We start from the raw sequence: 144,179 nt of genomic DNA, 5'->3' as shown, positions 1-144,179 counted from the left end.
ATACCCATCCCTTCACAGTTTCAGACATTGACTCTGGACTGAAGGACCTCTTAAGGTGCCTGGAGTCGATGGTATCCATCCAGAATTCCTGATCCATTTGGGAGGAAAAGCTAAGAAATGGCTGGCAGAATTCTTCACTGACATCCTGCTGACTGGTCAACATCCATTGGAGTTTAAAAAGGCGAAGATAATATCTGTTCTGAAACCTGGCAAATCCAGCAACAAGGTAGAAAGCTATCACCCCATTGCCCTACTAAGCTGCTGCTACAAGCTTTTTGAAAGGCTAATATATAACAGAATAAGCAGCGCTACCCTAGAGAACATTCATTGATAAGGCAGGCTTCAGACCAGGGCGTAGCTGCTGCAACCAAGTTATTGTCTCTCACATCCTTCATAGAGTCAGGATACAAAATGAAGCAGAAAACATCTGTGGCATTTGTTGATCTAACTGCCGCCTTCGACACTGTGTGGAGGGAAGGCCTTATCTACAAATTTCTCTGCATCATACCCTGCAGAACAATGGCTCAACTGATTAACAGCATGCTAAGTGATCAGAAGTTCCAGGTAATCACTGGAAGCAACATAAGTAAGGAGAGGAAGCTGAACAATGGATTGCCTCAAGGATTAGTTCTCTCACCCTTACTGTTCAATCTATATCTATCTGATCTGCCTGACACTTCATCCAGAAAATACTGCTATACCGATGACCTGGCTCTAGCCGTAAAACACCAAGAAATGAAGACAACAGAAGAGATTCTAGCCAATGACCTGTCTGCATTAGATAATTTCTTCAAAATCTGGAGACTCCAACCCAGTGTGAGTAAAACAGAAGTGTGTTGCTTCCATCTAAATAACCAGTTGGTGAACATAAAACTGGAAGTAAGTTTCAGAGGCAGAATTCTTTGTCATAATTGGAACCCAAAATATCTTGGTGTCATCCTGGATCGCACACTATGCTTCAAACAACACCTTCTTAACTTAGCTCAAAAGTTGAGGACTCAAAACAACATCCTCCATAAGCTATGCGGAACTACCTGGGGATCTTCAGCAACCACCCTGCAATCTTCAGCTCTGGGCTTGGTGTACTCAAGTGCTGAGTATTGTGCACCTGTTTGGACGAACAGTCATCATACAGGTCTTGTTGATACCCAGCTGAATACGACAATGCACATAATATCTGGCGCAATCAGATCTACTTCAGTTTATTGGATTCCACTGTTAACCAGTACAATGCCTCCTGATCTATGCAGATGTACTGCCCTTATGAGAGAATTCCACAAGATCTCCAGGAATTCTAACCTACCTGTGCACAGCGACCTGCCGCTTTTAAATCGTAAGAGACTGAAATCACGCCATCCAACTCTGTGGAATGCTGCTGACATGGTTGCTAAGGATTTCAAACCTCTTGAAGAATGGAAAGGTTGGTGGGAAGCAGTGACAGATGTGCATCTGCATAACATCTTCTCAGGTGCTAAACTTCCAAGTGGATTCGAGCTACCACGCGAGACCTGGACTACTCTCAACAGAATCCTTACTGGCCACGGCCAATGTAGGGATGCTCTCTTTAAGTGGAAGAAGCTGCCTGATCCAGCCTGTGACTGCGGGGCTCCATACCAGACTGTTCACCACATTGTCAGTGAATGCAGGATTCGAGCCTATCACGGCGCCAAAGAGGACTTCCTGTTAGCAACTCCAGATGCAGTGCGCTGGATTGAAGGACTGGATATTCAGTTGTAAAGACAAACTTAAGTTTCTTGTTTGTTAATATGTACATATGTATATGTAATTTAATTTCATGATATGTCTGTATTAGCCATACGATAAATAAAAGTGTACTAATTTTGAATATAAATGAACAAGCTTTATTAGCAAAAGTTACATTCATTTATTTACCCAGAAAAACCATCCAGAATGTAAAAGTTTAATTATTACATAAGAATCTGAGAGGATGTATTATGGAGGAAGTCTTGTTTCGTATGTTCCGTTATGTGTCTGAGTTATTCCCTAGACATTGATCTACTTCTTGTACTTCTGGTATAAAAATATTTTACAGCAATGCCTTAGGTGTTTGATTTATGCTATTTCAATAGTAAACTAATTTGTATTGGTTCATACTATGTGTATTACTGTATAGCTTTGCATGCTGCATATACATAGACCTTAGTCAACTTTCACGTAAACATTGGGCAACATCACATTTGCTAGTAGTGTACAGGAAATTGTTGACTATATCAACATTTACCAATGGTTTCTGCATTATTTTTATTAGTCTTCACATTTTTCACTATTGTGTAATTTGTATATGTACTATTTATGTAGTCATTGGGCTACCTCTGACAGACATGTTGTCTAATGCATAATGTTCCCTATCATGTGGACATACAAGTATGGCACTTCTTACATACATGCTTGTAACTTTTATCCAGTACTAAATCACTTACATATTTTACTTTCACCTAAATAATTATACCTAGACCTTGGTCTAAATTACACACGAATGTTACATTACGCTATGCTTGATCAGTGGGAGATCTTGTCTAATAGTTTGCCATATGACAATTTCTCTGTCATTTTGTCTTACAATCAATATTCAGAACCAGTTGTACTTCTGCATTGTTACTATTATGCTCACTATCCCCATACACATGAAGTGGTAGTTCTGGCATTTGAGTTAAGGTACTTTAACTGGAGGGTAGATGATTTTGGTTTATGCTATGATTGTCCTTACATAAACTGGCGTTTCTGCATACATGTGGGCCATGGTCTACACACCACATAAACATATGAGTACATTATATAAACAAGCTATTTGCGACAAATGTCAGCTGATATGACAGTGACAATTTCTGCTACATTTTGTAAGTCTCAACTTACTACATTTGTACAATTTTTATGTCTATCATTTACATAGACATTTGAGTACTTCCTACAGACATATTGACTAACGTATAGTGTTTTCTGTTGTATGTAAGTATAAGGATATTACTTCTTACTTATGTGACTGTGTTCTTACTACTTTTTTTTTTTTTACTAAGTTCTGAGTCGTGAGTCTTTCCTATATTAATTCCCAACCAGTATACCACTCTATAATCAAATCGTATAGAAGCCACATGAGGCTTGTCATTCAGTATATGTGCATTATTTCACCAATGCATTATCCTTTTTAAAATTAAAAAAAAAAAAAAATCATTATTTTCATCCCAGTGTCCAACAGTGATTTTATGTTGCTGAGATATAACAGGTAGTCATATGCCATTTAGGCTTGTTGTTTGCATAGGTAATATACTGTTTATTAAATATGTATGCATTGCATAATGTTTGTAAGAGCTGTTATCTACAAAATATTTATCACTGGATACCATTGCTAAGAATGTTGACGTAAAAAACCATGACACACTTTCGAACTGCTTGTGTCACCTTCTTACTATGGGACAGTTTACTACTGGGCTCATGTTAATTTTAAACTTTCATTTGATTCTGTAATTTTCTATACTTGAATTTTGGTTGCTTATACTCTGTTACATGGTGTGACAGATAATACAAAAGTTATTAATGGTTTATATACCACTGTGTGGCAATTAGGAAATTTTATTGCATGAAGTTTTCATGTTGTCTCCTGTTATGGAAATAATTTTATTCCCATTGCTACAGTTTGTAAATTGATTAGTAGTTTTACTGATTCAATGAACATTATACCAATAGTGTGAAGCCCTGATGAATAGCATCATTTAGTGTCTTGTCTGCTTTGGTAAGGGGATTTCTCTTGCTCACCAATGCTACATATAATGGGTAATTGATACTGTAAACTGTGATGTTCATGTTCCACGTGTGGACTCTATGTAATATAAAATTTGCATGGTGAATAAGACAACCTCATATAACTGAGTGAAAATTATGTATTGTTTACTGATGCTACCAGTCTAGAGTAACTAAATGTTTTAACTGTGGCCCCCAGGGGCTCAGCATTCATTTGCTGAGTACAGGCTTGGCGACCCCGGGGTCCTGAGCTGGGGACTGGTCGGCGCCGCCAGTCTCCTGTCACCGTAACCCCCGGACATGCTTCAGCCACCGTCTGGCGCGGCGGTGGAATGTTGTGTGCTGTGGGGAATGGTAATCTTGGCTTGACCGCCTGGATTGCGAGGAAGGCCGACCTCTATAAAAACCCCCCAATCTCCCGGTGTGCTCCGCGCCTATGAGATGCATGGCTGTTGAGGTGGAACAGTCACAAGCGGGCAACCTCTGGGGCACCTGCCGCACCCCAGTTGTATAAGGCTTACTCAGGCACGCGGGGCTCTGTCTGAGCGGACCTTTAGTACCCTAGCTGCTCGTGGGACCGCAATGGACCCTTCGACCTCTACATTTCCCCCTACCAGTGGCTTGGGTGGGCCACTGGTAGGAAAACACACCCCATCGAAGAAGCGACTTCGTGCTGCGAGTCCTACAGCGCCTAGTGTTGATCGAGATTTGTCAGACTGTCGTAACAGAGCACATGCTGATAATCAGAATGTGTTTTTGATTATTAAACGGAAGGAGGGTAGCTTTGAGAGGGTTTCTCCCTTTTACATCCACAAGGGTCTTGAGGGAATTGCAGGAACACTTAAATCTGTGAAGCGACTGCGCAATGGGACTCTGCTAGTTGAGACATCTAGTTCCCGTCAAGTCACTTCTCTTCGGAAAGCAACCTGTCTCGGTGAGTACGCTATTGAGACCGAGCTCCACTCTACTCTGGATTACAGTAAGGGTGTTGTGACATGTAGGGACTTGGTGGATATCCCCATAGACAAGTTAAAATCTGAATGGGCTGATGAAGGTATTGTTGACGTGCAGCATATTATGAAACGAGTCGATGGGGACCTAGTCAAATCTGACTCGTTTATTCTCACGTTCAGTTGTCCACGACTCCCAGAGCATGTTAAAGCGGGGTTCTTACGTTTGCCAGTAAGGCCATATTTCCCCAACCCAATGCGCTGCTTTAAATGTCAGCGCTTTGGGCATACTACGTTGGGGTGCAATGGGATAGCCACTTGTGGTAAATGTGGTCAGCCTGCCCATGAAGGAGCTGATTGTTCATCGCCTGTGAAGTGCGTGAATTACTCAGGGAGTCACCCTGTCTGGAGCCGGGTCTGCCCCATCTATCTCAACGAATGGAAGATACAGGAGATTAAAACATCTAAGCGCATCCCCTATGGTGAGGCCAAGAAGCTCTTTAAGGCCATGCAACCTCCTGTGTTTACTACATCTTTCGCTTCCGCTCTGAAAAAACCGGTACAAATGGCCACTGTTGCTACGCAAACGGAGGTTGCTAGTGATAGCACTAATACCTGCGTTTGCCAGTGCACTTGTGCTGCTGCGGTTGTTTTGCAACCTGCGGCTCTCCCCGCAACGTTGGACAAGGCTGTGGTTGCTGACATTGGGGTACTTCCTCCCTCTCCCCATATGGGGCCTTCTGCCCAGGCGAGTAATGCTCCAACTGTTGACAAGGCTCTGCATTCTAAGCCCCCCAAGACAAAGACGCCGAAGCTGAAGGTTTTGCCACCTGCGGAGACTAGTCAGGGTCGGTCCGATGACGAGGCCATCGTACTGTCTGACGTCTCCTGTGGGTCGTCATCGGAGCTGATGGACATTGACGTCAACCGGGGGCGATCTTCTCGCCCCAGGAATAAATCTCCGGCCAGTACAGGCTCTCCTCCAAAGCACAGAGGCAGGGCGAGAGTTCAGCCCCCCTGATCACTGGCTCCCATATTACAGTGGAACCTGAATGGGTTCAGGACGCATGTGGCCGAATTACAGCTCCCTGTACGAGAGTGCCCTTTGTGCTTATGTCTCCAAGAGACGCATTTTCGGGCCACTGATGCTCCTTCTTTACGGGGCTATACCATCTATCGGAAAGATGATCTGACGGGGGAAAGGGCAAAGGGTGGTGTTGCGGTTTTTGTCCGTGACATGCACCCCTCATCTGAGCTCCCTGTCGTTACAGACTTGCAAGCAGTTGCAGTTGACCTTCTTGTGGGTTGGAGGCTCACAGTCTGTTCACCTCAGGATGCGATAGACTCTGAGGCTCTCGCAGACCTTATTAGCCAACTCCCCCACCCATTTCTTCTTCTGGGGGACTTCAATTCTCATAATGTCTTATGGGGCTCTTCGACTACTTGCTCCAGGGGTCGCACTCTGGAAAGCCTCATGATGTCTGAAGAACTGTGCATCCTCAACTCTGGTGCTCCCACTCATTTCTGTACTGCTTCTGGATCGTCAACAGCTATTGACCTTTCCTTTTACTCTCCAGCACTAGCGGATTCTGCTGTGTGGGAGGTTGCTGCTGACCTCCATTCTAGTGACCACTTCCCTTTTTGGATTCGCCTCCTGGATGAGGCTATGGCATTACCAGTGCCGCCCCGGTGGCACCTCTGCCAAGCTGACTGGGAACTTTTCAGCCAACTGGCTGTTTTGGAACACCGTGCCAGCGTCCACGAATGGGTAGACCATGTTACAGCCGTGATCTCCCATGCTGCTGAATTGTCAATCCCACGGTCATCCGGTCATCCCAAGAGGCGTCCTGTCCCTTGGTGGACCACTGAGTGCCGCTCAGCCATCCGAGCCCACCGTGCAGCTCTGCACCGCTTCAAGTGCCGTTCCTCAGCTGACAATCTTGCAGCCTTTCGGGTGGCAAGGGCCAAAGCGCGGCGCGTGATTAAAGAGAGCAAACGACGGTCATGGCATTCGTTCTTGAACTCCATCTCCCGCACCACTAATTCTACGAAAGTATGGGAAGCCATCAGGAGGATTTCCGGGAAACGCAGCCAACTACCTGTCACGGCATTGCTGCATCAGGGAAGTCTTCTCACGGCGCCGAGAGACATTGCCCAGACACTGGCCATGCATTTTGCGGCATCTACCGCCACTATTACCTGTGATCCAGATTTCTGCCGCTACCGCACTGCCATCGAGAGGGGTCCCTTGGACTTCCGGTCTCCAAATTCTGAGCCCTACAACTGCCCCTTCACAATGTGGGAACTGGATTCGGCGCTGTCTGTGGCTCATGATACTGCACCTGGTCATGATCAAATCCGGTACAGCATGCTGCAGCACTTGTTACTGCCTTCCAAGGAAGTTCTCCTGAATTGTTTTAATATGATATGGTTATCCAGCACATACCCTGACTCGTGGAGGGAGGCGATTTTGATTCCCCTCCTCAAACCGGGGAAGGACCGAACGCATCCCAGTAGTTATCGGAGTATTGCTTTGACGAGCTGTGTCGGGAAGACGTTGGAACGCATGGTCAACCGTCGCCTGGTTTGGCTGCTCGAGACCAGGCAGCTCCTTAGCCCTTCTCAGTGTGGCTTTTGGAGATGTCGTTCAACTATAGACAACTTGACCCTGCTTGAGGCGGCCATCCAACAGGCCTTCCTGCGTAACCAGCATTGTCTAGGTGTATTCTTTGACATTCATAAGGCGTATGACACTACTTGGCGCCGCCATATCCTCAATCAACTCCATGAGTGTGGCTTTCGTGGCCGTCTCCCCATCTTCATTCAGTCCTTTCTTTCCCACCGCCTCTTTCGATATAGGGTTGGTAATGTGCTATCTGATTTGTATGTGCAGGAGAATGGTGTTCCTCAGGGAAGCGTTTTAAGTGTCACCCTCTTTGCCATCGCCATTAACAGTATTACGTCCACTATCCGGAGTCCTGCCCAATGCTCCTTGTTTGTGGACGATTTTGCTGTTTTCTGTTCTTCCTCCAGTCTTGTCACTGCTAGTCGGCAGTTGCAGCTTACGATACAGCGATTAGAGGCATGGACTGTGAAGACGGGTTTTACCTTTTCTGCAGACAAATGTGTGTGTGTTCATTTTAATCGTTCTCGACGTCTTTTTACCTCCCCTGAATTGCATCTGAGGGACACCATTCTTCCTTTTAGTGACACTGTGCGGTTCCTGGGCCTCACTTTTGATTCCAAACTGTCGTGGTTGCCTCACCTTAAAGACCTCAAGGTGCGGGCCCTGAAGGCACTGAATATTTTGAAGTGTCTAAGCCATCGGTCCTGGGGAGCAGATCAGGCGCATCTGCTGCAGTTTTATAGGGCTTTCGTCCGATCGCGTCTTGACTATGGTTGCACTGTGTATGGGTCAGCAAGGCCTTCGTACCTGAAGATACTTGACGCAGTACACCATGAGGGTATCAGGCTGGCCACTGGTGCCTTCCGTACCAGTCCCATCCCCAGCCTGTGTGCTGAGGCAGGGGATCCGCCGCTCGCCATCCGGCGGAAACTCCTCATGGTGCGACGGGTGTGTCAATTCCTTGCCTGTCCTACCTCCCCTGCGTACCCTACCGTTGCCCGACCGCCTATGGAACGTCTCTTTTCGAGTCGGCCCAGGGCAATGAGACCATTTGGGATTCGTGCCAAGCATTTGCTTGAGTCCCTTGGTGTGGAGCATGTGGCCCCCCAACGACAAGGTTTTACTCGCCTGCCTCCCTGGTTGCTCCAGAGGCCCAGCGTCCTTTTAGACTTGTCGGAGTACCGGAGGAGCTGCACTCCTGCGTTTGTGTTTACCTCCTTATTTTATGATATTTTAAACCAACATCCCGACCATGTACCAGTATTTACGGATGGCTCTAAACAGGGGGACTCTGTTGGTTATGCTGTTGTTTTCCCTGATCAACTCGTCAAGTTACGGCTTCCTGCGGCGTTTACCATCTTTGATGCCGAATTGTTTGCGATCTTGCGGGCATTGGAGCAGATGAGATGTGTTCCCAGTCGTAAGTTCCTCATCTGTTCTGACTCCCTGAGTGCCCTTCAGACCATGCAACACTTGTACCCAGTGGATACGGTCGTCCAGAACATCCATGATGCCCTACTCAACCTGCAGCGGCAGGGGAAGGAGGTTTCCTTCTGCTGGGTGCCGGGGCATGTGGGTATTAGGGGAAACGAACTGGCGGATGTGGCTGCCAAAGATGCATGTTCCCTCCCTCACGTTGTTGAATGTGCCGTCCCCCTCCATGCTGTTACCTCCCTCCTGCGCTTTTGCGTTATGCGTCAGTGGGAAGAGGAGTGGCTGGCAGTCGGTGAAAATAAGCTGCATCTGTTTAGCGCCCGTAAACCTCAAACACACACACACACACCTTTTAACTGTGATCTCACCCTGCGCATGTGGGGATTTACTGATATTACACAGTACATGTGATGATCTCTTGGTCTCGAGCAAGAATTAATGTAGTCTCAACTTTTATTTTGATATGTCGATGCACTGTCATAATATTTGTTTATGATGCAAATATGTCTTTCAGATAATTTTACATTAATGTTTCATTGAACTGTACAATAGGATTGAGCTATGGATGTTACACAAAATTTATGATGTGCCCTGCTGGTTGGTTGGTGACTGTACACAAAAGAAATCCTTTTGTATTGCGATACGTATTTACATCATGGAACTATTTTGTGTTGGCAGTTCATACTGTACCATTACTCCTTACTTGCAATTTTCTGTGTAATTAAATATCTGAAGATGGCTAACAACTTTAATCAATATTAGTAATCAACATAAATAATAAATTGCAATCTTGACTAAAAAATTATTTTTGTCTGAATCCAGTAACTGTAAACGATTACAGATCATGTATCTCAAACTTGACCCTGTCAGCAACAACATAGTGGAGGAAATCACTCTTACTTTTCCATTCTACAAAGAGTTTCTACAAGATCATGTGATCCATGCACATCTATCCACACCTGTCACAGTGTAGGTGATATTCAGAAGAGCAATTGCTTATTTAGCAATTGCTTACTGTCAGAGAGATGTAAGTTACTGCCCATCCCAAGTGTAAGTCTCTTAGAGGTAAATCACATCTATGTGCATCTCTTCCCTTCTCTAGGGCAGCTCCTTCCTTGCCAAGATGTTCCTAATAGCGTTTAGCTGTAAGATAGTGATTATGAGTACTTGGTATATCCATAACAATACTCTCCACTTTTGTTCCTTCAAAGTACGTGTAGGCATGAGTTCTCAGTTGGCAATAGGAAAGCCTGTTCTATCCCCACTGGGGTGTGTCAGTCGTTTTATGAATCTTTGGCAGTCTGAAATGTGTCTTTAGTCTATAGCTTACTGAGTCTCACATTCTGTATTAGCATAATATATGGCATTCCAGTTGTACTGTTTGACACTAACTCTTTCCCTAAAGCAGATGTCTGAGAAATATCTTGACCTTCAGTTCAGTGGGATAGGGTTGCTGATGGAGCATGTTTCAGTCAGGTTTTACTTGTTGCTTCTTGTTTTTGTGAGTCACTTTTCATTTCAAGGGATGATGGAATTGTACTAGAAGCATTGGTTATTGAAGGAGGCATTATACAGTAAAAGGGGAGGGGGAGAGGGAGGTGGGAAGGACTGTGGGTAGTGTCTTTGTCTTGTACTGTCAGCTTCATCACTTATTGATAAATTAAGTGGAACAGCATGGAGAATGAGGGAGAAAGCACTATGAGTGGTGCATTCCCTCTGAACAATGCTTACTAGATTACTCATCACATTACCAGGGACGACAGAGAGCACAGGGGGAAAGACACACAGAGTGTTGCACTCATCCTACAAAATTACCATTGCTACAAAGACTGATCTGATGTAAGGTCCGCTTTTTGTGTTATTATAGGTCTTCCTACATGAATCGTTAGACATCTGGTTGATATTTGATTGAGACAGGGAATTACAATCATCTTCCAGTGAAGTTCTTTCCAACATTCCAATCTTTCTCATCACTTATATAAGTGTTCTTTCCTCATTAACTCTCTTTCAAGTACTGCTATTGATATTAGACTTGCTTGCCACATTCTTTTTGATGTGTGTTTGATTGTTCTTGCCATTGTGGGTGAATGACACATTGTACTGCCTATCTACTCTTCCTAATGTGTGTATACAGGATAACAGCATCCTGCAGCAGTTGAAATTGATAACAGCATCCTGCACCAGTTGAAATTATTCTAAGTCCGTGTCCTTGTCCCACAACCCAGTATAATGTGGTTTGGGAGTGGAATGCTGGGGTTTTTCTACTTAGAGTACATTATGATGACTCAAAATTCTTCCATTACTTTCCTGTCTTCTTTCATTTAATGCCTTCAAAATTCCAATGCCAAAAGGGCTTCAAGTCCCGGATCTTGATCCTGTAGTAAAAATCTCAAGAACGAAAAGTAACTTCTACCCATAACAATTACAAAATGACCACTGCTGATGCTTTGTCCATAAAAGTGAAAACCTTCTGTTGAATGAATTATTCAATTTGCAGAACACTTATGACAGAGAGAAACTGAAATAACAATGAGAGGTTCACCTAGCTGAGCACAGGGCACATTTTCCATGTAATGCCTCACATCAGGCACAGTTTGGTTGATGGTTTCATATTATGATGCTGATGGTTTCATATTAATGATGCACCCAGATTATCAGAAAATTTATATGATAATCATTGAGGGATAATTGTCAGAACAGACTGCTGTGTTAAGTGGTTTGGAGAGTATAGATGTAGTAAAATAACTGAATGCTCATTCTACTGAAGGGCTCAGTGACATCATGTACTTAAATAACTAAGAAAAAAGTTGTACCTTGGAGTGGCATTTTCACACAGCACCCCACAGCAACATATATAAGAATGACATATTGATGACTTTACTGTCAGCATATTGTGCTCCATTTTACATTCTCTGCTTTCATTTCTTCATGCCTCTTCAGCTCACTTTTTCAGTCATTGTACATTGCTTCTTTACTGATTTGAAGCTTAATATTATTTGCAGCTTTCCCTGTAGGTGTTTGCATTTTGCAATCAGTGTTGCATCATTGTCTTTTCATTTGTGTTCCTCTGTGTTGGGGGGGGAAGTGCCAAAAACAGCATTCTTCAGAGAAATTTTTTTTACATACATAATGGTCAAAAAATGTATAACCTACACATAATGTTTACTCCATAACCTCTGCGGATACTCCAAAAAAGTGAATCATGTCTGGTCAATGAGTATTTCAGTATGCAGTAAGCTTAAGACAGAAAAAAATGTGACTTCTACAGATTTATGATTTTCAGCTCGCAGTCAGTGCATATATATGTTATTAATAGACCCTAATCTATAGATTTATGAAATGCAGCTTGCAGTCACTGCATATATGTATTATTAATAGCCCCCAAGCCTACTTACAGGAATGGGAGAAAAAGTCATTGGCTTATAACTTTAATATTTCAGCACAAGGCTAATTCAGTAGCCACATTTAGAAAACACAAACTGTGCTCTTCACTTGTGAGGCCACTCAGTAAACACATCACCTGTGGAATATAGTCTTCCTGCTGTTAGCACACTGCTCGATAAAAAGAGGGAGGGAGAGAAGGAAACAAAATCAAACTTCATGAGTTGAGAGGATATGTGATATTATTTTCTCCTCAGGTGAATTGGCCCCAACTGTTGTAACTGGTCACTAACATTCTGGATACTGTTACTGAGGCAGAGTTGACATCTAAATTACTCCTGCACATGTTCTGTCATGAAGAGATACAAGGACTGTACTGGCCACAGGAGCACCTCAACGCTGTACAGACACATCATAGATGCAGGTGACATATGGATGAGCACTGTCCTGTCGAAAAATGGTACTTCGATACTGTCACATGAGAGATAATGCAGGAGGGCCCAGGATGACCGTCGCATACCATTTTACTGTTGAAATTCACTCAGTCACTACCAGCCATGACCTGAAGTTATACCTGATGGTTCCCCTCACTCTGCCATCAGGAGTAATATTGCTTTACCTCTCCAAAACGTTGTAAGAATGGGAACTCTTCTCAGGCTGCTGCCATACCTGCAGTCGAAGATCGTCTGGGATAGAACACAACCACGATTCATTACTGAACACAATGCGATGCCATTCATCAGCAGTACATGCTTAATGGTCATCTCACTACACCAACGCTGCTGTTTGTGTTGTGGTGTCAATGACAAACTGTGCGTGGGACAGTAATTCCCTGGTCTGGCTGCTGCTTGTCCCACAGCAGAGGATCACTCACAATATTGCAGAGAGTCCATTACTTAGTCTCAGATGCCAGGTGCAGATGTCAAGGGTGTTACAATGTTTTTGGTGCACAGTGTTATGATCCTCCCTTGTGGTGGTCAGATGTGGTCGACCAGAACCCTGATGATTAGCACAACTGCCCTCATGTTCCCATGCTGTCCAACAATGGGCCACTGTCACATCTGAATGCCCAAAAAATCTAGATACTGCACAATTTGACCTGCCAACTAAATGGAGATCCATAATGAGGCCCCTTTTGAACTCCATCAGGTGCTGATAATGCTGTCTTGAATGAGTACGTTGCATCTTCATGTCCTCCACAATGATCATTCAGTAACTGATACTATTTGTGCCCCATATATAACCTTCCAGGTCTGGTAACAACAGTAAATACGAACAATACTAATGCACTCTGGTGGCTGTTCTACCCATCACAGAGAAGTGACACTCTGAACATTTACATACTTGTTTATGGTGTGTATGTGAACAAAGTTAATTTGGTGTCTGACCATGTCTTTTGGGTGCTTCATTATTATATTTTTTTCAGGCAGTGCGTATTATGTTTAGCAACTCTGTGATCATTGAGTTACTTCCCAGATAGCACAGGATTATACTGCTTAATTCACTCGATACATTCTTCTCATCCCCGTTACACAATGTTAGTGATTTTAACTAACTCATAGCATTGGGTCGGGTTACCAAAATTATGGCTTTGAGTCCAGGAAAGTTTTCCCAGACAGAAAATAGGCCTAATCTCATCTTTTATGTTGTTCATTGTCTATTTTAGCCCCCATTAAGGCAATGAGGAAGATATGTGTGAATCAGTTGTTCATTAGCTCTGTGGTAATGGTGGTGTGCTGCAGAGCATAGGCTGTGTTAGTTCCAGCTTCCACTCTTTGTTGGAGACTAGCTTTTCATCTCTTCTGAGGCGAAGCTACATGTAACCAGACTGAAGATCACTTTGGAAATCTTAACAAAACTTCTTCCACGTAAGTCGTCTTCTTATTTTCAGTCCCTCGTAGTTTAAGGACAAAAAGAGTATGATGACATGAGTCTGAAAACACCTGCTTTGTCTGCTTTTGCCAATGTATATTTTGGTCTTTCTGAGTACACTGCTTTATTTATGAAATTGTGTTAGTGAATAATCTGTCAACTGTGATTCTTTGTGTGTCTGCCCCAACTACCACATTTCCATACTACACACTTTAGTATGAGACAGAACAGCGTGCAGACACAAATGGTTGTGAGGTCCAAAAATGTAATGTTAAATATACTCTTTGTTTTATTAAAACAGACTTTTGCCAAAGGGCTATCATGATACACTGCAATACAGTTGTATAAGTAAAGTGCAATTTTATAGCTTTTCCTCTTAGTTTAGTGAACATAACAGTAAACACAAGAGAAAATTAACCATCAATAATATATTCTCTCACACTGTTAGTCTGATAATGTTCAAGTTATTTACCAGTTACATGCCTATAGATTCTACTGGTTTGGAGTTAAATATGTCTTAAGGCTGTGTATGGAGCATATTTTCATTTGGAAGGGAGTTTTCTTGGTGGTTATTTGATAAGGAATGAGAATGGTATACATTTGAGGATGCACAGTCAGAAGAAAAATGTGGGAAGGTCAACTTTCTGAAAAATCTTTTGGTTAGCATGTTTTGTGAAATCAGCACAGCACAGTCATCATCATCATCCATAGCAACACTTGATGCAGTTTTCTTGGTCATTTTTCTTACCCTATCATAGAAAGGCATCTCAGCTGTTGGCAACAAATGCTAGCTACAACAAGTACACCTTAGGGAAGCAGTTCACAGTACACAACTCTCTCTTGTGGCACCAGATCGAAAACATTACCTGTTCACACTTGCCTTTGATTGGAGAGATGCCTTTGTTAGGGCTTAGCCATTAATTTCTCCTTACAGAGTTAACATAAAGGTATCATAACACATCAATAGTAGCAGTACTGTATATGAGCACTCAATGAGTGAACTGATGACGTTCATGTAAAAATGCCACCCCTCTGATTTTTGTTACTTTGAATTAGAGTATGCAATACTCCTACATCCAACTTCTGAACTTTATGCAGAGAATGCAAATGTCACATGAAGGTTAAGGGGAAATTATACGTGAAATTAGTTGAAATTTGACATTTTCTGTTTTCTACTCCATAATGTACTTTGGACTTTCTTGAACATTTTGGTATATAACACATTAAAATCAGACAATTGTGAGACTTTCAAATAATATTTTGAATGTTGACATGTGACTGTCAAATTTCACGGCCACACATATACTGCCACAGTTGGGCAGTCATATCTTGGGAACTACACAGTCTAGAAAGCTGTGTATTGCTTTGTTTTGTGCCTGTTGCTATGTCTCAGAAGTTGGCATTACGAATAAACAAATCAGTCCTTTGTTTCTGATAGTTGAAAGTAGTGTGATTATCAGCTATTTCAGTAGAAAGTTAACTTCTATTGCTTTTTACACGTAAATAATATGACTAAGCATAAGCAAATTTGCGGGTAACAGATATGTATGACCTGCATTTTCTTCTGAAGTACTTGAAAACACGTGTGCTACCAGTGAAGGCAACCATGATAATGTTTCTGAAGTGACCACACCCCCTAGTGCATCGAAAAGGAAAGTAAGTTTAGAAATGGGTGACAGTGAGAAAAAGTAATGATATTATGGACAACGTCACTATTGACCTGCAAATCCTTGCTAAAGTTATTTCTGAAACTGTCTCTTGCTGTCTTTGTGGTGCTGAAGTTAACTTTATGAGGATATTGGAGCTAGAATAGGTGTTGTGTCTAAATTAATTATTAAATATCAGAAATGCAAAAAGGAAAAAGCATTTCATACTTCAAAGTGTTCAGGTAATTAATTGCATGAAACTAATGTGAGACTGTTCTATGGCCTTAGTTGCACTGGTAAAGGTGCAAGGGCTGGTAATGTTCTCTGCACTGTGTCGAATTTGCCAAAACAACCTTCTAGCTGGACAACATATGCAACAGCAATTGGGGGCTCTGTAAATGCTGTGGCTGAAGATTCAATGGTTGCTGCTACATCAGAAGCCGTTGAACAAAATGAGGGTGACAGAGACATCAGCATTGCTGTGAATGGATATTGGCAAAAGTGTGGGTTTATTTCTAAAAATGGTTTTACATCTGCAATGTGTGTTGACACTACAAAAGTTTTGGATTTTGAAGTTGTCAGTAAGTACTGCCAAGGTTGTACAGTGAACCAGAAGAACAGATTACTTCATAAGCAGCAGTGTATAAAAAATTATGATGGCACAAGTGGAAGAATGGAGGTAAAAGGAGCAGTTAACATTTTCCAGTGTTCGCAGAAGGAGAGAGGTGTCTTATGTGAATTACTTAGGTGATGGAGGCAGCAAGGCTTTCATTGCAATACAAAACAGTAAGCTATATGATGTTCCTATACAAAAACTTGAGTGTGTAAGACTTGTCAAGGAAAGAATGGGAATATGTCCGCGTAACCTAAAAACCAAGCTGGGTAACACAAAACTGTCTGATGGCAAGACAATAAAATGTGCTGGGAGACTAATGGACGAAGTAATTGATGAATTACAGGGATATTATGAGAAGACCATTAGAGATAATTGTGACAATTTAGAGAAGATGAAAAGAGCTGCGTGGAGCACCTTCTTTCATCAAATATCAACCAATGAAAACCCATGTCATGCTTTGGGTCCACCTCCACCAAACACTTGATGTAAATATAGGCAAACTGAATTTTCTGGCACCCTGCGTGAATTTACACAAACATTTTCTTCCTTTGGCAGTAATGGAGGCAATCAAACCAATTTACAGAAATTTGGCAAATCCTGAGCTGCTAAAGAAGTGTTTATATAGGAAGACCCAGAATGTGAATGAGTCCTTCAATAATGTTGTGTGGTGCCATGTGCCTAAAAATGTATTTGTTGGCCTTATATCTCTAAATGTAGCAGTGTCTGATGTTGTAATAACTTTTAATGGTGAAAACTATGAAAGACTTAAGGTTCTGGAGAAGTTAGGAGTAAGATTTGGACAGAACACAGGTAAAGGACTGTGGGAAGTGGATGAGCTTTGTGTATGAAGCAGAGTTAGCTTCTCAGCAAATGACAAAGAAGCAAGAAAGAAAAGGAGGCGGCAAGCACTGGGCTGTTGTGACACTGAAGAAGAGACAGACTGTGGGCCAGGGCAATTCTAATGGATAAAAGACACATAAATTTAAGTCTGTATAATAATTTGTAACAAAAGAAGTTTTAAACCTCAATATCTCTGAACTACATTTTTTGCAATAAATGACCAGTTTTCTAAAAAAGTACTGATGGTAGAGACATGAAATTTTCACAGCATGCCAAGTATGAGATTCGACACATATGGAAATAGAATAATTGAAATATCCTGAGTTGTTTTGTTTTTATGTTCATTTATTTACAAAATTCTGTCAAAAAATTGAGTATTTGAAGGAAAAAAAAAAAAAAAAAAAAAAGATAGCATGCCCCACAATACAATTTTAGGTAATAATTCTAGTTCAATGTATCTAGAAAGGTGCATTCAATAATTATGGAAAATTGTAAGTTTGTGTCTTAAAAAGTTTCCAAGACAATGGGTCACAAAATTCGATAATTTAACATTGGCGGCATAGGACATACAATGTACCCTTAAATGATCACAGTTTCATCACATCTGCAAGTTATCAGGCCGCCTTGAATGTGCAAAAATCATTCATGCCAGAACGATTTTTCTAAAAAATGAGAAAACCATTTTCTGTTGCAATTTCTCTGACAGCACACACTCCACACATGGTACAAATGTTTCAAGCTGTTAACATTGCCTCCACTCCTTTTAAACCAAAGGTGAGCAATATGTCACTAATGCTAGACATTTCTCTACTTGGGACACTATTTTATAATGTTTAAACAGCATTCATAGTAAGCTACACTCCAGCATGCCAAACATAACATTATGAACTTGTGTATCCACCTAATTTTAAGTGACCTAACTGTGTTGGGAGATTACACACTTCAACATTTCTCTTTTCATACGCTGCACAAGCAACGGTCACATCATTATGTTGCTGCATAGTGTTCACTCAGTTTACTGAAGTTATTATACATGGAATATCAAATGACAATAATAAACAATTTTATGGTTGCCAATGGGATTGCAGAAACATGACCAAGAGGCATGACATCGCTACCACCTGGGCAGATGCTGGATGTCGTCATGTGGTTGGTGTCTGCTGCCTGGCAAGACAATTGTTAGGCATAAATTGTTCTAATCTTGGCACAGCCATGCACTCTTTTACGGAAATGATTTTGAAAGGTTCCGCTATTATTGGAGAGTTAGAAAGCAAAGCAAATTATCTTTGAGCATTCATCAGACTGATACTTTTAGCAGAAAGGAAACAATGGAAGGAACAACCTTGAACACTTGGCTTTGTTTGTACAGTGCACAGCATTTACCACTAGCTGCTGGTAAACCTTTCAGCATATGAGGTCATGGTCCAAGAAACTCTTCTGTTCCTGACGTTTCATCCAGGACTGCACTGGACATCCACAGAGGCGCTCTTCCGCTGAGTCTTGCTGACTTACCTCTGGTCTGGAGACTTCTGGTCTCTGACGGGTCAGTCAGCAAGACTCAGCGTAGCACCACCTTTGAGTATATCCAGCGCAGTCCTGAACGAAACATCAGGAACAGAAGAGTTTCTTGGACCACAACCTTATATCCCATAAGGTTTACCAGTAGCTATGTCACACGGTCTTAGAGCCTTCATTCTATGATTTATCACTAGACCACAAGCGGATAGAGCTTTACAACAGCTCAAGCAGAAGACAGCACTTCCTCCAGAAACTTCTGTATCCTACAGTATTGTCTCTTCATGCAGATGACTATTTAGGATTCTGAGGGGTGTGCCGTATGTGAACAACTTGGACTTAGTTTCTGCTGTAGTTGGTCGGAGCCAGTTTTATGTTATTGTCTGTTTCATAGACTCCAGAAGTTATGAAGCACTCTCTGGCTGTCAGTCCAGTAAACAGTTCTCAGCACACATAGGCAATTACACAGTGTGGGTAGAATAGCTTGCATTTCTTGTATCAATGATGCACTACCTATGACTGACGTCATATCGTAGGCCAGTTTTTCTGTTGGTATTGCAAATGGTCTGAATTTTCTGCCATTTTGTCTACAGTGTGGTGTGTTACTGACCAGGGTTTTACCTCTTTAAGTCGCATGGAATTTCATCTTTAATTTCCTTCCTGCAATAGTCGGATTTGGTGAACAGTGTCCCACCATGGCTATGAGTGTGCCCGTTCAGGTGTCGGAAAGTGAGCTTTCGGCCAGCAAGGCCATTGTCAAAAATAGACAAAAAACACACGCAAAAACCACTGTCTCTGGCAGTTGAAGCAAGACTTTTTTTTCCTGTGGCGGCCGCACTGCAGAAATGCGTTAAGGGTGTGACTGTGACATGGCTGACACAAGCAAATGGTACCTTGCATTCGTGCGGCCTGTGTGTGCAGCTTTCCTGTTATGCCAGATTTTGGCAATGGTGCATCATGCACTGGCCCACATGGGATAAAGCAGGTAGGCAGTGTGAACTGGTCAATGCAACATGACACGTCTCTGACCTTTCACACCACAGATCAAGGGGGTTGAGTTAATGCAACTCCTCACGAACATGTATGCAAAGTCTTGCACATCTGCTCATTTCACAGCACTTGTCCGTACATTTAGTGGTGCTCTTTCTCCTGCCCACGAAAATCACAATGCTCAGCAAGTCATGCTGAAAATTAAACTTACAGAGATCCAGTCTTTGTATTGGGTGGTCCATACAGCCGCACCACGGCTCATCACTGGAGTGTTTACCCCCCAGGATGGGTGCTCAAGTCATGCTGCCAGTGTAAGGCATGTGTATGGATGGACATTCATGATAAACGTTGTTTGTACCATCCTGCAAGGCATGGAAAAATAAATGTGTGTCACTGACAAAAATGACTCATTTCCTGTCACCATGTCCCATCCTTGATATCCATGTCTCAGTTTTATTTCTATGTGCCACCCATCAGTCAGCTATAGGTAAGTGGTTGCTTTTCCTTTATTTTCTGTATTACGCTGTCCAGGAATTTCCGCTCTGTGGCATTGCGTGCAGTGCCTATATATAGATACACCGTGCATACATCAAAAAAATATTAAAATAAAGAGAGATTATATTCTAGATATTAATGTACACGACTGCAGAAATGAAAGATACATTATGCAGTGAAGTAAATGTGTTTAACTAAAAACTGTATAAGTAGAAAATAATAGGTACTGTTTTATGGCAGAAAAATTTTAATGTGCACAGAGATTTCCAACGTTCGTCAAGAAATTTTGAGGAAGTGAAATTGTCTAATTTGAATAAGTAACAAACTAACAGGGTATTTAAATGACAGTACACAATTTTGGGAACAGAAAAGGCAAAGCTATAAAAACTACGACATTGAATTTTGAAAAGAATTGCATTTATAGATTTGAACATTCTGTAACACAAAAATTTTAGATATGAATCACTTTTGAAATAAGTTCTTGGAAAAAGTGAAACGTGTTGAAAAGTGGAGGATGAGGGCTTTTAAGTAAGCTATGCCCGCCTTAACACAAAAAAGTTTTAGAACTATTGAATTCTAACACACACTTGGTTTGCATGTATTGTTAATTACAATATATAAAATGTTTCCATATGAACTAAACATACTACTGTCATTAGCACTTCATAAATTGCATGAATAAGAATGTCTGGACCTATGGTCTAGGGAGTAAAGTCTTTGGATAGTAATCAAAATGCCATGGTCCCCAGGTCTGAACCTTCCCACTGTATAAATGTTGAATATAATCATCAGTAAATGTGGCTGACGACTTCCAGCATAAGAAGTACCTTCATTCTACCAGTGGCATTGTCAGCTAGAACCTCAAGTAGAAAGCTCTGAGATATTTAGCAATATCAGGAGAGACAGGTTTGACATCATAGGAAGGAGTGTGTTCATCGCAGTTGATAAAAATATTGTCTAGATTAAGAGTGACAGTTAAGTTACCTGGTCGCATATAACACGTCTAGGTGAAACCAAGTTAATTGTTGGTTGTTTTCACCAGCCACTCGTTTCTGCTGTGACGGTTCTAGAGCCGTTCAAATAAAGTCTACAGTCGGTACCATGTACATACCCAGATCATGCAATACTAGTTGGAGGTGACTAACCTACTCTGTATAGACTGGCACATCTGTGGCGTCATAACAGAGGGTCTTATAAAGTACTTTTGAACATATTTTCCAAGAACTGTCTTGATCAGCTAGTTCAACAACCCACACATAATGATATTTCTTAGACCTTGTAGCTACAAACAGGTTGGACATCAGTATAGAGAAGGGGATTAGTGACCATGATTTCATCATGGCAACGATAGTTATGAAAGTTAACAAATCACTCAAGAAGGTTAGGAGACTGTTTTTGCTAGAAAGAGAAGAAAAGCATTTGTTGGCATCTCTCTAAGAAATGAATTCCATTGGTTTAGTTCAAATATGATGGACATAGAGGAATTATGGGTAAAGTTTAAACAGATTGTAAATTGTGCTCTGGACAATTATATGCCCAGTAACTGGATTAAAGATGGAAAAGACCCCCTGTGGTTTAGCAATGAAACTCAGAGAATGCTGAGGAAGCAAAGGCCATTGCACCCTCGGTTCAAAATAGAACATGCAAATGACAACAGGCAACGGTTATATGAGATTCATGCCTCTGTCAAAAGATCTATGCATGATCCATATAACAACAACCAGCAAAAAATGTGACCAAGAATCCAAAGGAAAATCCGGTCCTACGCAGGTCTCAGGCTTCCATCCATTCACTCACTAACCAATCTGGTGTGGCAGCTGATGTCAGAAGGATGAAAGCTGAAGTTTTAAATTCCACATTTAAGAAATTGTTTACACAGAAGAATCATACCAACATACTGCCTTTTGACCATCACACATAGTATGGACAATGTAGTAATAAGCATCCCTGATACAGAAAAACAATTTAAAGAGTTGAAAACAAATAAGCAAGCATATCCAGATAGAATACAGTTCAGTTTCACAAAGAGTACTCTATGGCATTGTCCCCTTACTTAGCTTGCATTTTTCATGAATCTCTTGCCCAAGACAAATTTCCAAGTGAGTGGGAGAAAGCAAAGGTGATTCCTTTATATAAAACAGGTAAAAGAACAGACCCGGAAATTACAGATCAATATCAGTTTGTTGCAGAATACTAGAACATATTCTGAGTTTGAACATAAGAAATTTCTTAAAGACCGAAAAGCTTATGTTCGCAAATCAGCACAATTTTAGAAAGCATTGCTCATCTGCCTTTTCCTCACTTGATATATTACAAGCTATGAATGAAGAGCATAGTCAGATTCCATAGCTTTAGATTTCTGAAAAGCAATTGACAGTGTACCCAACTGCAGACTCCTAATGAAGGTACAAGCATATGGAATTAGTTCCCAGATATGTGAATGACTTGAAGACTTCTTAGGTAAGAGACACCAGTAGATTGTGCACAATGTGGAGTGTTCATCAGAGACAAGGGTATTGTCAGCAGTGCCCCAGCGAAGTGTGACAGAACTGCAGCTACTTTCTATATATGTATGTGATCTGGCACACAGGATATTCAGCAGTCCATGGTTACTTGCTGATGATGCTGTGGCGTACAGTGCAGCACCGAAGTTGAGTGACTGTAGGAAGATACAAGATGACCTAAACAGAATTTCCAGTTGGTGTGATGAATGGCAGCTAGCCCTTAATGTGGAAAAATGTAGCTGATGAAGATGAGTAGGAAGATCAAACCTGTAATGCTCAGATACAGTATTACTAGTGTCTTGCTTGGCACAGTCATGTTATTCAAATATCTGGGTGTAATGTTGCAAAGCAATATGAAATGGAACAAGCATGTGAGGATTGTGGTAGTGAAGGCAAATGGTCAGCTTTGGTTCCTAGGAAGAACTTTAGATAGGTATGGTTCATCTGCAAAGGAGCCTGCATATGATACACTAGTGCAATCTATTCTTGAGTTCTGTTCGAGTGTTTGTGATCCACACCAGGTCAGGTTAAAGGAAGAAATCAAAACAGCTCAGAGGCAGGCTGTTTGATGTGTTACCGTATGTTCAAACAACACACAGATGTTATGGACGTGCTTCGGGAACTCAAATGGGAACCCCTCGTGGGAAGGCGATGTTCTTTTCAAGGAACACTACCAAGAAGATTTATATAATTGGCACAGAAACTGACTGCAGAACAATCCTATTGCCACCAACATACATTTTGCGCAAGGATCACAAAGATAAGATGTGAGACATCACAGCACATAAGGAGGCAGATAGACAGTCATTTTCCCTCTTGTTCTATTTGCACATGGAACGGGAAAGGAAGCAACTAGTAGTAGTAGTAGTACAGCATACCCTGTGCCATGCATAGTACAGTGGCTTGCTGAGTATGGATGTAAATGTAGATAAAAGAGGGTGGAAGGGTGGACAGAGGTTCAGAGCACTCTCTTGCCTTTGAGATGGGAAACTGCTCCTAAAGGGCAAAAGAATCAAGAATGATCAATGGTGTGTGGATACAAAAGGCAATGGAAACCACTGCATTAGTGACATACAATGTGTATCCACAAGACACATTATAAGTAATTGACAAAGTGTCATGCTCATCTCTCCGTTGGCAAATGATTCCGGACTACTCTCCCATTTGGATCTCCAGGAGGGGACTGCCGAGCAGGAGGGTACTGTCAAGCACATGGTGACCATCACAAAATAAGATTGGATAACCAACAAACAGGTAACATCCTACAAGTTGGGGTGTGGAATGTCAGAAGTTTGAATGTGGTAGGGAACCTAGAAAATATGAACAGGGAAATGCTAAGGTTCAATCTAGATGTAGTAGGGGTCTGTGAAGTAAAATTGAAAGAATACAAGGTTTTCTGGTCAGACAAGTTTAAGGGCATATCAACAGCACCAGAAAATGGTATTTGTATAACAGGAGTAGGATTCGTTATTCAAAGAAAGATAGGGCAGAGAGTGAGTTACTGTGAGCACTTCGGTGAGAGGGTTGTTCTCATTTGAGTCTACAGCAAATCAACACAGGCAATAACAAGTGAGGTTCGTGTGCCAACACTGCAAGCAGGAGACAGAGATAGCGTATCAAGATATTAAACAAGTAATTCAGCACATAAAGGGAGATGAAAATCTAATAATCAGAATGCAGTTGTAGGGGAAGGAGCAGAAGAAAGAGTTACAGGAAAATATGACCATGGTAAGAGGAATGAGAGAGCAAACATACTAATTGAGTTCTGCAATAAATTTCAGCTAGTAGTGACAAATATTCTAATCAAAAATCACAAGAGGTGGTGGTGTATTTGGAAAAGGCCGGAGACACTGGAAGATTCCAGCCAGTTGTATCATGGCCAGGAAGGTATTCCAAAATCAGATATTGAAGTGTATGACCCAGGAGCAGACATAGACTCAGTTCACAGTTTAGTAATGAAGAACAAAAGGCTGAACTTCCAGAGACTAGTTAGGAAGAATCAATGTACAAAGAGGGAGGCGGAGGAGATTAGTGTTTAACGTCCAATCAGTGATGAGGTCATTACAGATGGAGCACAAGCTCGGATTAGGGAAGGATGGGCAAGGAAATCAGCCATGCCCTTTCAAAGGAACCATCTCAGCATTTGACTCATGCGATTTAGAGAAATCACAGAAAACTAAAATCACAATGGCCAGACATGGGTTTAAGCAGTTGTCCTCCCAAATGGCGAGTCCATTGTGCTAACCACTGCGCCACCTCACTTGTGATGCACAGAGAACTTCATATGAAAAAATACTAAGGAATGAAGAGACACACATTACGTTCTCTGATGAAGTTACAAACACTGTGAAGTTGAAGTACTTAATAGACAGTTCAGACTGTGAGTGATGACGATATTATGAGAAGAATAGATTGCTACTCACCATATAGTGGAGATGTTGAATCACAGAGAGGCACAACAAGAAGATTGCTAAAACAAGTAAGCATTTGGCTAAAAGGCCTCCTTCTGAATAAGACAACACACAGACACACAATCACAGAAACACAACTCACACACACATGACCTTTGTCTCTGGCTGCCAAAGCTGGGTGATTGACTTTACATATCTGAGAACATCAGTTTCACCAAAGTATACAGTCATTTGGCTTTCCCAGCAGTGGCAAAAATCTTGCTCTACAAGAAGTTCCCTTCCCTACAATGTACAATCTAGGGAGTACTGCACTGTTCTGGCACCAATCTTTCCTCAACCTGTATCTGAAAACAAACAACGACAGAAACTATATCAGAAATATTTGGAGTATAGTTGTATGCAGGCGCATATCATCACACCTGTCCACACAGCAGTCCAATTATAAAGGGCAAAGAGAGACAAACACTGTAAAGTACATACTTGACTGCACATGGAGGATTAATTATGTTAATATGTCACTTGCCAGGACAAAAAATAACTTTTTTCCAACATAATAAATCAAACTACAGGAAGTAGGGAAACCAACAGGTGCTTTACAAATCTGATATTTTTCTTTTCTTTTTGCATCTGTACAAGTTTATTATGAACAAAAGATAAAATATCACAGGCCATAACACGGGGAATAAACAGTGCATGTTTTTTTTAGAAACCACATAGAAGCATACAAAAGAATTATGTGCCATCCATACAATATTAAATATTGAGGCTTCCAACACACAAAATTTAACATGTAGTAGCTTTCTAAGGGTAACAACAATTGCAATGTGCTCTTACATAGCAGATTTAACAGTGAAATTGTCTATTCCTGAGATACAGAGCAAGAAAGAGATGTTCATAGCATGTTACTGACACTTCAAATGTATCTTTGTGCGGCATTGAAACCAGCATTGACAACAATAAATAATCTTAACCTCATGAAAATAAATAATTACTATAGTGAAGTTATGCATCCACACACATTCAAATAGAGAGATCATCACAAAGTATAACATGGCCAGTAAACATACTGAATAATAATTTAACTGAAACTAACTAACAATATAAAACTGTCACAGTATTTCACACAGCAAGATGCTAAACAAATGCTGCTTATATTTGCTGTGCGAACAATAACATTCTCAGAACCTGACAACTGTATTTCTACAAAAACTGAATCACCAATGTATAACAAAAACATAAAATTTTATATAAGTACTGTATTTTGTATCAAACATTTATGTCTCATCAACTACGAAGGCAATCTGAATAGAAATCATACTATGATGTAGAAGATGATGAAGGAGATAATGATGGTGAGGCTGATCTTGATGCCTTGTCAAACAACTGCTGGATACGCTGCACACACAACATTGATCCACTATGAGCCTCTTTACTCAGCTGCAACAGAAATTCCAAGAATACATAATATTCAGTAAGTTGGTTTACATAGCATATTAAAGTAACACAACAAAATTTGAGGAAAATGTGCATCTTACAACAAATAAGACAAGTTTACTATTAACATTACTATGAGTTAGCACACCTTTCACCACTAATTTTAGATCATAATCAATAACAATAAATGACAACATCAACAACAACAACAAGTCCTGGTGCTTAAGCATCAGTATATAAAATCATCTTGAAAGATTCAGTTTGGTGTTAGCAGTTTACATATATTGAAATTACATAGACAGGTGAATCAACACTTACACTCAACTGATTTCAGAAGACAGAGTGTTTGACAAAACAAAACAAAACATTCACTGATATTACACCTCTCTCACTATTTTCAACAAATGTAGAATTTCTCACATTGGAGGGCAAGTTCCAACTGGCCTATTCATGGAACTCTGGTGAGAGGGGAGGGTGTATAGCCATCTGTGCACAACTGATGTAATGGTCAGACTGGGGGGCTTTCTTCAGAGGTCCAAACATCTTAGTGCGAACACAAGGTGCAGTATAAGGCTGTATATTGTCAAGTAAGAGTTGAACATTTTCAACCTCTTTGTTTGGGCACTTCACATGTACAACATTATGCAGGTTGGCCATTGTCACACTTGGACAAAAGTCTACTAACAGTACAACTTTTCATACCCCTCACTTCTCAAGTAATTTATTTGTTGGTTGTGTCACTTAGAATTTCTTCAGAAGCAGAGAAAAAGAACTCTTCTACACTGTTGAGTTCTGGTTTGATTCAATTGTATAGTGGTACAGCCAGGAGAATCATTAGTCACTATTCTTTCAAAAAATTCAAGGCCAGTTGCTATGAGACACTACATCAGGCTCATCCAAGAAATGCGCCCGGCGGGCACGGCCGCGCCCCACGGGGACAAGGCAGTGTAGTTCAGTGCCCTGTCCACGACCGTGTGTTGCTAGTGTCGGCATAGGAGTGAGAGAGACAGCTGCGGAGAGAGTGAGACCGCACAGCACTGCTCTGCGCTGCATTGGACTGTCCCGCGGTCAAATCAAATGTAAACAAAATAACAGAGGAAGCGCACCTCTGTAAAAGAGGTCGATGGGTGGTAGCAAACCATTTACTGTTTAGGCAACAAATAACATTCGTGTGGTAGAATTACTGCACAAAGCTTTAGAAAAAAATATCCACAACAAGAATTGAAGAACAACTTAGTAGTTTTCTGACCCACAGGTTGATTCTATTACTACTGCACATGCACACTCGTCATATGTACAATAGGCGCCTTCTGAAAAATATATCAGTTTCTTAAATGAACTAGAGTCATAAATAATCTATTTTAGAAATAATTTTATGTAAGGGAGTCTCATTCCTGCTGTTAGTAGTTACAAGTAAATTTTTTTGTTATCCTTCATGCTACAGCTTTTTTTATTGCTTTTCAGAGTTTAGAAATCGGATCCTTAGTTTGCTGTTTTGTACGTAATAATTTTAACTAACAAAGTTTGAAAACTTTTTAAAAAATTGAATTAAGGTTTTAACACTCTTTAATTCTTACAGTCAACATTCTTTAAGAAGAAAATTAATATTTTACACGTTTTTCTTTTTCAAGGAAACGATTTTGTCTGGGTTTGGTACAATATTCCATGAGACTGCTAACCTCAAAGAATTAGTGAAATTTTTATCGCCAAGTAACAAACATTTCTTAGTTTTAGCAAGCTTTAAAAGAGAGAAAAAGTGCTCACAAATATATGTGGAACCAAACATTGAGAGAACTTCGGCCACATGCTTGTGCAAAAGAGGATATTTCTCTCATGGAAGACAGCTGTAAAAGTCATCAAAGTTTTACAGATAAGAAAGTGGTCCTTCAGGCGGATATCGTACTGCAGGTCAATCAGCTCTGGTTGAAGCACTTAGGAGATGTCCTCTGCCTGAAGGGAAAACGGGCGAACAAATATATCTAAGGCTGGTTGAAGCTCACTTATCTCCAAATATCTGTTTTCGAACTGTTCTTGTAATTCAAAACTGATCTGAACATAATATGAAAAATCCACATCTTCTTTAATGCTGTCTAGTGGAGGAAAGTGTCCACAATTCTTCCTGCACAACTGTTTTTCCCACAAAATAAGTTTTTTAATGCTTGGATCGTCTGCACTAAATCAACAACAGAGTGATTTTCGCCTTGGAGTGCAATGTTCAAAGTATTTAAATGACCGGTAAGGTCACTCAAAAAAGCCAAATTCGCCACCCACTTAGGATCACAAAGTAATTCTTGTGTACGTCCTTTCATTTCCAAAAAGGAGAAAAACAGATGAAGCACCTTTCCTCTGCTCAGCCATCTTACTTCAGCGTGGTACGGGATGTCCAGGTATTCCGCTTCGATATCAGCCAGAAATTCTTTAAACTGGTGATGTAAGAGTCCATGCGAGAGAAGAACTGTGTCCATAACATTTTTTATGTTGACAATCTTCACACGAAGTGCCTCCTGGTGTATCAGACAATGGACTGCTGCGACTAAGGAACAGCCAACTTTCGCCATTTTTGACCTGACAAAACCCAGGAATCCAGTGCGTATCCCTCGTAGCACAGGGGCTCCATCCGTTGTTACACTGGTCAGGCGTTCCCATTTTAAAACCATTGACTCTAACATGTTTTCCACAGCTAGAAAAGTATCCAAACCAGCGGTTGTGTCTTTTAATGGTATAAGGTCGAGAAATTCTTCTGTGACATGCACATTGTCGTCTACACCTCGAATGAATATGATGAGCTGAGATATGTGCGCAACGTTTGCAGACTCGCCAAGAGCGATAGAAAATGAAATGGAGTTTGCCGTTCTCTCCATTAATTGCAGTGCCATATCTGAGGCCATATCTTTGGCTTGGCGAGCAAACAGTTTGAGGCAAAAGAGCTATTTTTTCAAATTTTTCTGTGAGGGCTGCTGAACAAATACAAGCCGCCAAGTCAACCACGCAATCCTTGATGAGATTCCCAGCTGCAAAGGGTTTCCCTGCTTCCACAATTCTCAGCGAACATTTGTAACTTGCGCACCACTTTGCCCACCTGTTTCCTGCTCTTATCATGGCAAAAAAAGAACATACAATTAATTTTGTACAATCCTCTTTTTAAACCACTTATCACTTTAACAATTAATTGTTTCATTCACTGAAACTCAAATAAGAAACTAACAAAAAAAGATTGATTTTAGGTGTGTTTTCCCCCAGTTCCTCTGAAAAGGTCAGCAAAATGTGGTCGCAAAATAAATTTTTATCTATTGGAATATCTGCATTTTATTTAATTGAAAACATAGATTAAACTACAACATATGTCTTCCCATCCATAAAAACACAAAAACAAAGAATGACTCTTAATGACACTTTGCTGCCGAGAGAGTGTTTGTGGCGACTTTTCAGAAAGTGGCAAAAAATAATGTACCTGAAACTTTTTCTTATGTCTGTGCAACGCAATTTAATGCAACCCAAATATAAAAACTAACCGAAAAGAAATGTTCCTTGTTGCTGACAGTCTGATATTCGATACCTGGCACATCGCACTTAGCTTATATAGTTTTATTTATCATCTTTATAAATAATAAAGAGTCATACAATAGGAAACACTTACTTCACTGTAATGCTGCTTGAAATTTTCTTTCAGTTCTTCAAGCTTTGATTGGTGTTCCTCTTGCGACAAATTTTCGAACTGATCTTTGTGACAAGTATTAAACTGCCATACAATCGAGTACTGTTTTAAATACATGAGGTTCCAATGACATTTGGCATGATTTTCGACAGCAGTACAAAGGAAATTAATTTCCCACTGGGGTTTAAATAGTGCAGACGCGCTGCTCCTCTTTCTTTTTGTTTGCTGCTGTTGGCCATCCATCTCGATCCACTGTAGCCTTGCATTTGCTGACTAACAGTTTTGTGTCACTTTTGACCACTGCTGGCGCGGCGGTCTGTCATCCAAACGAAGTGCGCGTACAGCGGCATGGCGAGGCTCGGCGGGTCCCATGGCCAGCTAAGAGACATGGCTCGGCCACTGCGACAACATACGAATTTGCCTGGGGCGCTGGCCATGGGCGATCGTTGGTGCTAGCACCCCAGGGGCACAGTTTGGGTGAGCCTGCACTAAATGATCAAGAGTTTTCACAATTCTCTGACCCTTCTGTCTGGTTCTTTGGACCCAATCGGATGACATCGTTGACAGCCACTGGCATCTCTACATGTGCACAACCTGTCATTTTCAAGGTAAAAGCGCACCTAGTACGCACTGTGCAAGGGAATTTAAAACCTCAATTTGCAGACACACACACACACACACACACACACACACACACACACACACACACACACAGTGAGCGTTGGCATCATAACACGACCAAAGATGACCGACATTAGAAGTAATAGATAGTGAAAATTAATAACAAACATATGAGATAGCATTAACTCTGCCTCTCTGTGTTTTGAAGAGAGAGAGAGAGAGAGAGAGAGAGAGAGAGAGAGAGAGAGAGAGAGAGAGAACGGGATTCCCCCACAGAATTTAAATAAAAACCTCAGTCTCTATTTACAAGGTAACTAGCTAATTTAATTTCAACTGCTACCTTAATAACACTATCCCAATAGCAGGAAGTGCATGCCAGAATCTCTGTGTTGTTATCCCATATATATTATAAACAAGGAAGTTTGTCACTACTCCATGCTGAAATAGCTGGATAGATTTGGTAGAAATCTGGTATGGAATGATGGAATTACCTTATACCCTGAATTAACACACAGACAACTTTTAAAAGTAGTGTAGTATAAGATATTTATTGACTTGAAGAATATAATGTAAAATGTGGAAGAACAATTACTCTTAGAAAGAGATATTTACTCTTTACCTTTCAACCTGTTATTGTATTTTTGAATCCCCCCCCCGCCATCTAAGACAGGGGTCCTTGTATATTCTCTAAAGGGTGATCTTTGTTTGTGTAAGGTGGGTGCCCACTGTATCCCTTGCAGATGTGGCATGTCATATATTGGACAGACTACCAGGACCGTGGAGGACTGGTGTACTGAGCATAAGCATCACACAGGCTTACAACAGCCAAGCAACATTGTCTTGATTCTGGTCATGCTATGGAACATAAGACAGGGATTCTGGCAGGTACTTCCAGCTACTGGTATAGTGTTACTACGCAAACAGTTGAAATTAGATTAGCAAGTAACCTTACAGAGATAAAGTTATTGTTTAAATTCTGTGTGAAATTCACCCCTGTTAGTTATTAATTTTCACAATTGGTAACTTCTGACATCGGTCATCTTTGATAGAGAGAGAGAGAGAGAGAGAGAGAGAGAGATATATATATCTTTCCAGAATTATTCTGCTAACTAAGGTTTTAAGTTGTTTTGCACAGAGGACCAGTTTTGCCTTTAAAATGACAGGTTGTGTAGCTGTAGAAATATCAGCAGTTGTCAACCACATCAACCGGCTGCATTCCTGTGTATTACAATGTATATTACTTGCATCATTACTTCTCACAAATTCTTTGTCTGCCATAACTCAATATTCAAAAAAACATTTTGAGCCATGGTATCTGCTCAGTCAAGGTTTCTTTTTTTTTTTTTAAATGCTCTTTCAGTTTACAACAAACAAACAAAAAAATTACAGTTTCTACTTTCATGTATTTTTCTACTGTTTACCCTTAACAAGTCATATGACTATGTAGCACACACAAGATTGTCTTCTTGCATTGTCATCCTCATGAGGTCAATTCATTTCAAGGTAACAAAATTTTCACCAGCCAAATTTCATAGCAGCATGGACTTAACCTCTGGTTACATGCAGCTGCCTGCAACGCTGGAGACTAATAAGCATACAGTCTTTTAATTTATGAATGATCATAGAAATGTGAAGTTTCATATTTTTGCTTATGTTTTGTGGTAATGTTTATTTGTCCTGTTAACACTCAAACTGCCAGCAATGTACAGATCCTGTATTCCTCTAGTGCTGACAATGTACGTAGGTAACAGAGGTCCAGTGCCTTTAAAGGCTATTTGATGATTTAGAAGCACATGCTGTCACATGAGACTATATTGTACATAAATAAGTATTCATATGGGATGGAATGTAATAGTGACAGTGAAAATGAGTTGTTCTTTTCTTCAACTGTGCTCTTGATGATTCTTGCCTGATCATTACCAATTAAGCCTTTTTTATTTTTTATTTCCTACCTTCATCCATGCAAAGTACAACTGACAGAAAGGAGCAAAAGCTCGGAGTTTACTATTCTGATATAGAAAATTCATGAGTAAGTAAGTGTAAACTTTACACTTTCTGAAAAACTTTAGAGCATTAGAAATTTTTCAACAATTTCCATACAGGAATTAATCTCTTTTATTATAGACAAGACTAATGGATTCAACAACACCATTTAGAGTCCTACTCATGATAAAAGCCACCTGGAACAACATATGTATAATTTTTTTAAAAAGCAACACTTCTCATGGCAAGAACTGAAAAGCTATTCTGAATATTGGTCGAGGAATTATTTTGTCAAAATTCCTGTTTTTGGTGAAATAATGTCACATTGTAGATGTTCATTATTACTCAGGATATCACAGGTTTTTGCATCAATAATGTTTCTACTCGAGATGACAGACTACAAAACAAGGTCCGTTGTTTTGTCTCAGAGAGAAAAAATGCTTTGCCTCTCGTGCCATTCCGTAAAGTCTGCATTGGCTAAGTGTCCTATTGTTCGACAGACACTTTGCTTTGAAAAGCAAGTCAGTTTGTAATAAAAACTTGGATTTTGTTTTCTTTCTTCTGCCTTACACTGCTTCAATCACAGCTAGTAATCAGTGATGGCTATTGGGGAAAACAGGCACTATCACGATTCATATTTGGACACAGTCACAGTCCACTGTCCTCAGTCTATGTTGGTGATTGGCACACAAGGGGTAGGGGGGTGGGGGGTAGGGGGGGGGAGGGGGGGAGTTGTTTGGGGAAAGAGACCAAACAGCGAGGTCATTGGTCTCATTGGATTAGGGAAGGATGGGGAATGAAGTCAGCCATGCCCTTTCAAAGGAACCATCCTGGCATTTGCCTGGAGCGATTTAGGGAAATCATGGAAAACCAAAATCAGGATGGCCGGACGCGGGATTGAACTGTCATCCTCCTGAGTCCAGTGTGCTAACCACTGTGCCACCTTGATCGGTTGCCCTACGAGAGCCTATGGGACTACCCTAATTTTAATGACTAAAATCAAATAAGAAACATGTAACAAACCAAATACAAAAATTTAAAAATACTCGAATGTGTCTATTGTACCACCTACCTTACCAGCAAATATCAGTATTGATTCAATCAATGGTAGAAGGTTAACACAGTGAAATGGAAAAGTATGCACACTTTAAAAGGGCAACTTGTGGACATGCTACATCATTTTTGGTTTACCTGCAGGATATAGTCCTGTAGCAAAAGCCACAGTGATCACATTATCGATATCTTTCCCACGAATTGTTCCCTTCCGCTTTGTATTAATCACTTCATTGAAATTCCACATTTGCACATTGATAAAAAAAATAAAGGAAATACGCATCAGAAAACACCAGCTTCCATATGACTAAATACTGTATGTGTTAACAGAGTTTTCCAAGTAAATGTTGAGCTTTTTGCCAAGTAATACCTCCCATTTGACTCTTATCAATCTACTGGTCATAACTGTTTGTTACATGAAACTGTTTCTTATGCAGATTTTATTTCTGTAGTCTTCAGATCCATTAAGCTTCAAACATCAGCTGTACATAAATGCATAGTTTTACAGATAAATGACACTGATGGGTGATACAACAGACATCTCCATATTTTGGAAGCATTTTTACTCAGTATTAGCCATTCAAATTGGGGGTACTTCCCTTGTAAGTGACTGACAATTCAAAACGAATTACAAGTAAGTCATTTAAGCACATCTTAAACGAAACAGACCAATGTGTTATATGATGCACACTTTTTTTTTACCCGGTAGTAACACTATAAACATTGTAATCATTGGTTTAAAATAGTCATATAAATGCATCCATGTAGTCTTTCTCAAATAAATACATTTGCTGTTACTGCTTCATTCGTGTATAAGGTTATAATCTTCATACCTATTTTTCAGTGTTTCATTTGTGGCCACTACTTTTAATTTTTATTTTATTTTATTTTTTTATGGCTTTCACAGTCCTAAATGAATACGTCCAGATAACTTCCTTAGCCACGCACACTTCCTTTTCTCATTAGACTGAATACAATACATTTCATGTAGTTTACGTCTGTGTTGGTATACCACATCACACATTACACTTTTTATGTGCACTGTAATGGGCAATCCTTTAAAAATAAATTACTTTTTGTTGAAATAGGGCTATCCTAGCTACTTTAAGTATTTACAGCATTTTAGGGTTACTTACAACACAAAGCAATTTACTCCTGGTAATAACAGTTTCTTATTATTCTAAACATGTAATCTTACTACCAACATTCATCTTACATACCGGTGAAAAATTCAGGAATCCATGAGGAAGTCCAGGTAGGACATCCAGGGTGACAGGAACATCAAGGTTACGCAGTTTCCGTGCAAACATTACACAATCATCCAGACAGGGATCCATTTCTACTGACTAAAATATAAAATGCAGACTTTAAACATTGAATAGAAACACTAATTTTTAGCAAGCTAATTTCCACTATTTGAATAACACTGAGCTCATAATGTAAAAAGCTGTATTAGTGTTACACACTGGTTACTTTTTATAAGACTAGATAAGTATGTCAGATTAATGCAAAAATAAAAAACAACCATGCAGTGTATTCAGTGATACATTGTCCAATGACAAATCATGACCGAAAAATTCTCCGCTTAATAATTAGAGATTTTTTTTTTTTTCAAAAACACAAAAAGACAGACAAAGAAATTAGCTATTGGAACCAGTGGGTCCACCATGCATAAAGCACTTCATTTTCTTAGATGATAAACAAAGGATTTGGTCACAGTCTTGTTTAAAGAAACACTCTAGCATTGGAACAGAATAACTTATGAAAAGAATAGAAAACTTTAATCAGAACATATCAGAGCTGGCAACATTGCTGTGGAACAGTTATCATAACAAAAACCAAGTGTTGGTTAACTCAACATACTTAAGTCACAGTTGCTTGCTTTCTCTTATTTCAGTACACAAAATAGGATAATATGACTGAACTTCATTTATTTCCATGAACCATTCTGTACAATGGTACTGAACAAGTTTACATGATGTATGAAAAAATTACAAATTTCAAAAATTGATAACTACAAGCCCATATCAGTAAAATGACTGATTTCTTCAAAAACAGCCTCTAAAATACACGCATGTAAAAAACCATTGATATACATACATAATTGCCAATGATTAAAATCACTACATTTCCTGAAAGATGTTTTACATATCTGCAGAGTTACATATGAAACAAGTTTTTGATTCAAGTTATTCTTTAAGACCATATGAACAAGTTTCAATCAAGTCATTTTAGTTTATTTTTGAATGCAGCCATGTTTTTTACTATCTTTATATAATTTGGCACAGTGTTGTACGGGAAGCATCCAGCTTTTACACGCTCTTTGTCAGTTAATTTGAGCTCGTTGCCTTCAACATGATAATCATTTTTATTTCTTGTGTTACAGTTATGGATATCTCTGTTTAATGAAACAATATAGTTACTTTTTACTTAAATAATTGTTTCATATATGTGCAGTGACTCTAAATCATATTACAAAATGTCTCAAATGTTTTGTGTCAGAATTAAACAATATTTTGCAATATAGAATTAGTGGCCAGATATGAATATTTCAGGAAGTATGAGGTCTTTAATGAGAAATTAGTCTGAGGTTTGTTTTTTTAAACTGCTTCTGATTCATAACAAATATCAGCCTTCTGCCTCAACATTTGGGGTTATACTTTGAAAAGCAATGTACAACTGTTCGTGATTTGTCCATGACGGAACTGATCACTGTTAACATTTCATTAATGGTGATTGCAGATGGAGCATTAATCATTACAGCAACTTTGAAGGCATGCACTCAATATATGTTGCAGCAAGATGTAGTGCTTGGAAAGCTGGATGAAAATTGTGGTCTCTCATTACTGTTTAACAATGCAAGTTTATAGTCAGAAACTGTAAAATTTGTTTGGATATTCTAATTATGTTTAGCAACAACAAATGCAATACTATCAGATTTATGATTTACCATATGCACATTTACTTTCTCCAAGAGACACAATTGAGTTATGATCAGTCTCCAACAACAGGCATTACTTTACATATTATTTCACTAGCAGATCACTTAATAACTGTCCTGTCAGCTCTTAACCAAAATATCATCAACCAACCATGTAAAGCACCCTCATCTCTCACCATTATAACCAAAAGTAATACTCACTTGTTGCTCATTTGCACAATATGTTACTGTTGTCTATACTCGGTTCATTTCCACATAACATAACTTTATAACCCATTGAATTCGCCCTCAACGCGTTACTAGTGAGAGTCGACCAAAAGGTCGATTCATTTAGTGACAGTGAATCTAATTGTCCTCCAAATCATGAGCCTAATTGCCCTTCAAATCAGTTCACCAAAAATAACACATCATCATCTTTTGCACATACATGCCCCATTATTCACAGTAGAAAAGTTAGTAAGACACTAGTACCATGCAGGTTGTAATAAACTCTACTCTACAAAGTGAGATGCTGACTTCCACTTATGCAAATGTCACAGAACTGTTAACGTAATCAGAACTGGGACTGCACTTTCAGCAAGATGTTAACTCTGAGTCTGATAGGTGTGAAATTTCACATGCTCTTTTACAAAGAGGTTTTAATAGTGTATTAAATAGACACAGCATCTCAATCAGGGATGTGAAGAGACAAACTGGCTGACTACCTTGCGTGGACTTTTGAACACAATGGTGTTGATCATACAAATTCTGGTGGCAAACAGAAGATCTTTTCTTGGGGCTGGTACATAGATAATGGCATAATATTATTTTGTAATCTTGATAGATAATTATAAAACTGCAGGATAAAAATTCAGTGGAGTAAATAATCTATAAATTCCAATAATGATTTGATTTGACTAAAACCTACCTAGATAGATAAGTACAAAAGCTCTCAGTACTATTTAGACTGGCACACTACTTACAAGTAAAGTTGCCATGTTTTAATATTTAATTTATGCAATTTTTAAATTAAATGCTTAACTGAATAATGAAGATTTATCTAGTTAGGAAAAATTAGAGCTACAAAACTATAATATGAAATCATGGAATTAAACAAGTAAGACAGTTCAATGGCAAAAGTAACTTTGGGTGTGTCTAATCTGTATCTTTTACGTAAATAAGTTCTCAGAAAACTGAAACACATTACTAGATTGAATGGTCTCAAGGCTTCCTAATTAGTTGTGACAGTAATCCTTCAACCACTGATTAACTCACTCTGATTTCACCATTACACCTTGTTGTAACAATTTGTTACCAATTTTCTTTAGTTAATAAAGTTTTCAACACTACTAAATATACCACTATCATCATGGCAAATTCTGGCACAAGATACGATATTGCATGAAGTACTATGTAAATAAAAAATTTATCATTATGAGTATGTACATTTCATATACCATACTTGTAGAAGTACAGTTAGCTGAAAGAAAGGGAAAAAATGCTGTCAAAAGGAGCAGAGCAATACCAAAGGGAATAGTTTCAACTTGCCATGTTTCATATCCAACATGTATCTCCCTAAGTGCTACAAATTTATTGCTCCAGATAGAAACTCACATGAAATTGGGTTATTCAAGCCACAGGTATGCGTAAGGTTCTTTACAAATAATTATTTGTACAGAAGAATTTAAAAAGATGGTGTTGGATTGTAAACAATATCTATCAACTTTGACATGAAAGTACTCTACAAAAAGTACCGTGAGGTGGAGGTGGAGCAACAACTAGACCACTATTATAAACAATGTGTGTGAACAATGGTGCCAAATAATTCAACCTAAAGTTCAATTCTATCAATGAATTGCCCAGTTCAGTACTGGTGCCATAGCACCAAACTTCCTACAATTTGTAGCTTTCACAGATGAGGCATCTTTAAACTATGATTCTGTTTTTAACTGCCACAGTTATGTCAAAATCCATATGCTACACATCTTAGATCACCACCAATAATTTTCTTTCAATTTGTGGGCTGGAACTGTACAAAATCAGTTAATGACAACCTTATGAAGGTCTGCAAGTAACTGACTGCTGTATTTGTAAAATGATTTTTATTTTCTGGTAAAATCATAATTAAATTTTCAGATAATTAATTCAATATTTGTTGGTAGAATTCTATCTCTTGTTGTCCATGAGAGAATGTGGTTTTCACAAGACACTGTACCATCCCACTTCAATAGTATTATACTAATTGTTGAATTGGAAAGTGAGATCCTCTTCCAACTGTCTGCAAGGTTCCTGGATCTTCCAACGATTTTTTTTTCCTATGAGATTATACAACACTGTTGGTGTACAAAACCCCAGTAGAAACTGAAGACTAATTAATTAATAGGTTCCTTGCTACCAATCTCTTTGTGCAACAGTGCAGCAAAATTCAGTGAGCTGTTCTGAGCTTAAATTGTTGCTATAAAGAGCAAGTAATTTATGTCAGTGAGAAACTCATCCATTTCCAACCATTAGCTCATCATCTCAATGTTTAAGACCCTGCACTGCCTTTGCGATTTTAACTTTAAAGGTTTCGGACACCTTTTACATCAACGGAACAAAATAAGCATTATTACTTCACTGGAAAAAAAACACACACTTCTTCCTTTAAATACACTTTGCCTTTCCAACATGCCCTCAGGAATACTTCCACATTTTTGTGTTCTTAGAAAGCACTTGAAAATTTAATTTTGCATTTTTCCCTTCTGGTGCTGTTTATTATTTCCCAAAGAAACAATAATGCCCAAAAAATTAGCAGTTTCCACAACACTATACATTAACTTACATTAAATCTTAATAATTACACGTGCCAGAGAAATGTATATGCACAATAGTTTAATCCTGTAGCTCCCTCGCTTCTCAGAAATAGTAATTCTTGCAGCAAGCAGATGGAGGCATTTTTCTTGTGAATCTGGGAGCCTGCCATAGGAGCAAAACATTACACATACATGTGCAATTATTATTAAGCATTTACCTTGCAGAATTGTAAAAATACACCCTCTATAAAAAGGTGATAAAATTGTGCTGTTAAAAGCTTTCCCACTGTACAAATGTAGCTGATTCTTTGTGGTATTGTGTTCTTTGGTGTGTCTGAAGCTTCACAGTATTTCAATGGAGCACGTGCTTGTCACCTTCAGAATATAGTCAATGCTAACATTGGGATCCACTTCTGATTACCACAATCCTGTCAGATGCAGAGGATAATCCTACACGGGGGTGTCCATTGCTTTGCACCTTCAGAGTAAGTGCACCCAGTAACCTGCTTCATTGTCTTTCAATGGACCACAGTGATACTCAGGAGCTATTGTTCTCGACTTCTGCTTAGCACTGGCACACTACATTTTCCTGTGAGGAGTTTGTTACCAACATCATTGGCTGTATATTACGAACAAGTTTCTCAATGAAATATTGTCAAGTTTCTTTCACATCATTTGATGCAACATCAGGAAGTCTTTGCAGTACAAGGCTTTTTTTTCTTTTGTTTACTTACACTGGTGATTCATCTTTCTCAAAATCAAAACACTTATGACCTGGCTCTCGTTGCAGGATAATCAAAGATCTATGATTTGTCCTCCAAATAAACAAACAAACAAAAATGCATATATCGCCTTCACATGAACCTCTGTTACCTGAATTAGCAGTGCTGAACCACTCTTATATTTTTAATGTGGGATTAAATGAAAATTTTTTTGTGAGATGTATAGATTCATTTATGTTTGCTTGTATTATGCTCAAATCTATGTTAGGTGTTATTTATATTATACATATGTTATTTAAGTAAGTACCATTTTTGTATTAGATGCCAGTGTATTTTAAAACAATTTTAATTTTATTTTAAACTCTATACTTTAAACCACTTTTCAACAGAATAATTCCATTCTCATCAAAATCTGTCGCCCAAATTGTCAACCATTATTGAACAGATGTTTTCATGCTTTCATAATTTGACTAACCACCTAGCAGTTGCACACCTGTTGCCACTCCTTCTCTATCCAAGTCCAAGGACACACTTGGTGCTATATGGTGATCATGTCATTCCAAGTCGTATACCGTATTTACTCGAATCTAAGCCGCACCTGAAAAATTAGACTCGAAATAAAGGAAAAAAAATTCCCGAATCTAAGCCGCATCTGAAATTTGAGACTCAAAATTCAAGTGGAGAGAAAAGTTTTAGGCCGCACCTCCAAATCGAAACAAAGTTGGTCCATTGTAATAAGAGACACAATTTCACAATTTAGGTCGAATGAATGACTGTACAGCTACAGTAGTTTGGTTCGAGTCGTAAGCTTAGCAATTAAGCTTTACCAGGTAGCCCTTGCTATGCGTCAGGCGATCCGTCCGTATTTATACGGGTACCCTTCCTTTTTCACGTGCTTCATCTGGTTTGAATCGATTGCTTATTTTGCTTTGATCTGATAAGTGCCGTTTTCTTTGTTATAGGTGTTTACGTCACTAAGCTGAAAATGCATTACTGTGCTGTGTCATACATTGTTTGTCGCATTCTGATAGTGCGTGTTTACGGCCTGTCGCCGCTCGCGGCATGGCTTGCTTTTGTGCGCGCTACCGCCGCTTACAATAAAAAAAAAGAGGAATCGTCTTATTAGCAAAACAATGGCAAGGGACTGCTATTTGTTGTTACTTACACTGCTGCTTTCTTTGATAATGATCAACAAGAACCAAATAATAGACTGCGTATGATAGAACATGTTCTGAACGAGAATTAGACGAAAATTTTTCTCCGTTTGAAAATCTTTGCGGCCGCTTCTTTAGTACATCAAATTGTGCACAGAAATTAGAGTCATCTTAGATTTAAAAATCTTGTCAGTTGCTGTGCTTCATTTCTGACTGTATTACTATTAGGCATAAGAATAATACGAATATAAACATGACACAGTACGTATATTCTTCCGCGTTTGCTGTTGTCTCACTCTAGTTTCGTAGTTTATTAGGCAGACAGGATTTAAATGAGATAGCAGCAAACACGAAAGAATACATGGCAAAATGTTTATATTCGTATTATTCTTATGGTGAAGAGAATACTGCATGTGATTCACGTTTCATCAGGTTCCTATTAGCAACCATCTCTTCTCACAGGTAGGAAAAAATTCAGAACGTAGAGTTGGCTATATTGACAAACATCCCAAACAGTCTTGCCAGTCGGATTTTCGTAGTACATTGACATTCTGCTACATTCGAAGATGAACAATACGGAATTTGTATTTACTTCATTGGATAATGTATGAAAATGCAGTGGTCGAAACTCGAGGCGGAGAAAAAAAAAGCTGGTCTTGCACGTTTTTTTTGTTATTTATTTATTTACTGACGCAGAGGTTTTGGCGCCAGTATTTATCTTTGTGCCTACAAAGCATGCCTGTGTAGCACTACATATATTCGACGGCAGAAGTTAGTTGTAGCGGCACCTACCAACATTTTTCAGAACTTCCGCTTGCTTTGCGCTCGATTCTAAGCCGCGTGGTTTCTTGGATTACAAAAACCGGAAAAAAAGTGCGGCTTAGATTCGAGTAAATACGGTAATAGTTGCAGGGAAGTCCTGGCAGAATGTAAATACTTTAGGATTAAAGGAGATCACTCTCAGAAAACTAGAATATAAGTCATCAAGAGGCACACACAAAAGACGGAAAACTTGCTAGCTTTCAGAGTAATCCTTTTTCAACCTTGAAATATGATTTACTCTGAAAGCTAGCAAGTTTTCTTTCTTTCACTAACAACAACTCAATCTTCTGCTTTTTGGTGAATGGTCTCCTTCAATCCTAAACGATCTACTGGTTATATATAACGAAATCTTGCATTAGTTGAGCTACATGTAGGTAGACATTGCCATGCTAAAGAAGCCCTTTGTTGAGCTCGACACAACTTTTTGTATTGCTCAGTGCAATGAATTAAGGTCTCACTAATGGATTGTTTTATTCTCAGGGGAAAAAATCCACACTAGCACCTCAAGCCCATATCTTAACATAGCGGATGTGATTTTTCTGGATGAAATTGTTTGCCTGAATGGCACTTTCTTTAACGATGTTCAATGCCTCCATTCTACAGATTCTTGAGCTTCTGCATTAACTTTCTACACCAAGTCTTCAGCGGTGACCGATGATCAACAACATTGCACAACTTGATTTTGAACACTAATATGGCGATCTTTAAATGCTCTAACCTTTATTCGTAACATTCTGTAGCTCAAAGTGTTTTTTCTCTATAATCTTCCCTTGTCTGCTGATGAATTTTGACCAATTTCATATTTTTGGATGTGTGAAACTAATTGTTTCAGAATGGTTTTGAAATAAGTGCTGTTTTAAATAAGTAAAGAAAAACATATTCATAGTTGAATGTTTTGCTGCGGCATGTATGTGTAAATCGCTGACTGCAATGGCCATATTTACAAACTGCACTTAACTTTTAAAAAAGTATGCCTTGTATTTCTGCAATGGAGAAAACACCTTTCATAGTTCATTTTAGGCATCAGTGTTCTCATGCCTTGCTGCAGTGTAAAACTGACCAGGGTGATTAACCTCTTAAAGATGCATGCCTCTGCATGGATCCACTATATAAATTTTAACCTGTGGTTTGTACCAAGACTACGGTGTTCAAAATAGTGCACTGTCACCATAGTAACTAAAAAAAAAAAAAAACCACAGCTTAAAATTTGTATAGTGGTGTAGTGGATCCATGCAGAGGCATGCATCTTTAAGAGGTGAATCACCCTGGTCAGTTTTACACTGATACAAGGCATGAGAACACTGATGCCTGAAACAAATTTATATATATATATATATAGGATTCTACTGTTTGTATTTCATGCAGGATTTCCCAATATAAATCTTACTTTTGGAAATTTTAATATACTGACAGTTTTTCTACATTCTGAAAGTTACATGCTTCTCTGTAACAGTAAATGAATTATGTTGAAGCTTAGCCACTCACCATAATACCAACTGGAGGGAACTTTTGTAGGGTAGAGTCACTTGTTAAGTATGGTGACAGCAGAGGATCAGGAGGAACAGTGAAACACAATTCCGCTGACGGACTTCGCTGCATCATGGAATCCAGAGACATGTTTATAGGGTTCACATCAGCTGGAGATCTTGAATGGTTGGTGGTCCTGCACAAACTAGAACTATTTACTATGATATGCAAATAACTGGGTGAAGTGTGGTACTCTTTGCAGGAATCAGCACAACCTATGGAACAACTTAAAATGCATCAGCATACAGTACACAGGTAATAATAAATAATAATAATAAGAAGAAGAAGAAGAAACCAGCACAGAATAAGCTACAGAACAGGTCCAGCTTGTATCTGTATACATAAAAGGAAACAGTACAGCAAGAAAGAACAACACTATCAACATAAAATTGCACTTAAACATCAGACAAAAACTTACAATCCATTCCCTTAAATAACATGCAATTACACACACACACACACACACACACACACACACACACACACACACACACACACACGCACGCACGTGCGATAAACTGTTAATAAGCCTATAAAACAATTAAAAATGTCAATGTTGCACAATTAATCACAGTAAGCATTACACATGCAACAGTTGCTTGCCAAAAGCTGTGAAAAACACTCACTCACCTCTGTTATACAGCTAGTCATTTATTTTATTATATTTATGAAAAGACCTGAAATAGCATTATTATTATTTCTTTCCTTTCTCAGACTTTATGTCTGGTTAAAAATCGAAAGTGACGCGGACCTTGATCAAGCGTGACTTCCTGTTAACTGTACGGTATATGTTACATTGCATTTAGGAACTTTCGGGTATTTGAACATGTATCAATAATTACAGATTTCTGTAGTTGTATATATACGTTTGGATGTAGCTGTATTGCATTGATGTACTGGTGGATATTGTGTGGTATGACTCCTGTAGTTGATAGTATAATTGGTATAATGTCAACTTTATCCTGATGCCACATGTCCTTGACTTCCTCAACCAGTTGGATGTATTTTTCAATTTTTTCTCCTGTTTTCTTCTGTATATTCGTTGTATTGGGTATGGATATTTCAATTAGTTGTGTTAATTTCTTCTTTTTATTGGTGAGTATGATATGTTTGTTATGTGGTGTTGTTTTATCTGTTATAATGGCTCTGTTCTAGTATAATTTGCATTCATCATTCTCCAGTACATTTCATGGTGCGTACTTGTATGTGGGAACGTGTTGTTTTATTAGTTTATGTTGTATGGCAAGTTGTTGATGTATTATTTTTGCTACATTGTCATGTCGTCTGGTGTATTCTGTATTTGCTAGTATTGTATTATTATTATTATTATTATTATTATTATTATTATTATCATCATCATTATTACTATTTCTATCACCATCACCACCACTTCTTACAAATCTATCCGTTTTAAATGATGATTTATATACCAGTTTAAAAATCAGTAAAAACACAATTAAACAAAATTCCTACACTGTTATAAGTATCAATGACTGGTTATTTATAATGAATAACATTAAATATTCTATATAAAAACAAAGATGAGGTGACTTACCGAACGAAAGTGCTGGCAGGTCGATAGACACACAAACAAACACAAACATACACACAAAATTCAAGCTTTCGCAACAAACTGTTGCCTCATCAGGAAAGAGGGAAGGAGAGGGGAAGACGAAAGGAAGTGGGTTTTAAGGGAGAGGGTAAGGAGTCATTCCAATCAATCCCGGGAGCGGAAAGACTTACCTTAGGGGGAAAAAAGGACAGGTATAGACTCGCACTCACGCACATATCCATCCACACATACAGACACAAGCAGACATATTTAAAAGACAAAGAGTTTGGGCAGAGATGTCAGTCGAGGCAGAAGTGTAGAGGCGAAGAAGTTGTTGAAAGACAAGTGAGGTATGAGTGGCGGCAACTTGAAATTAGCGGAGATTGAGGCCTGGCAGATGACGAGAAGAGAGGATATACTGAAGGGCAAGTTCCCATCTCCGGAGTTCGGATAGGTTAGTGTTGGTGGGAAGTATCCAGATAACCCGGACGGTGTAACACTGTGCCAAGATGTGCTGGCTGTGCACCAAGGCATGTTTAGCCACAGGGTGATCCTCATTACCAACAAACACTGTCTGCCTGTGTCCATTCATGCGAATGGACAGTTTGTTGCTGGTCATTCCCACATAGAATGCATCACAGTGTAGGCAGGTCAGTTGGTAAATCACGTGGGTGCTTTCACACGTGGCTCTGCCTTTGATCGTGTACACCTTCCGGGTTACAGGACTGGAGTAGGTGGTGGTGGGAGGGTGCATGGGACAGGTTTTGCATCGGGGGCGGTTACAAGGATAGGAGCCAGAGGGTAGGGAAGGTGGTTTGGGGATTTCATAGGGATGAACTAACAGGTTACGAAGGTTAGGTGGGCGGCGGAAAGACACTCTTGGCGGAGTGGGGAAGATTTCATGAAGTGTCTTTCCGCCGCCCACCTAACCTTCGTAACCTGTTAGCTCATCCCTATGAAATCCCCAAACCACCTTCCCTACCCTCTGGCTCCTATCCTTGTAACCGCCCCCGATGCAAAACCTGTCCCATGCACCCTCCCACCACCACCTACTCCAGTCCTGTAACCCGGAAGGTGTACACGATCAAAGGCAGAGCCACGTGTGAAAGCACCCACGTGATTTACCAACTGACCTGCCTACACTGTGATGCATTCTATGTGGGAATGACCAGCAAGAAACTGTCCATTCGCATGAATGGACACAGGCAGACAGTGTTTGTTGGTAATGAGGATCACCCTGTGGCTAAACATGCCTTGGTGCACAGCCAGCACATCTTGGCACAGTGTTACACCGTTCGGGTTATCTGGATACTTCCCACCAACACCAACCTATCCGAACTCCGGAGATGGGAACTTGCCCTTCAGTATATCCTCTCTTCTCGTCATCCGCCAGGCCTCAATCTCCGCTAATTTCAAGTTGCCGCCACTCATACCTCACCTGTCTTTCAACAACTTCTTTGCCTCTACACTTCTGCCTCGACTTACATCTCTGCCCAAACTCTGTCTTTTAAATATGTCTACTTGTGTCTGTATGTGTGGATGGATATGTGCGTGAGTGCGAGTCTATACCTGTCCTTTTTTTCCCCCTAAGGTAAGTCTTTCCGCTCCCGGGATTGATTGGAATGACTCCTTACCCTCTCCCTTAAAACCCACTTCCTTTCGTCTTCCCCTCTCCTTCCCTCTTTCCTGATGAGGCAACAGTTTGTTGCAAAAGCTTGAATTTTGTGTGTATGTTTGTGTTTGTTTGTGTGTCTATCGACCTGCCAGCGCTTTCATTCGGTAAGTCACCTCATCTTTGTTTTTATATATAATTTTTCCCACGTGGAATGTTTCCCTCTATTATATTGATAACATTAAATATTCTCATTTACATTGCTGTTATTTTATGGTGAATACAGACAGCAGTTACATTCAAGTGAAAACTATTACATGAATTGAGTGATACTAGTTACTGGTACTAAAATAATTGCTACAAAGGGCAATGAAAAGGCATTTCATCCAAATTAAGACCCAATTGTACCTGTTCTGTGACAGACAGTGTCCTGTCATTGTCTGTTGTTGTTGTTGTTGTTGTTGTTGTTGTTGTTGTTGTTGTTGATTCTGATGCTGCTGCACTATAGGCTGTTCAGATATGGCAACAGCTTCACCACCCAAATAACGCTCCAAGAACTCAGACACGTATCTGGAACTGGCGAGGAATAACCGACTCCCTCACTTCTGCTTAGTGGCAGACATCTCAGGTGATAAAAAAATTACCAAATGATAAACACTCATGGTCCCAGTTAGTATGGAATTTACATTTCAGCCTTCATACCTAAACATCTGTTAGCATAAACAATGCTGTGAAATTTATTTGCAAGTTAACTCTAATGCAGTATGTTGATGCGAACAAATATCTTACTGAAAAAGGGCAAGAGATAAAGTGAAATTAAACATTCACTGTATCAGTGAGGAATGATGCAATATAAGCTAGAAATAAAAGCAAGCGAATTACAATACAAATGGATATTATAAATGACCAATATAAATTAAAAAAAAGGATCAGTGTTTTGAAATGGCCATTATGAGGTTGGCTTTGAAATAACAGTATGATGCTAACTGTCACAGGCCACAACTGGTTAGCACTCCACTGTTGTTTTGTCTGTCCTAGATTCTGGTAGGCACAACAAGGATTGAAGCCAATTAGATCTCTATCTCATAGCTAAATTTGTGACACTAATTTCTTCTCTTCATTATTTATACTTTCTAGGATCAAAAACCAAAATAATCTTTTGTGCATTGCAGAATATTCATCCAAACAGCCTCTCTGCAGATTCAAACTGTGTGCAAGACTCGAAATTGGACCTCTACCATTTGGGGACAAGTGCTCTACTGACTGAGCTACCCATGTGTGACTAATGACCCATCCTCACAGCTTGACTTCCACACTGTGGAGTGAAAATATCATTCTGGAGTCTCTCTGCATCTTATCCAGACTAGTGTTTGAATCAGTTTTCACTTCTTTAGAATAGTAACTGTACTACATTTACTTTAAACCATTTAAATAATTTTGGTCTTATTCTGTATTCCAAATTTCAATGTACAAAGCATCCTTTTTTCAGTTTTATGTAAGGTGTGATGTTTCTGGTCACATGATCACACTGGTCACAATATTTTTGAATGATTGAATGGAGAGAGTAAATTATGTTACATAAGGTTTTCATTAAGAGTTCGTGGGTATATGACAGGATGTAGTTGCTGCAGCAAACATTCTTACACAGGTGAGCACAGCTGCCAGTTTGAGAAATAACACTTAATGTGGCAAGCAGAAATCATGATCAAGGGTAGTAGTCTAGACATGAGAATGGAAGATTGGTGTCTTAATACCATCTACCAAGAACCTGAAGCTTACATTCCAAACTAATGAACTATTTTAATTAGATATTAATTAAAATGGGCAACACAGATCAGCAAATAAAACAAATGCCTATAACTGGTTGATATTGATGTAATTTGTGTATAAATTAAACAACACTTTTAACAAACAGCCCAAATTAGGTCACCGTACGAGGTGAGGCGAATGGTTCCCAAATCATTACCTTGCTGATTCCCACTGTGCCAACAGTCAGTTGGTACTCAAACTAGTAGGACATGAAGAGTGACAGACTGTATGAGAGTAGAGAGGAGAGGTCACTGCGAAGAATATGAAACAAGATGCTATTTGCCAAGAAAATTTTAGTTAACTTTCGCATGATGTGTCAGTGCTAAGTAACATATAGAAAGAACTGCTGAAGTATAGTGCAGAATGAAACAAAGAAATATGCATTATGAGACAAGCAGAAATGAAACTTTTATTCAAAGACAATAATTACACAAAAAAAAAAAAAAAAAAAAAAAAAAAAATATCACTGGAATTCATGATGGTCCCCTGGAAATCACAAAAGGTGGGACATGGTTCTTAACAGAGCATGTGATCACCAAGGATGCATGCTCTGCAATGTGTTCCAATGCTGGCCACATGGTTGGTACGGAATAGTTGTGGTAGGTCATTGCATTCCTCCACCAGCACAGTTGACAGCTGTTGGTTGTTCATAGGTGCATGTGGACATGCTTCAATACATTTAAGTCAGGTGAATGTGCAGAGTAGGCCCAACAAAGAATATCCTCACATTCCAAGATCTACTCCACCTGGACAGTTAACTGCAGTCACAAATGTCCTGCATAAAAATGATCTCAGGGCTGAAAGCACAATCGAAAAGATGCACATGGAGAAAGAGTACAGTGTGACAATAATGTTGACTGGTGAGCGTATCGTGTTTGAAGATTTGGGGGGTCAGGAAGCCATGCAATACTGTTACTCCACACACAATAACACCTGCACTACCAAACCAATCACATACAACAGTGTTCCTAGGTACATTACATTTTCCCACCTCTCGCCATATTAAGATAATCAAGCACCATCAAACATTATCAGTTTGGTGGTCCAAGTGTTATGGCATAGGAAGGCATAATGTTGCATTGACATACTGACCTCTAAATCTTTGAACATGGTACACTCACCAGTCAATATTATTGTGACACTGTATTTCTCCATGTGCATCTTTCCAAGGGTGCATTTGGCCATGAACTCATTTTTATGGATGACAATGTGTAACTGCACTGAACATTGCAAGTGGAGCAGGTCTTCCAACAAGAGAATACTTGGTAAATGGCCTGACCTGCTTGTTCTGACAAATCCCATGAAGCACAGGTGAAATGCATTGGGCATTTTAAATACTAATGCTCTCCACAAGTCAGTTACAGAGCAAAAAATGTCACTCGCAGCATTTCACCTATCTCTCATTAGGCAAATTTTAGAAAAATGTGCAACAGAATAGAGAAAAGCTGGCAGAGGAAGGCACTCCTATAATGAGAATCTCCTACCATTTACAGGGATACATTTTTCAGATGTTATTGTGAGTAAATATTCCAATAAACATTTTCTAACGCGCAGGTGTGCAGTTTCCGCAAAACAGGAAATGTGCCAGGATACCAGAGACTAATGCAAAACTTGCAATGCACCATTATGTGTTGTATCCGGTTTCAAGACTTATCACACAAGCAGTTATTAATAACCACTTGAACTAAAACTGCTAGTTCAAATTATTTAACACTTCTGGATAAATTATTTAAAAAAGAAAGAGAAAAGAAATACAAAAATTTAAAAAACAGGCAATATAAAAGCAGTTTTTAACTGTTTGTGCCAGTCCAAAGCCCAGATCAAAAAGAAGCATGGAAAATATATAAAATGAATGTAAGAAGTATTCAGACAGTTCCTTCACATGAATTAGTCTGCTGGCTAATGAACTAACTTGGTGTTTCAGATGCTACCCATCTATCCATGGCTGATGTAAATACACAGGATACATTTCACAAGTAAATGAAAAACTATACATATTCATCACTTTACAATGTGGTGAAATTATTCCAATGTGGCAGAAATAATTATATTCAGGCACCCCGATTTTTGGCCTAAGGACACAAGGAAAAATGGCAAATATATACTGAGTATTTAAAAAAGTATTCAAACAGTTAAGTATCCCCACTATGGTGCATCTTTCCAAATGAAGTATGCTGGCACCAAACAGACTTTGTGCTTAAGTTGATGCTATATCTACACTGCAGAACAGAATTGAAGGATTACTTTTTCAAAACCTCATAACTGTCTCCCATTGCAGCGCAGAAGTTTGAAATTCATCTCACAGTGTCTACAACCTTCCTTTTTAATGGTGCAAAAGTATGGTGACCCTTGGTGGCACTCTTAGGCTTGATGACCCTTCAAACAAGAAGGTTCGACACATGCGGGGAGGGGGAAATGTGAGGTGTAGTAGCGTGTGTTAATAATGTCACATTGGCACCAAATTTCATCAGTATTCTGACCAAAGCCACAGTAGATGTGTCACACAACGGGAAAATTGTCACATCCCATCTTACCCATATTTCACCCCTTCTTTTGACTCTTCTGTGATGGAGGTCAGAACGGCGGCAATCATAGTTGAAATCACACAGTTTTCTTATGGGTGGCCAAGGAAAAGATTTGAAGTACACCACGACTCAGAATTGGCATGAATAGGCCTCAGTGGGTGACAAAGTGCGTCAATCAGACTGCCCCTTTCCAGGGGGCATTTTTGGTTAAAAACAACAGTTCTTGGTACAATGAGTACCAGTACAACTTTCTCAACAACCTTTGACACTGCTGGACACCCCTGGGAATTTCAACTCGTCTCTAGTGAGATTATTGGGCTCTAACCCCACTGAACATGATTGCACCACTTTTAGGAGCAGCATGACTGCAATTTTTGTTCTCGTACACAGGTTGTAGTAACTATGGATTGTCCTAAAACCATATGATGAAATTTGAACATGATAAGAACCAGCAAAGCATGCTTATGCTTTTTCAGTCTTCCGGTTTCAAGCTCTCCTGTGGCACGATCACAGAGGGGGTGCGACATTGGCACATGCGTGAATACAATGGAAAATGTCCCTCAAGGCCCCTCAGTTCGGCAGTACCCTCAGTGGTACCCACCCAGATTTATTGGGAATTTTTAACCTATGAAGTAGCCTTATGTACCTGCATGCAGACAACTAGGAACAGAGGGGTGTCAAGTGGTCGCCTGCTTGCAGGTGCCTAGGGCTACTTCGCAGGTTTTCTCTGTGAAGAAACATTTTTACAATTCTCAGTAAATGTGTGTAGGTGTCACCAAGAGTACTGCTGAGGTGGGAGTGTTATTAGATGGGCATTTTGCCACTGTATTCATGCGCGTGTCAATGACAAACCCTTCAATGATCACAATGCAGGAGGGCACAAACCTGGAGGGCTGAAAAAGTATATGCACCATTTGTTGCTTCAAGTCACTTTCCAATTTTGTTGAATTGTTTTGGATGATCCCCAGTGGTTCCAACCCATACAGAAGAGCAAAAATTATGGTCACGCTGCATTCCAAAGGAGTGTGATCACTTCTGATGGGCACGCAGGCCCACAATGTCGTTAGAGAGGGGCTGAAACACCTGGAGGTGTCAACAGCATATGAGTTTGTCAAGATGTCGTCCCGTTGCTCATCACAGAGAGAACTTCTGTTTTTTACTTCAAAATGTGTGTGAATCAACACCTCAGTGAAAGGGGTTGTTTCATTGACACTCTTTACACCTCCCTTTGAAGCTTTTTGTGACAGTTCTGAGTGGTGGTGTGTCTGAGATGTTTTTCCAAGCCACCCATAAGAAAACAGTGTGATTTCAGTACTGGGTGCCACTATTCTGACCTTCATAGCAGAGAAGTCAAAACAAGGGGTGAAATGTGGGTAAGAAGATGTATAATGACCTTCCCATCAAGTGTCTACGGTGGTGGTAGGCAGAATTGTGATGCAATTTGGTGCCAATGTGACATCATCAGCCCATCTTACACATCACCTGAACCTCACAGCTCTGATCTTTTTTCCTCTCATGTCAAAACTTTGCTGTTTAAAGCATTGTCGAACCCAAGGCTGATGTCACGGGATGCCACATTTTTGCACCATTACAGACACCCTTTGAGTACCTTTGAGTCAAACTTCTGTGTCACAAAGGAAAACAATTATGGGTTTTCAAAAAAGTTATTCTTTAGTTCAGTTGCACAGTGAATTTTGCACGTGATGTAATTACATAGCATACATTATGCCAGTAAAAGAAAAATTGTACATTTTCATCTGCTTATGACATGCTAAAATTATTAGCAGGTAACTCAGACAATTTTATTTGGGTATAGCGATTTTTGGCTGTGAAAGTTGTCTAGGGATGTGTGAAAGGATTGAAAATAAGTAATGCACATTGGAAAAAGAATTCAAGAGCTTCAAGGTTTCGAGTTTAAAGTTACTCCTAGATGAAATAGTGTGCTGGCAAAAGATGGACCAGATTCTTCATATGAAGCAGTATCTGTCCCAAGCATGAAATAAATACACAGCACACATAGTATAAGCTAATTAAAAATTATGCAGATTCATCTCTTTATGATGTGATCAAATTTTTCTGACATAAAGGAAAGATTTTGTATTCTAGCACATTCATTTCTAGCCCATTTAATTTTGTGTATATACTCTAAACATATCCAGATGCATCAAAATGTTTTTTTCAGCAAGCACTTAATTTCCCTTGTGAATTGTCTGTGAATAATTTATTGTGCTAGCATGCACCAAGAGCAAAGACAAAATGGAGAATGGAGGGAGTGAATGCACAGATTCTACAGATTTTTGTTGCAAGCTACCTGTGAAATATTAGGCACAGCAGCAGGAGGCTGGCACTGGTAATACAACAGGGAGGAAGCAATCATGGATACAAAGGGTCCTGACACAGACTGTTGGCTTAGTCCATAAAAACACTGCACACTTCAAGGCCTATGTCAAGCACATCTGTAGGAGCAAAAGGGGTTATGAACCATGCCCTACCTTATATTGTGTTCATGAGATCACCATGAATCATGTTGACTTCAGTTTAATTATTGGCTACAAATGAAAGTGTCATTCTGTTCATCCCATACAGTTATAATCTATACTATACTGTAACAATTTTCTCTATGTTTGGACCAAGTTTCATTGAGCTATGTTACTTGGCAGCAACATACCACATGAAAGTCACATTCACTCTTAAGTTTTGGACACCAGTAGTGTTGTATTAATCTATTTGACCAAATGCCACTTTGTTGAAGAGAAGGAACACTAAAATCTGATTCATAATTCAGAAGCTTGTTTAAGAAGTGTTTTATTGAAGCAAAACATTAAGAGTTGTTGGAGATGCTGCTGCAATGGGCAGTTAAAAGATAAATTTTTCAACCCTTCATGCTTGGGCATAAAATGATGTTACCAAAACCCAGTTGTTCACCCTTTGCATATGAACGTGTGCTTATGCTAAGTCTGATCCACAATGATGAGTAAGAGGAGTATTGGAAGACATCTTCAATATTTTGTTGTAGATGTTAACAGCATCCCAAAAATTGTTTCACATTGTCAAGCTGGGTGTAACAAATGATAATTAATTGAAACCTTCAGCTGCCGAAAGGTGTTATTGATACCTCGATGGGGACAGTTGAAAATGTGCCCCTCGACCGGGACTCAAACCCGGGATCTCCTGCTTACATGGCAGACACACTATCCATCTGAGCCACCGAGGACACAGACGAATAGGGCGACTGCAGGGACTTATCCCTTGCACGCTTCCCGTGTATCGATTGTGGACAGTTGGGAATGTGGGTCTCATGGGAAGTGTGCAAGGGATAAGTCACCGCAGTCGGCCTATTCATCTGTGTCCTCGGTGGCTCAGATGGATAGAGCATTTGCCATATAAGCAGGAGATCCCAGGTTCGAGTCCCGGTCGAGAACAGTTACCATCTTCAAATATAGGTGTAACAACATTGTGTGCTATGTTTATTTTGGATATTTTGTTCCAGTCATTACGTATAGCATAACTTTCGGAGATAACTAATCTACTCAAAACTTTCAGACTACAGAAAAAGGTCATTTAAGCGTTCGTGGGAATAAAAAACAAACAACACTGCAAACCTTTATTCGAAAAGCTAAATCTAATGTCCATTCCTAGCATATATAAACTCATTTTCACAAAAATAACCATACAACTTTTTGAGAGCAATTGCTTCTTGTGCCAATATGAGATCAGACAGAGGACGTTACACGTTATCTATCCACAGACAAATTACATGAAAAATATTCGCATTGTATGGGCACAAAATTTATGAAGTGAGGGGAGGGAGAAACAGGGTGAGAGAATGCCCACATGGGGAGGTAGGGAGATGGAGGAAGAGTTGTGGGAGATGGCAATACATAATCTGGACAGGAAAGGAATGGCGCAGAGAGAAGAAAGTTGGGAAAAGGTAAGATAAGGTAAGGTAAGGTAGTGGGTAATAGGTAAGCAGAGGATTTGGCCAGAGGGACTGCAAGAAAGCAGGATAGGCTGGAGAGAACTCCCACCTGTGTAGTTCAGAGAAACTTGTACTGGGAGGGTGTACCCAAATGGCCCATTAATGAATTAGTTGAAGTCATGTGAGTAGACAGTTTGTTACTTGTCACGCTCAGGCCAGAGATAATGGATGTGTGTGCATGAGGTGTTTTTCCTTGTGTGTGTGTGTGTGTGTGTGTGTGTGTGTGTGTGTGTGTGTGTGTGTGTGTGTGTGTCCCTCCTTTATGATGAGGCAGACTTTGGATGAAAGCTCAGTGTCTAACAGTCTTTTTGCTGTGCGCATCTGCATCGCAACATGTCATCTTTACGGGGAGGAGCAATCTATCATTTTCATAATATTGTTGATATATAACATGAAACAATATAAAATTGTGGATGTAATGTAACAATATTATGAAAAGGGTAGTTGCTACTCACCATATAGCCCCACCCTCCCCCTGCCCCCTGTCTACCCTCTCTTCACTTCATCTCTGTACACTCCCACAAGCAGCACTTTCCTGACCCCACACTTACCTTGCTATCGTTCCCCCTTGCTGCTCTGCTCCACCTTCCTCTTTACCTCCACCACCCAGTTGCCTCTCCCATCATGCACTGCTGCTTGCAGTCTGGCTTCAACTGGCAGAGACTGTGGTCATGTGTGTGCAAGTTGCATTTGCGCATGCGTGTCTGTGTGTCTTGTCTATTTTTGATGAAGCATTATGGCTGAAAGCCCACTTTCTGTCAGTCTTTTTGTTGTGCCTATCTGTGACTCACCATCTACGCTATATGGTGAATAGAAACTATCCTTTTCATAACAGTGATATATTACAAGGCTACTTTCACATATGGCCCTGTCTTTTATTGAGCAAGAAATTCTTTTGAGTGGAATGTGGTAGGAGGTGGTTGGTAGGTGTATGGGGATAGATTGGGTGGGCACCAAAAAGGGAATCTGTTTGTGGATGAGCTGGACGGGATATTGTTTGTCAATCAAATCTCTGGTAACGTTCTTGGTATAATTCAGCAACTTCTGCTACCCACTGCAGATGCACTGTTTACAGGTGGTGTGTAGTAAGGAAGAGACTTTCACATGAAACAAGTGACAGCTATAAAGTTGGAGATACTGTTGGTGGTTGGTATGCTTGATGTGAACAAATATTTATGGAGCCATCTGAGATGAATATTGACGTCTAGGAAGGTGGCTTGTTAACTTGAGGAAGACCAGGTGAAACAGATTTGGGAGTAGACATTGACAAAAGAGCAAAGGTTGTCCCTGCCATGGGACTATATCATGAAAATGTCATCATGAATCTGAACTAGACAGGGTTTCAGGTGCTGAGTTGGTAAGAAGGACGACTCCTCCTCCTCCTCCTCCTCCTCCTCCTCCTCCTCCTCCAGATGGCCCATAAATAAGTTGACTTAAGATGGTGCAAGGAGTATAGATGGCAGTATAACAAGTTGTTTATAAATTTGACTTTTGAAAGTTAAATTAATGTGGGGAACTGGGAGAATTTTAGGAAAGTGTGGTTCATCTGTAAAGGAGACAGCATATAGGACACTAGTGTAACCCATTCTTGAGTACTCCTCGAGTGTTTGGGAGGGGGACGGCTAGATTTGTTACCAGTAGGTCTGAACAACACTCAAATATAATGGAGCTGATTCAGGAAGGGAAGGGACCTTCTTTTTGATTACGCTATTGAGAAAATTCAGAGAACTGGCATTTGAAGCTGATGGCAGAATGATTCTACTGTTACCAACATAGATTTCACATAAGCAATATGGAGATGAGAGAAATCAGGGCTTGTATGGAGACATACAGACAGATGCTTTCCCCCTCATTCTATTTACAAGTGGAACAGCAAATGAAGTGACAGGTATTGAGACAGGATACCCTCTGCCATGCTTCATACAGGGGCTTGCAGAGTATATATGTACATGTAGATGGTGGTAACGGGACAGGAGTCTGGTGGTAAAAGGATAGGAACTGTGGAAATGCAGTGAATAAACTGAGCTGTGTGTTGAATGTCAGATGGGAGGTAACAGACAATAGTTTGGAGTGTCAGTGGGAGCACTGTACCCAGCCACAACAGGATAACCAGTAGGAACACCTGGGGGGGAGGGGGAGGGGGGGAGCAGGTGGGGAGCAGTGGGGGGGGGGGGGGGGGGGGGAGGTGGTGGATGGTAGGTTGTGGTGTAGAGTAAAAGGTAGAAGTGGGTAAGGGGGTAGCTGGTCTGAAGAGGGATATGGATTCAAGTGTCATGTTTAGGGATAGATCTAAGGTTCAAATGGTTCTGAGCACTATGGGACTTAACATCTGAGGTCATCTGTCCCCTAGAACTTAGGACTATTTAAACTTAACTAACCTAAGGACATCACACGTATCCATGCCCGAAGCAGGATTCGAACTTGCAACCATAGCAGTCGCACGGTTCCAGACTAAAGCGCCTAGAACCACTCGGTCACAGCGGCTGGCTAGATCTAAAGCCTCATGGAGCTGCAGGAGGTCATGTTGGACTGCAGAGATGGGATTATGGTTATAAGGTTTGTATGCGAAGGTGTCAGAGTTGGTAGAGACCCTCAGCCACATAGTCACAACAATTTATGACCATTGTAACCTGAAAACCGATCTAGACCTTACCATCATTCCCACAGATAAAGACTCCACCACAAATAGTTGGTTGTTCTGTAGAAGTGATGTTGGATTCACTAGCGAGGGATTTAGGAAAGGAAAGTGAGGTCAGGTTAGAAATGAAGAATTCCTAAAAGGTCACCTGAGGATGATTTGTTGGATAGGGAGGAGGATCATGGTTGGAAGGAGGTTAGAACTGTTTTTAACAAGTTTCTATCATGGGGTTCTGGTTGGCTATTGTCAGTGGGGTGCACTGTGAAGAAATGTTTCCACAGCAGAATATGAGTGAAGAAAACAAGGTCCTTTAAAAGTCCAATATGGCTGAATTTAGGTTTTGGGCTAAAAGTGGGGTCTTTATAAGTACTGATACTTCTGCAGGGTCAGAGATTTGGCAGAAAGATTGATAACAGTGTTATAGGATTGTTATTTCTAAATGCACTATCATTCCTTTACTCACCTTAACACTGATTATTAGCCTTGATATTCATTAGTAAATAAGGAACCTTGATTTCTAACAATGAATGAAATGTCCACATGAGGATGTTTGTTGTTAGCAAAATATTAATTTATTCTACTGACAATACAGATCATTCCCTTTCAACCACATTTCAGTATTTGAATTAGCATGTACACTATATGAGGGGTGTTTGATAAGTCATGCAACACAATTTTTTTCCCGAGTCAGTTTCAGTTAATAAAATGTGAAATTTGTTGTGGTATATCTTGGCATATTCCCACTTTAGCCCCCTGTAGTTTCATGAAGTTCCAATAGCTGGCAGTGCTATACATAGCCTTCAAAATGGCTTCTGTAACAGAGATGTGTTCCAAGCAGAGAGCTGTCATTGAGTTTCTTTTGGCAGGAAATTAGAGCACTGCAGACACTCTTAGGTGCTTGCAGAATGTTAATGGAGACCTAGCAGTGAATGAAAGCATGGTGAGTCGGTGGGCAAGGTGTCTCATTGCAGCAAGGTTGTGCAACCCTATCTGACCCCCGTGTTTCAGGCGGCCACACACAGCTGTGACTCCTGCAATGTGGGAACATGCACATACTTTCATGTGATGTGATAAGCAGATAACAATCAAACACCTTGCTGCACAATTGGACATCTCTGTTGGTAGTGCTGACACACTCACCCACCAGTTGGGGTACTAAAAGCTGTTTGCCCCGCTAGGTTCCTCACAGCCTAATAGAAGACTATACAAAGCAACGAAGGACCATCTGTGTAGAACGGCTTGCACATTACAAGGCTGATCATGACAATTTCTTGTTGAACATCATCACAGGCATTAAAACGGAATCATCACTTTGAACCAGAAATAAAACAGCACTCCATGGAGTGGCGTCACACCATCTGTCCTCTGAAGAAAAAGTTCAAAGCCACACCCTCAGCTAGTAAAGTCTTTTGGGACTCTGAAAGGGTTATTTTGTTTGGTGTCATCCCTCATAGTGCATCAGCCAACTCTGAAGTATATTGTGCTACACTGAGGAAATTGATAAATGACTTCAGTGTATTTGTCACCATAAAAATGCAAATGAACTTCTGCTTATGACAACACAAGGCCTCACACAAGTCGGCACGCCAAAGAGGAGCTCACAAAACTTTGTTGGCCTGTTTTTCCTCATCCACCCTACAGCTCATATCTCGCACCTTCAGACTTCCATCTGTCTGGCTCAATGAAGGATGCACTATGGAGGAAGCAGTAAATGGGTGATGGGGGAGGTTACTGATAAATCAAGATGTTGGCTCTGACATTGATCAGTAGAGTGGTAACACGTGGGCCTACAGGCCCTCCCAGTAAGGTGGCACAAGGCCGTCACATTGAACAGACATTTTGTTGAAAAATAAATTTTTGTTGCCAGAAGAGTGGGAAATGATATGTTATATTGGAATCCTGATTAAAATCAACCAGCTTTCAGCAAAAAATGTGTTGCATTACTTATTGGTTGCTTGCATATACATCAGCATCTTCCCTGTTTGGCTGTGGTAATTTTTTCTGTTCACCAACAATTCTGAAATGTGTTTCCATTCCCAATCACAACTCCGGATATAGCATCTTTCACAGTACTTTCATTGACCCAAATCAATTTTCTGATTTATTTTACATAAAACGTAATTGAAAATAAAACAACGGAAAAACCAGGATGGAATGTAACAATATTATGAAAATGATAGCTGCTACTCACCATATAGTGGAGATGCTGAGCTGCAACTCAGCATCTCTGCTATGTAGGGCATTGAAAATAAATTATTTGTCAATGCAGGAAGCATACTCAAAGCAGCAGCAAAAGTAGTAACATTCGGCATGAAAAAGCCAATCTGTGAAACATCTCACATGTAACTGGACAAGACCCTCCACAATATACGGTCAGAAATTTTCTACCCTATTTGATTGCTTCCTTGATAGAAACAACTTAAGCTCTTTCAGCAATAATAATAGCTCCAGCACATGAGAAAGCAGGCTACTCACAGCAAAGTTTTATTTATTTTAAATCAGTGAACAAATAAGCTCATTTGTTTGACTAACTCTCTCTCTCTCTCTCTCTCTCTCTCTCTCTCTCTCTCACACACACACACACACACACACACACACACACACACACCAACAACAACAACAGCAACACACAAAGTTGTATTTAAGTGTTTACAGTTTTTTTTGTAACAAACAAGGATATTCTGTGTGGGCAAACACACATTAAACAATGGATGCAATTGGCTGTGGAATTTATCACATTCAGTTTCTTATTTAGCATAACTATATACCCAAGAAATGAGTCACTGAATATCTACAGATGTATGCAGACATTATTCCCACAGTTACGGGAGGGAAACAGAAGTAAGCCATCCATTGACTGCTGAAAGCAAATGAAATTACATTGATCTGAGTTAAAAACAGGCAAATTATGTGTACAGAAAAGTCTTAAAATAGAGATATAAAAATATAGGCAATTCAAAAAGGAGTGCAAATTCAAAATATATCTACAAATGTGCCAGTGAAATAAAAAGACAAGTAGTGAGACTTTAAAAAAACTTCAACAGAAAAAAAAAACCGGAATATCTGACGCAACCGTTATGATGTTACATCTTTTCTAGGGATTTTTCTTTTTCCAAGACAGACATTAGACATTATTTACAATGAAAGAGAGAGGTGTGTAGATAGGGGGGGCTACATCTACTATGGCATGTTACTTCAGTCAGTTCACAGTTCCATTTCTACCAGTTTTATTTGCAGGTGTTAGAATAGTATGTACACTTTCTGAAACCTGACGTACTTATTATATCACACCATCTTACAACCTTAAAACTAATTTAAAAATCAAATCCATACAATGCTTTGCAAGAAGAAAAGTCATTCACTGTACACTATAAGCACTGGATTGCAGGTGGATACACAAACAAGGAGTAGAATACTGCAGCTACAGCTGATGTACTGCTTCACAATTTCACAATATGGTGTGTGTGTCTTCACACATCACTGTTCGCCTTAAAACTTCTAAATATTGATTACATCAAATAGTGTTCTGAATACTGCTGAGTAACAAAATGTATATATTATCACTGCAATAAAGCAACTTAACAATTTTATTCAATATTTGTCTTCATATAGTAGCCACTGCAACTAATCAGTGTCCTGCTAGGAGGGTTGCATGACAAAACTATGCTCTTGGATACTGCAAGAATAGCTAAGTGTTTTCTCAAATGTGAGAGTGTTGCTAAATGGCTTATACAAACGCTGACAGTGAAATCTGTTCTTTTTAGATGTACGAAGCCAGTTATCGTAACTAGATTTCACTTCTAATAGTAATGGATATTAGAAGATGTTTAAAATGTAGTGCAACTAAGTACAACAGGTTTTAAAATTCAAACATGTTAACAAAAGCAAGTTGTCAGGCATCGTGGCATGCATCTACTGACCCCAACAAAATGTTTTCAACTTTGAGAAATCAGTGAAGCATAGCTATCCGTAACTCTATTATCAGTGTAAACAGCACAGTATGTAACAAGTTGTGGTCCCTCCGAAGGCAGTATATGCCATTGCCTTCCTTTAACCTCTGAACTGACTTACCCAGCCAGGTATAAGGGGCCTACAGTTTAATATTGACTCAAACATAGCACAACTCATCCCTCCCCCCCCCTCCCTCTTTCTTTTCAAAAATGTAAATGATAGTGACTAGAGATGAAAGAGGAACTAAATAACACAGCACCCCCCCCCCCCCCCCCTCCCCACACATTTGGGATTTATTCTCTAAGCCAATGGAAAGCATAAACTGAAAAACCAAGTTAAAAGTAAGTATGTAAAATATTTTAGTTCCATTGTATTCTTACATAAACTCTAGTAAAAATCACGGCATGCCCCAAGGAAGTTACTCATATTACAATAGGTTGAAATTATTTCAATCTAGTAATTAGTGGTACCTGCTAAGTAGATAAGAACCACTACAAATCTAAAACAGAGTACACAAATCTAGGGACAAAAGTATGGGCTCCACATACTTATCAAAGCAGAAATACCATTAAGCATGATACTAATTTCCATTTAATAGCAAGGGAAATAAGATACTGATATTTAACAATGACTGACGGGCAGAACAGGAGCACAGGCATGACTAGATGTTCCAGCCAATTACTTGAGTGATTTTAATTTCATGTTTAACACTGGTTAGCATTTCTTTTGTACATAAAATGTTTTCAGAGTTGATACCTTCAATAAATTACCGTAAAAATTCTGGAACCCATAAAGATACCATTCTGTGTCTCCATGTCTTGTCTCAATATTTAATTAAATATTTAATTATTTAATTAAATAAGTCTCAAACCAAAAGATATCAAATAATATGAAGTTGATGTATAAGTTTGTAGAGTTTTTGATTTACCTGCTGGTATTCTGATTGCTACAGATTTATTTACCAACTGTCTTTCTTTATTTGTAGTTAATTGTTGCTGTTTGAGTTTACTTGTCATTTTGTCATTTGCAGATAGTGAGTGCAGCTGTGGATGTTAGAAAATGGAATGCTGAGTGGAGGAATCAGAACATTTCCAACATACTCTTCAATAGAGGGGTGACAGCAGTGGAGGTAGACAGAAACAGTTGTGCCATGTATAGGTATAACGCCATTGGATAGAGCATGGCAAGGAAATGGTTTTCTGATTGTAAGGGGGATTGTTTTGATATTAGTGACTTTCCATGAGCAGGAGAATCTTCGGGATTTTATGAAATGTTTAAATGCATTAATCCACAATGATTCATGCCAGTGTACTTGAGAACTGGCAAATGTTATGTACTGTGATTATTCCACCACCATGAGAAATTTTCATGCAATTGGGAGGTTTATAATTCAGGTGTTTGCGTACCACTGTTAAAAAAAAAAAAAAAAATCTGCAGGTGGTCATACATGCATCTCTGTCTGCTTGTCATCAATTGGTTCATGAACAACACTGACCATTCCTATCCTGTATCATTACTGGTGACAAGAAATGGTGTCTTTCTGCTGACATAAGGTAAAGAAAGGAATAGTTGAGCCCAAATAAAGCAGCAACTCCCCGTACAAAGACCTGCATACATCCACAGAATATAATGTTATGCATCTGGAGGAACAGTGACTGAGTGATGTACTACAAGTTGCTTCCCAGAGGTGTAACCACCTGACCTTTATTGTAAACAACTAAGATATTCTGTAGACCCAATCCAGGAACAACAAACAAGAAGACTGCATGAAGTGATGCTACTCCATGATAACACCCACCCACATTCTGGTGGACTGACAAAAGACACTGTACAGGAGCTGGGTTGGGACATCCCTCTGCACCCACCATTTACACTTTTTCTGCTCTCTGTCAAACAACCTTCAATATATTTCCTTTCTGGATGAAAACACACTATAAACATGGTGTGATGAGTTCTTTGCCTCAAAACCATGTGATTTCTACAGTCTCAGAATCGAAAAGCTATCTAGTGTTAGCAGACTGTAGTAAAGAATACATTATAGATGACTAAAAGTCTGTTGTGTTTATTAAACTTACAGAAAACTGTTACAAATTTATGTACCAACCCAATAAGTATGGCAACTTCAGACTTTCATATTTTGACAACAAAACGCTGAAGAGGAAAAGCTTCAAATTTAGTGTCACTGTTCCTCAAATGCTAGTGATATTAGTTTCTAATAGGCCTTCATGGCATTGTGAAAGATGACATAGTACTTAAATACAGCTCTCATTTCAGGTTTGCATTAATAATTACATATGTACAGAGTACTCTTCCCCCGAGGTACTGTCAATTCAAACAGTCAAAGCCATCTCTTAGTTGCACACCATTAAAAGATAACATGACAGTCTAAAACAAATAAAGAAAATTTAACAATCACATACCTTTCATTTGCATTATTTTGTTGTTGTTGTGGAGGGGATGGTAGGGGTGGTGATGGTAAATGCTGCTGCTGCTGCTGCAGGCCCTGCTGTTCACACTCTGGCTGTAATGAAGTGAGTGACCCTGCAGTGAGTGTGTCAGTGTCATTTCCCGACAGAGAAGCTGCAGACTCGCGAGCAGCATGATCAGTTGCATCATCGCACACGGACTCCGTGTCACCCAAATCTGACTCCATAGCACCAGATTCTGCATCGGCTCGACCGCATGTATACGCTATCAACCAGAGAAAAGAGTTAATGCACGAAGTATGACAAAACTGCATGTATAATCCATAAAAGTACTGTAAAAACAGTGATTATGCAAAATTCTGCAATGATGATCCTTGACTGTCCCCTATCACTTGAACTATTTACAGCAGAAATTACTATATAAAAGATTTTGTGGCTGGTTTAACTGACTGCATCATCATCATCATCATCATCACTATCACACCATAAGCATTTAGCACATAAACATATATGGCCATTCTGGTTAAATTCTAAATGAGTATCCTACTGCAATTTAATACAGTTTTAATGTAATGTAATGTCATATGATGATACAAACTAATACAATCCAAGCACCTAAGGATCCCAATTTATTTACATTCTTTATTCTTCAATGATCTTGGAAGTTTTAGGAAACCGTAGAAAGTTTATAGCCAATGACGTAATTAAATCCCACAGCATACACTGAAGTTAATACTCACAGATCAGGGTTCATTGGTTCCAAGTCCTGGTAACCATGTACCCAATGAAGTTTTAAGACTTGTATCAGTGAAGTGCAGTCATTTATTAAAAGAAGCAGTCTGCACCTTTGAATTGAACAAAACTCTCCGAGTCACACAAAATGCTGAAGGCTTATTGCATCATAAAGCACACTTACTTATTTTCAACCTGAGTTGTCAGAGAGATACAACTGCCTCATGTTCACATAATTTTTGAGGAATACTGACAAATCATGTCATCACTCTATGCACTTAATTATTACCATGTGTGTACCAAGTTACAGACTCATGAGCAGCCATACTGTCTACCAATTCTTGTTCACGGGTATGAATGACCACATTGTTCTGTACCTTTAGACATAATAAAAAGATTTATTTTTATTTAATTGTCCTTTACTTATGTCTTACCTTCCTTTTTTAATTTATTTGCTGCATTTTTGCTGGTGAACTACAAATTCAGGAAATGAGGAGAAATGTGTATAATGATTAGGATTTGGTGAATATTTAACTATTATGACAGCTTAATAAGGCAAAAATAATGACATCAATATCTTTTGGCATACAATAAGTGACTATTGCATCTGATTCACAACCGCTGCTGTTTTACATCCACTGGAAGCACTGAAATGAAACAGCAGTGACACTTGAGACTGTGTTCAGTGGAATTTGATTGTAAATAAAAAAAAGTGTGCTGTGCATGACCTATGGAAGCCAATGAGTTGGCAGACTACTAAACACATTTTTGTGTGCTAAAATAAATAGTCAATTTTGTGTGTTTTGCTCTCACTTATCATGGACTATTAATAAAGATGTGTTGTAGGACAGGAAAAGGAAGAGAAGGAAACATAGCAGGTGAATATGGATTGGGGCTAAGAAATGAAAGAGGAAGCCGCCTGGTAGAATTTTGCACAGAGCATAACTTAATCATAGCTAACACTTGGTGCAAGAATCATGAAAGTAGGTTGGATACATGGAAGAACCATAGAGATACTAAAAGGTTTCATATAGATTATACAATGGTAAGACAGATTTAGGAATCAGATTTTAAATTGCAAGACATTTCCAGGGGGAGATGTGAACTCTGACCACAATCTATTGGTTATGAACTGTAGATTAAAACTGAAGAACTGCAAAAAGGTGGGAATTTAAGGAGATGGGACCTGGATAAACTGAAAGAACCAGAGGTTGTACAGAATTTCAGGGAGACCGTAAGGGAACAATTGACAGGAATGGGGGAAAGAAATACAGTAGAAGAAGAATGGGTAGCTTTGAGGAATGAAGTAGTGAAGGCAGCAGAAGTAGGTAAAAAGACTAGGGCCAGTAGAAATCCTTGGGTAACAGAAGAGATACTGAATTTAATTGATGAAAGGAGAAAAAAAGAAAAATGCAATAAGTGATGCAGGCAAAAAGGAATACAAATGTCTCGAAAATGAGATCGACAGGAAGTGCGAAATTGCTAAGCAGGGGCAGTTATAAGAGTCAAGGGGTATGAAAGGGAAGCAGTGGTTGGGAAGGGAGTGAGACAGGGTTGTAGCCTATCCCCAATGTTATTCAATCTGTATATTGAGCAAGCAATAAAGGAAACAAAAGAAAAGTTCGGAGTAGGTATTAAAATCCATGGAGAAGAAATAAAAACTTTGAGGTTCGCCGATGACATTGTAATTCTGTCAGAGACAGCAAAGGACTTGGAAGAGCAGTTGAACGGAATGGACAGTGTCTAGAAAGGAGGGTATAAGATGAACACCAACAAAAGCAGAACGAGGATAATGGAATGTAGTCGAATTAAGTCAGGTGATGCTGAGGGAATTAGATTAGGAAATGAGAGGCTTAAAGTAGTAAATGAGTTTTGCTATTTGGGGAGCAAAATAACTGATGACGGTCAAAGTAGAGAGGATATAAAAGGTAGACTGGCAATGGAAAGAAAAGCGTTTCTGAAGAAGAAAAATTTGTTAACATAGATTTAAATGTCAGGAAGTCATTTCTGAAAGTATTTGTATGGAGTGTAGCCATGTATGGAAGTGAAACGGGGATGATAAATAGTTTAGACAAGAAGAGAATAGAAGCTTTCGAAATGTGGTGCTACAGAAGAATGCTGAAGATTAGATGGGTAGATCGCATAACTAATGAGGAGGTATTGAATAGAATTGGGGAGAAGAGGAGCTTGTGGCACAACTTGACTAGAAGAAGGGATCAGTTGTTAGGACATGTTCTGAGACATCAAGGGATCATCAATTTAGTATTGGAGGGCAGCGTGGAGGGTAAAAATCGAAGAGGGAGACCAAGAGATGAATATACTAAGCAAATTCAGAAGGATGTAGGCTGCAGTAGGTACTGGGAGATGAAGCTTGCACAGGATAGAGTAGCATGGAGAGCTGCATCAAACCAGTCTCAGGACTGAAGACCGCAATAACAACAACTTTGTCACAGACAATTGCATCCTCTGTGAACAGCCTTAAGAGCTTCTGACACTGCCTACTAGCTCATTTATATACATTGTAAAGAGTAAGGGTCCTATCACACTTCCATGAGATACTCTGGAAATTACCTTTACATCAATCAATTTTGTTCTGTGAAGAGCGGTGAGTTATATCTGTAAGGATGATTTGAACCCACTAGTAAATTGGGTCTGATACTCAGTAAGCTCATATTTTATTCACTAAAGGCAGTGTGACAGTGTCAGATGCTTTCCTGGAGTCATGGGAGATGGCGTCAACCTGAGTGCCATTGTCCACAGCACTATGGATCTCATGGAGAAACAAAGTGAGCCGAGTTTCGCAAGATCTCTGTCTGCAAATCTGTGTTGATTTCTGATACGAGCCACACTGGTGCACTCCTGTCATTGTGAGAAGCTTCACTGACTATACACTATTAATGTCCCAGACAGAAAAAGCAAAGAATATCATGACTGATCTGCTGAGAAGTGTTTAAGGTATGGGGTGTACTTCACCAAATCGTGGAGTTGTGGCCAAATGCATTAGACCAGGCTGTTCCAACACTGCCTCATAGCACACTGTTACTGTGGGCACCCCTCAGCTCATCCGTGGACAAGCATGTAGTGCAGACTACTCTCCAGATAAATCTATTGAACACATTCTGCAAATGCATTAGTCACTTGGTCAATGCCTGTAGGTACATGGCTGCCTGCAGGTAGGTACACAATCTGGAATAGCCTACAACAGGCTCCACCACTGCAGCAGAGACTTGCAGCCTGCATTCTTGAGCAATGTGGTGGACAAATGTCATATGTGATGGTTTGTGACACCACTGGATGCAACGTGCGTCTACATTTGCCTACGATGCCAATGTCAAGAGTAACAAAATCACTCATATTATCAAGAAACTCATCTGAGGTATAAAGTTCATTTCAGCCATATTTATCATTACTGACTGGTTATTCACAAGAAAATATTTGTCCTCATTTTTCTCTCTTACTGGAACTATTCTCGACAGTTTAATGTGTCCCTATAGCCAGTGTGAACACTAAAAAGCACTCTCTCTCAATTTTGTGAGAAGACATATTTTCTTAACTACATATTTATCAATCTCACCCTCTTTATGATATATGAAAAAAGTTGCATTAGTTGTGCAAGCTTGAAATTTTTATGCTGTTCTATTGCTTTCTCCTGTTCTCCTGTTCCACTTTTTTTTTTCTTTCTTTCTTTTGGTAAGGCCTTGTCTTGTTGAGTGTAGCTCTGAGAAATACACAAGCCATATATTAGAATATATTCTGACGTGGTTTACAGTTAAAATGTTCAAAGATGAAAGAATGGTATTTCAGTTCTGACTAACTATGACTGCTGATGTGTCAACTAATACAACATTCATGTTCTTAACGCAACTTTTTTCTTCAAACTATTGCAAACTCCTTCACAAGCACAAACATATTTACCCATTTATAGGACCAAGTGTGTGTGTGTGTGTGTGTGTGTGTGTGTGTGTGTGTGTGTGTACACATATATATTAGGCTCACCTTTGAGGCAACGCATCATGAACCCAAATGGCAGCAGCGGATCAAAAAGGCAGAGAAGGCGCGATGGAGATGGCACAAAAGATAACAGTACAGGTACGTAAGCCAGGAAGAGACCTGACGGTGGAGGAATACCAAGTTCCAAGCATTTCAGAGTCACACCAAGGCACAAGTTTCCTCCTGCAGAATCACCTGGGTCACAGAACACAAATTTTGCATCAAAAGTAGTGCATACAACTAACTTATAAAATTGTGGGATTAAGTTAATGTTTTTTCAGTTACTTTCTTCAGTATAAGACAATGAACAGTTACCACAGAGAGTGTGCCCAAATGAGTTGGTATCTTGCCTAAACTCTAAGCAAAGAAGTTAAATCATCATCATGAAATTCATTTTTAGAGTGATGAGTTTGAAATTTAAAAGTATGAACTTTTATAGTCAAATTAGATATAATAACATAGCAGACTGAAATCAACTTTGAAGTATCATCATCTTTAAAATGATGCTGTGAGATGAAACATGTAACAAACATGATAGGCTGTAATTTTTATTTACTTACAAATATTTCAATTTCTCAGATCACAGCCACCACCGTGTCTAACACATATAATGTGAATAATTTAGGAGCAAAGGAGACTATATACCGAATAGCAGAATCTTTGAGTCATCAGCAGACACATGCAAATGAGAAAGAAGACCTGTTAGCTTTCAGAAGCAATCCTTCCTTGAGCTAGAGTAAAAACGCCTGCACAAACTTTTGTGCATGTCCTCTAGTTCGAAAATGGATAGATTCCAAAAGCTAGCATGTTTTCTTTCCCTTTTGTGTGTGCCTGTTGACAAATCTATGTTCCTCCTAACTGGGGAGTGGTCTCTTCTACTTCCAAATTATTTACACTCCAGAACTTTCCTAATGTTGTTGTTGTTGTTGTTGTTGTTGTTGTCTTCAGTCCTGAAACTGGTTTGATGCAGCTCTCCATGCTAATCTATCTTGTGCAAGCTTCTTCATCTCCCAGTACCTACTGCAACCTACATCCTTCTGAATCTGCTTAGTGTATTCATCTCTTGGTCTCCCTCTACGATTTTTACCCTCCACGCTGCCCTCCAATGATAAATTTGTGATCCCTTGATGCCTCAGGACATGTCCTACCAACCGGTCCCTTCTTCTAGTCAAGTTGTGCCACAAGCTCCTCTTCTCCCCAATTCTATTCAATACCTCCTCATTAGTTATGCGATCTACCCATCTAATCTTCAGCATTCTTCTGTAGCACCACATTTCGAAAGCTTCTATTCTCTTCTTGTCCAAACTATTTATTGTCCATGTTTCACTTCCATACATGGCTACACTCCATACAAATACTTTCAGAAACAACTTCCTGACACTTAAATCTATACTCTATGTTAACAAATTTCTCTTCTTCAGAAACGCTTTCCTTGCCATTGCCAGTCTACCTTTTATATCCTCTCTACTTTGACCATTATCATTTATTTTGCTCCCCAAATAGCAAAACTCCTTTACTACTTTAAGTGTCTCATTTCCTAATCTAATTCCCTCAGCATCACCTGACGTAATTCGACTACATTCTATTATCCTTGTTTTGCTTTTGTTGATGTTCGTCTTATATCCTCCTTTCAAGACACTGTCCATTCTGTTCAACTGCTCTTCCAAGTCCTTTGCTGTCTCTGACAGAATTACAATGTCATCGGCGAACCTCAAAGTTTTTATTTCTTCTCCATGGATTTTAATACCTACTCCAAATTTTCTTTTTGTTTCCATTACTGCTTGCTCAACATACAGACTGAATAACATCGGGGAGAGGCTACAACCCTGTCTCACTCCCTTCCCAACCACTGCTTCCCTTTCATGTCCCTCGACTCTCATAACTGCCATCTGGTTTCTGTACAAATTATAAATAGCCTTTTGCTCCCTGTATTTTACCCCTGCCACCTTTAGAATTTGAAAGAGAGTATTCCAGTCAACATTGTCAAAAGCTTTCTCTAAGTCTACAAATGCTAGAAACATAGGTTTGCCTTTCCTTAATCTTTCTTCTAAGATGAGTCGTAAGGTCAGTATTGCCTCACATGTTCCAACATTTCTATGGAATTCAAACTGATCTTCCCCAGGGCCGGCTTCTACCAGTTTTTCCATTCGTCTGTAAATAATTCGTGTTAGTATTTTGCAGCTGTGACTTATTAAACTGATAGTTCGGTAATTTTCACATCTGTCAACACCTGCTTTCTTTGGGATTCGAATTATTATATTCTTCTTGAAGTCTGAGGGTATTTTGCCTGTCTCGTACATCTTGCTCACCAGATGGTAGAGTTTTGTCAGGACTGGCTCTCCCAAGGCTGTCAGTAGTTCTAATGGAAATGTTGTCTACTCCCGGGGCCTTGTTTCAACTCAGGTCTTTCAGTGCTCTGTCAAACTCTTCACGCAGTATTGTATCTCCCATTTCATCTTCATCTACATCCTCTTCCATTTCCAGAATATTGTCCTCAAGTACATCGCCCTTGTATAGACCCTCTATATACTCCTTCCACCTTTCTGCTTTCCCTTCTTTTCTTAGAACTGGGTTTCCATCTGAGCTCTTGATATTCATACAAGTGGTTCTCTTTTCTCCAAAGGTCTCTTTAATTTTCCTGTAGGCAGTATCTATCTTACTCCTAGTGATATAAGCTTCTACATCCTTACATTTGTCCTCTAGCCATGCCTGCTTAGCCATTTTGCACTTCCTGTCGATGTCATATTTGAGACATTTGTATTCCTTTTTGTGTGCTTCATTTACTGCATTTTCCTAATATATACATACAATGTGAACATTCTTTTGAAATGTACAATTTAACATGCTGAAAATATGTAATAACCAGTGTAGCTGAATTAATTTACGACATTTAAATTTAGCTTACCTATGGAGTGATGACTCTCTCATTCTGTTGGAACTTAGAATCTATTCCTCACTGTTTTCATACATCTCCCTAGTTACGTATGTTGTTATTTATCCTCCACCTGTATTACATTCTCTGTGATGAATGTTCACATTGTATTTGTTTTACTGCATACAGCATTAATAACATATTTATTATACTGAAATATGGCTCATTGCCCAGCAATAATGGAAGGTAATACAGTTTATTATATTGTGTTCAGTTTTCATCGTTCAACACGGCACTCTGTTTATTGCATATTATTTCATTTCCTTGTTTCCTGTCATCCTTGTGTTCTAGTTTATTACCCCTCCTCCACATGCAGGTTGATTTCTTTTGCTCCTCTTTTACTGCTTCTACCTGATCTAAGCATATGAACCTCTACCTATTGCCACCAAAACCAAGCACCACTCTTCTTGAATTTGTGAGTAACGATCCAATTTCAAAACTCCAATTTATTCATAAAAGCAAACTAATACCAAGGGTTGAATTGAAAAATACACACAAAATCTATAACCTATAAGTTTTAGCTATGCTATTTCAAATGCAGTGTGTGTACACCAACAGCAGCATGAAAAACATCTAGAGGATAGCAAAATTCATCATAAACTTTACACACTGCATCTGCTTTTACACACATTACGATGGCTGTTATTCTGTTCTCCACTTTTTTCCCCTCATGTATCCCGGAAGGAAAAAATCACAAGGGGGTCATGTTTGGCAATCCTGGAGGCCAAGAACACAGGGCAGTGTCTCAGGGTCCCATGCGCCCTATCCAGTGTTGAGACACTGTGTCACTGAGAAACTGATGTAGGGCGTCATGTCAGTGTGCTGGAACTCCAACATGCTGGAAAATGGAAGTCATTGGAGTTGTTTTGAAATTTTGAAAAAAGCCAATTCTGCGGCATTTGAAGATATCTCATTCCAGTCACTGCATTTTCCTCAGAAAAGAAGGGCCCGTACACTTTTTCACAAGAATGGCATAAACATCCTGTCTTTTCAATTTGGCAATACCAGTGATGAATGTTTTTGTGTGCAGGCGGATCAATGTCAAAAGCTCACTAGACCAAAATAACTTGCTCTCTCCTTGCAAACTGCAGCACACAAAACACCACCTGCTGAGCAGATGCCATCTTACTTCTTAATGACTGCAAACTGAGAAGATGCACTCACTGACATTTAATGGCATTTTCTGAAACTCTAGGCCATGCCCGTTGACACAACACACATTTTCTTGCCAACACGTCCCACATTTCTAATTATTACTGTCCAAGATCAGGGAGGGTTTTTTTCCCCCAGCACTACTGCAACATAATTTAATAAACCAGTTTCACAACTTGTGCCTGAAAAAGACACTATACAGTGTCATTTTGCTCTTTGTAATACTGAATTACACATCCGAATACAGGTTCCATTTTCTCAATGATAAAAAAAAAGTTGATCTATCTGCTCTTACTGATTTAAAACAATTATAATAAACTAAAATGTATGTATCACCTGCCATGATGATTTGTGCATCATCTGCTGCCCCTAGCATGCGGGCATGCGTCCGGGCCCAGCAGTATGCATACAATGCTTCTTCTAAGGCACGAGGGAATGGTGCATCAGGTGCAAGGGAATAGTCAACAGAAAGAAATGGAACATCCAATCGTGCAACCCACTCCCTCAAGTAGCTTGCATGGGAGCGGGAACTCTGAGCCACAAACCCCCCGCCATGTAAATGCACAACCAGTTGTGAGCTGGGCTGGCTACCAGTTGCACCACTTCCAACCTGCAACAAAAGAGATTGTACTTCATGTGTAGAAATTCTCCACAACATATTGTCGAATACTACATCACCACTTTAAATAAAAATCAAAGGCGTGCTAGAGGACTAATGAAAATATTGCGAGGTGCCACGCTCAACATACAATGACATTTTTAGTAGTATTTTCACGCTTTCTTCTAATTTACATTCTACACCAGTCCCCATATTGATGACAGCATGGCCATTTATCTGCAAGTGTAGAATAGAAAATAAACAACACAAGAAATGTAACCGTAGGCTCCCGTGGCTGTTGTCACAGTCAATAAAATTCTTCTGGGTTTATGACCGCATTGTCAACTATAAAATTCTGTCATTTTGGTGACTATTGCAAGATGTCTTCCTCAGGGTGTATTGCTAATACACCCTGAGGAAGGCGCCTTACAATAGTCGCCAAAATGTCGGTACTTTATAGTTGACAATGCGGTCACAAACCCAGAAGAATTTTACTGACCAACACAAAAAATGTCCGCCTACTGTTTGTTGAAACAGGAACATAATACTAATGATAGGCACACAATATATTGTAAATGTCCAATTTCTCTTTCTCAACCCATACCCACCCCTCTCCCACACACTCACTGACCACCCACGCAACACTGACAGATTGTAGCACAGAGAGAGAGATCCAGCCTGGATGTTTTGCGATTTCAGCAAGCAAGCAAGAAAGCAAGATTTGTAGGAGCAGGTTATTCCCGGAACAGGAAATATTGCTTTAAAAAAATTAAAAAAATGCTGAAAATTATTTTCCTTATATTATTTTCTTTTATGAACAGATACTGAACTAAAAATAAAACAGTTTTAATGATTATCCACTGACACCCCCTCACTTAGTAACTATCAGATAACAGTTCAACTTTTCCCTCTTTATGGTGTCAATTTTCCAGTGCCTTCTTTCTTCACTTATTCTTTTCAAGAATTCTTTAGATTTAATTTTATATGTCCAATCAATTTTTGAGATTCTCCCACAGAAACAAATCCACAAATATATAATTTTTCTTTTCAAGTTTCATCACAGTCCATTTTTCATGTTCATATGGTGCAGCATTATTAACATGTACTTTCAAAAATTATCATTGCACACTCTTTTAGGCCAGAAAATTTCTTTTGTACAAGACTGCTTGCTCTGCCTGAGCTAGTGTCACTTACAGTAAGTAGCTTGCGTTCTTTTGTTCCACAGTTGAAAATCTTCCTTTAAACTTCTGCCTGTTTTATAGTTCTGACTTCTAGAAATTTATTATTCTGCACCATCTATTTCCACGACTAAGTATACTGCTATCTTCACTCTCAGAAACACCAGAATCTCTTCAAATGTCTGAGAATACCACAGTGGATTCTGGTGAGGACTTTCAAGACACTGCAAACAGCAATGAGCATAGGACGCTCACACCGGCTGAACTGAATGATACAGTCAATAACTTTATCTTCCAACAGTTTTATCACAACAGCTAAGTTAATGGAAAAGGAAGTTTTGCCCCATAGATCCTCTTCTTATGGTGCAAAAGGGAGAAATCAGATTCCATCCCAGATTTTTCTACAGAACAGAATCTAGTTTACTGCAATAACATTCCTGAATTTCTGGATAAAAGTGTATGTGACCCCATCCCCCTTATGGCTGCCTGAAACAGTAGCCAAAACCTGAATAGTTTATCACATCATGATGTTGCCAAACACCTAGAAGAATTTTACTGAAATGGACTGACCATAAAATCTTACACTCTCATATAACTTAGCTTTTGTTCTTTCAGTACTAAAACCCAGTGATCCCAGATGGATCATATGTTGTAATTTGAAAATTATCTCTGTTACTCTTGGACAACAGGGATATTGCATGAAATATCCTAACTCTCTATGTGAAGTCCACAATGGAGCAACAAGAATATGGAAGGGAGAGATTGCTACTGACCACACAGAGGCGGCACTGCATTGCAGACAGGCACAATGAAAAAGAGTGCAAGAAATGTCCAGCTTTCAGACTACATGCTCCATCAGAAGTAGAAAAAACACGCACATGGCTACTGCCTTCTCCAGGTGCCAAGGCCCAACTGCAACTGCATCTGAAGTGAACAGCAATCTGGCCGGGAAATGTAGTCTGCACCAAAAATGTTCAAATGTGTGTGAAATCTTATGGGACTTATCTGCTAAGGTCATCAGGCCCTAAGCTTACACACTACTTAACCTAAATTATCCTAAGGACAAACACACACACCCATGCCCGAGGGCATGACTCGAACCTCTGCCGGGACCAGCCGCACGGTCCATGACTGCAGTGCCTTAGACCGCTCAGCTAATCCCGTGTGGCGTAGTCTGCACCCTATTGTTCCTGGTTACTGTGCCACTGGAGACAGAATCTCTGCTCTTTTGCACCAACAGCACCAGCCTATTATCAATAACCTACCTACCTACAAAAAAAACACACCAACCATTTGTTACAGCTCTCCATAGTCCCTGTTTCTTTACCACCCAGCATCCTACTTATCACTGTCAATACCAACTCCCAACACACCAACATCCCCAATGCACTTGGCCTTGTAGTTATTGAACATTATCTTTCCCAACACCCAACGGATTCTAAACCTACAACCTTCTTCCTGGTCACCACGACCAACTATATGCTCACACACAACTACTTCTTTTTTCAAAGAATCACCTACAAACAAATCCATAATATAGCAATAAGGACCCACATGGCACCATCCTATACTACCCATTAACGAGTCATCTAGAGGAATCCTTCCTAACCACCCAGAATTCCAAACCTATCATCTGTTTCAGGTTCACTGGTGATGTCATAATGATCTGGACTGAGAGTGATGACACACTATCCACATTCCCACAGATCCTCTGTAGCTTCTCCCCATTTGCTTCACCTGGTCTTCCTCAGCCCAACAAGCCACCTTCCTCAAAATCAACCTGCACATTATGGATGGCTACATCAGTATCTCCAGCCACATCAAACCCACCAACAGTACCTCCACTTCAACAGCTGCCACTCGTTCCACATGAAGTCCCTTCCATACAGCCTAACCACACACGGTCAACGTACTTGTAATGAGAAGCAGTCTCTTTCCCAAGTGTTTCACTGTGGCCTTTACAAACCAAAATTACCCATCCAACCTTGTCAAGAACTAATCTCCCATGACTTGTGTCACCTACCATTCCCAAATAGCCACTGTCTGGCCTCTTGTGACTCAGTACCACCCAGGACTGCAGCAACTATCATTTTGTCCATCAGGATTTCAACTATGTCTGATTAGGTCCTGAAATGACGAATATACAACCCCGCACTCTCACAGTGGCCATCTACGCAATATCCTTGTCCATCCCGACTCAACAACTCCTCCCAATCCATTGTCTCATGGCTCAAATTCCTCCAATAGACTGCAAGACCTGTCCCATACATCCTCCCATAACCATCTACTCCAGTTCTGTCACAAGTATGTCCTAACACATCATAGGCACAGACACTTGTGAAAGCAGTCATATGACCTACAAAAACTTATTCACAACTTCTGTGCCACATTCTATGAGGTCATGACTGCTGGCTGGCTGGCTGTACAAATGGCCACCACCAAACAGTGGCCATGAGCCACTGAACTACCATGAGCCACTGAACTACCATGAGCCACTGAACTATGCAGCTGCTCAACATGCCACACAACACGATGTGCTTCACTTCAACATCTGCTTCACAGCCTGTACCATCTGACTTGCACAACTGTAAATCTCCATGCAACATACCATGCCCCCCCACCGCCACCACCCCCATTTGTCTCAACATTCATTAGCACCTATATTCTACTCTCAGTCCCCTTCCCCACCCCCACTCCAGCCCTAAACACTCATGTATCCCACAACCACACCTGCATAGTCATTTCCCCTCCTCTCAGTTTCTCCTGTTCCCTTTGTGTTCTATCCCCACCACCACCACCACCACCACCACCACCACCACCACCACCACCACCACCCAGTATAGCCTTTCGATGTGGTGTCTAGAAGCACTATCCTGTCTCCACCATGTCCATGCACACTCTCACAGGCAGCACTAGCTTCTCCCCCTCCCTTCTCTCTCTCTCTCTCTCTCTCTCTCTCTCTCTCTCTCTCTCTCTCTCTCTCTCTCTCTCCCCCCCCCCCCCACTCCCTCCAATGATGTTTATTCCATATCTCATCTACCTCGGGTAGGTGGCTGCTGATCTCAGATGAAGTTGTAGATGTAGTTAGGCCTTAGCATTCAGAGACGACAGTGGCCATGTTTGTGTCAGTTGTTTCTTCTTCTTTGATGGACATAGTGCAAAAGCTGAATATTTCTATCATTCTTTTTCATTGTGCCAATCTGCAACTCAATGCCTCCCGTACATTGTGACTCGCAGTCTATCCTTTTTCCATATTATCGTTGTTCCATCCTCAACTTCCCAATTTGCTTGTTTAGCTTTTATTCTCACAAACCTAAAATATAGTGAGCCCAGATGGATAATATGTTATGATTTGATCATTAATTTCATTCTTCTCAAGTTTTCCTGTCTCTACTTCACATTAAGCTGGTATCAATCTTGTAGTCTGGGAAACATTTGCCAGAAAAAAGAGAATGTGATAACTGTATTTGGGAAGAATTTCCAGCACTATCAGAAATAAAAATGATTGATGCAAACATTCTGACACTTTTCAGCGGAAGTATTTCCAATAAAAGTGAAAACAGTTAAGAGCCACAGAATGCCAAAAATGGAGTTGTAAATAAATTTGTTGAAAACTGTAAGGGCCACAATATTCCGAGAGGATAAAGGGAAATGCATTAACCAAATTTAAAAAAAAAAAGGTTCTTAAAAGAGCCGGAACATTTAGAAACTGACATTCCAACTACTCTCTCAGAAACCTTGAAGATGTCAGTGAGGAACAGGGGAAAAGGATGCATCAGGGTGCTGAGGGAACGTAATGATGATGCTACATCAGATGAGATTCCAGGACGACAGAGTACAGAGTACAAGGGGACTAACAAATGAGAAAAAATGCATATCTTAAAAACTGTAGAATTAACATTGGGATTTATATGGCCAAGCAAGAAGAATACACAGTTTTAGTACATCATGCACTACTGATAGCACAGGCTATGTCAAGCAACACTATCTCCTGACATACATTTGCAAACAACAATAATTTGACCAGCCCTATCACTGCTGTAATCTGACCTTGCAGACATCTAACATCAGCCACACAAGTATAATGCACTTCGTCTTTCACAATCATCCTCAGAGAGACGTTCACAAGGTACACAAATGCAAGTCTATGGTGTTATGAAGTGCAACTGCTGCTTGGTCTGTAACTAGATGATCCACAGAACTAGGAAGTTCGCCGAGCTGATCATGTAATGTGGCAATGATGGTGCCTATCTGCAAATGATACCCCTTTTGGTATCAGGTGACATGTCTACAGAAAACTGAATAAGCAAAACTGCAAGGTTTTAGGAACAGAACACCCACATGCCATGGCTGACAATAGGGGTGACAGCTTAAAGGTGACAGGATGGTACTACCTTCTACAGACTGGCATCAATGGACCATTGTTATTTTATGAATTCACAGGAACTAGGAGATGCTGGAAAACTATGTTGTTCCACAACTGTCATACAGGTATCATTTTTCCAATACAATGGTGAATGGCACCCCTTCCCCTACATCATCACATAATTCTTTCTCAATGTGATACAACTGTATTCAGCTCATGTGGCTCACACTGCAAATCTACACCGATCATCCAGAACATTATGACTACCTACCTAATAACAGGTATGTCCACCTTTGGCACAGATATAAGTGCAGACGCATCATGGGATGGAAGTAATAAGGCCTCAGTAGGTCATTTGAGGGTGTTGGCACCACATCTGCACACACGTCACCTAATTCCCATAAATTCCAGGGAGGGGAGGGATGAGCTCTGACACCAAATTCAATCGCATACCAGATGTGTTTGATTAGGCTCACACATTGAGTGTTTGGGGACCAGCACATCAGTTGGAACTCACCACTGTGCTCCTCCAACCACTCCATCACATTTATGGCCTTGTGACATGGCAGATTATCTTGCTGGAAAATGCCACTGCCATCGGGTAACATGATCGTTAAGAAGTAGTGAATGCGTCCTGCAATCAGTATATGATACTCCTTGGCAAAGATCCACTGGATCCATGGATGCCCATGAGAATGTTCCCTAGAGCATAATGAAGCCACTGCCAACTTGTCTCCATCCCACAGTACATGTTAAGGAGCAGATCTCCCGAAACAGGATGGATTCGCAACCCTCCCATCGACACAATGGAGAAGGTACGGCTCTCTTCAGACCATGCAATGCTCTTCCACTGCAACAATGTCCAGTGCCAATGGTCACATTCCCATTTCAGTCACAGTTGCTGATGCCATGGAGTGTTCAGCGCACTCTGCATTAATACGTGCACTCGTACTCTACCCAACATTAAAGTCTGATGTTAGCTCTACCACAGTTCGCCGCCTGGCCTATTTTACCAGTCTGCCCAGCCTATGATGTCCGACATCTATAATGAGGGGTGGCCACCCAATGCCACAGCGTCTACATGTGGTTTCATCTTGGTTTCACAATATGTTGAATACACTTACCACAGCACTCCTTGAAAACCCAACAAGATGTGCATTTACTGAAATGTTTATGCTGAGCCACCGGGCCTTAGAGATGGAGTTGGGATGGGGCTGAGAAGTGTTGCTAACCACCAACATCTTGGCATACAATACACAGCAGCAGTGTTACAGGGTTAGCATCAGAATGTGTTAGATGTTGTGTATATGCACATAGAAGTGAGAGAGGGGCAGATGGAGCAAATGCCAAGCAGGCAAGCGGACAGCAGGCAGAGAGGGGGTGGAAGGAGGAAGCAAGCAGGAGGAAGGGGGCCAGTGGGGGGGAGGGGGCGGCAACCAGACTGGCTGAGAGGCAAGGAGGTAAAGGGGGCGGCACCCAGACTGGCAGGGAGGGAGGGGAGGGAGATGTGGGCTGGGCAACCAGACTGGCCAGGACGGAGAGACGGGGTCAGGGTGGGGAGAACGGCAAACAGGAGGTGAGGGGGGGGGGGGGGTGGCAGGAGACAGACAGAGCGGGCAGTAGGAAGTTGTGCAGTAATAGATGATTAAAAATTACGTAGTACATGGAGTACAAGTGGGTACAAATTCTTAGATATCTCAAGATGTCTATGTTGTAAGATGCACATTTATAAAGTGCTCTTACTGTTCACTTTTGCTGAATGAATACTTTATTTACTTTAGTTCCATCGCCACAGAATATAATTCTGACAGACAATGTGGAGTGAAAGTATGCAAAATGAGTCAAAACCCTGTTCTTAAGACCAACACAATGAGTTACTCTTTTATGATAAATTTCCCAAAGATATCTTTGTGGCCAACACAATCAAAGGCCTTACCAAGTTCACAGCAGATATCAAAACAATGATTTTCGTTGTTTAGTTTCACCAGGAATTCATTTATGAGATGACTTAAGTATACCTTTGTAGCCAGTCCTGTGCAACAACCAAATTAAAAAAAAAAGGGGGGGGGGGGGGGGGGGAAGAAAAGCAGATTACATTTTAACATCCCTTTCACAACAAGCCCATTAGAGACAGAACGCAAACTTGGATTGGGGAAGGATGGAGGATGGAAATCAACCATGCCTTTCAAGAGACACTATCCTGGTATTTGCCTCAAGAAACGTAAGGAAACCATGGAAAATGTTAATCTGAATGGCCAGATCTAAAATTGAACCCTCATCATCACAAATACTACTCTAGTGTCTTACCACTACATCTCTTCACATTTTACAGCCAAACAGAGTCAGTTCATGAGATATGCAATGAAAACACTGAAGGAACTGAAACATGTGTGCATGTTGAAGTATTTCAAGAGGGTATCTCTTGAGTGATTGGGTGATTATTATGATAGCTTTAAGGCTGTCACATCCAGTCAGTATATAATTTTAATCCTGCCCTATGAACACCACCACACCCAAAAAAATTATTATTGTTTGATAATATAATTATTTTTATAATCTCCTTGGGTTTTTATTTCTGAAACTAATAAAACAGTGGTAAAAAAAGTATTGTCCAGTGTACATGAAATTCACCTACGTTTGACTATTTATAGGAACACATGTTCCTTGCTTTAGTGTTACTGAAATTGATGGACAATGATTTCCATGTGTAATTAGATGACAACACAACTCCATTTGCCTCACTGTTTTCATTTGCTTGTTTAACTGTGCATGTATACTCCAAAATCTTCATCCATAACTAATTTACCAAGAAACTTATAAATATGTTACTACTACAGCTGTATTTAGATCAACACCCATACTCTGCAAACCACTGAAGTGCACTGTGAAGTTTTCATCAGTTACCACCCACCAGGGCTAGCAACTATGAACAGTGTTTTGTCAATTTATATTCCCAATGTACATACTGTACTTGTTCTTAAAATGAAAGTAGTGTCAGAATGCTGAATGAAACATTTACTTGGGTAAATATGCATTATAAGCATATGAACAGGTAAACTTCAACAAAAAAAATTCATTAAAGGTATTTGGATCACGTAGCCATATCTAAAAGATATATCATGGAAATTATGAATGTTAAAATAGAAATGGGGAATTCAACTCAGATCATTATCTCTTATTATCTCTCTAAGATTAAAATAAAATTTCTCTCATCTAAAACAAAACAGGTGAACAAGAAAGTGACCAGATACAACACCACTACAGCTAATATTACAAAAGAAAACACAGAAAAATTTAGAGAAGAAATTGAGACAAGTAAAGAAGGTGATCGGTGTGAACTCCAGATGCAAATAACTCAAGCAGCAGAGAAAACTTTAGGATTGGCCAAGAATAAAAAGAAGACATGGTGGAATGAGGAGTGTGAAGAAGCACTTAATACAAAGAGCTCAAAAATGGGGAAAATGGAGATGTCCAAAAAAAGAGGAAGACCATGAACAATTCAGACAACAAAGAAATGAAACATCAAAAATAATACAGAAAATCAAAAGAAACTTTGAAAATTCTCAGCTTATTGAAATAGAAGAAAATTTCCCCAAAAATAATACTAGAAATTTTTACCAAACTTTTAAACACATACTTAAAGGATATCAGCCACCAAGAATTTGTTTCAAAGATGAAAAATGGCAAAATGGGATTAAATAACGAAGAAAATTGTGAAATTTTAGCAAAATTTTTTGAAAAGTTGTTAAACTGTCCAGTTTCAACAGATAAATTAGAATTTCCAGTGACATGTCAAAATCTAGAGGAAGATTTCCCACCAACAGAGTTAGAAATTCATGAAGCCATAAAAACACTCAAAAACAATAAAGCAAGTGGTGAAGACTCCATTAAAGCAGAATGATTGAAGTGGTCACAGCCAAAAATGATAAAGGACCTACAACTGCTTCTTGAAAATATTTGGAAAACTGAAAAGATTTCACCTGAATAGAAAACAGCATTAATCCACCCACTACATAAAAAACGGAGACAAACAAAATGTCAATAATTACAGAGGAGTGTCACTTTTGCCATTGGCATACAAAATATTATCAAAAATTCTCCTGAATAGAGTGGTAGATACTTTAGACAAACAACTGGGAGAATATCGGGGTAGTTTTCAAAAGGGAAGATCCTGTGCAGAACAAATTTTTCACTTAAAGTCAACAATTCACCATAGAATGTTAACCAGCAAACCAATAATAGTGTCATTTATTGATTTCAATAAAGCATTTGATTGTATGGACAGAGAAACGATAGGTAAGGCCATTAGAGAATTTGGTGTTAAATCAAAATAAGCAAATATAATTCGTGAAACACTAACAGGTACAATATCTAAAGTCAATTTATGGGAGATGTATCTTAGCCATTTGAAATAAAAACTGGTGTTAGGCAAAGTGATGATTTATCACCTTTCATGTTTAACTGTGTTCTAGAAAAAAATTGTAAGGATCTGGAATTCAGAGCTAAATAAATCACAAAATTGAACCAATAACTCTGGGAAGGAAAACAAATGGAATCAGGGTAAACTGCTTGGCTTTTGCAGATGATTTTGCAATACTTTCAGAAAACCTGACAGAAGCAGTTATTTATATAAACCTTCTGGAAAAAATAGCAAACAGAACTGGTCTCAAAATTTCAGCTGAAAAAACCAAAATTCATGACAGACATAAAAAAATGCGCCGAAATTCATAGAAACACAAACAGGTAAAATAGAGCTAGTGCATAAATTTAAATATCTTGGAGAGACTATACAACAGAATGAACCAGAAAAATCTGCAATACATGTAAGAATTAACAAAATGGAAAGAACGCATGGTTTGACCAAAAATATTTACAAGAAATGTTTATCTAGAAAAACAAAACTAAAACACTACACCACAATGGTACGACCAGAATGTTTATATGGATCTGAATGCCTAATGATGAACTATAAGATGGACAGACTAGAGGTACTGGAAAGAAGGATTATTAGAAAAATAATGGGTGCAATAAAAACTGCAGATGGTTGGAAAACAAGAAGTAATGAGGAGATCTACAAAAATATAGAGAAATATCTGAAGTAATGGCCAAACGAAGATTAACCTTTTTGGACACCTCTACTGAATGGATTGAAATAGACTAACAAAACAAATCTCCTATATTTCTGGAAGAAGAAATCGACAATAGCATGGATTACGGAAGTAACGAAAGATCTAGAAAGAAACATCAAAAGAATCAGAAATAGCAGAAAGAAACCGTTTTACAAAGCAAGAAGAGGAACTGAAGTTGTTTACATGATCCTAGTTGGTCAATACAATTGTAAAAAAATTAATGTAGTAATATATGTACTGCTAGGAGCTAGCAACAAGTACGAACATTACTCTTTTGAATTTACGCCACTACCTACTGTTCATATGACTGAGAACAGAAAGCGCATATTTACTACCATTCAATTACAATCACATATCTAGAGGAGACTGCTGTTAAATCCTGTCAATTATTGCTAATTAAAAATGAGTAACTACTTATGGCTACCTCACCATGCCAGCTCGTTTCCGTGCCAGCAGAAGTCTGACTGGCAATGGCCGTGGTCCAAAATGAGCTGTTGGAACAGGTACTGCAACACCACTCACATTCAAAGGTTCGGGTGGAAGCAGCATCACTTGGTTAACTGCCATACTGGGCCCCACAACTCCTTGCATCCGTGCCATAATTTCTGAAGGATTATATAACACAAAAAATCCAGTAACAATATTCATTCAACAATTTTACAATGACAATCACAACAATCAATAGTGAACCTTCAGAAGCAGTTTACAAATGAGCATGCATGCACTCAACTTCTGCATTATTTTCCCACCACAAAATTTCACTAATGAACTCTAAGCGTGAAACAAAAAAATTTCAGAACTGATGTAAGCACACAGAGTAATTACTTAATATGTCCACTAGATTCCAAATATCTATCAGTTTCCTTCATATTACACAATTTCATTCAAGTAAGACCAACACCGAAAAGAAATTAGATTCTTATATCTGGATCGTACACTTGACAGTTCAAAAGAGACCAGAAGCCAAAGTTAAAACTGGCTGCCAAGTAACACACTAGTCAATCACATTACACAAAACATTTAATTGTGATTGAAGGAGTAACACTTTCAATATTCATCATTAAGATGCACCAAATAGAAACATACAAGGAAACACGTACCGACTTATACCTAGTATAACATAGGTTGCAACAGCACTTTTAAATGGGAGGTGGTAGAGTCAAAGCCCAATCCACACTAACAAGTACCGCTACTCAGGTGAAATTAATGTAATGTGTACATAGATCAGTGGGTTTATTGAAAGGTTGAAACATGGTCAAGCACTTTGCTTGTGGTTCAAATCCCATTTTGGACAGCTTTAATACATCCTGTATGTGGATAATACAGAGTTTAAGTAGTGAAGAGATTGAAGTTATTATTAATATTTTTAGCTCTCAAAACAGGACTGCAAGTGGTTTCTTTAGTTTTAATATACAATTCAAAGAGTTTCAATGACTACCTGCAACCACGAGGAAGTAGCCCGAGACTGGCAAGAAGTTTACCATTTTCTGCAACCTTCACACAGTGAAAGTGATGTTCCTAATATCATCTTGGGTCTGTCTGATATCAAGGCAGTTTTCTCAGAACATGCATTTTGTGACTTCCCATTAAAGTCACAAATGAGATGATAAATTTGACAGAATTCTGGATCTAATAATCTACACAAGCTGCCAACATTGTAGAAGGCAGCAGTTTAGGAACAGAGGAATCTATTAACCATTTTATTAGGATATTCCATCTGCCATTAGCCTAGTGGCGAACTGAATGCAGCATGAATGTCCACTGCTCCAGGTAATTTCCTCACAATAGGTATGTTCAGAATGCACAACCAAAGAAAGTGAAATAGTAATTTTAATGCATTTTCAAATTCCAGACATCAATTCATCTAATAATATTTTCACAATAGTGCTCTTGGCTGGTTGTGCACCTCTGCACATTCTGCAACTCTACATTTAATATTCTCTAAGATCTCCATTGCCATCTAGGTGAACAGCTCTGCTATGGAAACTTGTTATTTCAGGCATTACTTAGTAATTGTGTGGTAAATGTTTGGTAACTGTCATCAGTCAGAGATTTCCAGATATGACATTGAATTAACTGGCTAAATCCACTCAATATTCATTTGAAGCCTGTGTTACAAGTGTTCTTGTCTCTCTTATTATGAGCTATAAACTATGCCATCATAAGTTGATGCTTGTACTCATCCTGATTTAAAAGTAGACTGCGTAATCTGTCTTTCACATAAAAGAAATATGGTCACTTGTATAGGAGGGAAAAGATAGACTTCTGATGAACCATCACATCTGAGCAAGTTAGATTACAGTACAATGTGAAACAGTGTTTATTATCTTGTTTGAAATGTTAAGATTTAGGAAGCTGATGCTGTTATATAATATATAGAGCAGAGTACAGACCTCAGTTTGATTTATAATTTATGTTCTAGTATTTTACTTCCACTTTTTTCTTCCTTTTTGTAAAGAGCATCCGAGAACAACTTACTAGAAAGTTTAAACTAGTCATTATGCTATTTTTGTGACCTGGGGTTGACATATAAAATAAAAGAATTAAGAACAAGCACCTATATTTTCGTACAGCTTCTCTCTTTTCCATTAATCCAGCCACAAATGGCTAGAATGACATGCAGTTACAAATTGAAGTGAAAATCTCTGAATTCCTATTGCTTCTGTTGATACATCATCTAACTTCAGTTAGACTAATTCAATCCACAGTCATTTTTGTCAATCCACAGTCAGTCAAAGCCAGTTTCAGACCTGCAACCATCTCCATGTAATGTTTTGTTATTAATCTTTTATCTGTAGAGATCTCAACCAAACGTTTCCCTAGTCATATACTATACAGTAGATCTTCCAATAATGACAAGTCATTCTGTTTGCAGGAAAGTTTCTGTACCTGCTTAGAACAGATTACGTTACATTGCACATTATTTTTGTGCATTATTTCATGTAGTATTTCTTCATAGATTCTTAAATGTAGACTGAAAATCTGAGATGTTGCATTTCATCCACATTAGTGCTGCACAAAATCTAAAAACTGATTGACTAGTTCCCCTTATTTTTGCACAGTTACATGAACCAGGACAATATAAGTACTCTTTTTAAGCACAAAGACACACAGAGTACACACTGGTCTGGCATTACAAATCAGCACATCAGCACTAACTGCTAACTCCCATTCATATATATATATATATACGAGATACAGAAACTTTACCTATTAGTTACCAAATTCTGGTCTGGTGATAATCTATGACTGGCCATTTCCTGTTATGCTCCCAAATATGAGCCCTAATTTCTCTTATCTTCATAGTCTACATGCAAGATGTATGTTGGCAGCAGTAGAATCATTCTGCAGTCAGCCTGAAATCTCAGATCCCTAAATTTTCTCTGTTCCTCAAAAAAAATCACCACCTTCCCTTCAGGGGTTCCCATTTGAGTTCCCAAAGTTTCTCTGTAACACTTGGGTGCTGTTTGAACCTACTGGTAACAAATATAGCAGCCCACCTTCCGTTTCATATCACTTTACAATGTTACATCCAGATATATATGAATATGGTATCTGCTCTTTCTGACATGTCCGAATGAACAGATATTATCGGTGACCATGCAGCTCATTAGAATGAAATTAAAATGAAATGAAATGAATACCCCTAGTGTCTGCCATGTAAGCAGGAGATCTCTGGTTCGAGTCCCGGTCGGGGCACACATTTTCAACTGTCCCCGTAGACATATATCAACGCCTGTATACAGCTAGGGGTATTCATTTCACTGTAATTACTTCCAGATATTTAAATGATGCAACTGTCAAGCAGGTCACCACTAATGCTGTATCTGAACATTCTGTGAGAAAAGAGCAAGCTGAGATTCGCATTGTGCTGGGCTAGAGATTTGCAATAAATGCTAGCTATGCAAGGGGTCAATGCCTATTATGAGGTGGAATCCAAAATTTTCGTGACTGGCGCTGCCCTCTGGAAAGTAGTAGTAGTACATCTTTGCACTGCTAGGTGGCGAGAGACGCATATCTGATGACTCAGTGTGCGGAGTGGCATTCAGCTGGGAGGACGTGTTCCATGTGTTTGGTGTGTGGCAATTTTACGATTGATACGCGAACAGAACAGCGCGTGTGTATCAAATTCTGTGCAAATCTTGGGAAAAGTGATACAAGACCCTTGCAATGATTCAACACATGTTTGGGGGACAGAGCATGAGCCGTATGTGGGTGTGAGTGGCATGCTTGGGTTCAGGGCCTGATATACAAACATTGAAGGTGATGCTCACACTGGAAGGCCCATTAGCCGCACAATACCAGACATTGCTGCCAAACTTCAACAAATGGTTCATATGGATCGACGTCGAACCATTCAAGACTTTGCAGATGAAGTGAGTATAGGTTATGGGACATGTCAACGAATGATGACTGATGAATTGGGCATGCACTGTGTAGCCACAAAATTTGTGCCAAGGATCTTGACTGCCGATCAGAAGGCACAGCATGTTAAAGTGTGCACGGACCTTTGTCAGACCACATCTGATGATCCAACCTTACTGTTATGGGTTATCACCAGCGACAAGAGCTGGATTTACGGTTATGGCCCAGAGACAAAGCAACAATCATCCCACTTTAAGAGCCCAGGCTCTCCAAGATCCAGAAAAGGGAGACAGGTAAAGAGCAAAGTGAAGAGCATGATCACCATTTTCTTTGATACCAAGGGAATTGTGCACAAAGAATTCATCCCACCCAACCAAACAGTGAATTGTACACACTACTGTGACATTTTGTGATGGCTCCATGAAAATGTACAGCGATGACAGCCCGAACTTTGGCGTCAAGAGAACTGGATGCTCCAGCACGAAAACGCGCTCTGTCACACGTCTTTGCTCACCAGGACCTTCTCAGCAAAGAAACAACGTGGCGCACCCCACCAACCATACTTGCCAGATTTGGCACCTTGCGACTTCGCATTATTCCCAAAACTAAAACAAGATGAAAGGCCGTCAGTTCAACACTCTAGAGAGGATTCAAGAAGCATCGCTGACGGTGATAAACACCTTCAAAGAGCAGGACTTCCAGAAAACGTTTGATCAGTGACAAAGCGCTGCAACCGGTGAGTATGTGGTGATGGGAACTACTTCGAGGGTGATGGTGACCATTAGCCCAAAGGTAAGGTTTTTAACAGATGGCAGCACCAGTCTCAAAAATTTTGGATAGCACCTCATAGTACTTTCTGCAAAACTGAATTGGTATTCTTTTGGTCCTTGTGATTCATTACTTTTCAACTCACTCTGTTGTTTTTCAATGCCAGTGGTGCAACCTCTATGTATTGCATATGTGAGTGTGTGACAATCAAACAATGTTAGACCTGTATGATCCACCTGTAGGAATGATTTTTTTTAAATGTAAAATTTAAAACTTCAGCGTTCCTTTCACTGTCTTCTACTGCCACATCAAACTGATCAGCATGTAACTGAATAGAAGCCTTCAACCCATTAGCAGTTTTACTTAGGTTTTCAGGATTATCACCTAGATTTTTCATTAACATGTGACAATGGAAGTTCCAGTATGCTTCAAACATCAATATTTTTACAGAAGTGTAAATTTCTGCTGACTTACGTGTTGATATTCCTCTGTGCAACCAGAAAGTTATATTTGGGAACAGAAACAAAACTAGTGCAGACACAGAAAAACTACAAATCTTAAACTATCTTTTCACTAACATGTGTCATGGCATAGTATATTTTTTGTGTCTCTTTCTCATACATAGGATGTACCAGTTCCATTAAGATTGCTTGTGTGAAATTCTAAACTGCAATGCTACTTCATGGTAAGTCATAGTGTTATGATCCTTCAAATTTCAACGACAGCCACATAGAAAATCAAAGCACTAGCATCACTGCAGCAGGTGTTGTGGCTGCAAATGAGAAACTAAGTGTCTGACACTCATTGGAAAATGGTAATGGAGCATTGAGACAACGAGCTGTTTGTTCCCCAAATAGAAGCAGGAAGGACACCATTACTACGCAGTTAAAAACACCCAAGAAAACTGTACTGCAGTACTGCATGTAATTCCAGAAAAGGACTACAGTGACTGTATCAAAACACTTTTAAAATGATTTCAGCTGTGTACTGACTCAACAGGAGACTATTTCAAATAAATATAGTGATTTTGTGAACATAATCGCCAACTTATTTTTCACAGCTGCAGTCTTGATGGAACTGGGACACACTGTGTACAAAATTGCCATCTGTTGTGTCAACCATATTATAACATTATTCCTTGAATTTTTGGACAGCAAGGCACAGTGTCAGATGTGGAACACTACAGAAGTTAGTAGGGATGAGGTCAAAGCTGTACAGACAATGGTCAAACAAGTTATAGCCAAAGTACTGTAAGAGTTGTCATGACCTGTTCGCAGTGTGAGGCTAGGCATTGTTATGAATGAGACCAATACTGTTTGTGAGCTTTCAGAGGAACTCCATTCTGTACTGCACGATACTTAGGAAACTGCGTCTGATAAACATTTACATCGACTGTTTCACCTAGCAGCAAAAATGCACTGGTCAAATGCCGTATTCACCCTAAAAGACTGCACAAGGCTTTGAGGTGTCAATAATTATTTCAGTTTAGACTTCAGTGGTGATGCAGTGAGCCTCCAATCAACTGATTGTCATTTCCATTGAAGGGTTTCATAAGCGACCGAAGTCTCACCTTTGCTCATTTTTGACACCCAACTAGCACACACTTTTTAAAAATTTAGTTCTTCAGGAAAAATTTCACGAGTAAGTCATCTCTAAATTCGCAGGAAGTTCTTAGAAAGCTCAGATACTGTGAACTTATGGTTTTCCTTTATGAGTTCAACTGCATGAACCAATTCTCCACCAACACACTTAGTTTAATCAGACAACAATAAAATTAACATTATATGAGCTAAATCACAGTTTAATTAAACAATAATTAATAACCTTTCATGGTATCACTCCGTTGTCAGGCACAAGTGTTATCCCACAGTAATGACCCACTCAAAACATTAAAGAGCACTGCCAGTGTCTAAGCAGCTGGTATGTTAACCACAAAATCTGACAAAACAAATTACCTTTAAGGCAGTCTAGAGAACACCAAAAATGGATAATAAATGGGGAAGGAAGTCATCCATGTCCAATTTCAAAGATGTCATTGTGACATTTGTCTTAAGAGGTGTAGGAAACCACAGAAAACCTAAATCTGGATGGCCATACGGTTAAATAAATAAATAAACTGATTTTGATGAAGTTTTTGATTCAAGTTCAAACTAAATTTGTCCTTACAGCCACTGAGAAACAATGTACTAACTCAACACATGAAACATTCCAAGTGTCAAATGTGACATTCATCAGGGGACCAAAAAAGAACACTATCTCTGTTTATATACAACCAATTTCCATCTAAAAAATTAAGAAGGTATTGTGATACCATAGAATTATGCCATTCACCACATCACTGCACAAAATAATGAAACAAGTTAGAAAATATATATTATATTAGTAAAGTTCTATGTGCAGTACCAGGAAACTGATTCTAAGTGTCAATAAGGAAGTTTTTACAGGTTGGTTCTTGCAAAGAAGGAAACAGCAACCAGCCACTGTTAATACAGTTATTTATTCACATAAACAGAGCCATTATCAGTTTTGAACTGACATGTTCATCTTCAGATGGCTGTTCACATTTATATCACATTTGTTGTTGTTTACATTAGTAAAGGGAAAAGAGTCAACAACTAATCTAAAGAATAACAAATTTATTATAAATGTGAAGCTGTCTGAAGATGAACCTGTCAGTTTGAAACTGGTAACAATGCTATCCCGCTGCCCCCATTAACTATGGACCTTGCCATAGGCGGGGAAGCTTGTGTGCCTCAGTGGAGGGATATCTGCTGAAAAGTCAGATGAACATGTGGTTCCTGAAGAGGAGCAGCAGCCTTTCCAGCAGTTGCAGGGGCAACAGTCTGTAAGATTGGCTGATCTGGCCTTGTAAGATCAACCAAAACACCTTGCTGTGCGGGTACTGTGAACAGCAGAAAGCAAGAGGAAACTACAGCCCCAATTTTTCTCGAGGGCATGCAGCTCTACTGTATTATTAAATGATGGCGGCATCCCCTTGGGTAAAATATTCCGGAGGTCACATAGTCCCCCGTTTGGATCTCCGGGCAGGGACTATTCAGGAAGACTAAGTAATCATGAGAAACAAAACTGGCATCCTACGGGTTGGAGGATAGAATATTGGATCCCTTAAACACGCAGGTAGGTTAGAAAATTTGAAAGGGGAAATGTATAGGTTGAAGTCAGATACAGTGGAATTTAGTGAAGTTCAGTGGCAGGAAGAACAGGACTTCTGATCAGGGTTATAAACACAAAATAAAATAGGGGTAAAGCAAAAGTAGGTTTAATAACAAATAAAAAAAATGCAACATTAATAAGCTACTATAAACAGCATAGTGAACGCATTATTGTAGCCAAGACAGATACAAAGCCAACATCCACCACAATAGTATGAGTTTATATGCAAACTAGCTACACAGATGAGAAAGACAATGAAGAAATATATGATGAGGTAAAAGAAATTATTCAGATAGTTAAGCGAGTTGAAAATTTATTAGTCATGGGGGTCTGAAATTCAATATTAGAAAAGGGAAGAGACGGAAAAGTAGCAGTTGAATATGGACTGGGGGGAAGGAATGAAAGAGGAAGCCGCCTGGTAGAATTTTGCATGGAGCATAATTTAACCACAGCTAACACTTGGTTTAAGAATAATGAAAGAAGGCTGTATACATGGAAGAGACCTAGAGACACTACAAGGAAATTGGAAATTTGTGTTACGGATTATGGGACCAAACTGCTGAGGTCATCAGTCCCTAGGCTTACGCACTACTTAATCTAACTTAAACTAACTTACACTAATGGCAACACACACACACACACACACACACACACACACACACACACACACACACACACACACGCCCGAGGAAGGACTCTAATCTTCGACGGAGGGAGCCGCGCAAACCGTGATGTGACGCCTCAGACCGCATGGCTACTCCGTGCGGCACACTAGAAGGTTTCAGTTTGATTATATAATGGTAGGACACAGATTTAGGAACCAGGTTTTAAACTGTAAAATGTTTCCAGGGGCATATGCGGACTCTGGTCACAATTTAATGGTTATGAACTGTGGATTAAAACTGAAGAAACTGCAAAAAGGTAGGAATTTAAAAATAAACTGAGAGAACCAGAGGTTGTAGAGAGTTTCAGAGGGAGCATTAGGGAATGACTGACAAGAACAGAGTAAAGGAATACAGTAGAAGAAGAATGGGTAGCTTTGAAAGATGAAATAGTGAAGGCAGCAGCGGATCAAGTAAGTAAAAATATGATGACTAGTAGAAATCCTTGGGTAACACAAGAGATACTGAATTTAACTGCTGAAAGGAGAAAATAGAAAAATGCAGTAAATAAAGCTTGTGAAAGGGAGCACAAATGTCTAAAAAACAAGATCGACAGAAAGTGAAAAAATAACTAAGCCGGACCAGCTAGAGGACAAACGTAGGGATGCAGAAGCACAGATCACTAGGAGTAAGATAGATGCCGCGTACAGGAAAATTAAGAGGTCTTTGGAGAAAAGAGAACCACGTCTATGAATATCAAGAGCTTGGAGAGAAAACCAGTCCTAAGCAAAGAAGGGAAAGCAGAAAGGTGGAAGGCATATACATAGGGTCCATATAAGGGTGATGTACTTGAGGGCAATATTATGCAAATGTAAGAGGATGTACATGAAGGTGAGATGGGAGATATGATACTGTATGAAGAATTTGACAGAACACTGAAAAACATATGTTGAAACAAGGCCCAGAAGTAGACAAAATTTCGTTAACACTACAGATAGTCTTGTGAGAGCCAGCCATGACGAAACTCTTCCATCTGGTGAGCAAGATGTACGAGACAGGTGGAACACCCTCAGACTACAAGAAGAATATAATGATTTCAATTTCAAAGAAAGCAGTTGCTGACCGGTGTGTACACTATCAAACTACCAGCTTCACAAGTCATGGCTGCAAAATACTAACATGAATTATCAACAGAAAAATACAAAAACTGGTAGAAGTTGACCTCAGGGAAAATCAGTTTGGATCCCAGAGAAATGTAAGAACATCTGAGGCAATATTGACCCTATAATTTCCCAAAGAAGATAGACTTATAGCATTTGTAGCTTTTGACAATGTTGACAAGAATACTCTCTTTCAAATTCTAAAGGTGGGAGAGGTAAACACAGGGAGTGTAAAGCTGTTGACGATTTGTACAGAAACCAGATGGCAGTTACAAGAGTCAAGGAGGATGAAAGGGAAATAGTGGTTTAAAAGGGAGTGAAGCAGGACTGTAGCCCATCCCCAATGTTATTCAATCTGTATATTGAGCAAGCAATAAAGGAAACAAAAGAAAAATTTGGAGTAGGAATTAAAGTCCAGGGAGAAGAAATAAAAACTTTGAGGTTTGCTGATGACACTGTAATACTGTCAGAGACAGCAAAGGACGTGGAAGAGCAGTTGAATGGAATAGACAGTGTCTTAAAAGGAGGATATAAGATGAACATCAACACAAGCAAAATTAGGATAATGGAATGCAGCCACATTCAACCAGGTGATGCTGAGGGAATTAGATGAGGAAATGAGACAACACAGTAGACAAGTTTTGCTATTTGGGCAGCAAAATAACTGACGATCATCAAAGTAGAGGGCATATAAAATGTACACTGACAATGGAAAGAAAAGCTTTTCTGAGGGAAAGACATTTGTTAACATCGAGTAAGATTTAAGTGTCAGGAAGCCTTTTCTGAAAGTTTTTGTATGGAATGCAGCCATATATGGAAGTGAAACATGGATGACAAACAGTTTAGACATGAGAAGAATAGAAGCTTTTGAAATGTGGTGCTACAGATGAATGCTGAAGATTAGATGGGTGGATCATATAACTAATGAGGGGGTACTGAATAGAATTGGAGAGAAGAGAAATTTGTGGCACACCCTGACTCTAAGAAGGGATTGGTTGGTAGGACTTATTCTGAGGTATCAAGGGATCACAAATTTAGTGCTGGAGGAATGTGTGAGTAGGGATGGGGGGCTAGGGGTGGTGGGGAGGGGGTAAAACTCGTAGAGGGAGATCAAGAGATGAATACCGTAAGCAGATTTAGATGGATGTAGGTTGCAGAAGTTACTCTGAGATGAAGAGGCTTGCACAGAATAAAGTAGCGTGGAGCGCAACATTAATCCAGTCTTTGTACTGGAGACGACGACGACAATGACAACCACACTGCTTTTTGTGTAGATAAATAGCACTATTAGGAATAGCTGGTAGCCATTTCCTTCTTTGCAAAAATCATCTTGTATTTTGTATACAGCTACACACTCCAAACTGTTTGTCTTCAACTAAATAGCAGAATGAAACTTTTTGTTGAAAGTACCAGTAATACTGAGGCACTATGTTTTATTTGTGATAATAAAAGTACAGATATACAACAACAGGTTTTTAACAAGTAGAACAGTAGGCAACAAAAACCACTTCTAGCATCTTTTAAAATTTGGAACTCCACAGGGAAGCCCAGCTGGGCACAGAGACTGCGGCCATCTACTAACATATGTTTGGAAGACTTTCTCTAAGGATTTGGCACCTGATTCAAGTCTAGGGAAATGCAACAGAGCACTGAAAACACACTTTATGAAAATATGACACTTAGAACATACTCCACTTCCACTGTTCATATGTAAGTGCATTGACAAATATATACATTATTGTTACTGCTTTCATTAAATTTCATTAGGATAATGAGAAAGTCACAATCAAAAGATAAGTCCATCAAGGAGTTTCAGTACCATTAAAAATATTTTCAGAAGCTCTAGAGCAAGTTTTCAGTTCTATAAATTGGGAAAATGGCGGATTTTGAGTTATTTGTCTTTGGTTTGTCGATGGCATGGTCCTGTTTGCAGATAGACAACAACAGCAAATGGAAGACCTTAACAGAGCAAGTTTGAATGCAGCCTGAAAATAAATTGGCTGAAGTAATGTAGAATCATTTTGGAGATTTAGGATCAGATGGGGCAAATATAAACAAAAACCATATCAAAATTTTAATTGGAGAATTAAATGCCCAGTTAGGATGGGAAAAAGGGTTATAGTGAAATTGTCAGTACAAAGAAAAGAATGAACAAAAATGGCATAAGACTAATGGTATTCCATAGAAACTATAACATGATCTCAAAAGTCAACATACATTATGAGAAGACCAAATAAACTCAAAGCTTAGAAAAACAAAGATTGGAAGAAAGGAAAATGGCAACTGCATCATTTTTGCATGGATAAAAAATACTACTGGGCAATTTACAATGTGGAAGTCCTAAGAGGAACAGACACCAGTTCATATCATTACTTGATTAAAGTAAAATTAAAGTCATTCCTTTGACAAAGAAAACATGGCACCCCAAAAAGAAGGGAAGGGAACCCACGATATTCAGAAACTGATTTAACAAGTACTTTGAAGAACAGACAAGAAATACAAACTAACAGATCTGCTAGAGGAAATAATTACTCAACTGAAACAAACTGTTTAACAAGTAGCCCCAAAAAACCCAAGGAAAAAATACCAATTGTGGAATGGTGGACATGAAATATAAGCCACCAAGTGTAGTTAAGGTATAAGATTCAAACAGAAGAACCACACTTTGAACTTGCAAATCAAATAAAGATTACCAAGAAAATAATAAGGAGATCTAAACATCAATAACAAAAAGACGTAATTTTAATAATGTAAAAAATAATGAGAAAATTAACTCGTGAAATTACTACAAAATATTGAGCACACAACTCCAAAGATATGATTCTGCAACACTAATGCTAGAAGATGAAAGCAATATGATCACTCACAGCAGTAGTGCAAAATAAACAATTTTTGTACAATAATTCAACAAACTACTGAACTGTGAAGATCCCCATACCTTTTTCAAATGAACACAGAAATCCCAATACAAACACCATCTGACACTATGAACTCAACAACAATCTACGAAGTCTACAAAGCTTTGAAAGAGCTCAAGAACTTTAAAGCAAGTGGAGAAGCTCAAACATTTGCAGAATTGTGGAAACAAGCAGCAGAACCAGTAAAGATATTATTACACCAATGAATGGTACAAATATGGAACAAAGGAGAACTAGCAGAACGTCGGACTACAGCTATAATACATCCATTACACAAAAAAGGAGGAAAAACAAATAATGTAACATGGGATTGAACGTAAGAAATCTAAAAAAAAATTCTGTCCAGTCACTGTAAAGATCAACAGACCAACTTGATCAGGAACTACGAGATTCTATCTATCACTTGAGCCTTGTCCTGCAGTTACGCAGGGTCAGCCATCGTTAATCAGATTTGGCATGTTAATGTTTAAGGGGTAGTCGAATGCCCTTCCTGCCACCACCCTGTACCCCACCGGGACGGAATTAGTGTACCCCAACTGTCTGCATCAAGTGTAATCCATGGAATAGTGCGGAAGTGTTCAGATGTCTGCCATGTAACTGAGGCAGAACATGTGGACCAGCCCAGTATTCACCTAGCAGGATGTGGAAAAGATCAGGAACTAAGAGATTAACAAGGAGAATTTAGACATTGGAGGAGCTGTTAATCACTTCAAAATTAATAATAGCTGCCTGTCGAGGAAAATACAAACAAGATGTCAAACATTGTAGCCTTCAAAAAAGCCTATTATTATATCCACAGTTCTTCAGTGTTGGGCATATTAAGGAATTTGAGATTCCATCCCAAATTAATAAACACAATAAAATTAACCCTCAGCAACACCAAATACAAAGCAAAATTCAGAGGAGAACTAACCAAGCTGTTTAAAATTATAACAGGGTTAAGGCGGGATGATTGTCCATCACCACTACTTTTCAACTTGTATCTAGAATACCTGAGAGAACAATATATGGAAAATCCTAAGAAAATACAGACTAGAACCACGAAAGCTCAAATAAATTTAAATTGCTTAGGATTCACACACAAATTATCATTACTAACTAATAACATACAAGAAGCCAGAAGAGATATCTCTCTCTCTCTCTCTCTCTCTCTCTCTCTCTCTCTCTCTCTCTCTCTCTCTGAGAGAACTAGCAGAGCACAGAGAGAGAGAGAGAGAGAGAGAGAGAGAGAGAGAGAGAGAGAGAGAGAAATAAGCCTAAAAAATATAGCACAAAAAAAAGGACTCCAGATATAATTTGAAAAGACCAAGTGTGGTAAAAGACCACTAGTAACAAACCATATAATAGTAAACAACTGAAAAGCAAAAATAGTGAAACAGCTTAAATATCTGGGAGAAATTATAGCAAAACTTGATCAAATAGCTGCTTGGCAGCAAAGAAGTAATAAAATGTTTAAGGCTCAGAAACTAACATGGTCTACATACAACAAAAAATGTCTGCCAATCAAATTGAAATATACACACTAGAAGGCTGTAGTTCAGCCTGGGGTACCATTTGCAATTGAAACTATTTTTGAAGGCATCCAGAGAAATGTAATAAACAAAATTCTTTAATCAGACAGTAGAACAGCTAGAACATGTATAAATAAAAAGTATCAAAAACAGATATAACAGAAAGTAGTGCCAAATGAAGAGGCATACAAGGAACTGGAACCTATTACATTGTTATATGTAAGAAGCGTGTTTCTTCCTTTCGCCACATCGTTAGTACACCAGAATCCATATTAACAACAAGAATCACAGAGAAACTCTGGAAACTGAAACAATATGTGGGATGGACCAACGAAATTAGATAGGATATGGAAGAACTAGAAATAACCCTGGCTGATCTGCAAAACCAAACAGAAAATCTCAAGAAACAGAAAAATAAGATGACATTAAATCAAAAATAAACAAACAATGTGCAATGAAGAGTATTTACAGATGAAAAAGTTCAGAATGAATGACAAGATATTGGGAAGTCCAGAAGGAATGAAAGACAGTTATTGAAGACGATTAGTGAATGACTGACTAAAGTGGGGGAGCGAGGTAATTCAAGTAAAGTAAAATAAAATAACAGGGCATCAAAAAGAAACTGCACAGTTTAACAATGAAATAACAGGACTATTTGATGACTTTTTATATTTAGGGCAGAGAGACAAATACCGAATAGGCAGAAATAAAATAATTGCCATTAACAGAAAAACAAAAATGGCCTAGAATGCTTTTTGTAAACTAAGGGGTTTTGAAAACCAGTTTGCACATGTGTCTGAAATGGAAAGTTTACAATCAGAGTGTGTGGTCAGTTTTGAGCTATGGCAGTGAGAAGGATTTTTAATGCAAAAACCATAACAAAACAGTGTTTCTCAGCTAGAGATGAATTTATTTCCATTTTCTTTGCATGTCACCAGCACAATTATGGCTTTTGCAAACATCAGAGAGAGAGAGAGAGAGAGAGAGAGAGAGAGAGAGAGAGAGAGATTTATAAAATCACTGAGTGAGACAGGAAAACAAATGATTCACAGAACAGACTGGAATGGAGGGTATGATCAGGACTTAACAAAAATGAAACAGAGGTACGCAGAAGATTCCAAAACATAAGAAAAGACTGATATAATAACCTTTCGGTTTGTCGATAGATGACACTAACATACAAAGGAGAAACATTGATTAAACCATACTGCATGTAAAAGCATACAGGACACCTTCAATCAGGAAATGATTTGAAATGGCTGAGGAAACCTTCTCCAAATTTATTACACCTTACTTACAATGTGGCTCAAATTCTGGAGCACAGTACAAGACTTTCAACAAAACAACACTTCAGCAATTTGAGTGTTCAGCACAATACTTGTAATTTAAGTATCACTGAGTGTGAGACAGTTTGTGAAGTGCAAGGCAATGTCTTTGTCGATGAATGGAACAAAGAAGGTTATACTCTGACATTATTGGCACAGTGTGCTGGTCACAAGCAGCACAGAGCACTCAATCCACAATGACTTATCACATATCATCTTATGCATAACTTTGAGAGTATGGTGTTTAGGACAGGACATTCACTCTCAGTCTGATGATCAGGAACTTTATCTGGAACTACTTGTCACAAACTGTGAACATCCCCACATCCACAATCGTGGCCACAACAGTTCCTTCCATCACTAGAGCACAAAACAGCAATTCCTGGGTTTGGTATTTGCATACTTCCAAAAATTAGATACCTCAATGACTAACAGGTAAAATGAAAGTGTTTGATACACTCAAATATAGCAATGTTTCTTCCAATATTCCCTTACGAGACTCCCACTTATCAGTTTTAAGTGAAGCGCTTTATAAAGTGCCAAATATTAAAACCATATAGAACAGATTTGTAGTAGATGTTTTGTGTTTTACGAATATTCATAGCAATTACACTGTTTGGTAAGAATTTTGTGTCTATAGAGACTTACAGATACTAGTGCCACCAGCATGAAACTGGGATCTGGACTGACAAAATAAAATGACTAAATGGTACTGACATATATAAAGAGGCAGATAAACCAATACTTTTATAACTTTGATACTGGCTTCACCACTAATTACACTCCTGGAAATTGAAATAAGAACACCGTGAATTCATTGTCCCAGGAAGGGGAAACTTTATTGACACATTCCTGGGGTCAGATACATCACATGATCACACTGACAGAACCACAGGCACATAGACACAGGCAACAGAGCATGCACAATGTCGGCACTAGTGCAGTGTATATCCACCTTTCGCAGCAATGCAGGCTGCTATTCTCCCATGGAGACGATCGTAGAGATGCTGGATGTACTCCTGTGGAACAGCTTGCCATGCCATTTCCACCTGGCGCCTCAGTTGGACCAGCGTTCGTGCTGGACGTGCAGACCGCGTGAGACGACGCTTCATCCAGTCCCAAACATGCTCAATGGGGGACAGATCCGGAGATCTTGCTGGCCAGGGTAGTTGACTTACACCTTCTAGAGCACGTTGGGTGGCACGGGATACATGCGGACGTGCATTGTCCTGTTGGAACAGCAAGTTCCCTTGCCGGTCTAGAAATGGTAGAATGATGGGTTCGATGACGGTTTGGATGTACCGTGCACTATTCAGTGTCCCCTCGACGATCACCAGTGGTGTACGGCCAGTGTAGGAGATCGCTCCCCACACCATGATGCCGGGTGTTGGCCCTGTGTGCCTCGGTCGTATGCAGTCCTGATTGTGGCGCTCACCTGCACGGCGCCAAACATGCATACGACCAACATTGGCACCAAGGCAGAAGCGACTCTCATCGCTGAAGACGACACGTCTCCATTCGTCCCTCCATTCACGCCTGTCGCGACACCACTGGAGGCGGGCTGCACGATGTTGGGGCGTGAGCGGAAGATGGCCTAACGGTGTGCGGGACCGTAGCCCAGCTTCATGGAGACGGTTGCGAATGGTCCTCGCCGATACCCCAGGAGCAACAGTGTCCCTAATTTGCTGGGAAGTGGCGGTGCGGTCCCCTACGGCACTGCGTAGGATCCTACGGTCTTGGCGTGCATCCGTGCGTCGCTGCGGTCCGGTCCCAGGTCGACGGGCACGTGCACCTTCCGCCGACCACTGGCGACAACATCGATGTACTGTGGAGACCTCACGCCCCACGTGTTGAGCAATTCGGCGGTACGTCCACCCGGCCTCCCGCATGCCCACTATACGCCCTCGCTCAAAGTCCGTCAACTGCACATACGGTTCACGTCCACGCTGTCACGGCATGCTACCAGTGTTAAAGACTGCGATGGAGCTCCGTATGCCACGGCAAACTGGCTGACACTGACGGCGGCGGTGCACAAATGCTGCGCAGCTAGCGCCATTCGACGGCCAACACCGCGGTTCCTGGTGTGTCCGCTGTGCCGTGCGTGTGATCATTGCTTGTACAGCCCTCTCGCAGTGTCCGGAGTAAGTATGGTGGGTCTGACACACCGGTGTCAATGTGTTCTTTTTTCCATTTCCAGGAGTGTATATCTGTAAGAAACATTCTTATAATTCAATGTTTTGACAAGTGTTGGCACAATACTTGCAGAGGTTAGCTATCTTACCACATAAATGTGACACTTTTCCACTTTTATTTAGCTTCTGAATTTGCTTATGAGCAGTTATATTCCATTACATGGGGTAAAAGTTTATTTTATCTTACCTGTCTCAGCCAGCAACCAAAATGATTTACAAAAATCCACTGAGGCATGTTGTGAGATGTTAACAATCCTCCTGGCTCTCAATTCTGGGTCCACAGCAAATTTTCCACCTTCATGAGAAACATCATTATAATGATTTACATATAGAACATGCAAAAAAACATCGTTAACAACAATGGATAGATTTGAGAATCTATCCATACTAATCAAGAGAAAAAAGAATCAATAATGTAAAAAGGAGAGACTTTACGGAGACCAGTTACCAAAAAACACAAGCATTGAGTCATTGACAGGCACACAGAAGAAAGAAAGAAAACTTGCTAGCTTTCAGAGTAGTTCTTTCTCGAGCCAGAGTATAAATATACATAGAAAAAACACATGCCTATACCCCCACAAAGTGCCAGCTGGAAGGACAATGCCACTGCTGCAGTTCAGCAGCTGGACTAGGTCAGGGTGGGGTTGTATTGTATAGGGTGGACAGAAGGGGGGAGGGGGGGGGGGGAAGAGAGAGAGAGAGAGAGAGAGAGAGAGAGAGAGAGAGAGAGAGAGAGAGACAGGAGGTAGGAGGAGGGGTTGGGAGGGATGGATAGCGGCCCAGAGGGAGGGAGCCGATCTGCTGGCCAGGAATGTGGGGGAGGGGGAGTGGTGGCAGGTGCATGGGCTTGGCATGTGATGCACGAGTGTCTGAACTGGTGTTGAGTAATGCACTCTGAAGGTGATGTGATGGTGTGGATCTGGAGGGGGTGGTTGGGCAGAGGAATGGAGTTGGAATGGCATAGTGATGGACTAGAATGTTGTGTAGGTTGGGTGGGCAACAAAACACCCATTTAGGAGGGGTGGGAAGGATCTTTGGTAGAATGTTCCTGATTTCAGGGCGTGATGGGAGATGAAAACCTGATAAAGAACATGGTTCACTTGACACAGTCCACAGTGGAAATAGGTGACAAGAGGTATGCTCCTTTATAGCTGATTATTCGGGTGGTGGGGAGGATTGGGGGGTGTGTGGACTCAGGAAATTTGTTTGCGGACTAGGTTTAGGAGTAGTGCTTGTCAGTGAAGACCTTCCTTAAACCTTCAGTATACTGGGCAAAGTGTTTATCTTCACTACAGATATGCCATCATTGGGTGGCCAGAATGAAGGGAAGGAGTTTGTGCAGAAGAGATGATAGTTGTTGAAATGCAGATACTGTTGGTGGTTAGTGGGTTTAATGTGGGCAGATAGTGGACAGAGCTACCAGAGAGGTGGAGATCAACATCCAGAAAGATAGCATGTTAGGTTGAGGAGGATCAAGTGGGTGAGAAGGTGTTGAGGCTGTGAAAGAATGAGGATACGGTGTCCTGCCCCTAAGTCCAGATCATCAAGGTACCATCAATGAACTTCAATCAGACAAGAAGTTAGTTTGTAGTTTTGGGAGTCTAGGAAGGTTTAATCCAAATGGGCGATAAACAGGTTGGCATCGAAGGGTGCCATTCAAGTGCCCTTGGCTGTGCCACAAATTTATTTGTATATCTTCAAAGTAGAAGTAGTTGTGTGTCAGGATGTAGATTAGAAGGTGTATGAGGAACCAGGCAGTGGATTGAGAGACTGAAGGACGTCAAGAGAGGTAGAGTTTGATAGCACCAGTCATGGGTATGAGGGACGATGGTGTATAGGGAGATGGCACCAACAGTAAAAGAGTTGGTGAAGAAAGTGGTTAGTACCTTTGATGTGGGAAGCTAGATTTTGGGCAAAAGATTGGAAGTGTTGGTCAACAAAAGCGGAAATTCTTTCGGGGTGGGGGGCACACAAAAGCCAGCTACAGTAGAACACCTGAGATTGATGGGTTTGTGGATTTCAGGGAGCATGTAGCAGGTGAATTTGTAGGCTGTAGTAGGGATGAGGAAGGGGATGGAATCAGGAAAGATGTTCTGGGAATGGCCTTATGATTTCAGTATGGATTGGAGGTTATGTTTGACTTCTGAGATGAGGTCACTATGGCAGAGCTTGTAGGTGGAGAAGTCAGAAAACTGGCAAACAATTTCTGCCTGGTAGTCTCTGCAATTCATCACAACCACGGTGAAACCTTTATTTGCAGAGAGAATGGTTAGGTCAAGATCTGTTTTGAGGTTGCGCACTGCTGCCCTTTCGTCTGCAGAAAGGTTTGTGTTCTTAGGAGGGGACTTGGGGTAAAGAGGCCAAGCTGGAGGTAAGGAATTCCTGGTAGGTGGCCAATGGGTGGTTAGGTGGAAGGGAGGTGGGGAGAGTCACAGTTGGATGGTGGTACGAACACGAAGTGGAAAGGTTCAATGTTGGGATTATGATGGCTTTGGTTGGAGGGATTGGAGGCAAAAAAAAGAGTTTCCACTGGTAGGGATCAGGAAAAGGAGAGTAGGTCTTTGAGAAGTCCAACATGGTTAAACCTGAATGTGAGGCTGGAAGTTAGGTCTTTGGATAGAGAAAAACTTCTGTGAGATTGCGGTTTGATAGGTGTTGACAAATAGTGGTGCCCTAAGGCTGAAGTGAGATGTCAACACTTTAAGGAAATGATGCCTGGAAGCTCTTCTAAGCGTGGAAAGGGTTTCAATTTTGGAGGTGTGGTGTATGTAGTAGGGATTACACAGTAACAGTATCTTGTGGAGACAGCAGAGGTGGTTCTGGCATGCCTATACCTATGCAGTATTCCTGCAGTACCAGTTTTGTGAGAGATAGGGACTGGAAAAGAACAAAGTTGATAACTCAGTGGTAGAACTGGCAGCTGAGTATAACACTCTAAATTTCAATCGTTGTTTCACAACCAATGCTATCTGGAATCTTGTCTTTACCACCACGTTTTCTGAACTACATACATGTGAGCTAACCTTGCAACAAATTCTTCACTCCCATAATCATCCTGACCTCAATCTCTTGTGACCCTATGTCTCTACATCCTCCACCCAACAATATCCCTTTCCTCCCTCCAAACACCCTCTCCATATTCATGTCCCCATGTCACCTTCAGGATGTGCACTCCCCTCCTGCTCTGACAACTGTGCATTACATGCCTAGTCCAAACTTCTGCCATCCCTTCCTCCCGCATTACTGGGTGGAAAAATGGCTGCTTTCCTCTGAGCAGATAGTCATCCACCCCGACCCCCTTCCTGGCTCCTGCCTTTCTCCCCCTATATTCATCCACCTGACAACCCCTACCCTGACCTAGTTCACCTGCCAAGTGTGTGTCAAGGAAAGCTTTACTTTGAAAGGTAGCAAGTTTTCTTCCTTTGTGTGTGTGCCCCAGTCAACAGCTCTACCCTTCTACTTTTCGGTGGGTGGTCTCCCTTGCTGCTGAAGTATTTATATTTTATGAACCATATATACAATGTGTTTCACAATTCATGGTAAACACTTCTAAAGGTTGTAGAGGGGACTTAATACATCAAATTTTACATAGGAACTCATGTCCGGAAAAGTCATCCAACGATATTACAGAGTGTCAAACTTATAGGCTCCGGCGCCTGTAAATGTATGTATATGCAGGGTGATTCTGTGTTGTTACAATCTTTGAAGGGTGATGGAGAAGGATAAATGTATAAATTTGAGCGAAGGGTTCCTGTACCAGAAACACATGAGTTAAAAGTACTGGTACTGTTGTTGCTACGATTGTAGGCAACTTTCAGAGGTGACAGTATGGACCAAAACTAGGAAAAATGTCCAGTAAACATGGGCTCTAAAATGCATATAAGCACTAGTTCACCTTTGCTACTGTGAAACATCTCCTCTATTGAATGTTTTACTATTTGCCTTCCAGTATTGACAACTCATAGGTGTGTGCAACTTTCACCAATGAGCTGCTGTGGTATAAATTTTGACACAGACGTAACATGGATTCATGATGCACATTGTACAGATGGCCAGCTTCAAATGCAGTACATATTTGTAGCAAGGAATACAAAATAAAAGTAAGTCTGTTGTAGTACAATACAAAGAGTAGAAAAAGAGAGACATTCAAAACATTTAGTAAATATTTGTGATTGTGTTTTACATTGCATAATGCCCTTTAATGTAAGTAAATTTACTGTGAGGCCTGATACGGTCAGGGTGGGAGAGATGGTGGTCTTAAAGCAGTTTATTAAAGAATTCTTTTTTTAAGAAAAGACTACAGTTTTCCTACCACAATTAAAGTTCGATAACTAGTTTTGGTTGCAATTTGCAATCATCTTCATGACTGCAATACATGTGGGGAACGTAGCCTAAGAAAATTATGCACAATCAAGCAGAACACAAAAACACTGTACAACACCTGAGCAACAATAATGGGGTTGGTTGGTTGGTTTGGGGGATTAAAAGGACCAGACTGCGACGGTCATCGGCCCCCAACAATAATGGGGAGTCAATTCTTCATGTAAAAGTGAACATTTGACACAGCCATTGAACAGTGTAGTATAAACTATGTTAATGCTTATCAGGTAACATACCATTCAAAATATTGAAGGGCACCGAATAAGCATTGGGAAGCATCATTAGCTGTCTTCATGCAACAACATTAATTCGTAAGTACCAAAACAATATCAGTATGTAGTTGAAAATGTCACCATGAACAAGCCAGACTGTAGATCTGTAGAAAGAATTGTAGGCCAGAAATCTCAAAAAGTTTACATCCAAATGGATTTTGAAATATAAAGGTAATAATGGCATAACGTTAAGATTACAAGGCAGAGTTCTGTGTTATGTCCTGAACTGGCAACATGCCATTTGTAGGAAGCAAATCCTATGTAACTTGCATTAATTCTTGAATAAAAACCAGGAAGTTTGTGCCTAAGTCCAACTAACTTTATAACCATAAAAGTAATAGGGGAGCAAAATTAAAAATTAAAAGACAGGGAAGCTGCCTTCTACAGTTAACTGGCAATGTGCCTAAAATACAAATCATTTAAGAGAGTCAGTTGATAAAAACATCAAAGTACTGAGTAGTTAATCCATTACTTTTGTTGGTGCTACTCTGTATTTTGAGGTTTTTATCAATTGACTCTCGCACATGATCTATTTTTATATAAAGCACATCACCAGCTAGCTATAGAAGGCAGCTTCTCTGTCTTGTAGTTTTTAACTTCATTCCCCAATTACTTTTATGGTTTTAAAATTAGTTGGACTTAGGCACAAGTTTCCTAGATTTTATTCATGAATTAATGCCAGTTACATAGGATCGGCTTCCTACAAATGGCATGTCACCAGTTCAAGACATACCACAGATCTCTGCCTTGTAATCTTAACTTTATGCCATTATTACCTTTACATTTTAAAATCCATTTGGATGTAGATGAAACTTTGAGATTTCTGGTATACAATTCTTTCTACAGCTCTACAGTCTGGCTTGCTCATGGTGATGTTTTCAACTAAATACTGATATTGTTTTGGTACTTATGAATGCATGTTGTTGCACGACGACAGCTAATGATGCTTCCCAATGCTTATTCACCGCCCTTTGATATTTTGAATGGTATGTTACCTGATAAGCATTAACATAGTTTATACTACACAGTTCAATGGCTGTGTCAAATGTTCACTTTTACATAAAGAATTGACTCCCCATTATTTTTGCTCAGGTGTTGTAAGGTGATTTTATATTTTACTTGATTGCACATAATTTTCCTAGGCTATATTTTCTACGTGTTACAGTTATGAAGATGGTTGCAGATTGCAAGTGAAACTAGTTATTGAACTTTAATTATGATAGTAAAACTATGGTCTAGGCACTAAAAGTACACTCCTGGAAATTGAAATAAGAACACCGTGAATTCATTGTCCCAGGAAGGGGAAACTTTATTGACACATTCCTGGGGTCAGATACATCACATGATCACACTGACAGAACCACAGGCACATAGACACAGGCAACAGAGCATGCACAATGTCGGCACTAGTACAGTGTGTATCCACCTTTCGCAGCAATGCCGGCTGCTATTCTCCCATGGAGATGATCGTAGAGATGCTGGATGTAGTCCTGTGGAACGGCTTGCCATGCCATTTCCACCTGGCGCCTCAGTTGGACCAGCGTTCGTGCTGGACGTGCAGACCGCGTGAGACGACGCTTCATCCAGTCCCAAACATGCTCAATGGGGGACAGATCCGGAGATCTTGCTGGCCAGGGTAGTTGACTTACACCTTCTAGAGCACGTTGCGTGGCACGGGATACATGCGGACGTGCATTGTCCTGTTGGAACAGCAAGTTCCCTTGCCAGTCTAGGAATGGTAGAACGATGGGTTCGATGACGGTTTGGATGTACCGTGCACTATTCAGTGTCCCCTCGACGATCACCAGTGGTGTACGGCCAGTGTAGGAGATCGCTCCCCACACCATGATGCCGGGTGTTGGCCCTGTGTGCCTCGGTCGTATGCAGTCCTGATTGTGGCGCTCACCTGCACGGCGCCAAACACGCATACGACCATCATTGGCACCAAGGCAGAAGCAACTCTCATCGCTGAAGACGACACGTCTCCATTCGTCCCTCCATTCACGCCTGTCGCGACACCACTGGAGGCGGGCTGCACGATGTTGGGGCGTGAGCGGAAGACGGCCTAACAGTGTGCGGGACCGTAGCCCAGCTTCATGGAGACGGTTGCGAATGGTCCTCGCCGATACCCCAGGAGCAACAGTGTTCCTAATTTGCTGGGAAGTGGCGGTGCGGTCCCCTACGGCACTGCGTAGGATCCTACGGTCTTGGCGTGCATCCGTGCGTCGCTGCGGTCCGGTCCCAGGTCGATGGGCACGTGCACCTTCCGCCGACCACTGGCGACAACATCGATGTACTGTGGAGACCTCACGCCCCACGTGTTGAGCAATTCGGCGGTACGTCCACCCGGCCTCCCGCATGCCCACTATACGCCCTCGCTCAAAGTCCGTCAACTGCACATACGGTTCACGTCCACGCTGTCGCGGCATGCTACCAGTGTTAAAGACTGCGATGGAGCTCCGTATGCCACGGCAAACTGGCTGACACTGACGGCGGCGGTGCACAAATGCTGCGCAGCTAGCGCCATTCGACGGCCAACACCGCGGTTCCTGGTGTGTCCGCTGTGCCGTGCGTGTGATCATTGCTTGTACAGCCCTCTCGCAGTGTCCGGAGCAAGTATGGTGGGTCTGACACACCGGTGTCAATGTGTTCTTTTTTCCATTTCCAAGAGTGTATTTACTTAAAAAATATTTAGTAAACAACATTTACTGATATTGACATTGAATGATCTGTTCACAAAGGCAGCACAACACCACTTCATCAGGCAATGAAAGTGATTATACATTCTTGGATTTATACTCTTGGAATTGGGGAGGAAGTCAGTAATCTAAAACAGGCAACATGAAGTGTTCTGAATGGTGTCAACTTAATGATTGGTACTTTGAGGCAGCAGCAAACTTATCTGTCCCTTACTATAGCTAATCTACTAGGGGACTCATAACATTCTAATTTACGTAAGTTAAGTATTAATCATGAGGTTGGTACATCTGTGGTACGAGGTGCCACCCCACAATGTCAGTTTGGTTGGTTGATTTAAAAGAAGGGGTGGGGGGTGGGGGGAACTCAATAGCAAGGTCATCGATCCCTCATTCCGATTAAAATAATTCTACAAGGTTGGGAGTAAAATAATCGAGACATAAAAAACACAGCTGGAAGAAAGGAGAAAACCACAAGAATGACAGAAGGGCAACAAACACTAAATTGGAAAAAATCAGACAAAAAAACCACAGAGAGACGTAACAAACATGTAGAAGAGATCAAAACAAGAGTGCAGATTACCATGGCTGGCTGACCATGAGAATAAAAAGGAGAAAGCCAGCCACTCTGCAACACATTAAAATCTCCACCCTAAAAGCACTAAGATGAAGGACACACAAGTACAACGGACATGCGCTGAAACTTAGATCAAACGATAAAACCCACGCTCATGAATGAAACTCAAAACTAAAACTGCTGTTGAGGCACTGTCATCCAACACCGAAGATAGGGCGCTGGGAAAGTTAAAAGTCCGCCACAGAGTGGCTAAAAGTGGGCAGTCCATCAAGAGGTGGACAACCGTCATTTGTGAACCACAGCAACACCGAGGTGGGTCCTCACGGCTGAGGAGGTAACCATGCGTTAGCCAGGTATGGCCAATGCAGAGTCAGCAGAGGATAACTAATTCCCTGTGAGAGGCCCGCATGGAAGACTTCACCATATTCGTAGTCTCCTTAATGACATGCAGTTTGATTTGCGTACTTTTATGCCATTCCGTCTCCCAAAGCCAAAAAACCCTGCAGCGTTAAGGCAGAATGCAAGTCAGTTTCGGAGATGCCCATCTCCAGAAGTGGTTTCCACATAGCCTGTTTGGCCAGCCTGTCAGCAAGTGCATTACCTGGGATTCCGACATGTCCTGAGGTCCACACAAACACCATTGAAAGACAGGACAGTTTCAGGGCATAGTTGGACTCCTGAACAGACGCTACCAAAGGATGGTGATGGTAGCACTCACCGATAGCTTGTAGGCTGCTCAAGGAGCCAGTACACAGGAAAAATGACTTGCCAGGGCATGAGTGGATGTGCTCAAGAACACAAGATATGGCCGCCATCTCTGCAGTGAAAACACCGCAGCCATCTGGCAAGGAGTGCTGCTCAATAAGTCCTCCGTGAACATATGCAAAGCCTACGTGACTATCAGCCATTGAGCCATTGGTGTAAACCACTTCATGGCCCTGGTACATGTCGAGAATCGAGAAGAAGTGACAGCGGAGACCCGCAGGGTTAACAGAGTCCTTAGGGCCATGCAAAAGGGCATCAAAAACCAGTCCCAAGAATTGATATGTCTCCAATACATTGAGTCTATCGCCATTAAGGCAAAGTTCTGGGTCCGGATGAACAGTACGACGCCGACAGAAGTGCATGACAAACTACTTTGTAGCTGAAAACTGGAAGCCTGGGGTGGGGGCCTCCCTGTAGGTGACACCCAGCAACTCCAGTACTGGAGCAGCAGTACGAAATGCAGAAGTCGTCTGCATACAGAGAAGATGAGACAGAGTGTCCGACAGCTGCTGCTAGACTGTTAACGGCAACTAAAAACAGAGAGACACTCAATACAACCCAACCGCCGACATACCATACGTTCCAGCAGCTTACAAACAATGATGGTGAGGCTGATGGGCCAATAGCTATCCACAGCAAATGTGTTTTTATCGGGTTTGAGCACTGGAATGAAGGTGCTCTCCCGCCATTGGGATGGAAAGATACCATCACACCAGATCCAGTTGAAGATGACGAGGAGATGTCGCTTGTAATCAGATGAGAGATGTTTATTCATCTGGCTGTGGATCCCATCAGGCCCAGGAGCTGAGTCAGGGAAATGTGAAAGGGCACTGAGGAGCTCCCACTGTGTAAATGGGGCATTATAGGATTCACTGTGGCGTGTAGTGAATGAGAAGACGTTCCCTTTCAGTGCCATTTGAGAGTTGAAAGGTTGGGGGGTAATTCTCCGATGCAGGGCGCCGTGCTCGAGCAGAGCGCCGTGCTCGAGCAGAGCGCCGTGCTCGAGCAGAGCGCCGTGCTCGAGCAGAGCGCCGTGCTCGAGCAGAGCGCCGTGCTCGAGCAGAGCGCCGTGCTCGAGCAGAGCGCCGTGCTCGAGCAGAGCGCCGTGCTCGAGCAGAGCGCCGTGCTCGAGCAGAGCGCCGTGCTCGAGCAGAGCGCCGTGCTCGAGCAGAGCGCCGTGCTCGAGCAGAGCGCCGTGCTCGAGCAGAGCGCCGTGCTCGAGCGGAGCGCCGTGCTCGAGCAGAGTGCTGGGCAATCGCATTTGCATCGGTAGGTAACACGCCATTTATGGTAACACCAGGAACAGCTGTTGGGGTCTGGTACCCGAATAGACATTTAATCTTTGCCCAGACTTGGGAAGGTGACGTACAGCACCCAATGGTCGAGACGTATCTCTCCCAACACTCCTGCTACCGTCATTTGATAAGTTGGTGAGCGCGGGCATCAAGCCGTGTAATGGCTATGAGATGCTCCAGGGAAGATGGCCGCTTAAGCCGCTGTAGAGCTTGCCAATGCTCCTTAATTGCTTCAGCGACTTCTGGCGTGCACCAAGGGATTGCCTTATCCTCAAGTACCCTAAAGAACAAGGGATTGCATTTTCTGCTGCATAAACAATTGTTGTAGTCAGCTGCTCAACCACCACATTGATGTTACTATGTGGGAGAGATTCAACAGTGACAGCAGTGGTGAAAGTTTCCCAGTCCGCCTTGTTTAAAGCCCATCTGGGTAAGAGTCCACGGGCCTGATGCTAGAGCAGTGACAGGAAGATGTGGAAGTCGTCATGTGCTCTCCAGTGGATAGACGGAGGAAGTCCTGAGCTGCAAAGTGATAAATCGATGTCCGAGTAACTACCATGAGCCACACCGAAATGTGTGGTGGCCCCAGCATTTAAGAGGCAGAGGTCGAACTGAGACAGTAAGGTTTCGACATCTCTGCCTCTGCCATTAAGCATGGTGCCACCCCACAAGGGTTATGGGCATTGGAATCTCCCAAAAGTAGGAAAAGTTTACGGAGTTGATCAATCAATGCAGCTAATACATTCAAGTGTACTGCACCATCTGGAGGAAGATATACATTGCAGACAGTTATTTCCTGCATCATCCTTATTCTGGCTGCCACAGCTTCAAGAGGCGTTTGAAGGGGCACAGGTTCACTACAGACTGAGTTTAGGACATAAACGCAAACTCCACCTGACACACTATTATAATCGCTATGGTTCCTGTAATATCCCCTATAACCATGGAAGGCAGGGGACCATTTTGCCAGGAACCAGGTTTCCTTCAGGGCAATGCAAGTAGCAAATGTAAAGCTTAACACTTGCCATAGCTCAGCCAGGAGGTGGAAAAAAAACGCCACAATTCCACTGGAGGATGACGTGATCATGAGACTGGTAAGGCATGGAACACTCAATGAGGTAGTCTACGCCTCAGGGTCACCTGCTACCACCAGATGAGTACCTGTGTGATCGACATCCATTGTGTCTGAGTGTCTGGTGAGATCTAGGTCCTCAGCGGATGCCAAAATCTCCACCCCATCCTCAGGCACAGAGCTTGTAGGTAGTGGTGGTGCGGGTGCCACCACAATTTCCTTGGTCTTAGGGGTTTTCTTTTTGGATTTCTCTTGCTGCTCCTTGGGTTTCCCTGACTGGGAGGACTTTACTGGCTCAATTGCCGGGAGTGAGGAAGAGCGTGAAGCCCTATGAGCAGCTGCTTTTGGGCTCTTCAGCCACTGGCAGGCATCGTCTTCCTCACCAGCAGAAACCTAGGAAGGGAGTGACCCAAGGAACCCCTTCCTAGTGAGAGAAGCTGAAAAAGACTTACGTTTCTCCGACTTAGAAGTGGGGACGGATGTCCTTGATGGTTAGGGGGTGTTGCTCCCGAAGTCGGTGGTGTAGGAGAAACAGGGAAGGAAATGCCTCCCACCATCAAGGGGGCAGGTGTAGTCTTCTGGCTCTGAGAGGTGACTGGGGTTGGCAGAGGTGATAGTGCCAGAACTGTTGTAGCAGCAGTGTAAGACAATGTCATACACACGGGATGCATGCGTTCAAATTTTCTCTTAGCCTCAGTGTAGGTCAGTTAGTCCAGGGTCTTGTACTCCATGATTTTCCTTTCTTTCTGGAGAATCATGCAGTCTGGTGAACAAGGCAAGTGGTGTTCTCCACATTTGACACAGATGGGAGACGGGGCATATGGAGTATTGGGATGTGATGGGCATCTGCAATCTCGACATGTAATGCTGGAAGTACAGCGGGAAGACATATAGCTGAACATCCAGTACTCAAAGCACCACATTGGGGGAGGGATATAGGACTTTACATCACAGCGGTAGACCATCACCTTGATCGTCTTGGGCAATGTATCACTCTCCAAGGCCAAGATGAAGGTACCAGTGGCAGCCTGATTATCCCTTGGACCCCAGTGGACAGGCCGAACGAAATGTACACCTTGTCACACTAAACTGATGTGCAGCCCATTGTCAGACAGCAAAAGAAGGTCCCTGTGAAATTTGATACCCTGAACCATATTTAAGCTCTTATGGGGCGTGATGGTTACAGAAACATGCCCAAGCTTGTCACAAGCTAGTAATGCCTGTGACTGGGCAGAGGATGCTGTTTTGATCAAGACTGACCAGGATCTCATTTTGGACAAGCCCTTCACCTCCTCAAACTTGTCCTCTAAATCTCCACAAAAAACTGAGGCTTCATTGTCATGAAAGATTCCCCCATCAGCTCTCGAACATACAAGGTACCAGCGTGAATAAGATCCGCTGTCATCCTTAGCCTGACGTTCCTTCCATGGTGTGGCCAGGGAGGCAAATGATTTTTGAGCTCGTGAATGCTTAGAGACTGCTGGGGTTTCACCACCAGCAAGAGACGATTGACTATGCTTCATTGTGTGTCACCCCCAGTGATACCACCCACTCCGACCAGGGGCCCTCCCCACAGGTGCCACTCAGCAGCAGCAAAGGCCACCTGGCAGGATGGCCATTGCCGGGAGTCCCGATGCCCCAGGGTGATGGGCATCTACGCCTTGGCATACACAGGGAGTTAACAGTGCAGGCATCAGAAGAGCAATCCCTGTGTGGTCAGGGGGCTACAACCAACAGTGCACAGGGCAGCCCCATCACAATGGACTGGCTACCATGCTGGATATCAGGTGCAAAGTAGTCCACGGTCATCGCTGATGCAGAAAGCGACACTGCATAGTGAATGGTGGAAAACGCACCCAGGAAGGTGTCCTTGCCTAAGAGATGGAGAATGGGTGGGACTGCAATACGATGACAAGAAAGGGGGCTAAAGGTCTCAATGCACGATGGACACAATGCACCATGTAAGGCACCCTTCCCCAATTGGCTCGCTCTTTGGGAACATTTTGAAGAATGGAGGTCCTACCCTATAGGTGACCATCACATAAATGCTGAAACGTGTGAAATTCCTTTTAGTTGCCTCTTAAGATAGTCAGGAATACCTCGGGCCTATTCTTACCCCCAGACCTGCAGGGGGATACAGAAATGCATGACACACAACTTTGCAGCTGAAAACTGAAATCTGTGGGCTAGAGTCCATGACTGTACCTTGTGAATGGCTCCCTGTAGGTGCCGCTCAACAACACCAGTACTGGATGAGCGGTAAAAAATGAAGAAGTCACCTGTATACAGAGAAGGTGAGACCGACGGCCCTACAGCTGTTGCTAGACCATTAATATCCACAAAAAAATAGAGAAACACTCAATACGGAAAGCTGCGGAATGTCATTTTCCTGAATACGGGTGTAACTATGGGAGGCACAGACCTGGACATGGAAAGGACAGAGCAACAGGAAGTTTTGGATAAAAATTGGGAGCAGGCCCTGGAGACCCCACTCGTAAAATGTGGCAAGGATATGACGTTGCCAGTTCATGTCGTACGATTTTTGTAAGTCAAAAGAAGGCAATCAGATGATGGCATCTGTAAAAGGCTGTTTTGATGGCAGATTCAAAGGACACAAGATTATCAGTAGTAGAGCGATCCTGGTGGAAGCTGCTTTGACATGGAGCCAGTAGCCCATGTGACTCCAGGACCCAACCCAACTGCCGACACACCATATGTTCCAGCAGCTTACAAAGAAAGTTGGTGAGGCTGATGGGCTGGCTGTTATCCACGTCAAGCGGGTTTCGACCAGGTTTGAGCACCGAAATGATGGTGCTCACCCACTATTGTGATGGAAAGATGCCATCACACCAGATCCGGTTGAAGATGACGAGGAGATGTCACTTGTAGTCAAATGAGAGATGTTTACTCATCCGACTGTGGATCCAGTCTGGCGCAGGAGCTGTCTCAGGGCAATGTGCAAGGGTGCTGAGGAGCTCCCACTCTGCAAATGAGGTGTTATAGGGTTCACTGTGACGTGTAATGAACGAGAGGACTTTCCCTTGTAGCCGCCGTTTGAGAGTGTGAAAGGCTGGGGGGGGGGGATTCCCCAGTGCAGAGGCTCGAGCATAATGCTCAGCAATGTGCTCAGTAGATAACACGCCATTGATGTTAATGCCAGGGACACCTGTTGCGGTATGGTACCCAAAGAGACATCTGGTCTTTGTCCAGACATGGGAAGCTGACGTATGGCACCCAATGGTCAACACTTACCTCTCCCAACACTGCTGTTTCCGTTGTTTTATAAGCTGGTGAATTCGGGCACGGAGCCACTTAAAGGCTATCAGGTGCTTTACGGAAGGGTGCCGCTTATGTCACTGTGGAGCTCACCAACACTCTTTAATTGCCTCAGTGACTTCCGGCAACCACCAAGGGATTGTCTTTCGCTGGGGGCACCATAAAGAAAGAGGGCTTGCATTTTCTGCTGCAGAAATGATCGCAGTAGGGACCTGCTAAACGAAAAAATCGATGGCACCATGTGGGGGAGATTCAGTGGTGACAGCTGAGGCGAAGGCGTCTGTGGCAATGATGGCAGGGGAGAGACAGAAAGATGGGGAAGTGGTCACTACCACACAGGTTATCATGTGCTCTCCAGCAGATAGATGGGAGAAGGCCAGAACTGCAAACTGAGAGATCAATGACCAAATATGTGCCACGTGCCACACTGAAAATTGTGGGGGCACCTGTATTTAAGAGGCAGAGGTCGAGTTGTGGCAGCAAATTTTCGACCTCCCTACTTCGGCCAGTAAGCACGGCGCCCCCTCATAAGGGGTTATGCACGTTAAAATCTCCCAAAAGTAGGAAAGGTTTAGGGAGCTGATCAATCAGTGCAGTCAATACATTCAGGGCTACTGCACCATCTGGAGGAAGATTTACATTGCAGACAGTTATTCCCTGTGTCGTCCTTATCCTGACAGCCACAGCTTGAAGAGGGGTTCAAAACGGCAAAGGTTCACTACGTACTGAGTTCAGGATATATATGCAAACTCCACCTGAAACTATTATATTCACTACGGTTCTTGTAATATCCCCTGCAGCAGTGAAGGGCAGGGGTCTGCATTGCTGAGAACCAGGTTTCCTGGAGGGCAATGCAGAAAGCAGGTGCAAAGCTTAACAGTTGCCATAGCTCAGCCAGATGGCGGAAAAAACACTGCAATTCCTCTGGAGGATTACGTAATCATGAGACTGGGAAGGCATGAAACACTCAAGGTGGCAATCTATACCTCCACAGGGTCACCTGCTGCCACCAAATGAGTACCTGTGCGATTGACATCCATTGTGTCTGAGGGCCCAGCGAGATCTAGGTCCTCAGCGGACACCAGAATCTCCACCTAATTCTCAGGCACAGAGCTTGTAGATATTGGTGGTGCGGGTGCCACCGCAGTGCCTTGGTTCTTGGGGGTCTCTCACTGCTCCTTAGTTTTGTCCGGATGGAAGGACTTCACCGATTCTGTCTCAGGGACTGAGGAGGACCGTGAAGCCCTACAACCAGCCACCAGTGGTTGCTTAAGACACAGGCATGTGTCAGCTTTGCCACTGGTAGGAACCTGGGAAGGGAATGACCCAACAGAGCCCTTCCTGGCAAGAGGAGATGAAAAAGACATACACTTCTCCGGCTGAGAAGTGGGGATTCACGTCCCCGATGGTTGGGGGGGGGGGGGGGGGCGGAAGGGGGGGGGTGAATGGGGGGGGGGGGGAGGTGCTGCTCCTGAAGTAGGTTATGCAAGAGCAACAGAGAGGGAATTGCCCCTTACCAGTAAGGGTGGGCAGGTGGAGTCTGACGGCTCTGAGAGCCAACTGTACGCAGCAGAACAGAAGATGGTAGAACCACTGTCATAGCGGAGGCATAGGTTGACGTCCTACGCACAGCATGTAGCCTCTCATATTTTCTCTTAGCCTCAATGTAGGTCAGTTGGTCCAGGGTCTCGTATGCCATTATTTTTCTTTCTTTCTTTCTGGAGAATCCTGCATTCTGGTGAGCAAGGTAAATGGTGCTCTTCGCAGTTGACACAGATGGGAGATGGGACACAGGGAGTATTGGGATGTGATTGGTGTCCACAATCCCAACAGGTGATACTGGAAGTACAGCAAGAAGACATATGGCCGAACTTCCAGCACTTAAAGCACCACATTACAGGAGGGATGTATGGCTTTACGTCACAGCGATAGACCATCACCTCGACATTCTCGGGTAATGTGTCTCCCTCGAAGGCCAAGATGACGGCACCAGTAGCAACCTGATACTCACTCGGACCCTAGTGGACACGCCGGATAAAACAGACACTTTGTTGCTCTGAACTGGCGCAGAGCTCATCATCAGACTGCAAAAGAAGGTCCTTGTGAAATATGATACCCTGGACTGTATTTAAGCTCTTGCTGGGAACAGAAACATCCCCCGCCTTGTCACAGGTGATTAGTGCCCCTGACTGGGCAGAGGGTGCTGTTTTGATAAAGACTGACCCTGGTCACATTTTGCACAAGCCCTCCACCTCCCCAAATTTGTCCTCTAATTCCTCCACAAAAAACTGAGGTTTCATTGACAAGAAAGATTCCTCATCAACTCTCATTCATAAACGGTACCGGGTTGAATAAGTTTTACTGCCATCCTTAGCCTGGCATTCCTCCCATGGTCTGGCCAGGGTGTGCCGTACTACACTTCATGGCGTGTCATCCACCCTGATGCCATCCAGCTGCAGCAAAGGCCACCTGGCAGGATGTCCATTGCCAGGAGTCCCGATACCCCAGGGTGACTGGCACTCCTTGGCATACGTGGGGAGTTAACAGTGCAGGCATCAGCAGAGTGATCCCTATGTGGTCAGGGGGCTACAACCAGCAGGGCACAAGGCGGCCCCACCACAATGGACTGGCTACCGTCCTGGATATCAGGCACAAACAAGCTAAGTAGTCCATTATCGTTGACAGTGCAGAAAGCGATACTGCACAGAGGATGGAGGAAGAAGCACCCAGGAGGGTGACCTCGTCCAACAGCTGGAGAATGAGCTGAAGTGCAGATCCACATCGACGAAGGATGCGAGAGGTGTCAGTGCATGATGGACACTATGCACCATGTAAGGCACCCTTCCCCAATTGGCCCGTTCTACGAGAAAATTTTGAAAAATGGAGAGGTCAAAACCTACAGGGGACCATCACATAAGGGTCAAAACAAGTGAGACTCCTTTTAGTCACCTCTTACAACAGGCAGGAATACCTCAAGCCTATTCTAAATAGAGATGGGGAAACTCGTTAATCCTTGGGCACTAGTTCACTGGGGATCGCTCTTTTCTGGAAACCGTTCATTTTTACATGTTCACCATTCATTTGTGCATGGTATATGGGTCTTATTAAAAATTGAAAATCAGTAGTGTATGCAACTGAAGATGGAAGGCGTGGAGTGGGGTCACTTGCCTCCCCCCCCCTGCAGTACAGAATTTTTATTCATTACAGAATTCTCACACACTGTAAGTAATTTTCATGATTCTGCAAAACCTTTTGTTTAGCCAACTGTAGCATTATGTAGCTGATCACAGTGAAATAATATAAGGTGACGCATGAAGAACTGGTATCTAATAAAGATTGCTCGCCAATTACCCACGATTTGTTGACCTCTACGAGCAGGATAGATAAACATGTAATAATTAGGCGGTAAGGAAATAACAAAAAAGATAATGCAAACAACAACTTTGAAACAATAGATGACGATTGGTGGGCGACAATGAGCAGTCTAGTACTCGGGGCCAATTTTTCGTGGGCCACCCTGTACCACTGAAATAATATAGTAGGAGTTATCATGGAGCACGGGCTTCGTTCAGTTGTAATTCGGTCTGCCTTCCATAACAATGAACATGCTGTTTTAACTCAGATCAAAAACGACGGAAGATGGCCACTCGTGTGTGCCGTGCTGACTTGCTTTGCATGTGTAATAACAAAGAACCTGCCTTTCTACAAGTATGTCTTCTGCTGTTTACCAAAGTAGTGAAGTAAGCTGACATGCCCTTTTGTTACCTGAAGAGATGTACGTATAACATACCAATAATTTTTATACAATTTATGTAATTATAAAACACTTTTTAATTACCGGTCATGGACACTGAATAGAATATGAAAAGAACCAGAAGTCCTGAGTTCAAAAAAGGTTTGCAACAAATCTAGAATGCGCACATGCATCGAACGAAACTAACAACTCTATACTGAACTAACTATGAGCAGTCGGCAGTGGAAGTGTGAGTGGCTACGCGAAGAAGGACGAATCCAGCGAAGGGAGACTGAGACCAAGACTGAGACTGAGACAGCTGGGAATAGGACCAAGATTGGAACGAGACCGGACGATGTGCCGTTGCGGGAATGAGACTGGCCATTTCCCATTCCTGGGAACTATAAGTAGAAAGCCGCGACCAAATTGAACTATGAAAGACTGTTCCTTAGAATTTGTTCCTCGCTCCTTCCGTTCATCTTGGTGAACCGTTCCTTTGGACCTGTTACTTCGCGAACAACCCATCTCTAATTCTAAGCCCCGGACCCGCACAGGGGTCACACTGTCAGTATGGCTCCTGAGCAATAAAGTTTGATGACCACTGCCTTAGACCGTTTTGATCTCCAGGAAAAAATGCTACTACATTAAACACACCTTTACTTCAAACCAGATTATATAATGTATTACAGATGAATTTATTCTGCAGAAAGGAGAGAAAATAATATCAAAATTATATTGTTACATCCTGGGTAGAATATAAATAATGAAAGACATGATGGTCACAGTATATTGATAATTTTTACTTATGGACCGTCAGACGGTCCACAAGTAAAAATTATCAATATACTGTGATATTACACGCAACTGAGGAAGACAGGACTACAAAAGTTGAAGATGATGTTATCACTTTCCATAGAGACAAGGCACTTAGTAGTGTACATACAAAATCATAAGAAGAAGAGTGCTGAACTTCCAGGCAATGACATCCTTTAGAGTTAAGGAAAAATGAAATATCATGTAGACTTGATAACGCTTCCTCATGGACACTTACATTCACATTCCATTATATTACCTTTCATTTATGCATGACAAGTAATAAAAATTTCACATTTTATTGTGATATACAATATGCAATATTAAGTTTTAAATGGACAGTGGCTAACAGCATACAATACAGAGCCAAGGCTAGTATTCTGAGAAATAATGTTGAACAAAAGGAATGGAAAATTAGAGTTTAACATGACTAGGTCATCAGATATGGCACACTTTCCTAGATTTCTACTGTCATACAAAGTATGATATCTGCTCAGAAAGTTGTTTCTTATATTTACCATTTTGTCAATTTTTTTTTAAGAAATGTGTTTTACAGTATTCACTGTGCAAAAGCAAGTCAGAGGTACTAAACAGTAATTTACTAGTATACAAATTCTAGAAAATGAAACATCTTTCATTAAACAGAAAAACAAATTTCCTTTCTAGAAAAGAAATTGCTGCACATGTTTAATTATCCTCATGGGTTCAATGCCACTGTTCGACAGTGGGCATTAATTAGTTTTATCAGACTGCTCAAAAGCAAACAAGCAGATAAGAAACGTGGCAGAAAGCCAAGAGGTGAGAGTAACACCAGACTTTGGCCAGCACAAAATAGATTGACCATGACTAAGACGACTTAACAAAAGCACTACATAAATTGTTAATATAGCTCATTAACCAAATTTCACGAAGTTGCTATTCCTCCGAATAACTTGCCCCAAATTCAATATTCTCCATTACAGAATTCTGCAGAACATGTACACTTAGTTTCCAAAACTTCATTTGTATTTTGCAAGTTTACTCACCTGTCCACAATGAACTAGCAGCCTTAAACCATGAACCATCATTCCCATAATAAATTTCACTGAAGGATGCCATGCAAATTGAGATGAACTTCAGACAGGAACGCATGGACTCACAGAACTGCAATGTAATACACGTTTTGTAATATTTATCAACAGCTAAATAATCATGAAACATTTGTTAGTTATCAGTACTTTTATTAGGATTATCATACACTGAATACTCTAAGAAAGGTCACTTTGGAGAAGAGTATTTCTTCGGTTATGAACTCTTAGTGAGGATCAGGATGTCTGGTTTTACCTCAGACACACACAATCTGAAAACACCAAAGACAAAAATCATGAACTAGACAAAGCAAAATAGCTGCATCTATATTTATCGTAACAAGAATCACATTAATAACCTGTAATCATCTTTGTACCCCTCTCTTTATCAGTTCTTTACAACTTACACACTCATAGAAGCTTTCTAAAATTTCTGTGTGTCTTCCCTTCACTTTTTCTCAATTCTGTTGTAGCCAAACTTCCTAGTCACTGGACTAAACACTTATCATTTCCGTGAAGATACATACTTTACCTCTTTCCTCATTCTTGTAGGTTTAATTTTAACAATCAATGAAATTATGACATTAGCCTGTAGATGATGTAGACTTCCTCACAGTATTGTGTATGGGACAGTACTCAGGTTGAGCTGAAATAACATATTTTGATTAAATGAAGCTGACAACAATAAATCAGTGTCAACTTGGCAAAACCAAAAATTTCCACAATGCATAAATTAATATCTCTTCCAAAGCAATGTTCATTCTAAGATTACTGACGTGTGCAATTTGTACTAAACATCTTTCATGTTAACACTACCAAGCAATAATTTTGCACACATTCAGAAGAAAAGATGGACACCCAGCATACAATGACTGTTAAATTTTACTTATTCATTTTAGAAGAGGAAAAACTGAGACACACAAATTCTGAAAAAGACCACAGAGTGCATAATGAAATAACAAATACAAATCTGTAAACAACAAACAACTTGATTAAACCTTTGAGTTATAAGCATAGTCAGGACATCATGTTGCAACAATCTGATGAATTTACTATTAGTCATCTTTAGGTAAAGACTTTTCCTGAAGAGGACAAGTAGGAAACTCATCGAAACATTGCAACAACATGATGCCATGACTCGGACGATAACTCGAAAAGATTTCATAAATGAAATTTCCCAAGAAAACCTGCATTCCCATATGATAAACTAAAGAGTAGGGCATCAAACAGGCCACTCTTAGCAGGAGTGGCACCACAGGACATTTTAATTTCTACTGTCTATACTTTTACAAATAAATTCATAAAACTTTGTCAGCATGACCAGAAAAGAAAGGATTCAGGATTCACACTGTTAGGAGTGGAAACATAACAAATTTTTACTTGTGAAATTCCATTATTTTTTCACTTACTACTGGCTGCATTTGTTGCTGTAGGTACACTTTTCATCAAAAGTAAAAGATTCTTTGATGAATTTTCCACAGCATACAAACCATACTTACAGGTGTACGAAACTCTAGAATTTTCCAAATCTTAAAAACTGTAGTAAAAATTGAGATAATTAACTATAAAATTTGAGTTTTTTCTAAGCATAAAGTTTAAATTGTAACAGCTAATTCATTTTTTCATAAACTAAATAAATTCTAGAGTTTCATACACCTGTAAGTATAGTTTGTATGCTGTGCAAACTTCATCGAAGAATCTTTCTTACTTATGAAGAAAAGTGAACCTATAGCAACAAATGCAGCCAATAGTAAATGAAAAAATGATGAAATTTCACATGTAAAAAAAATTATTTTATTACATTTTTGAACTTCCACCACTATGAGTGTGAATCCTGAATCCTTCCTCGTCAGGCTGACAAATTTTTATGAATTTATTTATAAAAGTAAAGACAGTGGAAATTAAAATGTCCTGTAGTGCCTCTCCTGCTCAAAGTTGACCTGTTTGATGTCCTACCCCCCCATTAAGGTGGGATGTAAAGGATTTTGGTCCAAAAAATCGACTTTCCAAAAATATTACTTTATGTTAACAGAATCTTCTGTCAGTTCTTGGTAGAACAACATTATAATAAATGAAAAGCACCAGTTTGCTTTTGTTCTACAATATTACTTTTATTGTTAACCGGTTTTCGGTTTACAAAGCCATCTTCAGACATTTACTGAGTATTATCACCAAAGAAGTTAAATGTTTGCAAATGACATTGGAAGAGAAGTGACACATCTAGACTGAAATAGAAACATACAGTAAGTAACATCTTTGCAATGAAAAAGTAAAAGTTGAACAGTACATAAATAACAATGGAGAAGACAGGAAAAGCTTTAGCACAAAATAGAAATAGCATGCCTACATAACAGTTTCTATTAATAAACGAAACTAATAAAATAAAATAAAAGTAGTACTAGACAAGGCTACATCAGGAGGTATGAAACATGGAGAGTGATACACAAACCAATTAAAAGAAGAGACAATTATCAACGTAACTACAGCGTACATAAGGAACTTAAGCAGTATCAATAAGATAAACCAAAATAAATAAACGCAGGAAAATTGAGGTGTTTGAGGGAACCTACAGTTTGAGAGTGTGGTGGTACTGCATTTTAACAATAACATTATAATCAAAGCAGTGGCTATGTAACAGTTTTCATTAAATACATGAGCAAAGTAAAATATGAACAGTATTTGATGAGATAACTACAAGGGGTGTTAAACATGGACAGTAATACAAGTACCAGTTAAAATAAAGCCTTAACTATTGAAACTACAGTCTACGTGGAATACAAAGACAACTTCAACAAAACAAAAGAACTTAATGAATACAGGAAAATTGGAATATGTAGGAAAAGAGAGTGTGGGATGTAACTGGTACTTTTATTACTGTCCATGTTTAACACCCCTTGTAGTTGTCTCATCAAATACTGTTCATATTTTACTTTGCTCATTTATTTAATGGGAACTGTTACACATCCACTACTTTGATTATAATGTTAATGTTAAAATGCAGTACCACCACACTCTCAAACTGTAGGTTCCCTCAAACACCTGCATTTATTTATTTCTGTTTATCTTATTGATGTTGCTTAAGTTCCTTATGTACGCTGTAGTTATGTTGATAATTGTCTCTTCTTTTAATTGGTTTGTGTATCACTCTCCATGTTTCATACCTCTTGATGTAGCCTTGTCTAGTATTAATTTTATTTTATTTTATTAGTTTTGTTTATTAATAGAAACTGTTATGTAGGCATGCTATTCCTATTTTGTGCTAAAAGTTTTCCTGTCTACTCCATTGCTATTTATGTACTGTTCAATTTTTATTTTTTCATTGCAAAGATGTTACTTACTGTATGTTTCTACTTCAGTCTAGATGTGTTACTTCTATTCCAATGTTGTTTGCAAAAATTTAACTTCCTCGGTGATAATACTCAGTAAATGTCTGAAGATGGCTTTGTAAATCGAAAACCGGTTAACAATAAAAGTAATATTGTAGAACAAAAGCAAACTGGTGCTTTTCATTTATTAAATATTATTTTCTTGATCTACACTGTTTAATCTATATTGTGTGTGAATTTCATCATGAAAGCAGCTTCAGAAATGCTTTTAAATTGTTAAACTGATTATCTCTGCACTGGTGGCCACACTCACCTTTTCCAACATTTGGGAAACTGCTTGTGTCAGCAGAATCTTTGTCGGTATGAAGCCTGTTTTCTTTCGATATCTTTGGCTAACATCTCTATCTTTGGCTGAAAACTTTCTTGCATGTGGTTTATTTACAGTTTGACAATACTAACCATACGTTAGTAGGTGGAAGGTTTTATTAGCTAACCTTTACATGGAAGTCAAGATTTACGCATAATGGGTGGTGGAAAAACTATGTTTGGACTCTGGAGGTTTCATGGAAATCAGTTTACCAACAGAAAAGAGGAAGGAGCTTGACATGAAGAACAAAAGCTCTAAGTTACATCATCGAAACTTGGGACAGGAGAATTGTACAGGTGCGTGAATGATGTTGATATGGATTCCACTGGATTCAGACTTATTGATTTAGAGCTTCTCTTCCAGGCTATGAAGTTTTCATGTTAATGTGTTAGCTGTAAAAATACAGAATGCATGATTGCTGTTGAAGGAAGAAGAATTGGAATAGCTTGTGATTTTAAATTAATTTGTAATTCATGTGGCTATGATTTTCATTTTCCTCCTCCAAAAAAACTGACACTGGTAGCAATGAAAGCAATTTTAGGTTAGCACATGCTCTTAGATACCTTGGACATGGCAGGGAAGGGGGTAATTGTATGGTTTTCTCAACAAGCCTCCACCTTGTGCAAGGTCTGAAAAAATAAATAAAGAAATGTCTGATGCTGTATGCGATACTGCCAAACTTTCTGTGAAGAAAGCATTGGAGGAATTGGTGGAAATAAAGCAAAAAAGAAATAGGTCCTGGGGTAGATATTCATGACAGTGAATCTCCTACAAATGTTACTGACATTTGTGTCTCTGTAGATGGGACCTGGATGAAAAGCGGACATGTCTCCGTATGGAGTAGCATCTGTTATTGGTACTGACTCAGGTAAAGTTTTAGATGTGAAAATTATGTCTGAGTACTACCACCAGTGTGCAACAAGGAAAATGTCCAACAATGAAGACAGTGAGAAATTGTGGCAAGAAAAGCATGCACTAGCATGCTCTAAAAATTATAATGGCTCAAGTGGGGGCATAGAGGCTACTGCAGTTGTGAGGATGTTCTCCAGATCTGAGGACCAATATGGTGTTAGACATACTAAATACCTTGGTGATGGGGACTCTTCATTCAAAGCTGTAACAGATAAAAATCCGCACAATACAACAATAGAAAAGTTGGAATGTGTTGGCCACATCCAAAAGAGGCTTGGTGGTAGGCTTCGTTGCTTGCTGAAAGAGAAGAAAGATGAAGTACTTGAGGACGGAAAACCACTAGGAGGAAAAGACAGGCTTACTCAAAGAAATTGATTCTCTTCAGTTATTTTATGGGAGAGTTATTAGGAAAAACACATTCAATTTAGAGGCAATGATGAGTGCAGTGGGCAAATTTTTTCCCACAAACTATCCACTGAACAAACACCAATGTACAATCTGTGTCTGTCAGACGATCGGCGCAAGTTCAACAACAGAAATGAGATATATTCACATAAACACTCATTACCAGAACCTGTTATGCATGTGATTAAGCCCACATTCAGGTGTCTTGAAATCCCTGATTTACTGAGGAGGTGTCTTCACGGAAAGACACAAAATGCAAATGAAAGCCTCAATAGCTTAATTTGGATTAGATGCTCAAAAAGGACAGTCTGTGGACTTTAAGTACTCAAAATAGGTGTCTATGATGCAGTTTTATAATACAACAGCAGAAATAATAGAGTGCTGAAGAAAGATGGTATAGATCCTAGTGTGTTTACGACAAAAGCATTTAACACCATCGACGAGAGCAGGGTCAAGAAAGCCACCAGGTCAGTGTCTTACTTGCAAATACAGGCCAGGCAGATTCGAAGAGGAGAGAAGAGAAACCTGGAGGATGAGGAGTATCAGTATGGAGGATTTTAAAATTGAGGTAAGCTTATTACTTGTAGAAGTATGAGAAGAAAATCTTTGAACCTAATTTTCTCTGTTTTACATGTGTTTACATTATTAGAAGCCTTTTCTCAAACAGTATATACACTAATGCTATGAAATTTTCAGGAACTGTTTGCAACATGTTGCACTCTCCCTGGAACTACAATTACATTCTGATTTTTACATGATTGTATGTAGAAAAAAAGTTAATTTTGGATGTGCAAAATTAAAAACTCTGTTAATGATACAATTTGTACCATAAATTAATAACTGTAGTTCAGTGGTCTTATAACCTTCTCATGACAATACAATAAAATTTTCAGATTAATTGCATGATTAGAATTTGAGTGATGGCTTTTTATATAAAAGACAATAAAAAATGTTCGAAAATGTTCAAATGTGTGTGAAATCTTATGGGACTTAATTGCTAATGTCATGAGTCCCTAAGCTTACACACTACTTAACCTAAATTATCCTAAGGACAAAAAAACACACACACACACACACACACACACACACACACACACACACACACACACACACACACACACACACACACACACAGCTCGGCTAATCCTGCGCAGCAAAGACAATAAAAAATTCAGATTTCTGGCAACATATTAATCCTGCATGTTTTATTGTATTTTTCCATTAAAAACAGCTCTTTTGCTTTACACATGCAAATTTTAGATTTGTACACTAATAAATGTGGCTGTAATGATTTTTTAAAATAAATGTTTACATTTTCCATTACATCCCCCCTTAAGTGTCTTCACAAATTCTCCTATTTTTTTGTACACAAGGAAACAAATCTTTAGGTTGCAACAAGAAGGATAAATTTACCTACTGATAGCAGATGTCACCTTTGACACCTGCGTTTTTATTCACAAAGTAAGAAATCTGAACATTTTTGTGACAGATTCATCTCTACCATAGCCCAAGGTTCTAGGTAAGATTGAAGATGCCTGTTTGGCTGAGAGTTGGCAAGCCAGAAAATGTGATGTCATGAGAATAACTGTTGTTGTGGTGCATCTGCTACACATACTGGATTCTGATGAATCATTTATGTCCACCATTTAAATGAGTTTCTTGGTGAAAAATGACAGGCAGTATCTAAGACATTAACACAACAACAACACATCAGTTCTCTTATGATAAACTCTGAAAATACGAATGGGCAAGCAAACTACCATAAATCAATAAAATGCATTTCTCTGTCAGGCAACTGAAGATAGAAGCAAAGTAACTATGTAAGTAGGTAAAAATTAAGGGATTAGGTGGAGATTAAATAAATTTAAGTGATAAGAAGCACTTCTTAATTTCAGATATCCACCAACCTTTAAAGATCCACAAGCAAAATAAAACATTTAATGTAGTGAAAGAAAGGTTAGGAAGAATTTTTAAGATCTTCAGGGAAGAAAGCAGAGAAGATTTCCAAGCATAAACATGAAACTTAGCATTCCATTTCAGCAATCTTCCTAATTAGCACAGAAATAAAGCATTATGGTGAAAAAATCAATAGTTTTAGTATCAGAGTTACCTGCAGCCCAAGACAGTACCCATAGAAGCAATACATGTTGACATTTTCTGCTTGCCTCAATAGTTCTTCTGGTGAATGTTTGTCAGCTGGGAAGAGCTCTCCAGGGGGTGACCATGATAGGAGGGTATGTATATGTCTGGCAACAGTTCCAAGTGATGCCAGCACTTGCCCACATGATTCTACCTTGCTAACAATTACAAAAAAAAAAAAAAAATTAAAAATTACATAAATGAAATGGTTGGTCGTCGAATCGCGTAATTGTGTGTGTGTGTGTGTGTGTGTGTGTGTGTGTGTGAGTGTGTGTGTGTGTGTGTGTGTGTTTAACACAATGGAGAACAAATCAAGAGATGCCAAGTATAAATACTTAATGTAAAAATCATGTGAATGTAGTTAAATTTCTGAAAATATATGAGAAATATGTGCCAATTTTGATAAATTTGTGTAATATGGAAAATTACAATAATGAGAGAGCATGGGAAGCAACTACTTTATACTGTGATAAGCTAAAAATTGTGATAAACTACTGCTACTGCAGAAAGCAAGTCACAAAAGGTGCGAAGTGTATAAAATGTAAAGTGGTACACTGTTAGTTGTGCTTAAGCTAGCCCAAGCCAGAAAATTCGCTATGTCAAAATTCTGTGAGGAAGAATTAAGTCGAAATGACTGGAAGGGCCAGGTAAACAAACTAATTATTTCGGACATTTTTACAAGATAAGACTGCTTGTTTTACCATGCGTATATGCAGAAATAAAGAAAGCAAATAATTTATGCTGGAACTCTACCAAGGCTTCCCCATGCACACTTCCTCGCAGTGGATGATATGGCCAGAGAAGATTATACAAGACATGGCTTGCACTTAAACTGAACGGGAAAGTATTTCACAAGTAAAAAAATTGCATATTTAATAAACAGTTACTATTCTGTGTCCAAGTATACAGATACCAAGACTTGACTACAGCCCTTCTTTGAATGTCTCCATACCCTGCACAGAAGAGCAGACAGACTACTCGCTGGTGCCAAAAGTAAACACAGAAGGATCAGTAGCTACAGCAACAACCAATCAAGGACAGCCATTGAGACAAAAACTGGGTCTATTGGCAGCAGCAACCCACACAGTGGAGGTTCCTGAGACCTGCAGCAGCAGCATTCAGTCAGTGTAAGTGACAGAGACCTAGGAGGCTTGCTACATTGACGATCTTTTATGGTGTTTTGTCAGCAGAGTAAGATCCCAGGAACATACGCAACTGAAAGCACTTATCTCAGTTACCAGTGCAAAGATATTGCCAGGTATTTAGACACAATACAAAGAGGTTAGCCAGTTTTACTGACACAACTTGAAAAGAATCAATCCAATGTAACAGCAGCATGAGGAGCTAGTGAAATGCTTAGTGCATCATAGGAAATGGAATTATTAAAATTAAAGACAACAGAATAATTCACTACAATGTTCAGCATGTAAACAAAGCAGATGAGTTTAGAGGTAATATTGCAGGAATATAAGCCAAACATTCTAGAAGTCAGAACATGGGCTAAAAGAAAATCAGATGGAGGTCTACAACTTTAAAAATTATTTTTGTAGAACATTGCGTAAAGGTCGAGGTTTTGCCATTTTCTCCAGCTGCAAATCAACTAACGTCATGTCATCCAAAATAGCATAAAATATGCTAGAGTAGTGATATTTGAAGCTACAGCAGTGGAAATTAAAACTGCAGGGAAACTGTAATGTGTCTTACCACCGTAGTGAACACCACATGGTACAATGAAAGCATCGCAATGGAATTTGAGGGTAATGCTACGTCCAGTCAAATCAGACATCATGAGTACGAAACAGTGGACAGAAATCAGACATACAAGAGTAGGGGGAGGAGTATAATGGCTTATATATCAGAATTACAAACTGTCACACATGGTGTGTCCCAAGGCTCCATGCTCATACCAATTCTGTTTATACTCTACATAAAGGATCTCTCACAATATATAAAACAAAATTACTATGTATGCTGATGACACTTCAATTATACATGCAGCTAAGATAGAGGAGGTGCTTTGAAAGGAAGCACTCTAAACAAAGTACACTGAAATGTGTAAGAGGAACAATGATCAATTAAAGAAGTAACCAGAACCAAAATTTTAGAAACCGTTTTAGATACACATTTGACGTGGAGGGGTGGGAGCATACAGATGTACTAAGTAACAAAATAAACACACACATTTTCCTCACATGCAGAACAGCAAATGTTCTAGATGATGAAGTTCTCAGGACAAGGTGTTCCCACATCTGTCCTACTCCATTCATATATGACAATGATGATGATGATTGGTTTGGGGGGCGTTCAACTGCAGACATCAGTGCCCATACAAAGTCCCAATTTTTATACAGACCAATTTTTTTTACACAGTCCAATCTAGCCACAGTCACAAATGACGACGAATGATGAGAACAACACAAACACCCAGTCCGCGGGCAGAGAAAATCCCCAACCCGGCCGAGAATCGAACATGGGGCCCCATGATACAGAGGTAGCAACTCCAGCCACTAGGCCATGAGCTGCAGACACAATTCATACATGGGGATGTGCACAAGATAGTTAATAATACTTTAAGTGTAGAAAAAAGCAGAGAGATTTATAGCATAAATACCACCCAGACAAACTTTTATACAAGCTTTTGTACACTATAACATGACAGTGTACTCACTATATATGTACATACATCAGAATATTATGGCAATGAGGGTTAACTTACAGTTGTCAAACTTGATAGCTACAATATAGCAAATAGATACCGTAGAAAACTGCATATAAGAGGTGGTGGAGCAATCTATATTAACCAGTCTCTCAGTTGCTCCATTAATAGGTTGGATCTAGAGTACTTGAGTGACTAACAGAATTTTTAAGTACTGGTATAGTTATTGATAGTTTTAAATTAGTAATAATATCCCTGTACTGGCCACCTATGGGTATCACCACTGCATTTCTAGAAAACTGGACATGCTGTTAGATGTATTTAGAGAGGCAAAATGGTTGCATTATGACATTGTAATAAGTGGAGATCTGAATGCAGATTTTCAATTAATACCACCCACTCACATGCACACACAAAATGCAGAGTTTCAATTAACCACACACACACACACACACACACACACACACACACACACACACACACAAACACAAAGAGTCACTGAGCTCAAAAACTATCTAATACAGTGCAATTTACAAGGACTGTCCCAAAAGTTGTAATGGAATTGCGGAAGCGTCCGATCCCGCCCGTCTGCTTTGACCCATGACTTCACAAATATGGCGGAAATGACCAATGACCATAAACCACGATTCCAATATGGCGCATATAAAGTCGTTACGTACACATTATAAAGACGAAAATACATCGAAAAACAAACACATACATGTTCCACAAAAAGCCTAATGACACTAACTAGACAATTGTGGGAAATTGGGTCTTTTTGGATGGGGACAAACTAAATATAATCAAATTTAGACACCCACCCCCATGGGGGGGGGAATGACATCAAAAAACTTCCCAAATTCCCACAAAACCACTACATCATTAACTCACTGAAACAAATTGCACTACAAAAACAGCCAACACTCAAACAATTCTGTATAACGAGCAAGACCAAACTCAGCCCATTACACCACACAAACGAAAGCCCTAAACGTACCACCAGAGGGCACAACAAACCACAACATGATGACATCTACAAACACACCGCAAACACAAACTAAACTCTGCGCCGTCGTGACGTCACACACCACAACACCCTTACGTTACGGGTCAAAGCCGATGCGTGGGATCGGACACTTCTGTCGACCCGTCGTAATCACCAGACCTGTCACAAATGATAAAATTTTCAGGGTTTGTAAATCCCTTGTTGACAGGGACTAGTTTGGTCAATGTTACAGTGACACATATTACAGTTTATATAATGATTTGTCAGCAAAGCTAATATTTGAAAGGTCTTGTAAAGCAGTCTTGACAATTTAATAACAACATTCCCATACAGAAATGAAAAACAACTGTCAAAGGCTTCAAAAGCAAGGACACAAATAAACAAAACCCATGGCATACTGAAGAACTAACAAATCAGAAAAACTGAATCATCCTGTTGTACAATGTACGTAAAAGCCAGAAAACTGACCATTGTGGAGGCCAAACAAAGAACACAGTTTTAGCCGTGTTGAGAATTCCACTAGTAAATGGAAAGGCACATGGAAACTAATAAATAGTGTTGTTAAAAACGAAAGAAACAAGACAATTAACATATCTCCTCAAAAATTCAATGACTATGTTATTAAATCAGTTGAGGAATGGAATGCTATTGTCAAACCTGATACTAGTTCACCAGAAATTCTTTCAAAAATGTTTGTACACCACCGGCTAATACAAGTACATCTGTCGTCTCTGAAGTCTCACCTAGTCTCACCCTAAGAATAGTAAAACAGCTAAAACCATCAGACAGTGTAGATATATATGACATAGCTTGCAACATATTAAAGAAAGTAATAGAGTGTATTACCTTGGGGTGGTCATGTGCAATATATTAGTAGCAAGCTGTCAAGAGTAATCTATATGTGAAAGTGACTTATGGATTGCGTACTCAAAAAGTATGTCAGAACAGCCTAATTTCTCTCTTCCAAAGCATGCTAACAAACAGTACTATTTTATGGGGGGGAACTCTAGCTGTGAGCACAAATCTTAATAGTGCAGAAGAAAGCGATAAGAGTAGTTACTGGTTCTTCTTATAAGGCACACTGAACAAAACGATCACGACTGTAATAAACTTAGACATATACTACGCTTTAATTTACACAAAAAAAGTTGTTACCAAAAACAAAACAGAGAGGAAATGTACACTCTTAGAATACAAGAGGGAACACAGTTGCATTTATACTCCATACCACAGTGTCCAAATCACTGAACAGCTATGAACTCATGTGGCACAAATTATTTAATATGATGTCACAATCTGCAGAAGAATTATCTGAACAAGCATTCAAACAAATACTGTATGATTGGTTAGTTACCCCATCCATTCTACAAAGTAAATGAATATTTCAACTGTTATATAGTATTGTGACACTTTTAACAAGCCTGTCGTTTCTTTAAAATTGTCAATTGTATTGTGTTACATGTGTGCCATTGTCTATTGCTGTAATCGCTGAATGGCAATAAAATAATGCAACAAAAGGAAAGGAAAATTATTACACAAGCCAGCGAAATATCAAACAGACAAGAGTGTCCCTGATGTAGCATGTAAAAGGCTTTAACAAGGTACCGAAATCAATTAGGGGAGTAAAGGATCATATATATTTAAAAATTGTTTAAAAGTGTGTCCTACAGAGAGATGTATATACAGCATGAATGAGCATTTAATATCAAATTAAATATTAGCTGTTATTTTGTAAAAAGAAACTGTGCAATAACCTCACATGTGCCTGTAAAATATAATCCAATCCTTTTTCCATTGCTGTTCATTTATTGTAATATAAAACTGTATGATGCACCCTACACTCGCAGCTAGAAAGTGTCACTGGCGTCAAAGCAAAAAAAAAAAAAAATAAATAAATAAATAAAGTTTTGTGTGTGTGTGTGTGTGTGTGTGTGTGTGTGTGTGTGTGTGTGTGTGTGTCATTAATACATTTAGGCTGAGGACGATTCTATGTTGCACAAAATAATTTAACATGGAAGAGGTTTAATTCATAGTCTAGCTACTAACTGAAAAACCTGAAAGCTGTACCACACATAGACACAAAGTGCAGTCAATAAAATTATATGTTTGTAACAAAAGTAGTATGTGACAGTGGAATTGGGATGCACATCTGAAACCCAGGATGTTAAATATCGTGTACCCCTAAGATGTATTTGGTTCACTTCTGTTCAACCTATTTAGAAACAAAGAGACAGCAAGCAATGCGGATCAAAAAATACTGTATGGTGGTGACATGACTTTTGTAAATGTAGAAGAAAATCTGAAAACTGGAAACAAGCACATTTTTGTCAAATAGAAGTACAGTGGCTCATACACAACGATTTTATTGGAGCTCAAAACAATAATGTCCATGTTGTTCATCAAGAGAAAAAAGGAAGGTCAAATACATGTATTTATAAATTAAGCAAGATTGGGAGAAAATACCCCTATAAAGCTTTTGGGAGTTACAGTTGACAGTAAGCTTGAATGCAGAGAACATATAGACTGTCTGCTGCAAAACAAAGTATTGTAACATTTATTATGGAACACCTCGCACAGCACGCTACCAAATTCTGTGTACTATCTACCACATGTCATTTGAACTATACTTACAAAATGGAATTAGGTCTATTGTTTGAAATACCAGCAGCAATAATATAAAATTATTTTTTCATTAAAAGAAAATCATGGTCTTCTTGAATAAAAAACAAATAGACTTGTGCAAAACTGCCTAAAGCTACTGACAGTTCCAGCCACATACATAGAAAGTAATAACTGGGTCATTCCATGTTAAAGAGACTTTGTGACAAAAAAATTAAAATGACAATATTTCAAATATAATCTTGAAAATGCCAAGTTAAAAGTACATTTGTTCATTGCAAAATAATCATGACTATGAAAAAATTAAATTTCTACCTTCACTAAGTGTTTAAAGTGCACTACTCTATGGCACCACAGAGAGGTATGTTTTATGCTATTTCCAGATGAGTATTAGTTGTGTTATCTATGGCTGACTGTTCTATTGTTGCAAAGAATATTGAAGTCAACATTGTTATAGCTCACAATAATTAGTTTTGTTGAGCTAAGCTAATTGCATTTCTTTATTTTGTTAGTTTTATAATATATGTGCAGCTTGTAACACCCGTAACAAAAAAGGTACAAAAGTTTAATTTGTAATCTAGTAAATTTGTTCTGTACAATACCTTTCCGTAAAAGTGAGGTTATGCACATGTTTCACAATATCATACCATTACATGGCATTTTGAAGTCTTATTTAACACTCTTAGAGCTGTTTCGGGTGTTACTAATTTTTGTTTCGGGTGTTACTTAACACATGCGTAACACCCGTAACTTGAATTGGAAGGTTTAATGCCACCTTCATCTTTAGTAGGCCTAGGCCTTGCATTTAAATTATAACCAAAGGGTATTATTATGAATGAAAAAAGTTTTTTAAATATGTTTATTACATATGAAAACAGTTTTAAGCTTGAAAACAAAAATTTTTATTCCTCTACATACACTTGTTTAAGCACTGCACCTACATTATAAAAGTTAATTGGGGCATTAACCTGACTCAACTGATGTTCTCCTAAAAAGTTAATTAAGCCCAAAATTCTTTAGATTACATATAGTTTATGTTTTCCATTCTAACTTTCCCAAGGACAACAATATTGCTAACCTCAGTTTTAAATTTTATATAGGCCCAGTAAACTGCTTATTGAGGCAAATTCTAGTCATTCATAAGAGCCTACAATTTCATAAGCATACTTGAGTCTTTGAGCAAAGCTGTTCCAAGCAATCACAAGGAATTGTTGAACGAATTAAGTTGTAATTCACAGAACGAAGACTGTTTTTGGGTCATGCCAGGAATGTCAAATTAAATCGAGCAAATTTATCCCAGAAGGCTTTGACGTAACTAAAAAGATTGTCTGGCAGCAATGGGAAAATGATACAAAACATCATCCTTGTCTTAGTGAACATTCAGGGAGCTGCGATGATGCCTGGTTGACAAATTGTCGCAGTTTAAAAAACATTGCTATGTGAAGATAAAGCAGAGTGATTTCATCAAAGGAAAGAAAAACAGCCTTGACGCTGAAGAATGTGTTCTTCAAATGGACTTTGTAGAGAATTATGCTCTAATTCCACAAGATGAGGTACAGAGTGCACACTGGGCACATTCACAAGTAACTATTTGCACTTTCTGCATTTAGTTTGCAAACCATGAAGTCAGGTCCTATGCAGTCATCAGTAATGACCTTTCACACACAAAATATTTTGTGTGGACTTTTCTTAAAACTGTTATAACAGACATTAAAAAAGCGTTTCCTAAAGTTAAAAGAGTTTTTATATTTTCTGACAACTGTGCTGGGCAGTTCAAAAATAAATATACTTTGTCCAATCTATGTTATTTTGAGAGAGACTTCGGATTGACAGTTGAGTGGAATTTTTTTGCCAGTTCACATGGTAAAGGAGCCATGGATGGCATTGGAGGTGCACTGAAGAGGAGCGTGTGGACAGCTGTTAGATCTAGGAAAGTTATTATTAACAATGCAATTGACTTTTATGACTACACTCTGATGAGCTTTTCTAAAATTAAGGTACTATGGGTTGATAAGATAACAGTGGAGCATAACATTTCTGTTGTTGTTGTGATCTTCAGTCCTGAGACTGGTTTGATGCAGCTCTCCATGCTACTCTATCCTGTGCAAGCTTCTTCATCTCCCAGTACTTACTGCAACCCACATCCTTCTGAATCTGCTTAGTGTATTCATCTCTTTGTCTCCCTCTACGATTTTTACCCTCCACGCTGCCCTCCAAGCATTCCTATTTTGGATGAAAGGTGGAAAAATTTGCAAGCAATTCCTCAAATCCAGGGCTGCCATCACTTTCGGCCTTGTAACACAACTGATTTGCTGGTTTCAAAAACAGCAGAGTCATTAATGACAAGGGTGTCAGTATTTACCACTGAGGAGGCCAAAGTTAAAACATTACATGCAAAAGATGCATAAACTTCTATGAAGTGTGCAGTTCTGATGATTGTAATCAGGAGACTGTTTCACTATCTGAATCACAAGACAATATTGGAAGAGCTTGCGAGTTAAACCTAACTAATAAAATTGAAAACTCTGATTTAAAATTTAGGTTATTTGTCTTGGTTGACATTCTAAGTGACAAAAAGAAGCCAACCCCATCCAAAACTCAATACCGCTATGTGGGAATCTGCCAGAGTGAGGTTGATGAAGAGGAGGATGTGAAAATAATGTTTCTGAAGTCAGTAGGAAAAGGTAAAACACTTTTTAAACTACATGAAACTGATGTTTGTTTTTTGAAATTCAGTCAAGTACTATCTAAGGTAACAACACCAGAAATCAAACAACAAGGTACTAAGAGTTCAATTTTGAGTTGGATGTTGCGGAAAAAGATTATTAAATGAAGTTTTTAAACCAATCAACAATAAGAAAACATTTTTGTCATAAATTTATTAGGCCTACAAAATGAGGTAAATGTTAAGTAAGTAACGATATCTTGGCCTAGTTGTACTATAAAATTGTAACAAAATTTTTTGTGTAATAAATAGCTTTATCCTTCAAATATATTTCCTTAAGTACATACTTTTATTCCAAATAAACTACAATACTTTGTCTCTTTTTATGCAATTGTAAGAGGTAAATTTATTCCTTCAAGAATCAAAACTGATGCATCTATGTAACACCCGAAACATTTAATGTAACACCCGTAACAGCAAAAAAGATATATATACTACGTTATGATGTCCCAAAAAAATAAAAATTTATATTTAAAAATAAAATTTGGGGCAATATCTCTTAACACGTGTTTTACAAGAATAACAGCTTCATCAAGTTTGCAGAAATTAGAGAATTCCCTAACTCATAACAGGGGCCAGGTCTACTTTTGGTAACACTGTAACACTACTTTTTTGATTAATAACCAGGAGAACAATAAAACAATTCCAGTATCAACATTTCTAAGATGAAATATAATGTAAGCCTTAGAAGTTTTCAATATTAAATTCAATAAATATTTTTCCTTACATTATTTTTCCTGATTTTAAGGTGTGTACATGTAACACCCGTAACTGTGGAATTGCCCAACTTCACTAATCAGATCACTAGAAAAAATTTAGATATTCATCCATATGACAAGAAATGAAAGCCAACTGAGAAGTATACCACACAGACAATTGCTGAAGGAGGTCACAGATACTCAAGTGTACAACTCAATAGTCTTCCTTCTACATCTACATACATAGTGCACAAGCCACCGTAGGTTACGTGGCAGACGGTACCTCACACCACTACTAATTACTTCCCTTCATGCTCCACTCACAAATACTGTGCGGGAAAATTGCTATCTATATGCTCGGTACAAGCCCGAATTTGTCTAATCTTTGCGGCCCTTTTGTGAAATGTACATTGGCTGCAGTAGAACTGTTATGCAGTCCACTTCAAATGCCAGTTCTCTAAATTTTCTCAATAGTGCTCCCTGGAAAGATCATCATCATCCCTTCAGGGAGTCTCATTTTGAGTTCCTAATGCATTTCCGTAATTCTTACATGCTGAATGAACCCATCGGTAAGAAATCTAGCAGTCCCACCTCTTAACTTCTTTGACATCTTTCATTAATCCGACCTGGTGAGATCCCAAACAATCAAGTAACACTAAAGAATAGGTTGCACTGGAGTTCTACACACCAACTCCATTACAGATGACCCAAAATTTCCCCAATAAACCAAAGTCTATCATTTGTCTTCCCTACTAAAACATTCCAGAAGCTTCTAAAGGGTTATTTAATAGAAAATTAATTTTATAGTGTGGAAGAATGTATGTTTAAGGAATGCTGTTATTAGTTTATGTATGCACTGTGATCACTTTAATATATTATTGTATGTAGTAAGTATTAATCTAGGGAGAAATGTGTGCGACATTGTAATTGCAATATGATGTTTTATATTGTTTTTTGTAGGATTAACATTTTAACACATTTTGTTTTACGTTGGCTTCTCCCATATTACAAGTTAATGCACTATACACAAACTGGGTTAAAAAAACAAAAAGGGCCAGTCAATCAACTACGCCGCAAGTATAAATAAGGAATTTTAAGAGACATAACAGAACTAAACGATTATTACAAAAAGAAAAATATTTTTAGCGACGTGTTCTTTTCCCCACACAATCTCTCTCTCTCCCCCCCCCCCCCCCTTCCCCACAGCAAGAAAAGTTAAGTGACATTACTACTCTCATTTTCATTCATACAAATTTTGTTGTACATCTTTATCTTTAACATAATCTAAGACTCACCGGACGTAGGCACTCTTCCGAAAGAGAATAGAGTCACGAGATGAGCAAATCTCTTTATTCAGTTTCATACAGTGGGTAACACAGGAGTCAACCATCACCACGAAACTGCGATATCCGTTACCAGGTGTCCGCACATCCAAGTCATACTGAGGAGCCACTTTCCTTACTTTTTCCACTAATGGGCCGACAACTTCAACGTGATCCATGACGGCAAGGAAACCAGCATACAGGCGTTGTCCACTTTCAGTATCATCATGCTGGAAAAACGCTGCATTGTTCTTGCATAGTTCGCTGAGGGCTTGATACATCACATTTGCAGAAGACTCAAGACATTCCGTTTCAGTTTTCGTTGATGACATTTCTTTCTATGATTCTACTTTACATAATTATCACTCTTCAATGGTGACTTAACAGGCACTTCCTACTCTTAATAAAATGGACGGAATTCTACGCTAGGCTCTATCATTGGGACCGAGCAACACCACAACACCCCTACATCTCACGTCACTAGTCACTACTGTCAAACTTCGGATAAACATGTGTATACGGGACAGATGTATTCTGCAAACATCTTACATGGCACAGATATTACAATTATAATACCAAAGGCAATCACAACACAAATAAGCCTCGGTAAAACGAATTGTAGACAATTTAAATGAAATAAATCATAAATAATTGTTGTTAACAGAAAATCAAACTTTTGCAATTTATTTTAAGTTACCTGGAACTGTAATTTTCATCCTATGACGTGATAATTGTTTCCATCTAGTCAGTTAAATGACTTTTAAATATAGTTCTGGGTGGAACTAAGCAGTTTCTTTGAAATCTGATGAAGAAATAGATACGTGTATGTTTAAGGAAGTTTGGGAAGGTCCATGGAGTGAGCTCGAATAGCCTAAGGCTGTGTTCACACTGCCGGCCGGGCCGAGCCGAGCCTGGCCGGGCCGCCGCCCGCTTCGATATCAAACACATGGTTTTGAATTGCGGTGTTCACACTGGCGGCCGGGCCGCGCCGACACGGCGTGAGCCTCCCGGAGCCGAGCCGACGACATTCCGAGTGTTTAATATTGCCGGCGCGAGCCGACCGCAGGCGCGAGCCTGTGGAGCAGCACTACAGCTTCTGCAGTACATGCATCACACGTCTCCCTTCTGCTTTCATCACAAGTGTGACTGCACACGTCTTTTATTTTAAGATGTCACCTCACATTTCACAATCAGTGAGGAAAAATTACGTTTATTATGATGATACATGCGAAATTACTTTTATTTCATTTATTTAATCTACCGTATTTACATGCATTTACAACAATAGCTTGCCAGCGATCGCGGCATTGCCGCCACTGAATAGTTCGCAGTTACTTGTAAACGGAGACAGATATGAGTGTCACTGAGGGACGGAAATGTGTCCCTACCAGATGATAATGCATTGTAAAGTCATGCTGTGGCAGTTCCTTATCAGTGGAAATAGAACCACTGAGTCAAAGGGCATTATCTCAAAACTCTTCGCCTATCAATCTGTCTATCTTACAAGGTAATGAAAAGAATTCTGTGAGGTCATCAGTGGCTCCACATGATGAACCATCACCACTGCCAAGCGCTGCATCATGAAGAAAAAAGAAGAAACAAGTTGGAAAATTCTGAAGGAGTACTTCTGCGATTCTTCGTTGAAGGCACAGCAAGACATTACCCAAAATGACGAAGCTAATTACTTCCTAATGATTCTCAGGAGTCCCATAAACTCTCTTCCCCTCAGAGGTTAGCGTTTGTGAAATTTAAAATACAAAAGCATGACTACAATTAACTAGAGGTAGCGAATACTGTACAAAGTTCTACTGCAAACCAAAAATTTTGTACTAACGAATCTTACCTTATCGTTATACACAATTTTTCTTCTGCTGTTATACTTCTGCGAAAATTTGTGTTCTGTTTAGAAATTTTGTCTTGAATGATCTGCAGCACATACTGAAATGTATTATGATTCATTCTGTAATTAGAATAAAATTTTTCAGGATAGTTTTTAAGTTCTTCATATAAAGAAAAAACTCTCCTAAATGTCTGTCGCTATTTATGGGATGAATCCATAACCTCCTAGTTCTTCTGTACTTCAAAACTCGACGAGTTACAGCAGATTCAAAACAATACGAATAAAAGAGTGAAGACATTGTTCTACACGACAGCACAGACTAGCTAAAGGCGAGCAGCTGTTGGCTGCAGCTGCGTTTTCTACTGACTTGCTTGTCAGCTGTCGAAAGGTGGGGATTTTTAAAAATTTATTTATTTGGCCTCCGGCAGCTGACATCCATTTAGCCAAAGAGTGGGGATTACCTTGACAGTGCAGCGCAGCCCGCCAAGGAAGAAAAAAAAAAAACAAAGAAGAACAATGAAACGCACATCTGTGTCGATGTACAGTAGTTTTATTAACTCTCCATTATTTTTTCTGTTAAAGTAGACAACTAGACTACAGAATTGCGCTTCAGTTTCTGCAGTAAACGTATCACAAATCTCCAGTTTGTTTTTGTGATTAGTTTTACACCACTGATCACTAGTAATTAGTTTTTTCTGTCCTGCATTATATGACTACATTAAACCAAGCTGTAACCGCTCGAACTCCGTGGCTTGCGGACGCGGCACTGACGCCACAGAATAGCTCGCATTACTTGTGACCAGAGACAGATATCAGTATCATTATCATTTCAAAAACTTTTTGGTACTTTTAGCTACATTTCATTCGCAACAATGTATGGTCTAAAACGGATCTAACAGTAAGCTACCCGCTACATAACTTTTTCACTACAAGATTGGTAAATCAAGTGCACAACGTTGACAAATAGCATCATTTCACAATGACTGTTAAGAAATATGAAAAGATAAATGATTCAGTACGAAGCTAAGATGTTACGCTAGCACGTGTACAAAAATCAGATTTTTTAGGCGCATACTTTCTTCAAAATCGGCTGGGAAGCGTTACGAAACTAAGAAATCACGCGAAACGAAAAGTAGACTTTTTCTTTTTTCACGACGTAAGTAACGCTTTTAATGAAAAAATGAGTTCATAAAACGATGTGGCGCAGTCTTATATACCGCTAAGAATTTTTAGAACATGAAAATCGGAGAAGTGGATTTTCCCGCATTTCGCCGTCCCGGCTCGGCGCGGCGCGCAATGTGAACGCACTACTCGTCGGCCTGAGCTGGCTAGGCACGAGCCGACCCAGTACGTGTCAGCCCGGCCCGGCCCGGCCGGCAGTGTGAACGCAGCCTAAGTGATAAGGCGACTGCTAGAGATAAGTGGGAAATTCGCTTTCTAATCACGATCTGGTACAAATATTCACAAGTCGCTTTACTATATCTAATACAGTTACATTCAATTTCAGGAATAACTTTTAATACCTCATGTTTCAAAACAAAGACGTAAGATATTATTATGAGGCTCTCAATTTTGACTCGTAAATCACACTTGCCAGTCTGTTTCACTGTTCGGCTTTCTTTAAAAAATTTGGAAGTATGTATCAGTATCTTAACATACAGTATTATGATTAAGAACACAGTTTATGCAATTATTGATCTTAAGTTTGCCTAGAAACAATTTACAATCCAGTTACAAAATACGAGGTGTGACTGGAAAGATTTAAGAATGGATCCGCTACGGCTTTCTGGTTTGGCGGGCAGGTACACGGAGGGTAGGGAGCGAGTCATTGCCTTGTCTTGAACGCCCTCTGACAGGAAACTGCGTTTCCTTTGTAGTTAATTCAGTTCGTTGTGGCAGCTGGTTGAGTGCGGGT

The 144,179-nt window shown here is 40.0% G+C and overlaps 1 protein-coding gene across 4 annotated transcripts; it reads right to left on the bottom strand.

The window, feature by feature from the left end:
- Window positions 1-25,679: 25,679 nt before the first annotated feature.
- LOC126457322 (hormone-sensitive lipase) lies at window positions 25,680-140,945 on the bottom strand. Of its 4 annotated transcripts, none has more exons than XM_050093516.1 (12): window positions 140,398-140,945; window positions 129,370-129,556; window positions 122,208-122,325; window positions 102,491-102,598; window positions 84,718-84,893; window positions 73,354-73,627; window positions 68,940-69,128; window positions 64,206-64,476; window positions 47,292-47,459; window positions 43,678-43,864; window positions 35,003-35,128; window positions 25,680-26,473 (listed from the first exon to the last, which is right to left on the bottom strand). In XM_050093516.1, exons 1-12 carry the CDS (start codon window positions 140,754-140,756, stop codon window positions 26,354-26,356), a joined length of 2,283 nt encoding a protein of 760 aa, XP_049949473.1. In that variant the 5' UTR covers window positions 140,757-140,945; the 3' UTR covers window positions 25,680-26,353. The 4 variants fall into 4 exon arrangements, with proteins under 4 accessions (XP_049949473.1, XP_049949474.1, XP_049949475.1 ...); XM_050093517.1 differs by having other exon boundaries at window positions 43,678-43,855; window positions 140,398-140,944; XM_050093518.1 differs by lacking the exon at window positions 47,292-47,459 and having other exon boundaries at window positions 140,398-140,944.
- Window positions 140,946-144,179: the final 3,234 nt, after the last annotated feature.

This window comes from Schistocerca serialis, chromosome 2, assembly GCF_023864345.2.
Source record: "Schistocerca serialis cubense isolate TAMUIC-IGC-003099 chromosome 2, iqSchSeri2.2, whole genome shotgun sequence".
Classification (NCBI taxonomy): domain Eukaryota; kingdom Metazoa; phylum Arthropoda; class Insecta; order Orthoptera; family Acrididae; genus Schistocerca; species Schistocerca serialis.
This window is presented reverse-complemented; position numbering and strand designations above follow the sequence as displayed.

Bases quoted from the DNA above. Each gene is read 5' to 3' on its own strand.
- LOC126457322 (XM_050093516.1), bottom strand. From the start codon at position 140,756: ATGTCATCAACGAAAACTGAAACGGAATGTCTTGAGTCTTCTGCAAAT. The intron at 102,599-122,207 runs GTGAGTAAACTT...TTTCTCATGAAG, and splicing joins TGCTAGTTCATTGTGGACAG to GTGGAAAATTTGCTGTGGAC. The intron at 47,460-64,205 runs GTATGTGATTGT...ATTCCTCGCCAG, and splicing joins CAAAATAATGCAAATGAAAG to TTCCAGATACGTGTCTGAGT.